The sequence below is a fragment of the Lepidochelys kempii genome, chromosome 14, assembly GCF_965140285.1.
Source record: "Lepidochelys kempii isolate rLepKem1 chromosome 14, rLepKem1.hap1, whole genome shotgun sequence".
Lineage (NCBI taxonomy): Eukaryota > Metazoa > Chordata > Testudines > Cheloniidae > Lepidochelys > Lepidochelys kempii.
In genome coordinates this window covers 41,234,062-41,377,044 of record NC_136393.1, presented here as the reverse complement: position 1 = coordinate 41,377,044, position 142,983 = coordinate 41,234,062, and the positions used below count along the sequence as shown (strand labels likewise).

The window sequence follows — 142,983 nt, the reverse complement described above, 5'->3', positions numbered from 1 at the left end:
CAAACAAATATTTTTGCAAAGAATTTTCATCCTACTTATTATGATTTCAAGAAACAAAGTGGTTTTGTCTGAATGGATTTTCTGACAGAAAACGGTTTCCATGCAAATGTTCACACCTTATTTCCTGGGCTTTATCCCTGCCTCTGGGGGGTTGTTGTCTGTTAGTCAGAACAGGAGTCAGGACTGTTGTCTTCTCTTTCTGGCTCCGTCACCGCTTTGCTGTGTGACACCTTGGGTAGGTCCAATGGGAATAGGGTCAATTCTCTAAGTCCAGGCAGCAGGGAGCCTGGGTGAGATAACGGATGTTAAGGCCGTTTGCGAAGGAGAAAGGGATGTTTCCAGGTGCTGAATGTCAAGAATTCTAAACTTTGCAGAAATGGCTAGTCTCGAGAAACAAGAACTGGTTGGGGCCAAACTTGAACAATTGTTTTTTTTAAAGCCTATTCAGGGATGGGAGTCCCAGAGAGCCATAGAGAGGGGGAGCAACTTGCCCAAAGTCCCACAGATCAATAGGCAGCAATGGAAGCAGGAGTGACCCTCTCTCTCAAAGGCAGGGGGACCAGACATTAGGGTCTGGTTGCAATTGCCAGCTGTGGGAGGGAGTGTGCGGCCGTGGTTAGTGAAGGGGTCCATCCATGGCTCTGACACTCGATGTGACCCTGAGCCGGTAGCTGAGGCCCGTTTGCCGTCAGTAGGGTTGGGGTCCCGTCGCTACAGCCCAGTGGGCTTGGGAGGCTCCAGGAAGGTGAGTAAAGTGTTGGGATGTCAGGATCCCGGAGGCGCTGTCACCTCCGCCCTAGGGCCGTGTTCTGCACCCCCCTGCTGCTGGCTGAGTTTCTCCGTCCCTTGGCAATCAGACAGACTCTTGTTTTCACAGCCAGTCGATCGCCCTCGTGTCATCACCCTGCCTGCTGGCTGGGCAGGGTAACTCCTGAGGTCACCACCCTCTCCAGCCTGCCTTGGGCTTGGAGAGTGAGGAGGAGGGCGTGGGACGTCTGCTGACCCTGAACATCCGCCATCCATTATCCCATCACTGAGAGCAAGTGAGTGGCATTCGGGTTCCTCGGTGGCTTCCCCTGTCTGTCTGGGGGAGAGACTATCTCCAAAGGGGGATTTCCTTTGCAAATAGCCCCCAAGAGCCCCTCCCTCTTAGGCCAGGCAGGGGCTTCTCCAGAGCTGTCTCCAGTGTGTTTGGAAAGGTTCCAGCAATGGGGCTCCCAGCCCTTCCCTTGTGGGACACTGTTCCCCAGGCTGAGAGTCTCTGAACTGAGCCAGACCCTGTGAGCTGCTGAGTCTGGAAATCAATGGGGAATGAGGAGGGCCCTGTGCTTCCTGTGCCGAGGGTCTTTTCCCAGGAGAAGTCCGGACGCCTGAGTTCTGTTCCTTCTCTAGCCTGGGCGGGAGAGTGGCCTGGGACGACAGGAGGGGACTGCTTGTCCAGAGTAACCGATGGTCTTTGGGACTGACCTCATTGCTGGAAAAGGATGAGACTTCCTGGATATTGCAGCAGCAGGGATTATGAGGGGGAACGTTGGGAGCAGATCATGCAATGAACTCCTGCCCGTGTGTGTAGATGGCACTCCCTGAACTCCTGTGGGGGCAGAAGGGGCTGCTGTGGTTGGAGCAGGGAGGAGGAGGGACGGAAAAGGCCCATGAGTGAAAGGCTGCCTTGAGCCCAGACTCACCCCTGCTCCCCGCTCGGTTCCAGGATGGCCAGGCTCCTGCGGATGTTCAGGAGGAAGGCTCTGCAGGTGGCCCCAGAGCCTGAGGGAAGCAGCTGCCATCTTCCCAAGGGGCCGAGCAAGCCCTGCGTCCCTGCTGGCGGGGAAGCAGGTCCCGTCCAGGCCAGACGGCGGAAGTGCCCGGCCTTCTGGAAAAGGACCCCGGCTCCCGGCGCAGGCGCCGAGCTGGGAGCGGCCCCGACCAGGCCCCAGTGGAGCTGGACCAGGCTGCGGTTTTGCAGACAGGACCCAGCCCAGGAGGGGCGCCGGGCAGGGTGGCTCTGGGGCTGGTTGTGTGGGCAGCAGCGGCCCCAGGAGCCCAGCCCCCGTTCCCATCAGGAGGCCTCGCCCTGCCCGGTCTCTGAGGACCTTCCAGCCCCCGCCGGCCAGGAGGGGGAAGGTCCCTGTCCCAGCACCGGCAGCTCAGCCTGGGACAGCAGCAGCACCTGGGCCTCTGGCAGCAGCCAGGCCGATGGAGGCCACTGCTTTGTTCCAGGTGAGGAGCCAGGCTGGGCTCCGGGAGGGCTGAGGACGGGATGTGAACACCCTGGGCCCAGACACTCTCCCAGTGATATGGGGGGCGGTCCCCAGCCCAGGTGTCTGGCCTGAGCCCCGCAAACCCCACTGACAGCAGCAGCCGTCACACAGCTGCCCCTTCCACACGGGGACCTGGGGGTGGTGGTGTGAAGAGCTGCTGCCACTTTGGTCTTTGCTGCTCCGGGGCCGGGGGAATCGGCACCTCCCCTGGAGTCCTGGGCAGGGGAGGGAGGGCTCTGCTCTGGGCTTCTGCAGCTGTTGGGGGCTGAAGGCATCCCTGAGAGGGAGGTTTGGGGCCCCATCTGCCCTGGGTGCCTGAGGTGGGAAGGGGGGTCTTGAATCCTGCTCTGACCACCACGCCCCTGTCCTTCCCTCCCTGGTGCAGGGACCCCCCTGGATTCGGAGCAGGAGGAAGGGGTGGACATGGCCAAAGATGAAGCTGCTCTCAAGGTCATCCGAGAGCAGCTCCAGTGCAGAGATAAGGTACAAATGTTCCCCACCTGGGCTGGAACCAAGATTGCCCTGTCCCTTCCCAGCATCCCCACCCCCTGCCGAGGGCCTTGTCCCTCATGATACACCACCCCTGATGGGGCACTTTTACATCCATGATGTGGGACCCCCAAGATGGGGGTGTTTGTCCCACAACAGCCCAGGTCGTCTCCCCCCACAGGCACTGTCCCAGTTCCTGATCCTGCTTGTGTAGGAGTGGGGGGGGATTTGGACAATAGGCGGGTCCCCACAATCCCCCATTGAGGCCTGAGCCCTGGAGCTGGTTTGGGTGGGGCAGGAAGGTCCCGAGCTAACAGGTTCTCTCTCACTATACCCCACTCCCGGTGGGTCCAGGATGAGGGGCAGCAGCTCCTGTTCCTTCAGGCCATCTACCCCGCATGTCTGGCTGCACAGGAGAGAGGGGAGGACACGCTGGAGCCGCGCTGCTTCAAGGCGGCTGTGGTGAAGAGGATCGTGGTGAGTGAGACACACAATACAGCAGCTGGAGGGAGGAGGGAGACATGGGATTGGCAGGGGTATGGGTGGGCTAATGGGTGGGGGCTGGGTGGTGTTGGAGGGGGCAGCAGAGGACAAGGATTGCTGGGGCTGAAGACTTGGGAGAAGAGAAGGGAGAAATTGTGAGATTGGTCAGTAGTGGGCAGGGGTGGAATTGTGTGGCTGGAGGGCAGCTGACAGTGGGGGCCAAGGAATCACATGGTCCCAGCTCGGTCATCGGGATGGGGCTGAATGGGGGCATTTTTGACAGGGAGGAGGAGAGAAGGGGATTGGGAGTGAGCTGGGCAGGAATCCGGGAAGGGGGACAAGTTGGATGGGCAGGAAGGAATCGGGGGAGCGGGAGGTGGTGGGGGATCCTGCTGGCCATGTGGGGCACTGGCTGTGTCATCTCCTCACTGGGAGGTGTCAGTCGGGCCTGAATCTTACATGCTCCTTTGTCTCTTTCGCGTCTCACAGGAGCTCATCGAGGAGCTTCCCGATGACTCGACACCCAGCGCCGTCCTCGCCCACTCCTTGGCTGCAGTGGGCTATCTCTGGTACCGAGACAGCCCCACCCCCCCACCCCGCCGACTCCCCTAACCCCACTGCTGATCAGGCCCAAGGCTGGGAGTCACCGTCACTGCCCCTCCCAAGTCACCTCCCAAGAGTGGCGTCTCTGGCAGAGATGGTGGGGTGGGAAGATTCACTTTCTCCTGGCGGGGCTCTTCTTTTCACTCCCATCACATGACAGGGGCCTTGGGGAGGGGCTCACTCCCGGGCTCAGATACAGGAGGGGCAGCAGGCTCCAGGGAACAGGAGCTATTCCTGTCCTGCCACTGTCTGTCTGGGACACCTTGGCCTTGTCATTCCCTAGCTAAGTGCCTCAGTTTCCGTTCTCGCCAGCCTGTGCCTCTATCCCTGTGGCTTGGTGTCCGTGTTGGCGACAGTCCCACCCCCATACTGCACAGTCTAATACCAGCTCCTCTCTCTTGCCAGCACCATGAAACCTGCCCTGGAGCCAGCCCTAGAGACCCACCTCTTGCGAGCTGCCCTTCACTCCGTCTTCACCCTGGGCACGGAGAAGGACACCACCGGCATCCAGGTACCTCCTCCTCCTCCATCCTCCTCCTCTTCCAGAGTAGTCCTTGGTCCCTACTCCCTTGATTCGCTGGAGCTCCAGATTTAGGGGTGGGGTAGCGGAGATGGAACAAGCTGCAGGGTTGGATCCTTCCCTCCAGCAGGGAAGAGATTACCCCTCCCTGGGGGATTGCTTTCTTTCTTTCTTTCTTTCTTTCTTTCTTTCTTTCTTTCTTTCTTTCTTTCTTTCTTTCTTTCTTTCTTCCATAAGCTGTGTTTTGCCCAGAAGCCCAGGTTCCATCCATAGCAACTTGGCTGTTTCATACTCTTCTGCCTACAAGGCCCTCTGCAGAGACCTGCTAAGCTCATGGATTAAAGGTCCAGGGGTCATCAATTCTTGCAAATTGCCTGCAGTGCGATGTGAAGGAGAGAGGCTGGGAGCTGTGTTTGGGAGTCTCCCCAGTGCTTCCCAGAGACCCCTCTTCCCATCCTGTGGCACGTGTAGGCCCAGGTTCCCTAACTCTGACCCATGCTTTGCAGGCTCTGCACAAAGTCATCCCAGAGGTCCTGGATGCCATGCTGGGGAACCTGCTGGCAGAGTCCCCAGACACAGACAGGCTCTACTTCATCTTGGAGGTGAGCCCCATTTTACTGTAACTCTTTGGGGGACTGGTAAGGAGAGACTGGAAGATGCATTTTCTACTCTGTCCTCCTAGCTGGGTCCCCAGTGGGCCGTCCTTGGTTGGGGAGGTCAGTGCAATGTAGTGTCAGGTCCTTCCTTCTTGAGGGACAGAGGAAGGAGCTGGGGCTCCAAGCCAGAGCTCTGCCTGGTTCTGCTGAGCACTTAGCACACGGCTCCTGCTTGTCTTGGGGAGTGAGAGTCTGAAAACCCACCCTTCCCCCACCCCTTCAACACACAGAGCCCATCAGATTCGGGAGATGGTTCTCAGAGAAGAGGCACATGCTCCTTCCTAGAGAAAGAGGGGGAGCCCAGGGAATCAGCCCTTCCCTCTGATGTGCTCTGAAATTCCTGGGGGGATTGTGCTCTCAGTCACTCCCTACATCCCCCCAAGGATTTGCGTAGCAGGGAAGGGCCGAGGGTTCAGTCTTCTTTCTGGTGAACTGTTCAGGAATCAGGAGTTCTGGGAGGATGGGACCAGCCCCGACCCAGAACATTGTCCCTATCTAGAGAGACGCTGAGAAGTTGTGACCTGAAGGGTACAAGCTGCGTCCTGGGGGAAAGAATCCCCTTCTAAAGCTCTGCCATCAAGGACTCAGCTATTCCCCCCTGCGCAGAATGTCTCAGGCCCCTGGGGCTGGGGGCATGGGGCTCATTTGCAAAGCAGGAGCAGCTGGCCACTGAGTCTGACCTGCCTCCTTTCCCCACAGCATGTCAACCTCTGGGTCGTGTCCAGGGTGTCGCAGGAGCGAGCCAGGGCTATCAGGAGCAGCACAGCCCTGCTGAGATACACAGTCACCCTCCCTGAGTTTGATGTAAGTGGGCTCCGAGCCCAGCTTGCTGGCTCCAGGCGGAGGCGGGCTGGCTCCAGCGGGCTGCAGGATCTGCTGCTGCTGCCGGGGCTGTGGGTTAGGAGGGTTCTTCATGGGGAGGCAGAGTCAGAGCAGGACTGAGCTAGGCTTATGTCAAGTTCTTCTTGTCCTGGTTCAGTGTTGTCCCTGGGCCTTTAAGGGGCCCATGCTCCAGCCCCTGCTTGGCATCCCAAAGCAGCTGCGGGCTCCCTTGGCAGCAGAGCAAATGAAGGGTCGATCTCAAGCTCCTCTCCCCCAGCATCTCCTGCAGAGGGGCTAAGAGGAAGGAGCCCTCTGGCCCAGGGGGGACAAGGAGATGACAGAAAAATGCTGATGGAGTCCCCTCTGCTCTCCCTTCCATTAGATCTCAGCTGAGTTCCCTCAGATGGGTCGCCATGTGGCCCAGCTGGCTCTATTGGTCAGCGATCCAGACAAGGACATCAGCCGGCAGGCCAGGGAGGGGACTTACCGGCTCTACCAGCTGCTGCTCCAACAGAGGGGTAAGGAACCCAGCTGGGACACGGAACCCAATAGGGGACTGAGAGTGACCACAGGTGGATAATGGGACCCCAGACCATTTCTCTCAGACTGACCCCAGCTGGAGGACAAGTCTCTCTCTGCCTCTGTTCTTCTCCACTCCACTGTGCAGCCACCAATGGGACTGGAAGGACACAGAAACTGCAACCAGAATGAGGAGAAAAGTCTCTCTCTCTCTCTCTCTCTTCCAGGCCTGACCATACATGAGGCGGAAGATCTCTGGTGCTATGACTGGCACCAGGACAGCAGGCTCTTGGGCTACAAGAACACAGCCAGAGTGGGGGAGGTAAGGGCACTGTGCCAGGGCATGACACAGCTCAGGGAGTGGGGCTGGCTGGGTTCCCTTCAGTGGATGCCTCCTGGAGACAGGAAAAGAGCCCGCTCCTTATTTCCAGCTCAGAGTTCCTCATCCAGCAACCAGTGGGACACGCTGGTGCTAAAGGTCCCACACTGGGACTGGGCCAGGAGTCACTTAGCTGGGGGAAGAGACCTTTGGTCTGTCAGCTCCAACCCCCTCCTCCCGTAACAACACACGCACACTCCTCTAGCCGCTGAGGTGGAGGAGATCTCTGTGCTGGAAGCAAGACAGGGTCCCCTGTCATCTCTGTGCCCTGCACAGCAGAGTGGGCCTGCTCACACACATTAGAGATCCATTTCCAGCCCATCCTGGCCCCTGCCATAAATTGCCTTCCCGAAAGAGCCACTGGAGGCTTTGGTCCCTCAGCATCTGCCACCTTTTAATAAAGGGGCTTCCCTGAGCCCTGGGACCCTGAAAGCCTCCTAGGGAATGAAGTGCCTTGGCCACAGCAGCTCTCTTCCCCACCCTTTGGGGCACGAGATGCCATTGTACCGCCAGGACTTGGAGGCTGGCTCTGGGCAATCTGCTCGAGCCTCATGTCCTCTTGGTTTTAGGTCTTTGGAAAATTCTTCTCCGTCGGGCAGAGAAGATCCTTCGTACAGACAGCATTGCTGGCCATCCACGACCCCCTGCTGCGTGTCAGCCAGGCTGGGCTGGTGCTGGTCTACTCCCTCCTGGGGGAAGCCCAGCAACTGATGGGGGACACAGTAAGCAGCTGCATTCGACTCAGAAGCTTGGGGTGGGGCCCAGGGCCTTCTTCCCATCCTCTCGCCATTCGCTGGCCTGGTAGCAAGGAGCCTAGTGGGGACTTCTGGCCTTCATGGACTTCTGTTCTTCGGATGTGGTGCTCTGCTATCACTCCTGGGAAGGACAGTTGAGTCCCCTAAGTGCCCTCTGGGAACCTTTCCTGCCCCACAGAGCTGCACCCATTTCCCCACGGCCTAGTGTCCATGTCACCCGAGCCACCATCGAGAGTTGCTCCCATCCCTGGCATCCTGGGAGGCCAAGGACTGATTGGTGATGGTGACTGACTGAGGCACATGGGCGTGGGAAGCTGGTCTTGCTGCTGGTCGGGCTGGACCCGCTCTTGAGAGATTGGGAGGATTCAGTCGTCAGGGGCTGCTGACCTGTCCCGTTCCCCAGGGCTGCCATCCTGTGGTTTCAGGTTTTGGCACTGGGGTGTCTTGGGGAAAGGTCTCAAGCTCTCCCCATCCCACTTCACTGCTGCCAGAATCCCTCCCTCCCCCCGCCACCCTTGTAGAGCCCCCTCCCTGCCCTACCTGGGTGGGGATGGAGGTGGGGGTGGAGGAGAGGGTTCTCCGAACTTGAGCGGTGTCCCCAGGTGGGTTGGAGGTGGAACAGCTGTCAGGGGCACTGATGGGGAAGTGGCAGGAGCTCACCCGACAAGGAGGGGGGTTGGCACTGGAGGTCACTAGAGAGGACAGCAAGCCTCCAGCCTGGGGGTCAGGAGGGTGAATCCACCACTCAGACATGAGCAGCTGCTGGGTGGAAATGATGGCGCTGGTTCCAGGTGCCCTTCATCCTCCCTGATTCCTGGGGAGTGTCTCAGTCTCTGACATGTTCTCGTTCCCCTGCAGCATGAGGATGTCACAGCCAAGGTCATGGGCCAGCTTCACATCATCCGGCACTTGCACCGGATGCCCGAGGCGCTGCAAGGGCTGTGGCTCGTCTGATGCTCTTCAAGGTTCCCCTCCCTGTTCAGCAAGTCCCGCTCCCTGCTGCAGGTACTGCTCTGTCTCACTGTAAATGGGGAGCTAGTGGAAGCAGAAATGGAGGCCCCGGCACTCACAGAAACTCTCTCCCCTCCCAGCTCTACTCCTTCCCTCGGCCCCCCAAATTCCTTCATCTGAGGCAGGAGCTCTTTCCTTCACACCCATATCCCTCCCCTCTTTCCTTGATCTCACCCCCATCCCATTCCCCGTGCTCCCAGGCAGAGACCTTCCTGCCACATATGGCGCAGAAGGACCTTTGTGTCAGGGCTACAGACTGTCTGCCCAACTGAAGCTCAGGAAGCTCCACCTTTGAGGAGGTGAGGATGGGACAGAGGCTCAGGACTAGCTTCATCTCCTGCCCTTTATTCTTACTTTGGCCCTTCTCTGGGCTCTCAGAGTCTGTTATGAATAGGAGCCTCCTCCCACCCTGTCTTCTAGGCCCTGGGGTGTGTGACAGCCTCCCAGATGGATGCAGTCAGAAGCTGAACCACCTCAGGGAGCAGTGGGGACAGGTCCCTTGTCCTAGGAAACAAAGCTGTGGTGGTTCTCAAAGAGGCTGAGAGGGAAGAGCCCGCTCCCTCATGGAGGTAAGAGCCATTGAGTTCTTTGGGCATCTGGGTTTCTTGGGGGAGAAATGGGATCCCTGCCGCATAGCCTGGCTGGGAGCTTCCCCCATCCCTGGGACAGAGACATCTCCGTCAATGTGCCACCCTTGTTTTTTTCCTAGCAAGAGGCTCCCCAGAGAACTCCTCAAACCTGTTCTCCTGGGAGCGTTTCTGGGAGGAGGCTCCCATCCCTCAGTCTCCAAGTCTACCACGCAGTCTCTTTCACATAACATCTCCGCTCTCCAGCTCCACTTCCCGCAGCAGGGCAAGCGGACCTTCAGCTCCTAGAGAACAGACTCTGACCTCCTTCTGATCAGCAATGGGGTTTCACCATCCTCTCAGCAAACATGTCAGCCGGGCTGGACCAGATTTGAAGGAGGAGGCTATCTAACAGGGTGGCTTGGCCTGTGGCTGCCAAGCCTGGGGCTAGGCCAAGTTGATGACCAAGTGAGCCCCACCTGAGAGGAAAGAAGGGAGAACAGCAGCAAAAGTACAGAAGCAGACCGAGCTGTTCAGTAGACGGCCTCGGGCCAAAACCTGGAGTCCAGGGAGGACTGGGTTCTCTCACCGTCCCTAAGGAAGAGGACATAGAAGAAACCCAAGAAGGGCAGGCCAAGCCGAAATCAGGCCGAGGAAGAGCTGCCCACAAGGGTGGAAGGCCTTGTTTTTGTTCAAGACATTGCTGGACTTTGTTTGGAAGGAGCGCGACCCAGGAAGGAGTGGACTAAAGGACAGTCACCTGGTTGTGGGAGCTGAGTTCCCGGCCAACAAATTGCAAGAGTGAGTATCAGCAGGGTTGCTAGCGCAGCGAGAAAGCGGTGACACTCACGCTTCACTCGAACACACAACACTGAGGTGCTTTGGGAAGCACAGTAACAAAGAAGAGATTTAAGTGACACTGAGCAAGAGAAAGAGACAAATTTCAAACAGACAAACAAAACACAACACACTTTACAGTGATTAAAACTGAATCTTACCAAGTCACAATCTTTGCCTTAGCAGGTTCCAGACTAACATCTCAGCTTTCCTAACAGACCTTCTTTGATGTCCCTGTAGGGTAGAAAACTTCTCTGTCGAATGCGTGGATTTGATTGCTCCGTCTTCTGGTTTCAAACCCTCTGTTCTTCTTCTGGGCTGCCTGGACCCTGACTGTAACATCTCTCTGGCCCAGCCTCTTACACAGATGTGTGCTGCAGCCAGCCCAGCGCAGGGAGCAGTGGGGACAGATGATTTCATCCTGTCAGACCAAGCAACAGGGGTCCCAGTGAGGCTTAGATGGAAGATCCCAGGCATGTCCTGGAGGTAGAACCGTCCACTCTTCTGGGCACTTGGGGCTGTTGCAACAAAGAGGGGGCTCCTGTTCCACAGCCTATTTGTCCTCATGACTGTGTTTTCGTATTCTCAGAGGATGCGTCCGGGACCCTGGAGACTGTTTCGTGCAGGAGGTTTGAGCGGGGAGAGATCACTCACTGTCATGACCCCTGGGTCATTAACCCGGGTGTGCAGGGTTCCTGGGAGCAGCCACCCTCCAGCACGCCACCTGGAAGCCTACGAAAAACTGCTTACCTAGGACTGACAAAGTCCAGACCCAGTTTGAGGCTCCATCCCTGAGGCCCATTGGCAGAGTCCCAGAGCAGCTAATCGTCCCCCGGGACCTCCTTAAACCAGCAGCAGGAACAAGGAGCTGTCTGAACACCCGAGCTCCTCCCCGGCTCTGGACCGTCTGTTCCTGCTCCCACTCCCCAGGCTTGATATCCTGGCCTCCGGACTCGGGGGGTGACTCATCTGACTTGAGGTGCTGATTTGGTCTTTTGCTTCTGCTCTTCCAGTGTCCTGACCCAGCTGACTCTCGACTCCTGTCTTGTGAGTGTGGACTCTGCCCCTGACCACTAGGTCTGGCTGCCCATGACCTGGCCATGACACTGACTTTTTGACAATTCCTCCAGTGCCCTTTTCTGCTCTCCAGCTCTGCTCTCCCAGCAAGACACACTGATCCCTTGGCTCCCAGTGTCCTGCTTGCCTACTATTCAAGGGCTCAGGGGGAGAGCTTGTCTTGCCCCCTCCCCCACCACAGCTGCTTTTCCTCGGGTCTCTCCCTAGCGCAGAGGAGAATCAGTCCTGACAGCAATTCAGGAAGTCACAGAAGGGACGGTCTGCTCAGCTCGCCACTGCCCGAGACCATGACGAGTGGGTGCCCAGTGACTGCGCCGGCAGCTCCTTGAGAGACTCCTGGGGCAGGGTAGTCGTGTTTCCCGGTGACCGCGGGAAGCCATGCAAAGAGTGCGGCATTGAGGAGACTCTCCTGCTGTCCCAAAGGGTTTCTGTTCTCCTGCACGGTCAGACTGTGGGGCCGGGTGGCAGAATGGGGAAGAGCTGGTTGGTGATGAGTCGGAGGATTCACCATAGAGGTGGCAGCAGCTGCAGATCCTGGAGTCCCTGTGGTGGGGTTACCATGCGTCCAGATTTTCACGGACATGTCCGGCTTTTGGGGTTTTCAATCGCCCTCCGGGAGGAATCTGTAAAACTCTCAAAAGGTCCGGGATTTCCCTCCCAATGCAGCACTCTGGGGGCGGGAGGGGGGGGGGAGCTGCGCGCTCTGTGGGGGAGCACGGCACTGTGTCTGGCTCCGCACCCCAGACACACTGCTCTGAGCAGCAGGGAGCGGTTGGATAGGTGTGGGAGACCGGGGGGGTCTGTCAGGTGGCAGGGGTGCGGATAGGGGGTGGGGCAGTCAGGGGACAGGAGGGGGTGGAGTTCTAGGGGGGCAGTTAGGGTGGGGGGTCTCAGGAGGGGGCAGTTGGAGACAGGGAGAAGGAAGGCTTAGATAGAGGGCAGGGTCCTGGGAGAGGGCAATCAGGGGACAAGGAGCAGGGGGGGTTGGATGGGTTCGCGGTTCTGTGGGGGACAGTCAGGGGGCAGGAAGTGGGAGGGAGTAGATAGGGGGCAGGGCTACAACTCCCCCCCACCCCCACCCCGGAGTGTCCTCTTTTTTGAAAGTTCAAATATGGTAACCCTACCATTTCGGCCCAGCCTCCACTCCTGAGAGTTCAGGCGAACCTCCCCCTGTTCTCAGGGAGTCTTTGGCTTTCGCGGCTGGGCCTGCCTGCCGAGACAGAGGACTCAGTGTTTCCATCAGGCTGCTCAGTTGCAAATGCAGCCACCCAAAGTCGTGAAGAATGGCAGCGAAAGAGCAAAGCTGGACCCTCCGCTGAGCTCCTGCAATCGAGTGAGCCCAGCCTGGGACAGACGAGAAAAAGCGCCAAGGTGGCTGGTGGCTGCAGGGAGCCAGGGGAGGAGAAATAAATAGTTCATGATGAATCCTAAGGGCTTTTTCTTGTGTGGTGAAGGGTTTAGAATGGGTCTAGTTACTATCACATTCAACTTTACATTCGCTGTGTCTGATTGAAGGGCAGGTCTAGAAAAGTCAGAGGTCACTCGAGGAGCTTCAAGTCTCTGATTCTGTCCCTATTGCCTGCTTTGACCAGCTGATCTTACCCCAACACCTCCCTCAGGTGGTCGCAGTGGTGAGCTCTTTCCCTCTTTTTCTGGATTAGCCACCAGCATGGGGATAGGATCCATGTGGCCAAGGAAATGGAGAGGCATGGGGATCACTTGCAGAGGCATGCAGATAACTTGCAGAGTTGCCGGTTAATGCAGCTCCTATGGGGGAGCACGGTAGGGTACCGTGCACTCAGGGGCACCATTTCAAATTTTGATGGTGGAGGGGAGGATAAGTTCACCATGATTCCAGGGGCTACTTAGGCACCTGAAAACTCTAGGGTTTTGGCAGATAACTTAGCAAAGAGCTGACAGGAACGCTTGCCAGACTGCTTTCCGGGGAAGACAGCTATAAGAATGGATCCAGGGAATGGTTCTGTATCTCTGAGCTGTTTGGACACTTTCAGGGAGCATTCCCGATGCACGACAGAGATCCCCAAAGTTATCCTGGATAACCCTGAGAGACTTATGGAAAACTAGCAGATACCTCATCTCTGCTGTCACTTTGCACTGACAAACTTGGAGTGTCCGAACCTGTTCATGTATTTTACCTGCTTTAAGCTCTCAATAACTTTCACACATAAAAGAAAGAAAATTAAACAAATGAGTGACGTAGTTACACTGATATAGGGCCGTAGCGTAATCCCGACCTCAGAGTTGTCCCATTGAAATGGAATTATTCACAGCAGTAATTAAAGTTAAACATGCACGTAAGTGTTTCCGGGGCCGAGATTAAGGCCACTGTTTATGAGAGGTGCAGACGCAAGAAGAGAAGAGCTGTGCAAAAACTGAAATACCACGTGGAACCTGGCCCAAACAATGCACCACGAAAAATAAACTCATCCTGTTATACAGTAACAGAGCTGGTTCAGAATGGTTTTACACTCACAATGCAACCTTTTAACTAAAAATGCCACTTTGCATTACATTGATCATTTGAAAGAAGTTCCTTTTTTAAAAAAAAAACATTTTGGATTTCTCTGCCCACTTGAGAGAGAACGTGGAGTTTTTCCCACCAAAACTAAACAATAATTAAATAATTAAAAGCATTTGCAAATAAGTTTGAAGCATATGGTGGGTGGCGGGGGAGTTGCTTTTTGAAAATTTTGCTTTTTTGAGGTGGGGAGGGGAGTTATATTTGAAAGGAGTTCTTCATCCTCTCCCACTCTCATCCAGGGGAGCCGGAACAGGGGAGACCAGGGCCCACCACTTTTTACTGGCCATAAGTGTGAGCGACTGGATGAGTGAGGAGAGAAGGGAGTGTGTGTGGGGGGGGGGTTTGGGGGCAAGGGGTGGCGTGAAGTGGGAGCTTAGAGAGAAAGGCAGTGTGAGGGGGGGCCCCAGGGAAAGGGGAGGTTTGAGGGTGCAGGACCTCGAGGAGAAGGGGTGGCACAGGGGCTAGGCCACATTTTTGCTGTCAGCAGCCCTCCCACTTTTAGGAAGATTTTGCCCATTCTGCCCTCATCCCAAATTAATTTGTTACAGTAAGAAAACTTTGAGCAACAAGGAGACTCAGAGACCCACAATATAACCGCTAAAATCCTCACCCACCCCTAGAGCTGGGCAAACAGAATTTTTTGGTCACTGGCAATTCCAAAAAAAGAGACGGAAAAAAACTGGTTTCAGGTTGAACAAATCTAAAATTTTTACAAATTTTTGATGAACCAAAATTTTTTTTAAAACAACAACAACAAAAAGACCCAGGGACATTTCAAGGGTTGTAACTTTTTGAATTTTTAAAATAAAACTGAAGGACTTTTTTAAACAAAAAATTGTTTCAAGCTGAAAAATCAAAATGGTTTGTTTGGAAAGTATCTAAACGAAATGCTTCGACTTGTTAAGAACTGGGGGGAGGGTCTGGATGTGAACAATTCAGCAGACCGAATACGAATTCGCAAACTGCTGAATCTGCATTTTTCACCTCAAATTGGTTTAGATGAAAAGTTTCGCCCAGCCTAGTCCTCACCATTGAGGGGCACTGTAAGAGGGATCAGCTCTTCTAGCTGGTTCCCCAGCCCAAGTCTGTCTCCATTTAATGGGTCCCTCCCCGCCACTGTGGTTTAGGGTTGCCAATTTTAACTGGACGTATTCCTGAAGATTTTATCACATGCCATAATCTTTCATTAAAAATTAATCTTTAATTCCTGCAGACTCCCAGTCACCCGGGAGGATTAGCAATGCTCCTCCAGTTTCCTGGGCCACACCCGTGTCCCCACCTAATGGATCCCTTTCTCTGGGTTCCTGGGTGAAGCGTCTGTCCTCCATTAGCAGGTCTCCTTCCCCATTCTCCAGGGCTGGGTCTCGATTCCTGGTTCTGGTCCCCTGGGCCTGGTCCCCGTCCCTGTCACACACTGCGGGGAGCTCCGGTTCCTGGGAATGCTGCCGACTTCCAGGCTGCGGGGAGCGATGATGTCAGGGCATGTGGGGGAGTCCGGGCCCTGCACCCCTCTTCCTGGGGCTCCCCGAGACTCTCAGCCAGCCAGTAACACGCAAGGTTTATTGGACGACAGGAACACTGCCCCAAACGGACCTTGTGGGGACAACCAGAACTCCTCAGTCAAGTGCTTCTGGGGAGCAGGGAGCTTAGACCCCAGCCCTGGGGTTCCCTGTGTTCCTCCACCCAGCCCCAAACTGAAACTAAACCCCCCTAAGCAGGCACCATCCTGCAGCCTCTGTCCCCCGCTTCCCCCTCTCCGGGCTGAGGGGGTGGCCTCTGTCCTCTCTCCATCTCCCTCCCCTTCTCTGGGCTGGGGGGGGCCTCTGTCCCCCCCTTCCCTCTCTCCGGGCTGTGGGGGGTGGGCCCTGTCCCACCCCATTCCCCCTCTCCAGGCTGGGGGGGGGCTCTGTCCCCCACCATTCCCTCTCTCCAGGCTGTAGGGGGGGCTCCTGTACCCCCTTCCCCCTCTCCGGGCTGTGAGAGGGGGGCTCTGTCACCCTCTTCCCCCTCTCCCTGCTGTCCCCCACTTTCCCCTTCCCCAGGTTGTGAGGGGGGCCCCTGTCCCCGCTTTCCCCTCTCTGGGCTGTAGGGGGGCTCCTGTCCCCCCGTTCCCCCTCTCTGGGCTGTGGGGGGGCTCTGTCCCCCCTTTTCCCCTCTCTCTGCTGCGGGGGCTCTCTATCACCCCTTCCCCATCTCCGGGGTGTGGGGGGGGCCCTGTCCCCCCCTTTCCCTCTCTCCTGGCTGTGGGGGGGCCCTGTCCCCCCCTTCCCTCTCTCCGGGCTGTGGAGGGGGCTCCTGTCCCCTCTTCCCCCTCTCCCTGCTGGGGGGGCCTCTTCCCCCCCTTTCCTCTCTCCAGGTTGGGGGGCCCTGTCCCCCACTTTCCCCTCTCTGGGCTGTGGGGGGGGCTCTGTCTAACCTTTACCGCAGTCCGGGCTGTGGGGGGAGCCCCGTCCCCCTCTTCCCCCTCTCCCTGCTGGAGGAGGGCCTCTGTCTCCCCCTTCCCCCTATCCAGGCTTTAGAGGGCAGCCCCTGTCCCCCCACTTTCCCCTCTCCGGGGTGTGTGTGGGGGCCCTGTCCCCCCCTTCCTTCTCTCTGAGCTGTGGGGGGGGGCCCTGTCCCCCCCTTTGCCACTCTGCACGCTATGTTGGGGGGTCCTGTCCCTCCCTTCCCCCTCTCCCTGCTGCGGGGGCTTCTGTCTCCCCCGTCCCCTCTCTGGGCTTTGGGGAGGCTCCTGTCCCCCCCTTCCCCCTCTCCCTTCTGTGGGGGGGCCTCTGTCCCCTCCCTGCTCCTTCTCCAGGCTGTGGGGGATGGCTCCTTCCCCCTCCTCCCCTTCCACAGGCTGTGGGGGGGGGTCCTGTCCCCCCTTCCCCCTCTCAGGGCTGTGGGGGGGGGCCTGTAACCCCTCTTCCCCCTCTCTGGGCTGTTGTGGGGCTCTGTCCCCCCATCCCCCCCTCCTTGCTGGGGGGGCCTCTGTCCCCCCTGCCCCCTCTCCGGGCTGTGCGGGGGCTCCTGTCCCCCTCTTCCCCCTCTCCCTGCTCCGGGGGCCTCTGTCCCTCCCCACCCCCTCTCTGGGCTTTGGGGAGGCTCCTGTCCCCCCTTCCCCCTCTCCCTTCTGTGGGGGGGCCTCTGTCCCCTCCCTGCTCCTTCTCCAGGCTGTGGGGCATGGCTCCTTTCCCCCCCTCCCCTTCCGCAGACTGTAGGGGGGGCCCTGTCCCCCCTTCCCCCTCTCTGGGCTGTGGGGAGGCTCCTGTCCCCCCCGTCCCCCTCTCCGGGTTGTGGGCAGGGGCTCTGTCCCCCCATCCCCCTCTCCTTGCTGGGGGGGGCTCTGTCCCCCCCTTCCCCCTCTCCGAGCTGTGGTGGGGGGCTCTGTCACCCCCTTCCCCCTCTCCCTACTGGGGAGGGCCTCTGTCCCCCCCCTTTCCCCCTCTCTGGGCTGTGGGGGTGGCAAATGTCCCCCTTCCCCCTCTCCATGCTGTGGGGGGCCCCTGTCCCCCCCTTCCCCCTCTCCGGGCTGTGGGGGGTGCTCTGTATCATCACTTTCTCCTCTCCGGGCTGTGGGGGGGGGCTGTGTCCCCCTCTCCCTGCTGCGGGGGGCCTCTGTCCCCCCCTTTCCCCCTCTCCGGGCTGTGGGGGCCCCTGTTCCCCCCTCCCCATCTCCGTGCTGTGGCAGGGTTCCTGTCCCCCCCCTTCCCTCTCTCCGGTCTGTGGGGGGGCTCTGTCCCCCCCTTTCCCCCTCTCCGGACTGTGGGGGGAGCTCTGTATTAATGTCACGGAGTGTGGGGGAGTCCAGGCCCTGCACCCCTCTTCCTGGGATTCACTGAGACTCTCTGCCAGCCAGTAACATGCAAGGTTTATTGGACAACAGGAACACAGTCCAAAACAGGGGTTGTGGGGACAACCAGGACCCCTCAGTCAAGTCCTTCTGGGTCAACAGGGAGCTTAGACCCCAGCCCTGGGGTTCCCTGCGTTCCTCCACCCAGCCCCAAACTGAAACTAAACCCCCCCAGCAAGCTCCCTTCTGCAGCTTCTGTTCACATTCTCGGGCAGAGGTGTCACCTCCCACTCCCCCTCCTGGCTCAGGTCACAGGCTCTCAGGTCTCCCATCCCCAGTGCACATTCCCAGGTCAACACCTCCCTCTCTCTTCTGCGTCACATCGTCACACATGTGTTGCCCTTGGTCGGTGGAGATGGGGCGTTGACCCCCGGCAGGCACAGTCAGGGTCAAGAGGTTGTGTCAGTTTTATTACGGTAGCACCTAGAAACTCTATTCACCCAAAATGACTTGCCCAAATTGTGGGAGTTGTGAGAAGAACTCAGCGCTCTACAGTGCAAGGTACCATCAGCAAGGATACTGGACGGTAGCACACTTTTTTTCTCCCCAGCATTCTTCTCAAGGCCGCCTGCACCTCTTTGCTCCTCAGGCTGTAGATAACGGAGTTCAGCACAGGCATGAGGACAATGTACACCAGGCCGAATGGCCTGTCTCTGCCCCCTCCATAACTTGACTTGGGTCAGAAATTGATAACACTCACCGATCCATAGAATACAGTCACCACCACGAGGTGTGAGGAGCAGGTGGAGAAGGCTTTGCGCCTTCCCTCAGCAGAAGACATCTTGAGGATGATGTGGGCATAAGACACAAGGATCAGCAGGCCAGGGGCCATGACCACCAACATGACCACCACAAATATCTCCACCTTGTTCAGGTAGATGTCGGCGCAGGCCAGCTTCAGAAGAGGGGGGATGTAGCACAAGAAGTGGTGAATCTCAAATCACTAACATCTGGGTCAGAGGAGCAATGGGTCAGAGGAGACTTAAGTGTATAAAATAATTAATGGTCTAGAGGCGGTAGATTAGGCCCTTCTGCTCTCCCTGTCTCATAACACAAGAACAAGGGGACTGTGACCCAGGAACCCCTTTGGTGCCAAGTGGCAGAGAGCAAAGGATCAGGGGGATAGGGTTTTTACAGGGATCCATTGGGTTGGATATCTGCATAATACCAAAGGGTGACATGTGAGATTACGAAGAGCCAGCTGCCCACTGGTCATCATAATCACTGCAAAATGTATGTACGGATAATATTTAAGGCGTTATATATCTATACTAGGCAAAGAAAAACACTAAATCCTTCAGTTGGGAGGCAACTGACAGTGTATTTGCTTCAGGAAACCTGGGTCATGGCCAAGGCTAGCTGTAATGCTCTGCAAGCATTTTGGGGTGAGCAATATTCTGCAAGACGTGAGAGTCTCTTGTTAATCAAGTCTGGGCTCCAGAACGCAGGGTATGATTTTGTTTTATATGTAACCATTTGTTCCCAATACTTTTACTTGCTGCTACTTGACTCTCTGTGGTTTGGTAAATAACGTCAGACTTCTTTTGACTGTAACCATTTCTTAGTGCTGTGTGTCAAGCAGAGCCATGATCTGAGGTGGACCTGGCTCAGGTGTTGGAGTGAGCCTGTCGCTAACCTGTACAGTAACAGCGGGGCCTGCAGAGGCCTAGAAGGGAGTGCTTGTGTCACCCATGACCAGTGGATTTGGGGAGCTGACCCCCGGCAGGCACAGACTTGGCTTCCCCATGCTAAGGGCAGGTGGCAGTGGGTGCCGCACAACCCCAGGCACCCACGAGAAACGTCACAGGGACATACAATAAAATTAAAAGATGGCAAATTCTGAACCAATAAATACCTTTTCCCACGACGTGTGATTAGACTGTAGTCATGAAAGCGGGATTGAAAATTTGTATGGCTAACAAGAATAGCCAGAGTTATCATATGTAATGATGATAATTCCTATTACTCTAAGCAGCAGGTTGTTTTTCTCTAGGGATCAGACAGAGACTCTCAGCTATTCTGCTGCAAAAACAAGACAACCCTGAGTAGAGACTGAGGACATTAGGGTTGAAACTGCCCCACACACAATGTGTATCCCCATGTCGGGTAAAGACTGCGTATCATTACCCCTTTTTGACCAGAGTGACTAGGCAAAGTTTGGAGCCATGGGGATGTCCCCGTTGGAAGTAGAAATTGATGGAGTCTGGTATTTTCTTTGATCTCATTTATTGACAAGGAATGTACAAAGTCCAACTTCTCTGAATGCATGAGGAACCAAGAACAAAAAGAGCAGCTTCTTTGCTTACTGCCCCAAGTCTCGTTAGCCACCTCATTAGATCCAAACACTCACTTTTTCTAAGCTCGCACTGGGCTACTGCTTGGCTTTTTTCCCCTCTGTCTCTCTCTCTCTCTCAGCAAAGCCCTTCTGCCGACTCAGTCCAAATTCATGGGCAGGTTCACACACCTCTTTATCTTAGGCGGGGGGAAGGGGCTTCTGATTAACTCATCCTGACAGTTATGTGACTAGAAGGGTGTGTTCACACATCAGTTAGAATACATTTTTTTAACTCAACCATAACAAGGTTTTGTCCAGCTCCTGCTGCTGTAGCAAAGAGGTTGTGTCAACAAAAATCATTCACATCATTTATTTTATTTTGATAGCCATTAATCTGTTTAGGGTCTGATGCACAGGGTCTTAGGGAATGTCTACACTGCAAAGTAAGCCCAAACTCAGACTCAGGCTCGAGGATTTCACTCTGACAAACGCACATTCAACCGCCATTCTACACCTACTGAGAATGTAATTAAACCTTCTTTTGCCAGGGCCTCTGTGATCAGGATACTGTTTCATAAGCCCAGGCAAAAGAGGGTACATGGGATCCTCTAGAATAACCATGGGAATAGTAACTCCATTTATGACATTGTCATCTGGAATAGTGTTTCGGCCTGTCCATGAAGGTAGACGCCTGGCTGGCGGAAAACCCTGGCATCATGAACTTTTCCTGTGCAGCCCACGTTGGCGTCCATAAATTGGCTTCTGTGGTCCCCAGGGGCCTGCATACCCATGGAGTAGTACCCTTTGCAGTGTATGTACTCCTGCTCCTTGAGGAGGGCAAGCAATGGGCTCATGAGTCCCATCAGTGGCCCCAGTGCAGTGGGGAAACCCCATTCTCTCCAAGCCAGCAGCTACTTTGGGGATATTGTTTATGCCCCCACCTTTGGATAAACCACACACCTGATTGCCTCAGAAACCTCGGCCACCACTTTACCTTCCAGTCAACTTTCCAATCCCAAACTGGTTAGCAACGGACCTGTAGGACTCTGGGGCATAGAAACTCACTTTTGAACAGGAATAGCTTCCTTCACGTATATGTCATGGTGCTGAAGGGTCTGGGCTAGCTGCTCACAAGGCTCCAGAAATCTAGCTTTCTTTGTGAGCAAGTTCTAGTCATCCCAGATCCGCATGACTATGGGGTCCCACTGGTCTGTGCTTGTGGCCCTGCTCCAGAAGCGCCGGTCTACACAGGGGGCATTAGCAGCTCTCCCGAGAGCCGTGAGCACCATCAGCCAGTTTGAGTCTGACAGGTCTGTTTCACCCCCCCTCCTCCTCCGACAGGTGCCTTCTTCAGCAGGTCAGAAAATGCCCCCGAAACGTCCACCAGCACTTCATGGACTCTCTGCCCGTTTCCTGAAACAGGAGTGAAAGCACAAGCAAGACAAGTGCTTCAAACGCTGACTCCTCCCTGTTGCTGGCTCCAGCCGTCGGGCACGTGTAGACTCAAAAGACAACTCGGCCGGATGCCTTGGCAGGATGCAACAGCTTCCGGTAAAGTGCCACGGGATGGACAGCCAAGTTTTCCCACAGGGCATCACAAAGGGCTAGAACGGCTACTGCTGGGGAGGGTGCTAGGAAACCTGGCACAGGCTGGTTTGACTTAGGTTTGCGTAGTGCAACACAGATGCCTGAGCACTGGCATGAGGCCCGGGTCCAGAAATTCTAAACCTAAGCTTAATATGCAGTGTGGACGCTCAAGCCCAGGTTTACACCCACTGAGCCAACGGGTTCAAGTCCCGCAGACCCTAGGCTTACATTGCAGTATAGGCACATCCTTATGCCCCTTCTACCCATTGCAAGATGGCATATAGTACAAGAGTGGGAAGTCCAGTACAATCTTCCCAGATATAAACTTATGGAGCTTTTGGGAATCTAGGAGATCAAGGAGAGAGAAAATATTTGAACCAGCTAATTCCACCCACAGGGATCTGAGGCCAGTGCCAAGTAAAACATGGCATTTTCCCAACTCAGAGAGAGCAGAGAAATAGATGAAACACGTATCGGAAATCTCAAATGTCGCCATGTGGAGTATAGAGTGCAAGACAGTTAAGGTTTCCAATTAAGGCAGTAGCAAGTTTCAGCTTTAGCCATGAATGGGAATGTCATTATCACAAAATGTAGTATGTCCTCACATTCCCCAAAGCAGTTCACATTGGCATGAGCTAGGGCCCTACTCGATGTAAACTTTTCTTACTCATTGAGCCACATAGATTCCTTCACAGATCAGTGACTCCATCTGAATTCATTTGAGCAACATATATTAACTGGTTTCAGAGTAACAGCCATGTTAGTCTGTATTCGCGAAAAGAAAAGGAGTACTTGTGGCAACTTAGAGACTAACCAATTTATTTGAGCATGAGCTTTAGTGAGCTACAGCTCACTTCATCGGATATTAACTTCATCATATCACTTCATCATATTAACTGATGACTTTTCTCAGGGCCTCCTTCACCTCTTTGTTTCGCAGGCTGTAGATGAGGGGGTTGACCAGGGGAGTCAGGACTGTGTAGAAGACAGAGAACACTTTGTTCAGGGCTACCGGTGTATTGGTTTTTGGTAGCAGATACACAGTCATTAGGCTCCCATAGAAAACTGTAACCACAATGAGGTGAGAGGAGCAGGTGGAAAAGGCCTTTTGCCTCCCGGTGGTGGAAGGGATTCTCAGGATAGTAGCAATGATACAAACATAGGATGTCACAGTTAATAGAAATGGGCAAGGCGAGTCGAGGGAGGTGAGTATGAAACTAACCAGTGTGATCGTGTTCGTGTCACTGCAGGAGAATTTTAGCATTGGAGAAAAATCACAAAAGAAATGGTCAATTTCACTGGGGCCACAGAATGTTAATTGTGACATAAAACACATCATTATTACACAAGTTAGGAATCCGCTTATCCAAGACCCCCCTACTAGCTGGAGGCACAACCTGCTGTTCATCAGGGCTGCATAATGCAGGGGTTTGCATATCGCTAAATATCGATCATAAGACATTGCTGCTAGGAGATAGCATTCTGTAGCTGCCAAAAAACCAAAGCAATACAACTGTGCAAAACAGCCACTGACAGAAATGGTTCTGTCTCCAGTCAGGAGGCTGGCCAGCATCCTAGGCAGGATGGCGGAGGTGTAGCAGGTCTCCAGGCAGGACAAGTTCCCCAGGAAGAAGTACATGGGGGTGTGAAGGTGCTGATCAGCCACAACTAGCGCAATGATGAGGATGTTCCCAGACATGGTCACAATGTAGATCACTAGAAAAACTAGGAAGAGAAGGATCTGCAGTTCAGGGAGATCCCCAAACCCCAGGAGGATGAATTCTGTGATGACCGTTCGATTGTCCTCTTCTGCTTTCTCTATGAGGTGCATCTAGGTACAAATAAAAATACTAAAACTCAGAGGTGGGACTTTCAAAGGCACAAACATCCCATCAACTTAAGCAAGGGCAGAAGGACAGATATCCAGAGGCATTTAGGCACCCAAAGTTGCAGATAGACGCCTAGTGGGATTTTCAACAGTATTTAGGCAACCTAGATTTTTAAAGCTATTTAGTTGCTGCGGCACTCAGCATCACAATGCCCAAGCCTAACTCACTTTTTCCCAGATTTAGGCACCAAGGAGTTTTCATTCTATTGACAGCCAATGGGATTTAGACTCCTCCATGCCTATATCCCTTTTTAAAATGGAATTTAGGCTCCTCAATCAGTTAGGCATTGTTGCAACACTGAGCTCAGCAACCCCAAATAGCTTAAAAAATCTGGGCCTGAGGGCTTTGCTGAATCAGGACATTAATTCAAGCTAAGCAGAGCCTCGAAGGATCTGCTGTTCCTCAAAGGATGGTAGCCACTGGGAAGTTTTAGACCACACTAAAAAGGTCAGCAGAGCTAAGAGTGAGTAAAGGAATTGCTTTAACAATAACGATCTTGCAGCCTTTCCTCACATGAATAAATCCACGAGGTCTAATTCTGATCTCACAAACTGTTTTTTTGCAATATTAATTTCTGCTAGAGATCCTCCCATTTTACAGCTTCCCAGGTGAGATCAGAATCAGGAGCTGTAAATTCCGTGTACATGTACATCCTACATGCTATGTATTTTATTTTTAAATAACGGACTGGCTGCACTGAATATATATTAATTATTATTATTATTTTAATGGGAATTGGGGGTCCAAATTCCTTAAGTGGGATAGACAGAGGAGTAGGTGTGGTTGATCTACTTTGTAATCTGGAAGAACACTGCAAAGAGATGATGCAGTGCTCAATGCCTCCCGACAGCTCTTGAGAGCTCTCAGCTGACACTCCGGTCAGTGGAGGAAAGGCTCTGCTGAAGACAACCAGCAGCTACAGGGTCAGGAACATGCACAGAACTTCCACTTTATGGGAAATCCAGAAGGACATTTTGAAAACAACTGAGGAAAGGAGTGAGAATCCATGTGAAAGAGGTGAGTTGTCAGGGAGACAGAAAGGCATGCAAGCCCTGTCTTAAGGGGTGGGGGATGGGAGATAAAAGCTATGAGAATTGCCCTGGGTACTGTTATGCTCACAGCATACAAACAGGGAAGTTAGATTAATACATCAAATACTCTCTCTGGAAGGTTGCAATGGAACATGACTTTATTGCATAAAATCCAGAACCCTAATGCACAAGAACCAAAACCTGAGAGAGAAAAAGCAGGCTGCTCCCTATGGCAGAGAGACCCAACTCACCCAACATTGCTCTAGGCTGGCTCTTTCCAGACTGACTGCTGAAAGACACTGATCTCATGCTTCCCTACAGAGCCCCCTGGTTTGAAAGCAGGACCAGGAGAACCCTTGAGAGTTTAAAGTGAGAGCATATAATTTTAACACAGTTTTCAATACACCACAGATGCCATAGAAACAGAGGGAAAGATACAGGCAAAGAGAGAGAGAGACCGACAGACACAGAGAGACACATGCAGACAGACAGAGAGACATCAGACAAATAGAGGGAGATGTGTGAAACACCCCTATTTAACATTAGAGATGACGGATTATTTTTCCTTCACAGAAATGTTTGACTTTTTGTGAAAAAAATTGACAATCAAAATGTTGTGGCTGAAAACTGAAAATTTTCCACCAGAAGCTGAAAGCTTTTGATTTTTGACCAAATATTTTTCAGTTTTTGGCTGAAAAGTTTTTGGGGTTTGGCCAATTTTTTTTTTAAATGAAAACATGCCATTTTCCAGGGAAAGCAGACACTTTTCATGAAAAATTCTCATTTAATTTGAAAACCCAATTTTCCATAACAAACAAACAAAACAGTTTTGAGAAGAAATTTTCCAGAAGCTCTATTTATCATAAGAAATGTAACACATCTGAAGAGGCAATATAAAAAAACCCCTCTGCATTCCAATGTTAGAGAAATAAAGAGACAAATTAGTAATACACTAGATCAGTAATGTACCACTGTAACCAATTTCACTCAAATGATCACTGAAACACCAAGTCAGCTGAAATGTGTCCAAGTTATCAGTTAACCAAGGCCTTGTCTACACTATGAAATTAGGTGGAATTTCTCAAAGTCGGTTTTGTAGAAGGCGTTTTTATACAGGCGACTGTGTGTGTCCCCACACAAATGCTCTAAGTGCATGTAGTCGGCGGAGTGTGTCCACAGTCCCGAGGCAATTAGAGAAGGTGTATCAAGCCACAGTCTGGCCATGAGCCACCTGAGCACAAGAATTGATTTTCCTTATGGAATTACAGAGCAGCTGATTTCGCACAGACACACCCCTGGAACTGCGACCTGAGATATTCTATCTACTACCCAAGATCCATAAACCTGGAAATCCTGGGTGTCCCATCATCTCAGGCGTTGGCACCCTGACAGCAGGATTGTCTGGCTATGTAGACTCCCTCCTCAGGCCCTATGCTACCAGCACTCCCAGCTACCTTTGAGACACCACTGACTTCCTGAGGAAACTACAATCCATCGGTGATCTTCCTGAAAACACCATCCTGGCCACTATGGATGTAGAAGCCCTCTACACCAACATTCCACACAAAGATGGACTACAAGCCATCAAGAACACTATCTCCAATAATGTCACGGCTAACCTGGCGGCTGAACTTTGTGACTTTGTCCTTACCCATAACTATTTTACATTTGGGGACAATATATACCTTCAAATCAGCAGCACTGCTATGGGTACCCGCATGGCCCCACAGTATGCCAACATTTTTATGGCTGAGTTAGAACAACGCTTCCTCAGCTCTCTTCCCCAATGCCCCTACTTTACTTGCGCTATATTGATGACATCTTCATCATCTGGACCCATGGAAAAGAAGCCCTTGAGGAATTCCACCATGATTTCAACAATTTCCATCCCACCATCAACCTCAGCCTGGTCCAGTCCACACAAGAGATCCACTTCCTGGACACTACAGTGCTAATAAACGATGGCCACATAAACACCACCCTATACCGGAAACCTACTGACCGCTATTCCTACCTACATGCCTCCAGCTTTCACCCTGACCACACCACATGATCCACTGTCTACAGCCAAGCTCTGCGATACAACAGCATTTGCTCCAACCCCTCAGACAGAGACAAACACCTCCAAGATCGCTATCAAGCATTCTTACAATTACAGTAGCCACCTGCTGAAGTGAAGAAACAGACTGATAGAGCCAGAAGAGTTCCCAGAAGTCACCTACTACAGGACAGGCCTAACAAAGAAAATAACAGAACGCCACTAGCCATCACCTTCAGCCCCCATCTAAAACCTCTCCAACGCATTATCAAGGATTTACAACCTATCCTGAAGGACGACCCATCACTCTCACAGATCTTGGGAGACAAGCCAGTCCTTGCCTACAGACAGCCCCCCAACCTGAAGCGAATATTCACCAGCAACCACATGCCACACACCAGAACCACTAACCCAGGAACCTATCCTTGCAACAAAGCCCGTTGCCAACTGTGCCCACATATCTATTCAGGGGACGCCATCACAGGGCCTGATAACATCAGCCACACTATCAGAGGCTCATTCACCTGCACATCCGCCAATGTGATATATGCCATCATGTGCCAGGAATGCCCCTCTGCCATATACATTGGTCAAACTGGACACTCTTTACGTAAAAGAATAAATGGACACAAATCAGATGTCAAGAATTATAACATTCATAAACCAGTCGGAAAACACTTCAATCTCCCTGGTCACGCGATTACAGACATGAAAGTTGCGATATTACAACAGAAAAACTTCAGAAACAGACTTCAACGAGAGACTGCTGAATTGGAATTAATTTGCAAATTGGATACAATTAACTTAGGCTTGAATAGAGACTGGGAATGGTTGATTCATTATAAAAAGTAACCTATTTCCCCTTGTTTATTCCCTCCCCTCCCCCCCAACTGTTCCTCAGACGTTCTTGTTAAACCCTGGATTTGTGCTGGAAATGGCCCACCTTGATTATCATACACATTGTAAGGAGAGTGATCACTTTAGATAAGCTATTACCAGCAGGAGAGTGGGGTGAGGGGAGAGAAAACCTTTTGTAGTGATAAACACCCATTTTTTCATGGTCTATGTGTATAAAAACATCCTCACTGTATTTTCCACAGTATGCATCCGATGAAGTGAGCTGTAGCTCACGAAAGCTTATGCTCAAATAAATTGGTTAGTCTCTTAAGGTGCCACAAGTACTCCTTTTCTTTTTGCGAATACAGACTAACACGGTTGTTACTCTGAAATACTCACCCAGCCACTATATCTCATCCACAGTATAAAAAGGGGCTTGGAAAACAACAGTGGGCTGAAAAGCAAGGGCAAAATTTCATAGAGAGGACTCAAATGCAGGCAATCAAAGAAACACTGAAACACCTTGTCTGGGACAGGATAGAATGGGAAATGCTCAGAAACCAAAAGAAAGAGAGATAGACAGACAAAGAGATAGATCCTTTGTATTTCAAGCGTTTTCCTAGTAGTACACTGCATGGTCTACAGTCCTTAATCAGCCTTCACTCAGTGAAAATTCCCATGCACCGAGAACAATGGAAGTGTGTTGGTTACAAACTGAGCAAAACCGTCGTATCTGAGCACCTCACAGTCCTTAATGTATTTATCCTCACAACGCCACAGTGAGATTGGAAAAGGGTTTTGTGCCCATTGTACAGAGAACGCAGAACTGAGGCCCAGAGGGCCAGGTTTGATAAGGTGCTTAGTGCCTAAAAATGCAAATCAGTGCCCAGTGAGATTTTACAAAGTCCTTGATCAGGCTCAGTGCCTAACTCCCATTGAAGCCAAAGGGAGTTAGGTGCCTAACCTGCTTAGATGCTTTTCAGCATTCCACCTGGTGCCCATCTACATCGTTTGGTGCCTCAACACCTTTAAAAATCTGGCCCTAATCAATTCCCCCAAAGTCCTCCCCAGGGAGCCTGCAGGAGAGCAGAGAATTGACCCCAGGTGTCTAACATCCCAGGTTAGCCCCCTATCCAAATCTATCCATAGCTATAGCTCACCACGTTATTCAGTTTCCTGAATTACAAAATGATCTCTTATGATAGTGAGTTCCAGGAGACAAATACACATTATGTAAAAAGAAAATATTTCGTGTCTGAGTGTTAAAGGTGTTGCCTGTTAAGTTGATTAGGAGGTGCACCTGATGGAGTTTCTCTGTCCCATTCATTAGTCCTTAACGTCTCGCATGTCCCACCCTGTTCATCTCCTCTTCAAATTAAACTCTCCGAGCCTTTTCTGAGTCTGGGATATTCAAAGGGACCTAAAGAAATTAGGCACATGTAAGCAGTGTCAGGATGAGCTCCACCCTGACATCTGGTGGTGAGGTGTGGCAAGTTGTGGAAAAGAACTTCAGGGGCCGATCTCATTTGCATAGGCACACCCACTCCACCTAGAATGAGGCCATAGCTGCCCAAATGGTCACTTTGGCTGCTGTGGGATCCCCAGTGTCTCTGTTATTGGGGCAGGAAGAATAAATTGTTATTACCCTGATTATGGGAACTGTGTTTGGAACTGTACTTGGCCTTTTGTTATGATGGAGGGATTCACCATCAACTAATGGTTTCAGAGTAACAGCCGTGTTAGTCTGTATTCGCAAAAAGAAAAGGAGTACTTATGGCACCTTAGACTAACCAATTTATTTGAGCATAAGCTTTCGTGAGCTACAGCTCACTTCATTGGATGCATCCGATGAAGTGAGCTGTAGCTCACAAAAGCTTATGCTCAAACAAATTGGTTAGTCTCTAAGGTGCCACAAGTACTCCTTTTCTTTTTACCATCAACTAAATGGCACTCACTAGGCAAGGGTCATGGGTTCCAAAACTGTGTGAATTGAGAGAGGCTGGGGACAAGTATTAATACTTGGTGGCATGGGCCCCTTGGTGAGGGCCTTTCATGCTAATTGCACTTCCTCCTCTCTCCACTGTGGAATATCAGAGCTAATTTTGGTTTCATTAGAAGTCTAGTTACAGGCTGCTGAGCTCACTTTGGGCTAACAGTGCACCAGCACTGAGGCTCCCCTACTACAAGCTGAATTCACCAAAGAGCTGAACTGACTAAGAGCTGAAATCACTGAGTGTTGTGTTAAGTAGTGGGGGAGGCTGAAGATACATTGTGGAGCAGTTTGTGGGACGGCTGGAGTGCCTTGTGGACAGGCTGGTGGAGCAGTTCGTAGGACAGTGGGAGCTGCTTGTGGGCCGCGGAGCGGAGCCGAGCGGAGCGGAGCGAAGGAGTTTTGTGGGGCGGCTGGCGGAGCGGAGCGCCGCTATGGAGCTGTGGGGTGGTCAGCTTCAGATCATGTAAGGTGCCTCTTACCCCCATCCCATCTCCACCCAGGTTGGGACGTAAAGCTCCGAAGATAAACTTTCGAACTCTGGGGCTGCCCTGACTAGGGACAGAGACTTTTGGGTCATTGGACTTTTGGGACTTTGGGTGATTTCGGGTTGCTGGACTCAAGAACCAAAGGGAAAGGGCATGCCCCAATTTGCTTGGGATGGGTTCTTTTGCTCATGGGTTGTGTTATGAATCCTGTTGGTGGTGTTTCCCCAACATAATGCCACATTATTTCTCTCTGTTATTAAAAGACTTTTGCTACACTCAGACTCTGTGCTTGCGAGAGGGGAAGGATTGCCTCTTGGAGGCGCCCAGCGGGGGTGGTATATATTTGTCCCAGGTCACTGGGTGGGGGCTCGAGCCGGTTTGCATTGTGTTATTGGAATGAATCCCCTAGATATTGAACCCGGCCCTTGTTGCTGCCAACTGTGACGGGCAGAAGGGTTACACACAGTTGAAAATCAAGGGGATTTGGTCACCTGACTCCCTTGAAATTCCCAGTCCCATTAAACTCTGCCCATCCATGCATCTGCTTCTCTTCTCACCCTCTGCTCCATTCCCAGCCCCATGCAGCAAATGGGAAAAGAAGAGACGCTCTCCTCCCCCAGCTCTGAGACGGCAGGTGCAGCTCAGGAGCCTGCATGCCACAGCCAGCAGAGCGGGGCGTGAGCGCGCGCTCCTCATGCGAGTGCCTGAGACACTGAGAGCGTGACACTGACCAGCAGCGCAGCTGGGAAACTGCCTCTGCCCAGCGCCCTGCCCCGTGCACAAAGGGAACACCCCGAACAGCCACACACAGACCCCTCTCCCTTTCCTTCCCTCCCCAGCACCCTGAGACTCACACTACCCCCGCTGCACTCTGCAGCCCAGCTGAAGCGTGAGAGTGTCTGGGCCTGGATTTCGTGCAGCACCCCTGGTGCAACAGAACAGCTGGAACTCAATGCTCCCAGCCACGCTCTGCAGTGTCGCAGCTCGGCCCTGTTAGGGGCAGGGCTGAGGCATATCAGGGGCAGAGTAGGAAGTGAGAGGGAGCAGGATATGCACAGCTGCGGTGTGCGCCTGAGAGAGGCTCATTCCCACTATGGCACCGTTTCCTCCCTACGTGAGATCCCCAGGATCTGACTAAGGGCTTGTCTAAATGGAGAGTCAGATTGTGGCAAGCTGGGGGGTGAGTCTACAGCGCACTAGCCTGCCACGTACTAACACGCTGTGTGGACCCTGCTCCAGTGCACGAAACGTTCCCTAGTGCGCATTGACCTACACCCATTTCAAACAGCGCTAGGGCAAAGGCCACTAGGGGACTTTTAGTGCTTGATAGCGGGGTCCACGCAGCCCCTTACTGCACAGCAACCTACAGCACAGTAGATTTCCACCCCAGCTTGCCACACACTAACTCCCTGTGTGGACAAACCCCAGGAAGTTCAGATTTACCTTTAATCCTCAGCAAGAAGTGGCGACCTCTCTGTTGACGCCGAGTGGGTGTGGGGATCAGGATCTGGTTTCCACTTCCATGCTGCTCCCCTCCGTGTCTCCTGCTCTCAGAGCTTGTCTACAGGGTGGGGAAGTGCACTCAAGAGCAATGGGATTTCTAAAGGGCACCAACGTGTGGCTCGTGAACGGGCTCGTGTAGACTCTTGCTGGCGCCCACTGAACGGTCCTTTGTGCACGACACATTGGGACACTTTAGAATTAACACCCCGCTGTTGTGCACAAGCGCCCCATATGGACAAGCCCTCATTTGCTCTGCAAAGACATCTACCTTCTACTGCTGCACTGGGCTGGCTCTTGATTTCTTTCTTGATGCACACACCCGTGTATATTACAAGAGACCTGCATGCCTCCTGCTCTGGAGCCTTCCAGGGTTTATAGGGGAAAGCAGCCTCACGCTGGCTCAGACAGCTGTTGGGATCTCCTCTGAGGCTGCTGCTAATGATCCCTCTGAAAGTGCCCTCAGGAGGGAATTCAATGCTATGGTGCTTGTTAAGACAGTGTAAACACAAAGGCCATTGACGACTGAGGCCTGGTCTACACTACAGAGCTCGGTCGATGCAAGGCATTTTATGTTGACCTAATTATTGAGGCGTTTACACTTAAATTTCATTCCCGCCAATGTAACTGCCCCGCTACGCCGACTTAATAACCCCACCTCCATAAGCGGCGTAGAGTCAAGGTCGATGTGGTTAGTGTCAATGTAAACACTGCATTGCTTATGTCGACTGTTACTGGCTTTCAGGAGCCTTCCCGCAATGCCCCACACTGACAGTGCAATCCGTGCACATGCTGCTGGTGAGATCATGCACCGCCGACACAAGGAGCAAAGTGCAAACACGCACAAGTGATGTAATTACTGCGGCGGCTGCATGCCGATGTCAGTTAGGTCGACTTAATTTTGTAGTGTAGACATGTCCTGAGTTAGAGAAAAATGAGTTCCTTAGGATTTGGCCCGTAGAAGTTATTCTTTGCTGACCATCTGGGCTAGATTGCCTATTCTGGGATGAATTAACAGGAGTGTTGTATGTAAGACCTGGGAGGTAATTTTTCTGCTCTACTCGGCACTGGTGAGGCCTCAGCTGGAGTAGTGTGTCCAGTTCTGGGTGCTGCACTTTAAGAGGGTTGTGGAAAAATTAGACACAGTCCAGAAGAGAGCAACAAAAATGATAAAGAGCTTTAGAAAACCTGACCTGTGAGGAAAGGTAGAAAAAATCGGGCCTGTTTAGTCTAGAGAAGCGAAGGGTAGGGGGGCTGTGATAACAGGCTTCAGAGCTGTACCAGGTTGTTAGAAAGAGGGTGATGATCCATTGTTCTCCATGTGCACCAAGGGTAGGACAAGAAGGAAACTATAACAAAACATGCCGAGGAGTGGGGAGGAGCACTGTGGAATCACAGAGCAACTGTGTGGCCCAGTGGAGAAACCACTGGATTGAGACTATTCCCAGATCTGCGACTGGCCTGTTGGATGGCCGTGGGCAACTCACCTCGCCTCTCTGTGCCTCAGTTTCCCATCTGTAAAATGGGGATAATGGTGTCAAGCTCTTGGCGATCTGCTGATGAAAAGCACAATATAAAAACTAGGTCTTTTATTACCGAGCCACAGTAGCACATCAACTGCAAACCTAGGTGAGGACGACAGCTGTCTAAACAGACAGTAACTCCCGCCAACAAACATTGCTCCTTCTGTTTAAAAAACTAGGAAATAAAATGTCACAAAAAACCTTTGTTAATGCAGAGTTAAGGTGCCCTGTGATAGCTAGGACCCTTCCCAAAGGCTGAGTTCAGCAAAAGTCTGACTTCTGAGAACCAGGAAATACAGAGAGAAGATAAATGCCCACACAACCTTAACACTTCCCTATTTGTGCGAAACCCCAAAATACCCACACCACACGCTCCCACTCCACCGTGTCACTGCAGTGGGCAGGTGCTCCCTGCCCTGGCCCTATGTTCAAACACTGATCCCACTCCCCCAACAGAATACCACACTTGTAAAGTGTAACGGCAACTTCACACCCTTTTCCAGCCCCTGAGTTGCTGAAGTCAGGGGAGAGTATTGTCATACTTTTCAAGACCACCTGGCTCACTCATGCCATCCCTGATGACGGGGAAAGAAGAGCTGTCAGGCTGTCTGGAGTGGCTGAAGAGCACGGGTACCAACCTCAGGGCAGACTGTTCAGAAGCAGGGCACAACCCCCACATTGGCTGTGAGTTCTAGACTTACATTTCACCAACCAAGTATCAAGTGGGAACTCCTTAAGAACTACAACAACCTTAACATGGAATCACAGACAGTCCCCTTGGGCACTCCAGTCTGTCTTGCCACCCAGGTGAACTTGCCTTTGCAATAGATGGCCCCTTACACCAAAAATCACAATATTCAGGTTATTCCCAGTCCCAAAGGACCAGTCACTTACCCCAGGTCAATTGCACTTTAGATATTACACCAAAGATGATTCTTGTAGCCAATCCTATAGTAAACTACCTAAGGATTTATTAGCTAAGAAAAACAAACATATCTATTCAGGGGACGCCATCATAGGGCCTAATCATGTCGGCCACACTATCAGAGGCTCGTTCACCTGCACATCTACCAATGTGATATATGCCATCATGTGCCAGCAATGCCCCTCTGCCATGTACATTGGCCAAACTGGACAGTCTCTACATAAAAGAATAAATGGACACAAATCAGATGTCAAGAATTATAACATTCAAAAACCAGTCGGAGAACACTTCAATCTCTTTGGTCACTCGATTGCAGACCTAAAAGTGGCAATGCTTCAACAAAAAAACTTCAGAAACAGACTCCAACGAGAGAGTGCTGAATTGGAATTAATTTGCAAACTGGATACAATTAACTTAGGCTTGAATAAAGACTGGGAGTGGATGGGTCATTACACAAAGTAAAACTATTTCCCCATGTTTACTCCCCCCCCCCAGCACTGTTCCTCACACATTCTTGTCAACTGCTGGAAATGGCCCACCTTGATTATCACTACAAAATGTCGTTCCCCCCCCCACCCCCGCTCTCCTGTTGGTAATAGCTCACCTTACCTGATCACTCTTGTTACAGTGTGTATGGTAACACCCATTGTTTCATGTTCTCTATGTATATAAAATCTCCCCACTGTATTTTCCACTGCATCTATCCAGGGAAGTGAGCTGTAGCTCACAAAAGCTTATGCTCAAATAAATTTGTTAGTCTCTAAGGTGCACAAGTACTCCTTTTCTTTCTACAAGGGAAGAGGCAATTCTTGATTTAATCCCAAGTAGAGCACAAGATCTGGTCCAGGTGGGTAAATATAGATGAACTACTCAGTTACAGTGACCGTAATGTAATTAAATATAAACATCCTTGTAGGGGAAAACCCCCACAGTAGCATTTAACCTCAAAAAAGGAGAACTACACAAAAATGAGGATGCTAGTTAAATGAAATTAAAAGGAACAGTCACAAGGGTGAAATGCCTGCAAACTGCATGGAGAGTATTTAAAAACACCATAATAGAGGCTCAAACTAAATTTACCCCCCCTCAAAGTAAAGAAAACCAGAAAAATGGCTAACAGCAAAGTAAAAAAGGCAGTTAGAGACAAAAAGATATCTTTTTACAAATTGGAAGTCAAATACTACTGAGGAAAATAGAAAAGAGCATAAACTCTGGCAAGTCAAGCATAGAAGTATAAGTAAGTGAGGCTAAGAAAGAATCTGAAGAACAACTAGCTAAGGACACAAAAACTAAAAGCAATTCTTTTAAGTGCATCAGAAGCAGGAAGCCTGACAAACAGTCAGTGGGGCCACTGGACAATCAAGGTGAGAAAGGATCACTCAAGGAAAACAAGGCCATTGCGGAGAAGCTAAACAAATTCTTTGCATCAGTCTTTACTGCAGAAGGTGTGTGGGAGCTTCCCACACCTATGCTATTCTTTTTAGGTGACAAATCTGAGGAACTCTCCCAGATTGAGATGTTAATAGAGGAGGTTTTGGACCAAATTGATAAATTAAACAGTAATAAGTCATCAGCATCAGATGGTATTCACCCAGGAATTCTGAAGAAACTTATATGAAATTGCAGAACTACTAACTGTGGTATGTAACTTAGCACTTAAATCAATCTCTGTACCAGATGAATGGAGGGTAACTAATGTAACACCGATTTTTAAAAAAGGCTTCAGAGGCAATCCTGGCAATTACAAGCTGGGAAGCCTAACTTCAGTACCAGGCAAATTGGTTGAAACTATAGTCAAGAACAGAATGATCAGACACACAGATGAACACAAAGTGTTGGGGGAAGAACCAACACAGCTTTTGTAAAGGGAAATCATGCCCCCCCCCCAATCTATTAGAATTCTTTGCGGGTGTCAACAAACATGTGGAAAAGGGTGATCCAGTGGATATAGTGTACTTGGACTGTCAGAAAGGCTTTGACAAGGTCCCTCACCAAAGGCTCTCAAACAAAGCAAGCAGAGAGGGGATAAGAGGGAAGGTCCTCCCATGGATCAGGAACTGGTTAAAAAAATAGGAAACAACGGGTAGGAATAAAAGTCAATTTTCACAATGGGGAGCTGTAAATTATGGCTCCTCCCAAAGATCTGTACTGGGACCAGTGTTGCTCAACATATTCATAAATGATCTGGGAAAAGGGGTAAATAGTGAAGTGGCAACATTTGCAGATGAGAGAAAATTACTCAAGAAAGTTAAGTCCAAAGCTAGGAAGGTGCATAGGAATCTGCCCCCAGAAAAGTCTGGAGAAGCAGCTGATAAGTAGTTGAGAAACTGAAGGGCAAGGTCCCTGAAAAAACAATGAGTTCTCAGAGAGAGAGAGAAAGAGAGAGAAAGACAGGAAGCGAGAAGGTGAGGGACAGACAGAGGATGAGTAACAAAGGAGATCTCACAAAACTGGGTGACTGGACGACAAAATGGCAGATGAAATTAATATTGATAAGTGCAAAGCAATGCACACTGGAAGACATAATCCCAATGATGCATACAAAGTGATGGGGTCTAAATTAGCTGGTACCACTGAAGAAAGATCTTGGAATCATTGTGGGTAGTTCCCTGAAAACATCTGCTCCACGTGCAGCGGCAGTCAGAAAAGCGAACGACGTTAGGAACCTTTAGGAAAATGGTAGATAAAAAGCCAGTAAATATCTTACTGCCTCTCTATAAATCCATGGTACGCCCACACCTTGAATACTGCGTGCAGATGTGGTCGCCCCCTCTCAAAAAAGATATATTAGAATTGGAAAAGGTGCAGAGAAGGGCAACAAAAATGATGAGGGGCATGGAACAGCTTCCGTATGAGGAGAGATTAAAAAGACTGGGACTGATCAGCTTGGAAAAGAGACGACTAAGGGGGGATAGGAGAGAGGTCTATAAAACTATGACTGGTGCGGAGGAAGTGAGTAAGGAAGTGTTATTTATCCCTTCACATAAAACAAGAACCAGGGGTCACCCAATGAAATTGATTCATTCTATTCAGCACAGCTTAATTTCTCAGCCATTTAAAGAAATCATAATCTAACGCATATCTAGATAGATTACTTACTGAATTCTAAGACTCCATTCCTGTTCTGTCTCTGGCAAAAGCATCACACAGACAGACTCTTTGTCTCTCCCTCCCTCCAGCTTTTTAAAGTATTTTGTCTCCTCATTGGTCATTTTGGTCAGGTGCCAGCGAGGTTACCTTTAGCTTCTTAACCCTTTACAGGTGAGAGGATTTTTCCTCTGGCCAGGAGGGATTTTAAAGGGGTTTACCCTTCCCTTTATATTTATGACAAGCTGTCAGGCTGTCTGGAGTGGCTGAAGAGCACCGGTACCAACCTCAGGGCAGACAGTTCAGAAGCAGGGCACAACCACCACATTGGCTGTGAGTTCTAGACTTAGATTTCACCAACCAAGTATCAAGTGGGAACTCCTTAAGAACTACAACAATCTTAACATGGAGTCACAGACAGTCCCCTTGGGCACTCCAGTCTGTCTTGCCACCCAGGTGAGCCTGCCTTTGCAATAGATGGCCCCTTACACCAAAAATCACAATATTAAGGTTATTCCTAGTCCCAAAGGACCAGTCACTTACCCCAGGTCAACTGCACTTTAGATATTACACCAAAGATGATTCTTGTAGCCAATCCTATAGTAAACTACCTAAGGATTTATTAGCTAAGAAAAACAAACATATCTATTCAGGGGACACCATCATAAGGTCTAATCACATCAGCCACACTATCAGAGGCTCGTTCACCTGCACATCTACCAACGTGATCTATGCCATCATGTGCCAGCAATGCCCCTCTGCCATGTACATTGGCCAAACTGGACAGTCTCTACATAAAAGAATAAATGGACATGAATCAGATGTCAAGAATTATAACATTCAAAAACCAGTGGGAGAACACTTCAATCTCTTTGGTCACTCGATTACAGACCTAAAAGTGGCAATTCTTCAACAAAAAAACTTCAAAAACAGACTCCAACAAGACAGTGCTGAATTGGAATTAATTTGCAAACTGGATACAATTAACTTAGGCTTGAATAGAGCCTGGGAGTGGGTGGGTCATTACACAAAGTAAAACTATTTCCCCATGTTTATTCCCCCCCCCCCCAGCACTGTTCCTCACACTTTCTTGTCAACTGCTGGAAATGGCCCACCTTGATTATCACTACAAAAGGTTCCCCCTCCCTCCCCGCTCTCCTGCTGGTAATAGCTCACCTTACCTGATCACTCTTGTTACAGTGTGTATGGTAACACCCATTGTTTCATGTTCTCTGTGTATATAAAATCTCCCCACTGTATTTTCCACTGCATGTATCCAGGGAAGTGAGCTGTAGCTCACAAAAGCTTATGCTCAAATAAATTTGTTAGTCTCTAAGGTGCCACAAGTACTCCTTTTCTTTCTACAAGGGAAGAGGCAATTCTTGATTTAGTCCCAAGTGGAGCACAAGATCTGGTCCAGGTGGGTAAATATAGATGAACTGCTCAGTAACAGTGACCATAATGTAATTAAATATAAACATCCTTGTAGGGGAAAACCCCCACAGTAGCATTTAACCGCAAAAACTACACAAAAATTAGGAGGCTAGTTAAATGAAATTAAAAGGAACAGTCACAAGGGTGAAATGCCTGCAAACTGCATAGAGATTATTTAAAAACACCATAATAGAGGCTCAAACTAAATTTACCCCCCCTCAAAAAAAAAAAGTAAAGAAAACCAGAAAAATGGCTAACAGCAAAGTAAAAAAGGCAGTTAGAGACAAAAATTGGAAGTCAAATACTACTGAGGAAAATAGAAAAGAGCATAAACTCTGGCAAGTCAAGCATAGAAGTATAAGTAAGTGAGGCTAAGAAAGAATCTGAAGAACAACTAGCTAAGGACACAAAAACTAAAAGCAATTTTTTTAAGTACATCAGAAGCAGGAAGCCTGACAAACAGTCAGTGGGGCCACTGGACAATCAAGGTGAGAAAGGATCACTCAAGGAAAACAAGGCCATTGCGGAGAAGCTAAACAAATTCTTTGCATCAGTCTTTACTGCAGAAGGTGTGTGGGAGCTTCCCACACCTATGCTATTCTTTTTAGGTGACAAATCTGAGGAACTCTCCCAGATTGAGATGTTAATAGAGGAGGTTTGGGACCAAATTGATAAATTAAACAGTAATAAGTCATCAGCACCAGATGGTATTCACCCAGGAATTCTGAAGGAACTTATATGAAATTGCAGAACTACTAACTGTGGTATGTAACCTAGCACTTAAATCAATCTCTGTACCAGATGAATGGAGGGTAACTAATGTAACACCAATTTTTAAAAAAAGGCTTCAGAGGCAATCCTGGCAGTTACAGGCTGGGAAGCCTAACTTCAGTACCAGGCAAATTGGTTGAAACTATAGTCAAGAACAGAATGATCAGACACATAGATGAACACAACGTGTTGGGGGAAGAACCAACACAGCTTTTGTAAAGGGAAATCATGCCCCCCCAATCTATTAGAATTCTTTGCGGGTGTCAACAAACATGTGGAAAAGGGTGATCCAGTGGATATAGTGTACTTGGACTGTCAGAAAGGTTTTGACAAGATCCCTCACCAAAGGCTCTCAAACAAAGCAAGCAGAGAGGGGATAAGAGGGAAGGTCCTCCCATGGATCAGTAACTGGTTAAAAAGATAGGAAACAACGGGTAGGAATAAAAGTCAATTTTCACAATGGGGAGCTGTAAATTATGGCTCCTCCCAAAGATCTGTACTGGGACCAGTGTTGCTCAACATATTCATAAATGATCTGGGAAAAGGGGTAAATAGTGAAACGGCAACATTTGCAGATGAGAGAAAGTTACTCAAGAATGTTAAGTCCAAAGCTAGGAAGGTGCATAGGAATCTGCCCCCAGAGAAGTCTGGAGAAGCAGCTGATAAGTAGTTGAGAAACTGAAGGGCAAGGTCCCTGAAAAAACAATGAGTTCTCAGAGAGAGAGAAAGAGAGAGAAAGACAGGAAGTGAGAAGGTGAGGGACAGACAGAGAGAGCATGAGTAACAAAGGAGATCTCATAAAACGGGGTGACTGGACAACAAAATGGCAGATGAAATTAATATTGATAAGTGCAAAGCAATGCACACTGGAAGACATAATCCCAATGATGCATACAAAGTGATGGGGTCTAAATTAGCTGGTACCACTGAAGAAAGATTTTGGAATCATTGTGGGTAGTTCCCTGAAAACATCTGCTCCACGTGCAGCGGCAGTCAAAAAAGCAAACGACGTTAGGAACCTTTAGGAAAATGGTAGATAATAAGCAAGTAAATATCTTACTGCCTCTCTATAAATCCACGGTACGCCCACACCTTGAATACCGCGTGCAGATGTGGTCGCCCCCTCTCAAAAAAGAAATATTGGAATTGGAAAAGGTGCAGAGAAGGGCAACAAAAATGATGAGGGGCGTGGAACAGCTTCTGTATGAAGAGAGATTATAAAGACTGGGACTGTTCAGCTTGGAAAAGAGACGACTAAGGGGGGATAGGAGAGAGGTCTATAAAACTATGACTGGTGTGGAGGAAGTGAGTACGGAAGTGTTATTTATCCCTTCACATAAAACAAGAACCCAGGGCCACCCAATGAAATTAATAGGCAGCATGTTTAACACACACATACGGAAGTTCTTCTTCACACAACGCACAGTCAAGCTGCAGAACTCATTGCCAGGGGATGCTGTGAAGGCCAAAAGTATAACTGGGTTCAAAAAAGAATTAGATCAGTTTATGGAGGACAGGTCTATCCATAGCTGTTAGCCAAGATTGTCAGGGACACAACCCCATGCTCTTGGTGTTCTTAAACCTCTGACTGTCAGAAGCAGGGACTGGATGACAGGGGATGGATCAGTCAATAATTTCCCTGTTCTGTTCATTCCCTCTGAAGCATCTGACACCGGCCACTGCCAGAGACAGGATACTGGGCTAGATGGACCATTAGTTTGACCCAGAGTGGCCATTCTTGTGAGATTACGCTGTTTTAAAAAGTAACACAGCATCAATTCTCCTATGGAGGGAACCCAGAGGATCACCGGCAGCAGTCCCAAGGGAGATCCCAACAGCAGCGGCAAGGACCAGGGGCTGGCTGCTTTCCCTGATAAATACTGCAAGAATCCAGAGCAGGAGACATTAAGAATTTGTGTGAGGCCAACAATCAACCCAGGCAGCGAGAGATGCCGATCCCAGCAGCCACAGGCAGGTGTCTGCCCACACACTGGGACAAGAAGGCTGACTAACACCAGACCCAGTCACTGGAGATGGGGAGCTAACTGCTTCATGCGAAGGTTTGAAGGTAAGTGTCACTAGCCTCGGGGCAAATCCTCAGGTCCTTGTTCATATGCAGCCCTTGCTCTGAGACACCCCCCTTGGACAGTGTCCTCACACGCTGGGAGCTCTGCCAGAGTAAGGACTTCAGAGTTGCTTTCTTTGTGGTTCACAACTAGAAAAAATGATGAATCAGAACAGAGACCCAGCTATCATCTCTGCCCTTACTCATCCCTCTGTCTGTCCTCCCCTCATCCTCTTGCTCGCTGGCTGGCTGTCCCCATCTCTCTCTCCCTGACAAATCATTGTTTTCTCAGGGACCTTGGCCTTCAGATTTTCAGCTACTTATCAGCTGCCACTCCAGACTTTTCTGGCAGGCAGATACCTGTGCACCATCGCAGCCCAATCCTCAGATGCTTTATGTCTCATGCTGAGTATTTCCTCCCTGCATTTCTGTGGGACTTGAGGGCCCTCAGCATTTCTTGGGCAGTATTGAACACCCCACCGAAAAAGGGTGTACATTAGAAATGAACTGAATGGAGACTGGATTCCTTACAGATTAGGAAACTTTGCCCAAGCATTTACTGCTCTACCGTAATTTTTTTCCAGAGGATGGGTACTACAGCGGTTAGGGCACCAGCCTGTGATTTAGAAGACATGGGGGCTCTTCTCTGATCAGGCGCAGCCTCTTTGTATGACCTTGGATAGTCACTCAGTCAATAATTAATATTTAACAATAATCAATAATAGCTGGCAATTCATTATAAGCAGTTTCAGTGTTTCTGGACTAGTCATTAATGGGATATGAATGAGAGGAATCTGAGTATGCATCTACTCCAAGGGGTGGTTTCATCTGTGCCTTGGGCACGGCCATTGGCAGAGTCACTTTCCCATCAGTGCTGTTGGTCATTGTCACTCCCTCATCGCAGGCACTGACCTGGTGCAATCTCATTCCTGCCCTTCTCTGGGGAAGCTCATGTGTCTGACCCTCGCCCCCATCACATTGTTAAGCTGGAGCTCAGACTACAGTGGACAAGTAACTCATCTTCAGCTCCCAGCATGATGCTGCGGGGCAAGGGCTGATGCGATCCACCATTTACACTAGTTTAATCTGGCAAGTGACCTGTGCCCCGTGCTGCAGAGGAAAGCGAAACCCCCTCAGGGTCTCTGCCAATCTGACCTGAGGAAAAATTCCTTCCCGATCCCAAATATAGCAATCAGTTAGATCCTGAGCATGTGGGCTAAACCCACCAAGCAGATACCTGTGAAAGAATTCTCTGTAGTAACTCAGAGCCCTCTCCATCTCGTGCCCCATCACCAGCCACTGGAGATATTTGCTGCTATCAGTTGCAGATTGGCTACATGCTATTATAGTCAATCTCATCATACCATTCCCTCCACAAACTTGTCAAGCTCAGTCTTGAAGCCAGTTAGGTTTTTTGCCACCACTGCTCCCCTTGGAAGGCTGTTCCAGAACTTCACTCTTGTGATAGTTAGAAACCTTAATCTAATTTCAAGCATAATCTTGTTGATGGCCAGTTTGTATCCATTTGTTCTTGTGTCCACATTGGCACTTAATTTAAATAACTCCTCTCCCTCCCTGGTGTTTATCCCTTTAATGTATTTGTAGAGAGCAATCATATCACCCCTCAGCGTTCTTTTGGTTAGGCTAAACAAGCTAAGCTCTTTGAGTCTCCTCTCATAAGATAGGTTCTCTATTCCTTGGATCATCCTAGTAGCCCATCTCTGCACCTGTTCCAGTTTGAATTCATCTTTCTTAAACATGGGAGACCAGAACTGCACACAGTATTCCTGATGAGGTCTCACCAGTGCCTTGTATGATGGTACTACCACTTCCCTCTCTCTACTGGAAATACCTCACCTGATGCATCCTAGGACTGCATTAGTCTTTTTCACGGCTGCATCACATTAGCAGCTCATGGTCATCCTGTGATCAACCAATACACCCAGGTCTTTCTCCTCCTCTGTCGCTTCCAACTGATACGTCCCCAGTTTACAGCAAAAATTCTTGTTGTTAGTTCCTAAATGCATGACCTTGCACTGTGCACTATTAAATTTCATCCCATTTCGAGTACTCCAGTTTTCAAGGTCATCCAGATCTTCTTATTTGATATTCTGGTCTTCCTCTGCATTGGCAATACCTCCCAACTTTGTGTCATCCGCAAATTTTATTAGCACACTCCCACTTTTTGTGCCAAGGTCAGGAATAAAAATGTTAAATAAGATTGGTCCCAAGACTGATCCTGGATGAACTCCACTAGTAACCTCCCTCCAGCCTGACAGTTCACCTTTCAGTATGACCCATTGTAGTCTCCCCTTTAACCAGTTCCTTCTTCACCTTTCAATTCTCATATTAATCCTGATCTTCTCCAGTTTAACTAATAATTTCCCATGTGGAACTGTATCAAATGCTTTACTGAAATCCAGGTAGGTTAAATCTATTGCAATTCCTTTGTCTAGAAAATCAGTTATCTTCTCAAAGAAAGTGATCAGGTTGGTCTGGCACAATTTACCTTTTGTAAAACCACATTTATTTTATCCCAATTACTGTTTACCTCTATGTCCTTAAGTACTTTCTCTTTCAAAATTTGTTCTAAGATCTTGCATACAATTCAGGCCAAATTAACAAATCTGTAGTTTCCTGGCTCACTTTCCCCCCCTTTTTTAAATATAGGCAGTATATTTGCAATTCTCCAATCCTAGGATATGATCCCCAATTTTACAGGTTCATTAAATCCTTGCTATTGGGCTTGCAATTTCATGTGCCAATTCCCTTAATATTCTTGGATGGAGATTACCCAGGGACCCCGATTTAGTCCCATTAAACTGTTTGAGTTTAGCTTCCACCTTGGACGTGGTAATTTCGACTTCCATATCCTCGTTCCCATAAGCCACCCTGCCACTACCCCAAAGCTCTTCATTAGCCTCATTAAAAACTGAGGCAAAGTATTTGTTTAGGTGTTAGGCCATGCCTAGATTATCTTTTATGTCTACCCTCAGTGTTTAGTGGTCCCATTTATTCTTTCCTTGTTTTCTTCTTATTTATATGGCTATAGAACCTTTTACTATTGGTCTTAATTTCCTTTGCAAAGTCCAACTCCGCTTGCGTTTTGGCATATTCAGTTTATTCCAACACATTCTGACCTCCATGAGGTAGCTTTCTTTGCTGAACCATCCCATTTTCCATTCCTTGCAGGCTTTCTGCTTTCCCTTAATCACCTGTTTGAGAAGCTTGCTTGTCTGGGCTGGTCTGCAACCCTTCCTTATGAATTTTTTCCCCTTGCTTCAGATGCTGGCTTCAGATAGCTTCTGCTACTTCTACCAAGTAATTCCAAGTCTCCTCCACATTAAGATCCTGAAGTTCTTCGCGCCAGTCCACTTCCCAAATAATTCCCTTAATTTTTTTAAGTTAGCCCTTTTGAAATCAAACACCCTAGTTGCAGATCGAGTTTTGTTTATCCTTCCATTTAGTTGAAACTCAGTTAGCTCATGATCACTCGAACCAAGGTTGTCCCCTACAACCAGTTCTTCTATGAGGTCCTCATTGCTCACCCATACCAAATCTCAAATGGCATTACCTCTTGTTGGTTCAGCAACTATTTGGAGAAGAAATCTGTCAGCAATCACATCCAGGAAAACCTGGGCACTACTATTATTAGTTTCAGAGTGGTAGCCGTGTTACTCTGTAACAGCAAAAACAATGAGGAGTCCCTGTGGCACCTTAGAGACTAACACATTTATTTGGGCATAAGCTTTCATGGGCTAAAACCCACTTCATCAGATGCATGGAGTGAAAAATACAGTAAGCAGAATATATATTCTAGCACATGAAAAGATAGGAGTTGCCTTACCAAGTCGGGGGTCAGTGCTAACAAGCCAATGCAATTAAGGTGGAAGTGGCCTATTCTCAATAGTTGACAAGAAGGGGTGAATATCAAGGGAAGGAAAATTACTGTTGTCGTGCCAACAAAGCCAATGCAATCAAGGTGGCCCATTTCCAACAGTTGACAAGAAGGTGTGAGTATCAGCAGAGGAAAAATTACTTTTTGTAGCACTTGTCCCCCAGTCTATATGTGGGAAATCAAAGTCTCCCTTAATCACACAATTCACAGTAGTATTTGTTTCATTACAAACATTAACAAGAGGTCTCTATTCATATTGGATCCTGGTGGTCTCTAGCAGACTCCAAGATTATCCTGGGAGAACCTCCAGAAGCTTTCTTCCCCAAAGTGATTTTAGCCGAAACAGACTCTGTCTTATCGATTCCATCACTTCTAATTTCTTTACAGTCTACCTCATCATTAATATACAGTGCTGCTCCACCACCTTTGCCTTTATTTCTGTCTTTCCTGAACAGCATCCACCCATCAATACCTGTACTCCAGTCATGATTATTACTCTACCATGTTTCTGTTATCCCTATAATATCTCGTTTCACTTCCAGCACCAGTAGTTCTAGTTAACCCATTTTGTCACCCAGGCTCCTTGCGTTGGTGTACAAACATCTTATCTGGTGCTGCTTGGCTTCGCCCACGTTCCTTGCCTGATCGGGTACAGTTATTCTTCTTCCAGTGTCACCTATCTGACTGGTATCAGCACTATCCTTCCTCTGAATGTCCATTCTCCGACCCACTGTGGCTCCTTTCTCCATTGCTTTATCCTTTCTGACTTGATTTTCCGCCCTCTCAATCTTAGAATCAGGCATGGAGATTACCTGAGCATCTCCCCCAAGTTTCTAGTTTAAAACTCTTTTAATCAGTTGTGTCAACCTCCATCCCCAAATGGTCCCTTTTAGTCTTAAATCTAAGAATCAATTAATGAAAAAAGTTGGGGTATGGGGCAGAAGAGGGGCAAGTTAACAGGGTGACAGCTCTTTGGGGTGTGGGGGAATCTCTCTGAAGTGAAGAAGTTTCTCTGTTGTGAGAGAATATAAACCCAGCTCTCAGTTTGCAGTGGGAACTCTTAGGGGATCAAAACATGGAAATCTATCTAATTTCATAGTCCAGCCAAATCTTTTGATGTTCATTACTTTTCACGATCACAGGATGCAGCTCATGGAGAAAGGAGATGCGGAAAATGAAACAGATGTGACAGAATTCATCCTCCTGGGGTTTGGGGATCTCCCTGAACTGCAGATCTTTCTCTTTCTGGTTTTCCTAGTGATCTATATTGGGACCATGGCAGGGAACTTCCTTATCATTGCGCTAGTTGTGGCTGATCAGCACCTTCACACCCCCATGTACTTCTTCCTGGGGAACTTGTCCTGCCTGCAGATCTGCTACACTTCTGCCCTCCTGCCCAGGATGCTGGCCAGTCTCCTGACTGGGGACAGAACCATTTCTGTGGGGGGCTGCATGACACAGTTTTTTTTCTTTTGTTTTCTAACAACTACAGAGTGTTCTCTCCTGGCAGTGATGTCTTATGATCGGTATTTAGCCATATGCAAACCACTGCACTATGGAACCTGTATGAATGGCAAGTTGTGCCTCCAGCTAGCGGCTGGGTGTTGGATAAGTGGATCTCTACCTTGTACAATAATGATGCGTTTTATGTCACAATTAATTTTCTGTGGCCCCAGTGTAATGGACAGTTTTTTTTGTGATCTCACCCCAATGCTAAAGCTCTCCTGCAGTGACACCAGCCAGATTATGCTGGTTCTTTACATATTTTCCTTCCCAGATGCAGTTTCCCCATTTCTATTAACCTTGACATCCTATATTTGTATCGTTAGCACCATCCTGAGAATCCCTTCCACCACCAGGAGGCAAAAGGCCTTTTCCACTTGCTTCTCTCACCTCATCGTGGTAACATTTTTCTATGGGACCATAATGATTGTCTACTTGCTACCGAAATCCAGCAACCTGAGAGCCCTGAACAAAGGGTTCTCTGTCTGCTACACAGTCCTGACTCCCCTGGCCAATCCCCTCATCTACAGCCTGAGAAACAGAGAGGTCAAGGAGGCCCTGAGAAAAGCTGTCAGGAAATGTCTGGCCCTCACAAAGAAGTCAGACTAGTTGAATGAAATGAGGATCAATCAATCTGCTTTCTACTGTGAAAGAAGGAGGGTCTAAGTGGGCCCTGATACAGAAATGCAGTATACAAGAGATGTGTGTGCTTGTGCACACACACACCCACACCCACATATATATATATATATATAAATTTAAGAGTGATACAGATAGTTGGAATGTTGCAGGGGGAGGAGGGGAGAGAAGATTTTGACTTTTCATCAAAATAACTGAAACCTGAAAAATGAAAAAAAAATGCTTTTTGGCAACTGACATCTGAAAATCTTCAGATGGAAACTGTAAAAAAAAAATAAAAAAAAGTCATGCACTGTTGTGGCTGTGTTGGTCCCAGAATATTACAAAGACAAGCTGTGACCCTCTGTACCTCAAAATAGTACCCTGGACCCCCCTATTCACCACTGGGATAGGAGGATGCTGTGTTTGGTACAAAGTGTGCCTTGGGAGGGATCATTTGAGAAGTCTGGATCTGCTGAACATTACTATCCTGTTGAATTGTGGGTACTATCATTGTATGTGATGTTATGAAGAATTGCTAAATGTGTTACTGAAATATAGTGGGATTGTGAGATGGGCACAGCTGGCCTTTCAGTAACAACAAAGGGGCACCCATCGCTGGCCAGACAGGCGTTGATGGCCCATCAAGAAGAATCCACTCTCCCAGAGAATCCTCAGAGGGCAGGTACACAGTGGGTACTGCCCGACCCCACCTCACAGCAAGGATCTTTCTAGCACCTGGAGAGAAAGTATAAGGAGGGTCAATGACATCACCACTTGGCCTCTCTCCTCCACCATCTTAACACCTGGAAGATCGTCTGGAAGACAAAGACTTTGAACTGGGGAAAATTGGTCCCCTGCTGGGAAAGGATTCCAGCCTGTGTATAGAGAACTGTGAGCTGCCTGTAACATTTATTAGGGTGAGAAACTGTTTGATTCAAATGTTGCTTCATTTGTAGAATTTAGACTGCAAATTTATTTGTATTTCTTATGTAACCAACTCTGATCTCTATGCCTGCTTCTTATAATCACTTAAAATCTATCTATCTATCTGCAGCAGACTTTATATACACACAGAGATCATAAAACAATACCTCCTCCCACCCCACTGTCCTGCTGATAATAGCTTATCTAAAGTGATCATTAAGTTGGGCCATTTCCAGCACAAATCCAGGTTTTCTCACCCTCCACCCCCCCACACACAAACTCACTCTCCTGCTGGTAATAGCCCATCCAAAGTGACAACTCTCTACACATTGTAAGAAAACCTGGATTTGTGCTGGAAATGGCCCAACTTGATGATCACTTTAGATAAGCTATTACCAGCAGGACAGTGAGGTGGGAGGAGGTATTGTTTTATGATCTCTGTGTGTATATAAAGTCTGCTGCAGTTTCCACGGTATGCATCCGATGAAGTGAGCTGTAGCTCACGAAAGCTCATGCTCAAATAAATTGGTTAGTCTCTAAGGTGCCACAAGTACTCCTTTTCTTTTTGCGAATACAGACTAACACGGCTGTTACTCTGAAATTTGAGAGCATAGTGATTGTCTGGTTTCACCCACATAGCTGTTGTCTGGGCATTTGATTCACTGGATGAGGTACAGCACATGTCATGATAGGCACAGATAGGACCCATGGATCTTGAAAGGTGTGTTGGGGGAAGTATTGCTCATTGTAGCAGAGGAGATATGTCTGCTGCTTTTGCATCTGTTGTTCTGGCAGGGTCTGATGCGGCTTTGAGTTGGTGTGTCCTGATCTGTGGGGAACTTGCTTCTGATGGTGAGGTTGGAAAGGATGGAGGGTTGTCTGAAAGCCAGAAGTGGGGGTTCAGGAAAGATTTCTTTCAGAATGTGATCCCCATCGAGTGTGGATTGTAATTGTTTAATGATACTTTTCACAAAGCAATCACTCTACATCTGACCTCTCAGTCCTCATTCTCAAAAGAAATCTGCACAACCCTGTCAAAAGATGAGCCTGGAAAATTAAATTCATAACTTTGCAAGACACTAAAAATCATGAACCGAATAGAGACACTAGATTTATGGCTTATTACAACAAACTGTAACCAACTAACCCCCGCTCCCCCCCACACACACAGCTGCATTTCCCACCCTCCCTCCCATGACTGGGGGTGTGTGTGTCATAACCATAAGGGTAGCCTAAAATTACAGGTAAGGAGGAACCTGGTTGGCACCTGACCAAAGGAACCAATGGGGACAAAAGATAGTTTCAAATCTGGGGCTGGGGGGGAGGCTTTGTTTTCAGTTCTTTGTTTCTGTGTTCCTTTGCTCTTAGGACTAAGAGGGACCAGACTTCAATCCATGTCCTCCAAACCATTCTGAGCCAGTCTCTCAACTTGTGAATTTTCCCTTTGCTGGAGGGAGGTTTATCCCTGCTTTGTTGTAACTTTGAAAGTAAGGCTAGAGTGGGTTCCTCTGTGTTTTGTTCATCTTTTGTTGCCCTGTAAAGTTATCTTCCAACCTGATTTTACAGAGGGGACTTTTATCTTTTTTTTTTTTTTTTAAAAATCTTCTTTTAAGAACTGATTGATTTTTTTTTCAGTGTCCAAAGATCCAGGGATTTGGGTCTGTGTTCACTTTGTACCAATTGGTTAGGATATTGTTCTCAAGCCTCCTCAGGAAAGGGGGTGTAAGGGCTTGGGGGGGATATTTTGGGGGAACAGGAACTCCAAGTAGTCCTTTCCCTGATTCTTTGTCTAAATCACTTGGTGGTGGCAGCATACTGTTCAAGGACAAGGTGGAATTTGTGCCTTGGGAAAGTTTTAATCTAAGCTAGTAAAAATAAGCTTAGGGGGTCTTGCACATAGGTCCCCACATCTGTACCCCAGAGTTCAGAGTGGGGAAGGAACCCTGACAGGTGTTAATCATAGAATCATAGAATATCAGGGTTGGAAGGGACCTCAGGAGGTCATCTAGTCCAACCCCCTGCTCCAAGCAGGACCAATCCCCGACTAAATGGGACATTTCAACTTGAATGGTCCCCTGAAATGTGTTTGAACTATTTATGATAAACTATCTGTTCCACCTTGTACTTAGCTGTGACACCGAGTACATTTCCTAGGCTGAAGAGCTCTGTGTAAGCATGAAAGCTTGTCTCTCTCACCAACAGAAGTTGGACCAATCAAAGGTAACACCTCACCCACCCTTTTTTCCCTCTCTCTCTCTCTCTCTCTCTCTCTCTCTCTTTCTGAAAAAAAATGTTCCTTTGTTTTCAGTTTTCTGTCAAAATCTTTGGAGGTGGTTTGTACTGTGCTCCTTTCTACTCAGCTGAGGAAAGAGAGAGGGGCCCAGACTCACAATCCCCGCCCCGCCCATGTGCACACACCTACCCTCCACCCTGCAAGACTCACAGTTCCCCATTAACCCGCTGTCCCTGGGGGAGAGGAGCTCCTAGATACATAGATTTTAAGGTTAAAAAAATCCATTCTGATCATTTTCGTCACATCTCCCGCATAGCAGAGGCTGGAGCTTTCCAGCCAGCGATTCCCCCCTCAGGCCCATCGCCCTAGGGGGCTGGTGAAGATACCCTTTGGGGGAGCTCAGGGAAATGGTCAGGCCCCACTCTCCGGCGTCGGGGTGGCTGTCTCTATCCCAGCCTGGTGCGGAGATGAGGCCCCAGCAAGGAGGGGAGGGAGGTTGGAGAGCCAGCCTGCCCCACGCTCACCCCACAGCAGCGTCCTGTGGGACTGGGCCCGGCGCCCTGCTCTGGCCTGTTGGCTCTCCCCACTCTTAGATTTGCTGGGTGGCTCATTCCAATGAGTGGGGCTCAGACCTCTGACCACCCCAAGGAGACAAGGAAGGGGAGGGCTAAGGAGGGGGAAAAAGGTCCCCAGCCCCACATACGGTGAAGGTAGGATGCTGGATGCCAGGGTAAAGGGGTGAGGGGCCCTGTGGGGGGTTCCGGGGTGAGCCCCAGGGGACCGGAGCGACTGAAGAAGGGAGAGGGGGGTTGGTGTAGCCAGGAGCTGGGGGCATTCGGGCTGATGGGTAGGGTAGATGGACCGGGGTGTTGGGGGCCACAAAAGGGCCCTGGGGGGAGTCGGGGTGCTGGAGCGGTGGCAGGAGGGGCTGGGGTAAAGACAGAGGGAGGTGTGGGGAGGGAAGTGGTTTGAGGATGGTGGGGGATGGGGGCGTAGGGACGGTTTTCAGAGGTGGGTTTCTTAGGCAATGGGGCTGGGGGGATGACGAGCAGCGGCGGGGGGAGGTCTGGGTGGGGTGAGGGGGTGCTGTCAGGGTGATGTTTTCTGGGGGTGTGTAGTTGGAGGGGTGTGCCATGAGGTGGATATATGTGGGGAGAAGGGGGTTGGTGTAGTGTGGTGGGTGGGGGATGTGGCAGAAGGAGGTTTTGTGGGGTTTGGGTTTCTCCGGGGGTGGGTGGATGTGTTTATTTGGGGATGGGGTAAAAGGGGTTGGATGGGTTTAAACAGGAGCTGTGGGGAGGGTTGGGGGTTATATGGGGGTCTGTGGTGGGGGCGTTGGCTGGGAACTGCAGGAGGGTATTGGGGGGGTCTGTGGCAGAGGGTTGGTTGGGGGGCTATGGGAGAGGGTTGAGGGGCACTGTGGGAAGGGATTAATTGGGGGGTCTATGATGGGGGTTTGGAGGGGAAAGGGAAGGGCGGTGGGGGGCTGGGAGCACAGGCAGCCGTGTGGCAGTGCCGATGGCAGCAGCTGGCTGTGTCTGTCTCCCTCCCTCCCCTGCAGCCCTTTCCCCCTCCCCTCCCCTCCCTCCCTCCATCTTACTCCCCACACCGGGGACAGGCCTGGCACGCTGGGCACGCTCAGGATGGACTCTGCCTGCAGCACCACACCGGGCCACGGGGACTCTCCCTGCACGTCCCCCTGCTGGGCAGCCAACGGGCTCTCACCAAGCGGGAGGCTCGCTCAGATCTGGCAGGGGGTGAACCCCCTCTAGCCCGAGCCCACCCCTGGCAACACCCCTGGCTTGTCCCGGAGCTAGAGAGGATCTTTTAGAAGGAGGCATCCAGCCCTGATTTAAAGACTGCAAATGACCCAGAATCCACCACAGCCCTGGACAAACTGTTCCAATGGCCAATTGCCCTCACTGTTAAAAATGTGCCCCTTCTTTCTCACCCAAATTTGTCTCCCTTCTGCTGCCAGCCATTGGCTCTCATTTCGCCTTTGTCTAGGAGACTAAAGAGTCCCTGGCAACCATCAACGGAAGCTTTGCTCACCGTCTCCCTGTTCAGTAACATAGTTTGAGGTTCTTGAGTCTTTCACTGTAAGGTTGGTTTTCCAGATCCCCAAATCGTTCTTGGAGCACAGGTCAGCACCACCATGTTGTGCAATGGACACTTGACAAAATTACTGGACTTAGTGACAGACATTGCAGGAAGGATTATGTCTTTCAGTCATTCAACCCAGATTCCAATTGCCATGGACATTACAATTTTTACTACAGATACTTGTCTCCGTGTACGGACACGTTGCCTACCTCTGTCTTGGAGCAACTCTGAACCATTTACCAAGGGATGTGGTGGAGTTGCCATCATCTGGAGACTTTACAGGAAGGCTGGAGCCTCCTTCTAAAAGCTACACTCCAAGTAGGGTCATAATTGATTGACTTTCAATAATGAACATGCCTTTAGAGCAGGGGGACTGGATCCAGGGTCTCCCATGTCCTTGGGGAGTGCTGTAACCCCTGAGGCTCAGAGTTATGGGGCAGCTGTGTCTGATTCAAAAAGAGGGGCTGAGAGCCCCAGTCAGAAGTATGCACCTCCCTCCAGCCAGGATTTAGGCGCTGAACTTTTTGAGGGGGCAGGTTTGGGACACACTCCTCTTAGCATCTCCCAGGAACTACCTTAGGCGCCTGCCTGCAGAGCACGCTGGCTTTTGTGACTCCCAGTCTTAGTCCTGTCGCTCCCCATTCATTGTCCAGGGAGCCTGAGTACCTATCTCATCCATTGTGAACCCCAAGGATGTCCTTGCCGCTGACAAGCTAGGAGTTGCTCCACTCTAAGTTCCTGTGTGAATCATAGAAATGCAGGGTGGGAAGGAACCTTGAGAGGTCCTCACTGCCCGGGGCAAGATGACCTCAGTGCCCTGCTATTGACACAACCTAAATCAGTGGTTTCAAACCTGGGATCCGCACACTATGTCTAAGGTTTCCAAACGGGTTTGCACCTCCATTCAAAATATTTTAGAGGTCCGCAAATGAAAAAAAGCTTGAAAACCACTGACCTAAACGATTCTGTATTGGAACGGGTATTGACAGCAGTGAGATAGGATGTGAGAGTGGTCTGCGGCTTTAATGATGGGTAGGGAAAGTATAGGGTTAGTTGGTATCATGCATGTAACAGCGAAGGGATTGTTGTGACACAGGGGCCCCTTGGTGCCAACTGGCAAAGAGTTTGCTGTTTACAAGCAACTCCTGTCTCAGAACTGACAAACTCACTACAACTAATACATCTTTTTCAACGTGTTTATCCATAAAGGGTAGCATCCAAGGTGTCTACTGAAAGCTTGTAATGTACCGATACTCAATTATTGCGAGGTGTACATATAGGGAATAATGTAGCTATACTAAAAGTTTTGCCCTTATGGTCTTGGAGTAAGAGTTAGTCAGCAGGGAATCGTGTCTCGGTGATGGCCCATTTAACTGGAAGGGAGTTGTCATCCCTCCCTGGCTCATCTATTATGTAACGTTTCGCTCAATTGTCTACCAACCCAGAAAAATCAACGGAAAGCCAAAGACACTATAAACATCAAAACCCCGTGGAAGCAAAAAAGACAAAATGACAGCAAGGGGACGGCCCTGTCTGGGAATAAAGACAAAAGACTGATTCTGTACATGACAGGAGAAAGAGACTGCACTCGTTCACTGAGGAGGTACCTGGCCGAGCAGGGGTACTTTATGAAAGACCAGGTCCTAGCTCTGTGGGGCCTGCAATCCCTGTGACAGACTGAACTTTGGGGTGAGAATCTACTTTATTAGATAGGAAAGGTGACCATGAGTAAGCTTAGGCCCTAGTTTGTGCTTTATGATTTTGTTTTGTATGTAGCCATTTGCTTCTGTCACTCACACTTGTTTCTGTGTGAATCTCTGTTCTTTCTCAAATAAATTCCCTTTTGTTTTACTGTGACTGAACTCAAGTGCTGTGTGACAGAGGACCGGGGGCGGTAAGGTGAAACTAAGGAACCCAGCGATCGGGGTGGATGCCAGAAGGGGACACTTTGAAGGAACTCAGGAGGTGGGGTGCATCGATTGTGAGGCTGCAGGGCTGGTGGAGACCAAAGGAGAGCATCTGAGCCGCCAGTTGTGTCCGGAGCTCTCACTCAGCCAGCACAGGCAGGACTCCCTCGTGCTGGAGGCAGGGGGTAACAAGGTGATTCCCAGCCCTGGGCACCCCGAGAAGCATCATAGTTGTAAAAGTCTGGTTACATTTTACAGGGCCTGGCTCAGTACTGAGGGCCAGGCAGCTGTAGATATACCCGTCCATTGCCGTGACAAGGCAGAGAGGCAGCGTGTGTATTATGGTCATGGGGGAGGAGCAGCACGCACTGAGGGCAGAGTTAAGGTGACTTGGGCTTCTACCTTACCTGAAGTTTGAGTTTTGCTGAACGCAATGGTATGGAAGGGCACGAGCTTTCCCCTTAGCTGCACGGTTGTTCTGTGATTCCGCAGTGTTCCTCCCCATACTTTGGTTATAGTGAAGTGGCTTTCAACCTTTATTCATTGCAGACTCCTAAAAAATTTCCAAGGAAGGTATGCACCCCTGTGGAAATCTTACGCAGACTACGGACCCCAAAGGGGTCTGTGGACCACAGGCTGAAAACCACTGGTTTAGTGCAATAGCAGTGCCTCACAATGTTTGCAGTTGCTACCAGGACTGCCATGGCAAGTTTTAACAGAATCTGCATAAGCATGTGAATTTTAGAGCACTTGGAGTCATCCACTTAACAAGAAGGGCTTCCCAACCTTGGCTAGGGCGGAGCTACCCTGGCACTCCATTACTGTATGAAGCAGGGGGAGAATGACGGGGAGAGGATCCACCCATCTATCTGCAGCAGATTGGGCTCAGAGAGGTGGGAAGTGGCCCACTCATCTCCCTGAGAGGTTCTCAGCTGAAAGAGAACACCCAGGAGGGCTCAATACAGCCTGAAAGCACAGCTCTGAGGCACGTGAACTGCCCCTGTTCACTTTAGTGCGGGTTCCCCTCCCCCCACCCCAGGGCTGGAGAGTTTCTGGTGTGTCAAGCACCCCCCTTCTCAGCAGTGTGTCCTTGGTGCATGCCCCAAACCTGCCTGTTCTCAGCTCCCCCATCCAGAGGTGCAAAGGCTCCCCTGACCCTGGCCCACAGAAAGGCTAGCTCCACCTGAACCTGATTCAGGTAGGAGGAGACTAGAAGAAGGGGTCAGACCCCCATAGGCAGGGCCAAAAAAATACTGCAGAGCTGTGTGGGGACCATAAATTGGAGTGACCAGGACATCTCTGTAAATGCGCATGAGCTAGCCCTGACCTTAGTACAGACACACACGGACTTTCACTGCCATTCAGCTGGTTGTGGACATCCAAATCCCCTCAGCACTTTTGAAATCTCAGCCTGATCTCCCTGGGAAGGGAGTGACTCAACGCAGGCACACCTCCTCCTAGCTGGTCTGGGAATCAGTTCTCTCCCTATCTGGTGCCCTCTTCCATGAGTTGCTCACTTTGTTACCCCTCCCTATAACTCAGGGTGCTCCCTTCTTGTGACTCAGCCCTCCGGCCAGGTCACTATGTGGCACCTCAGGGTAACGCAGTCCCAGCCGACAAGCTGTCCATCTGCCTTCTCAGGCAGCTTCTGTCCCAGCACCAGGCCCTGGGCCACTTTGCCGGTGGGGGGACCCAGGCACCCTCTGACTTGCAAGCTAGGCCTGCTCAGTCTCAGACCTGGTTGCTGCAGCCCAGCGCTCTATCTCCTTGCCTTCCCCTGGGTTCACCCCTGGAGCTTCCTCCATGCCCCTTTGCTACTTCACTCCTCTAGATCTCTTGTCAGACTCCCTGGCTCAGGGCACAACTCCAGGGCTTCTTTATCCCCCTGGATCTCCTCCTTGTCCCAGGCCAACTCCCTTTCTCTCCAAGGAACAACTGCAGACATCCTGCCTCCCAGCAGCTCATTCCTGCATGGGCTTCCTAGCTTGATAATGCTCGCCCAGCTCCTCCCACAGCTGGGCTTCACCTGCCATTAGGCCCTATCAAGCCCTGGTTTCCCTCCAGGTGCAGAATCAAAGGTTAATTGGCCCCTCCCAGCCCACATTAACCCACTCAGGGCTTGTGTGGGGTGGACACCCCATCACACCCACATACCCAGTGCAATTTTCTTGAGCTCAAAGTCCTTACAAGAAAGAGAAGCATGGCTAACCCCCTTTTGCAGATGGGGAAACTGAGGCACGGAGTCATGTGATTTGCTCAGGGTCACCCAGCTGGTCAGTGGTAGGCATGGAAATAGACAGCAGGCTCCCAGCTCCCCAGCTACTGCCTCCCAGGATATAAACACCAAGTTAGTGAAGAAAATGATAGAGCCCAGGATTGTCAAAGGGCCTCACGGGGGCCAGCTGAAATTCTGGGGGAGCTGGGCCTTTATATCCCTCTCAAAGACCTTTGAAAATCCAACCCTAATAGAGGGGATATTATGTCAATGTTTGGGTGTGGTTTTTTTTTTTTTGCATGTGTTTATTCTCCTTGACATGAGACAGGAGAGATTCTCTTGCCGTGAGCACCCTGACAGTGCTATGAACTAAGGTGAATGGACGTTAACTAACAGAGATACATGTGTGATTAATTCAAAAGTTGACGTGGGAACATGCAGGTTTTTGGCAGGGGTTTCCCCAAGGTCAGACGGGCAGAGAGCCTGGGGTTTTTTTGCCTTCCTCTGCAGTGCGGGGCGGGGTCACTTGCTGGCTTGAACTAGTGTAAATGGTGGATTGTCTGTCACTTGAGGTCTTTAAATCAAGATTTGAGGACTTCAGTAACTCAGCCAGAGGTTGGGGGTCTATTCCAGGAGTGGGTGGGTGAGGTTCTGTGGCCTGCGATGTGCAGGAGGGCAGACCAGATGATCATGATGGTCCCTACTAGCCTTAAAGTCAACGTGATCTCCGGGGGGGAAGACAGAAGCAGCACCCAGCAAAGCCCCCCTCAGCTGCAAGGGGTGCTGCAGGAGGCGATGGTGACCTGCTGTATAGCCTGGATCCATTTCATTTGAAACACATTAATTTCACTGATGCTCTGCTTAGGACAAAAATATTTAAAAAAACAAACAGAAAAACAAACCAACCCAAAAGGCTGCTTCGTTCTGTGCTCATTAAAACCATTCCTGTTAGCAAAGCTCCTTCTAAAAAGAACTCTCTCCAATGAGCCTTGCAGTGTCTGTGAGTGTACCGAGACTGACAGGAGGACGCGCTGATCATTAGAACTTCGCTTGTCTTAATGAGCACTCGGAGAAGGGCTCAGCCCAGCACAGGGCTGGGCCCCGCCTGGAGAGCTGACAACCCTCTCAAGCAATTACGGGCCAGCAGCAGAAACAAAGTTACTCGTTGCTTTAATGGGTCCCGCCGCGGGCCATTAGAATGGCAACACTGCTGGGAAATGCCAGTCTCGGTGGCAGTCTCGTGGGGACTGATTAGAACAGAAACTCAGAGGCATTGATTAAAGTTAGACAAAGGAAGGGACAGGCCTGTTCCTATGCAGATAGCCCTGATGGGTAAAGCCAAAGAAGTCAAGCCGTTCATTCCCAGTGCCTGTGACAGGTGATCCCCCCCCTTCGTAAATTCCATCAGACCCTCAGGTAGTAAGGGAATGTGAGGGGCTTGCTGGGGGGTGGGGGTTGCAGTGAAACAGACATGTAAACAAACCTCAGTTTCCCACGAGGTTAGCAAAGGCATCACCGCCCAGGGGCACTAAGCAAAAGGCAATTCTGGGTTTCTAGGCCTCAGTGACTGACGGGCATTGCTGTCCTGCCCGCAACCCCTACTTTTGCCGATGTCCTCGGTCCTAACCCACAGCCCCCTTCTCCCCCACCCCGTTCCATCTCTGGGCTCACACACACAGCTGTGCTGCTGCCCCTCCATCCCGACCCGCAGCCCCCTGCGGTCCCAGCCCTGACTCCCTGACAGCTCTGCTGAGGGATCTCAGCCCTGACTGACAATACCCCTGTTGTGCCCGTCCTAACGCTGCCCATACATCACAGCAAGGAGCTGTCATTGCTGCCCTGCCCCAAACACACAGCGCTGACAGTTCCCGTCCGTCCTGACCCTCTGCGATCCAAGTCCACCCCCCACCAGAGCTCTGTCAATGCACCACAGTTGTGACCGGCAGCTCTCCTCCTGCACTGCTCCTGCCCTGTCTGCAGCACGCAGGCGAAGGAGCCTGGCCCAGGCCCTGCGTCCTCACAGCTCTGGTATTTCTGTGGAGTTCTGAGCTCCGGCAGCCCCTGCCAGGCCAGGCCCAGGCCAGAACTGAGCTGTCTCCATGCCTCACAAAGCAGCTTGCACTTCTCCCCCCTCACCCACCCACTCTCACAGAACAAGTGTCCTTCCTTCCAAGAGGGCGCAAAAGGGAAATACGCATCCCGCCCCACACCCGAGTGAGGGAAGAGGACAGCAGGGATGCATGGACCTGCACCCACACACTGAGCAGGTCTCATTCCCTCCAGCAGGGGACAACAACAAAACACACACACACGAATACACAGAAAGAAAAGGAGGACTTGTGGCACCTTAGAGACTAACCAATTTATTTGAGCATAAGCTTTCGTGAGCTACAGCTCACTTCACAGTATGCATCCGATGAAGTGAGCTGTAGCTCACGGAAGCTTATGCTCAAATAAATTGGTTAGTCTCTAAGGTGCCACAAGTACTCCTTTTTTTTGCGAATACAGACTAACACGGCTGTTACTCTGAAACAAATACACAGGAGATCCCACAGCCTCCGGCAGGGGGAACACCCTCACACACATACTGTCCCAGATCCACAGGATCCATGCTGCACCCCCAGCTTTGGAACAGTCCCTTGGCGGATCCCCTTCGATGGGCCAGACCCCCAAAGGGTCTCACTCTCCCTTCAGGGGAGGCCACGTGGCCTCACCACCTCCTGGACTGACCCTCTGGGGCTCCAGCCCCCCTGCTTCATCCCATGAGCTCTGTCCAGCGGAGCCAGACTCCTGAGAGAGACGTGTCCACTGTGCAGGGACCCGGGCGCCTCCCCCAGGATTTGCGGTAACATTCGGGCAGCGTGTGCAAAACAGCTGGGTTTATTAGTCACGTAGACACAGCCTAGGAAGCTCTTAGGTTAGCAGAGAGAAATGAAGGTGAAAACGTCATCCGTTCTGGTCAGCCCGGGGCCCCACCCAGCCGCAGTGAACCCCATGTCCAGGCTATGTCTGTTGAACCTCTGCAGTCAGTTCCCAGGAGAGAGAGCGTCCGGAAGCCGCCTCTGACCCCCCAGCTCACCCCTTCCCAGTCCTCCGTTCTCCAGCTGGCAGGTGGGTGTCTTGGCTCAGCTTCCCTGCGAGAAGGGGGGAAATCCAGGCAGCGCTGGCATTGTCTCTCTGGCCCCCTTGTTCATCTGGGTCAGTTTCAACCAGTTCCTTAACGACTCTTCCTGCCACCCAGACAGGGAGCTGACAGGCACACTCCTCTGTCTTTTAGCCTTTCCTGAAAACACAGGGAGTCCTTTTCCCCGCACTGGGTAACCACGTGCCATAGAGGGGAAACCGAGGCACATAGTGAGGTCATAAAAATATTTCCAAAAATTCCACCTTCCTCACATATATACATACACACAGAGCAATATATCACCAAAAATGTTAAACTTCTGTTACAGTTCTGGGTCTTCATAGTGTGAATCAGAATTCACCTTCCGTGACTTAAGTGGGGTTAATGCATTGGGGCACCTGAGACCCTGATTTGTCTCCAGAGGTCAGTTTCTAACCTTGGTCTCACTGGTGTAAGTTTGGAGAAGAAGAAGAATTCATAAGAATAGTCTGGAGCACGTGATGGGGATCCAAAGACCTTAGCTTTAATATCGGAGGTGGCCCTGACTGTCTTTGCGACCTCAGCCAAATCAATCACTCAACAGGTGCTTGCGAGGGGTACTGACCCAGGCGATCCCGGACGAGCCCCCAAAAATGTAACCCTTCTGCCCGTCAGAGTTGGCAGCAACAAGGGCCGGGTTCAATATCTAGGGGTTCCATTCCAATAACACAATGCAAACCGGCTCGAGCCCCCACCCAGTGACCTGGGACCAATATATACCACCCCCACTGGGCGCCTCCAAGAGGCAATACTTCCCTTCTTGCAAGCACAGAGTCTGAGTGTAGCAAAAAGCCTTTTAATAACAGAGAGAAACAATGTGGCATTATGTTGGGGAAACACCACGAACAGGATTCATAACACAACCCATGAGCAAAAAACCCACCCCAGGCAAATTGGGGGCATGCCCTTTTCCCTTTGGTTCTTGAGTCCAGCAACCCCAAATCACCCAAAGTCCCAAAAGTCCAATGCCCCAAAAGTCTCTGTCCCTGGTCAGGGCAGCCCCAGAGTTCGAAAGTTTATCTGCGGAGCTTTACCTCCCAACCTGGGTGGAAATGGGACAGGGGTAAGAGGCACCTTACGTGATCTGAAGCTGACCGCCCCATAGCGGCGCTCCACTCCGCCAGCCGCCCCACAAACTCCTTCGCTTAGCTGCGCTCCGCTCCGCCAGCCGCCCCACGAACTCCTTCGCTTAGCTGCGCTCTGCTCCGCCAGCCGCCCCACGAACTCCTTCGCTCAGCTGCGCCCCGCTCCGCTCCGTCAGCCGCCCCACGAACTCCTTCGCTCAGCTCCACGGCCCACAAGCAGCTCCTGCCATCCACACACTGCGCCGCATCGAACTGCTTCACCAGCCGTCCCGCAAACTACTCCACAATATATCTTCAGGCTCCCCCACTACTTAACACAACACTCAGTGATTTCAGCTCTTAGGTGAATTCAGCTTATAATAGGGGAGCCCCAGTGCTGGTGCACTGTCAGCCCAAAGTGAGCTCAGCAGCCTATAACTAGACTTCTAATGAAATCAAAATTAGCTCTGATATTCCACAGTGGAGAGAGGAGGAAGTGCAATTAGCACTTAAGGCCCTCACCAGGGGGCCCATGCCACCAAGTATTAATACTTGTCCCCAGCCTCTCTCCATTCACACAGTTTTGGAACCCATGACCCTTGCCTAGCGAGTGCTACTTAGTTGATGGTGAATCCCTCCATCATAACAAAAGGCCACGTACAGTTCCAAGCACAGTTCCCATAATCAGGGTAATAACAATTTATTCTTCCTGCCCCAATAACAGAGACACTGGGGATCCCACAGCAGCCAAAGTGACCATTTGGGCAGCTATGGTCTCATTCTAGGCATGGTGGGTGTGCCTATGCAAATGAGATCGGCCCCTGAAGTTCTTTTCCACAACTTGCCACACCTCACCACCAGATGTCAGGGTGGAGCTCATCCTGACACTGCTTACACACTTATGCAAAAGTTTTCAAACTCAGGTGCCTAAAGTTAGCCAGCAAAAATCCTTACTAATCAAAGTGGCCAGACTTGTAGGTATGCTGGGCACCTGCATTTCTCAGTGACCTGTCTGGGAGCCAGGGCTGCCCAGCAATCCTGAAAAACACACCCAGACCATAACAGAGACATTAAGGCTAAGATTTTCAAACTGCCGAAGGGATTTGGATGCCCAATTTCTCTTCATTTCTAGGGGAGTTAGGCATCTAACTCCTTTAAGCACTTGTGAAAATTCCACAAAGCACCTAAATACCTTTAAAAACCTGTCCCTCTGGATACTAGGATTAGATGCTTTTGAAAGTATGTCCCATCTCCTCTCTGTGCCTCAGTTTCGCCAAATGGGGCTGAGGTCTACGGTTGGGCCAGATAAGAGCTAAGTTTGGCACTTTGAAAGCAGCTTTATAGAAGCTAGATGTCCAAATCCCATTGAAATTCAGTCGGATTTAGGTGCCTAATTCCAGCCTAATTATTATTAATTTTAGGTCCCCCAATTTGAAAATGTTGGCCACAAATCAATCTTCCTAAAACTGTTCATTTGGGAAAAGCAGAGGTTGCAATTTTCATTGAGGAGCAGGATGCTTAATGCTAAACGATTCTTTTGAACAGCCACGGATCAGTTTCACTAGGAGACGTATAGGTTCCCAGCTGTTCCAAGGCCGGAAGGGACCCCCGTGATATAGTCTGTTCTGGGCATAGCACAGGCCAGAGACCCTCACCCACGGACCCCAGCGTGGTGGTGACGGCTGAGCGTGTGTTGGAGGCATTGGACTGGCCCCCGGAACTCCCAGCTCAGTTCCTGGCTTTGCCCCAGACTCCCTGTGTGGCACTGAGCGCGTCACATAGGTTGATGTTTTCAAACTAAATATGATGGGAATTGTGTGCCCAAATCACCTTGTCAGGATTGGAAAATATCAACCTTAAACTCTGGCTCCAGCTGAGGATCTGGCCCACAATCAGCCGTCGCTCCATTGGAGTCGCTGGGCAGATCCCCAGGTGGTGTGACCCGGCCGTAGCTCCACTGGACTCATCTCATCCCTGCGTGTCCTCAGACACGACAGTGCTCAGAGGCATTTACCTACCTAGACAGACAGTGAGGGCAAAACCTGTCCCCACTGAGATCAAAGACCAACCTCCCATTGGCCCTGTGTCACCAGGATTGGGGCCTACATGCGTTCCCTGCTGGTGACTTAATACAAAGGCAAATCTCAGTGGGTGCCTGGGGCGCTGCGATCCCATCCACAGTCCAAGCGCCCCAACCAGCCCTTGCTGATTAGGAGTTTGGACTGACAAATGGGAAGCATTTGGAAGCGAACTGGTAAAGAGAAAAGATGGAGAATACAGCAGATCTCCATGAAATTCTGGCTGCTTCATGCGGTCGCCAGAGGGCAGCAAAGGATAAGGAATGAGAGGGAAGCAGCATTATAGGGACTGGATGGAAGGGGATGACTCCCTGGTCTCTTCTGGCCTTGGAAACTATGGGACCATCTCATCTTCCCTCATGTGTAACACAGGCCCTAGCACTGGTAGCATTCTGGGCTGTATTAACAGGAGGGTCGTGTGTAAGACGCGGGAGGTAACTGTCCTGCTCTACTCGGCCCTGGCGAGGCTGCAGTGGGGTACTGTGTCTGGTTCTTGGCACCACACTTAAGGAAAGATGTGGACACATTGGAGAGAGTCCAGAGGAGAGCAACAAAAGTGACCAGAGTTAGAAAACCTGACCTGTGAGGAAAGGTTAAAATACTGGGCATATTTTGCCTTGAGACCAGAAGACTGAGGGGGACCTGCTAACAGGCTTCCGATAAGCGAAGGGCTGTTCTGAAGAGGACGGTGATCCATTTTTCTCCATTGCCACTGAAGGGAGGAGAAGCAGCAATGGGCTTAATCTGCAGCAAGGGAGATTCAGGTTGGATATTAGGAAAAACTCGCTCTCCCTCTCTCTCAGGGTAATCGAGCTCTGGAACAGGCTTCCAAGGGAGGTTGTGGAATCCCCGTCACTGAAGGTTTTTAAAACCAGGTTGGACAAACACCTGTCAGGGATGGTCTAGGTTTACTCTTGCTGACTCAAAGATTAAAGGATTTATTCCAAGAGGAGGTGTGAACTATACATTTGATAAGTGAAGTTTCTTGCTCAGAACTATTTCTGCTACAGTAACTGACCAAGATGGTACCCATCATGTATCTACCCTAGGTATTATACCGCACCCAGCACTGTCGTATCCGACTCCCAAGTATTTTTCGAGTTATCCTCATAGCACAACTGGAAGTGGGAATATCATCAGCATCCTCATCACTATTTTTCAAAGGGGAAACTGAGGCACAAAGCAATGAAGAGACTTACCCAAGATGACGCTATGATTCAGTGACAGAGCTGAGAATCGAACTCAGCACCCATGTTCCCCAATCCAGGGCATCACTGGGATGCTCTCTGCAAGCCAGTCTTAGATATCGCACCCCATCAATATTTTGAGGACCACACTGTATTAAGTTTATGTATCATTGTGTGCCAGGAACTGTACATAACTCCATGGGAAAGGGCTATACCAGCTCCTCCAGGAACCAAAAATACCAGGGGAGGGGTGAGTAAAGCAAAGCAACTAACCATCTATGTCTACACTGCACCCTACGCCCGGGTTCTGACTCATGTCTGAGCCCAAGGCCCCCTTCTGCGTGCACACAGGTCAGTCTGACTCAGCGCAGGAAGCACTCAGGGCCAGGGTCCTAGGATGCTGCTCGGGGGATGGGTCAGAGCCCGACTCCCACTGAGACTCGGGTCCAAGCCCTGTCACCGTTCAGTGTGGATGCGGGTCAAGCCGCAGACCCGAGTCAGAAGGTCTGCACAGTGCAGTATGGACATGTTAGCACAGCTAACCCAGACCCAGCATTGTAAACCCAGGCTTCCAATGCAGCGTGGACACTCAAGCACGGGCTTGGAAACACTGAGTCCACAAGCCTGGGTTTACAATGCAGTGTAGACACCCCACCGCAAACTGATCCGCTCCCCAGAAGTTCCACGCCCTCACGGGGGTTCGCACACATTGGGTTAAGCTGGCTTTTCCAGAAACGAGGAAACAAAGAAAGGACTTTTGCTCTGAAAGGATGAGCTTGAACTGACTCGGACCCATCGACGGACAGGACCTTCTGGGCTGGCGGAAGCGTTGGAAAGACTCTGACCTGCTGGGACCCCATAAGACTGACGCGTGACTCCTGCTATGCTCAGCGTGTTTACATCGGTTTCTTGTCTTGGTTTCTCTGTGATGCTTTTACCACAGTAGAAGCCAGAAGTCCTGAGTCCCAGTCCCCACTACTCAACCCACTAGGCCACATTTGCCTCCAGGAACCAAAACAGAACCCGGGAACGCCATGGGCCAGTCCCCTGCTCTAGTCGCTAGCATGCCAAGCCCAAACAGAGCCAAGGAGAGGACCTAGGAGACAGGACCAGACGGGAAGGGATGGGGCATTACAGGCTGGAGGGTTCATACATTAATGGGTGTGCTACAGTACGTGAGGCTGTCTTTGGTCACATATGTGTGAGTACAGACGGTCGTATGATTTTATTTTGTTATTCTGTGTGTGGATTTTCTATCTATCTATCTATCTATCTATCTAAAGGCTCAGGTATACAGACTGGCTCTGCTTCAAAGTCCACTAGAGTCAGCTGGAAGCTGGGATATCCAAAGGCACCGAAGGGAGCTAGGCAATTAGCTTCTACCAATGGAGTTTATCTAAAGACCACTGGAAAGACTTACGCCGGCTGGAGTTTTCAATGGGAGCTGGTTCCCCAGCTCTCTCTGAAAGAGCCTTTCCTCTGACTTCAGGTGGTTTGGACCAGGATAGGAGGTTGGCATTTTCAAAGAGGACAAATCCCCTGGAACTGGGTGCCTCAACCACTTCTTCCAAAATCCCAGCCACAGGGTTTAATTTGCAAAAGCCTAGTAATATGGGCTAAAATACTGTGCCCATTGAAGTCAAAGACAAAACACCCTTTGATTTCAATGGGGCCAGGATGTCACCGCTGGTATTGAAGTTCCCCTATTCATAGCGGGAAGTGAGAATTAAGATCTCTGAATTCCGTCTGGCCTTTGGGGAAATCTCCGTCCCAGGGCAGCATTCCTTCAGGCCTTAAGGCAATTAATCCATTACCTGGTATCTTAATCCTTCCCTGGAGTCGCTGCGCAATGTGGCTGTAAATTGAATTTGTTGAGTTGCCTTCTCAGACACGGAAAGGCTGAAATAGGGACACCTCCCAGCACAGAGTCATATGGTGCAAGCTGTTCAAAGGAGGTCAGTGCTGGCTAACATGAAGTGGGAAAACTGTTTGCTTCTTCCTTATGTTCCTGCAGTTTCTTGATAAAAATAGCACTTTCTTTCCAGGGAATTAACCAGCTGAGGTCTTTCATCGTTTGCTTGAGTCCCAGGATGTCCTGAGAAGGGCCCGGTGCTGTCCAGGATGGACACAGCGTGAGCATTAACCGTCGAGATGGACGGTCAGGTTTTGAAGCATTTCTTCCTGTGGTAGAGAATTCAGCAGCTGGTGAATGGGGACGGATTCACAACACACAGCACGGGGCAAGCTTCCTCCATCTGCTGCCTGATTCCACCTTTCAGCCTTCACCGCGGAATTGCATTTGCCAACACAGCATTGTTCAGCTGGAAAATGTCTGACCAGCTCTAGTCTGGACCTAGGCAGAGAGGAAATGAAGAATTAAGCCAATCACTGTGCTCGTGTTTGCGTTCAGGATTGTCCAGCAAAGAGAAAACTGCCATTACGACAAAAGGAGGTCGTGTTTGGACAAGCAAAGATCCGGTTGGTCTGCCTGGCTGTCCAACAGTGGAACTCCGTGCAGATGGGACGAGGTTGACACTGGATGGCTCATGCAGGGCGAGGTCAGTGCAGCCACCTCTGGGGTGGGGGCCGGGGGCTGTTTACAGAGGGACCCCTCAGTCATTTGTAAAAAGCAAAGAAATGTGCAACATTGATGCAGGCGATCACGAGGACTCCCCCACAATGCGGAGAGGAGGCAGCGGCTGTGAGCAGCGTGGGGGTTATGCAACAGTGGGTCAGAGTGGGGTGGAGCTGGGGGGCAGCCATCGCTCCTCTTCAGCCAGCGGGAGGCAGATGCATCTGAATTGGTGGCAGTGGTGGGATCCCAGCTGGGGGTTTGCTCCGGGCTGGGCACAGGCTGGCCAGGTGGGTCTGCACCCAGTGGCCCCTGCTGGCCCTCGGGCTTCCAGTTGGACGCCCAGGGTAGTTTGGGGAGCGAGTGCGGGGATCCTGGAGGGGGCTCAGAGCCCGAAGATGGCAGGGCCATCGCTGCAGCCCAGCAGGGCGTTGGCAGCTTCCAGGCACTCGCTCAGCTGGGCCCCTGAAATGAGAGGGGGGTACTGGAGAGACACCAGCCTGGGGAACGAGGGAAGGGCCTGGGGGCAAAGGGAACAGAGCTCACAGCATGTGCGGGACTGGCGTGGGGGTTGGGAAGCTGGGAAGTAAAGGTGCTGGGGGGCGGGGCACGGAAATCCCAGAAGGGTGCTGGGATTGGGATGGGGAGAGGCTGGGGATGGGGGCTCTTGAGGGCTGGGCTGTGGGGCCCTGGGGCACAGGAATCGCAGGAATAGGGGCCCTGGGACCCATAGGGCACAAGCTCTCAGGGCCCTGAAGGAGGCTGGGCTATGGGACATGGTGGGCAGGCTCATGGCTCTGGGCCGTGGGAACAGGGGCATGAGGATGGAGGTTCCAGGGGCCCAGGCTCAGGGGCCCCATGGGGCAGGGGCTTTAGGGTCAAGTCCCTGGACCCTGTCCCTGCCCCCCACCCCACAGGCCCCCTCTCACCTGCTCAGTCCCGCACCCAGCCCACAGCCTTGGCCTCCAGCAGCTCGACTCGTCGGGCTGCCCCACGGCCTGGCCGTGCAGCCAGACCATGGCCAGCACTGTGGCCCAGATGCTGGGGGTCACGTCCTGTGGGGGGCAGGATAGAGACAGCCTGAGTCAGCGCCCAGCCTGGCCCCCTCCCCTGACTTCCATCCCTCACCGAGCCCTCCTCCTTTTCTACGGACCCCCCACTCCATCCCCCCACCCCGACTCGGAGGGTTCCTATAGCCCCCGCTCCAGCACCGTGGACCCTCTACCCAGATGCCCAGTGCCATGTCCAGGGAGTGGAGAGATGGCCTGAGACAGAGCCCAACCTGGGCGCCTCCACCTGGCCCTGGGCCCCCTCAATCCAATGCTCCGACCCCGTTAGGGGGTTCCCAGCCCCCCGATCTGGGCCCGTCTCGCCCACTGGGCTCCAGATTCAGGGGTCCTTTAATCCAGTCACCCACAGACTACCCCCCACCAATCTCATCTGGGAGCAGAGAACAGGCCCAACCCATGGCACCTGCCCCCGATCTCTCCCCTCTCCTCTGCACCCCCGCTCACCTCACTGGGTATCCTCCCCCTGGCGTTGGTCCCGCTCACCCCCAGCACAGCAGCCAGCCGGGGGTCCAGGTTCCACCAGACGTCGGCATTTTGCAGAGACACCAGCCTCAGCAAGGGAGACTCCTCCGGTGCCCGCTCTGGGGAGAGACACAGGGAGATGGGGCTGGCACAGGTTGTGGGTACAGAACAGCGACATGGCCTGTCCAGGCTGGGGGACAGCCAACAACCTTAACTGTCACCCTCTGTGTGTCCTTAACTCTGTCCCTCCAGGGGTGTCATTAACCTGCTCCTCTGCACCCTTTACCTGCTCTTCTGCACCCTTTACCCCACCACAGACATCCTTAACTCTGACCCTTCTTGCACCCATGGGATGACAATTAACTTTCAATCCGAGATGGGCACCCAACTCCCTGTGACTGTTCCTGCCCAGGCATTAATTCCACGACCCCACAGTGTTTCTCAAACACAGTCTGACCCCGGAACCATCCCCCACTACAACCTGCGATAAGGACCTATGTCTGGAGAGAGACACAAGAGTCTAAAGGGGTAGCGGGGGATGGGATGTTACAGAGTCTATATGATAGTATAGCCATGCATGGGCCAGGGTTACAGGGCAGAGTTAACGTTATCTGGGCTACAGTCACTTTGTATTTCCAGACTCTCCAAATGCAGGTTTTAAGGTAACCTTCACTTTAAAATTTCTGCCTTTCGTGGGTTTCTTCGTTTATAAACCAGAAGGTGCCAATAAAGACTTTTGCCCCTGAACTCGCCTGTACAAGCCTCCAAGCTCAGACCCAGCTTCACAAGGTTTTTTTGCCTGGGAATTTCCCTCTGGGTTTATTTCACAGAAAACTGCTCAGAGACATTCCTGTTAGGAAAAACTACTGATCCCACCCCCCTGCCGCCCCACACACACATACCCCCTTAGCTCACTGACACAAACCTTACACCCCAAATTCCACCTTCACAGAGTTTTTTGCCTGGGGGTTTCCTTATTTTTTTATTCATTTTCTTTCAACATAATTTGCTTCATGACACAAAAAAAAAAAAAAAAAAAAAAACCAGCCAAGAATTCCCCCTCCCTCAGCGACACAAAGGTTTTTCACCCAGGAATTTCCTTCGTTTTCTATGTCGTTTTTAAAGACTTGCACAGCTCCATGACCTTCCGGGCACATGGGTCTCTAACCCGATGAAGCATCACCCTGGCGTTGGCCCACCCCCGGAGTCCTGACTCCCAGCCCCCTTCACCGTTCTGGGGTGCTGTCTCCGGTGGGGCCCCCTGATTGCAGGACTGTCTGCCCTTGTGTTGGGCCCCCCCGGCTGAGCTTTGGGAGGCCACGGAGCCAGGACAGGCGCTTGCGAGGGAGGAGATGGCCGGCGCTGGACTTTGGGAGCTTCAGGCACGCGGGGCAGAGGTACTCACGTGCTGCAGCCAAGTCACGGGACAAGCGCCCGAAGACGCTGCGCTGGTTCGGTTCGTCCAGGCGCACTCCGCTCGCCGGCCGCTCGCAGATGGGGTCTATCGAGACGCAGTCTATCATCTCCGTATAGTCCATGATGAAATCGAAATTTAGGGAGCAGATGGACATGCAAACAGACCCAGAGAAGCAAAGGGAGGGAAGAGAATTCCGCCCCCCCCAGCACTTAGAGCCAATGCACCACTGGGACCCCTCCTCCATACCCCCCAGCCCCTTTCCCCGAGCTGGGACCCCCCCACACCCAGCCCCATCCTCCTCTCCCCACAGCTCCATCACAGCCAGGATCTCCCAGCTCCTGCCCCTTCCCCGCTGGCTGTGAGCCCCAGATCCAGTCCCCACAGCCCCATTCTTCTCCCCTCAGCCAGGACCCCTCCTCCAGCCCCAAGGGATGCAGGGGTGGGTGCTGCGCTCCATGGATGAGGGCAGGATGCTGGGGGGCGAGAGGCCCCTACTAGCCAGGTCTGCTCATGACAGCAATGTGCCCGCCCCTCCTGTCCCTGCATCTGTCTGGGTCGGTCTGTCTGTCTGACTGGGTCTGTTTCTCTCTCTGCATCTCTCCGTCCTGTCCCCGTCTGGGTCTGTCGGCTGATTCTCGGTCTCTGTCCCTGTCTGACTCTGGGTCTCCGCATGCCTGTCTGTCTCTGTCCGTCTGTCTGGCACAGGTCCCACTCTTCCTGTGTGTGTGTGGGGGGGGACAACACACCCCCGTGGGCTACTCCCCGTCTCGCCCTGCTCTCCCCATGCCCCGGAGGTATGGGGATTGGGGTCGCCATTGCCCTGGAGCAGGAAGGGGACAGCACAGCCCCCGGGAGTCAGGGGGGCAGGGAGAGGGGCAAAGGGACATTACCCCATAAACATGATGCCCCCTGCATGCCCCTTCTGGGTCCCCCCCTCTTACACTGGGATCCCCCCGTGCTGGGATCCTTCCCTGAATTGCCCCCCTCCCTGGCGCCAGGTTCCCCCCACCTCCCCCAGTGCCAGGTTCCCCCTCTCACCCGAATTCCCCCCACATGCTGGGTCCCCCCCCGGCGCCAGGAGCCCCAGTCCCTTCGGGGGTTACCTGCCAGCGGGACATCCCTCTCACCAGCAGCCCCTGCACCAGCTGCCCTCGCTCCATGTAGGCCATGAGGGAGCAGACGACCCCCGAGCTCAGGCTGGCCTCCAGTGCCCGGCGCCGGTCCCCCTCCGATCCTGTGCTCACGGCCCCCTCCAGCTCCAGCAGCAGCGACTTGGCGGCCAGCCGGTGAACGGGCAGCCTGTGCCAGGGAGAGAGATTCACGGGGTCAGCCCTGGACGCCTGGGTTCCAGCCGCTGCGGGGAGGGGTGCAGGGTCTAGCAGGATGGGGGGTGAGGGTGCCAGGACTCCTGGGTTCTATCCTGGCCCCGGGAAGGGAGTGCGGTCTAGTGGCCACAGAAGGGGGGCTGGTCCCATCCTGTCTCTGCTCTGCTGGGGTGAGGACGTGGGAGGGCAGGACCCAGCTGCCTGGGGTGGGGGATGGGAGCCAGGGGAGCATTGCTGTCACCTGTCTCCATCCTGTGGCTGCAGGGAGAACTGCGGCGTCTCCTTCTAGGTCTGGTTCTGGATGCGGTACTGCAGGGTGATGCCCCCCATGGGAATGTCTGGGGGCTGTGGGGAAAGAAAGGTGGTCAGAGGTGGAATGCAAGGGGGGAGAAGATGCCCTGGGACCCCTCAGACCCAGCTTACAGAACAAAGGGGATAAAGACACCCAATTAACACCAGTTGGGGGGCTGGCTTAGTAAGCCCAATGGCCGTCATTAGGATCCAGAGATAACAATCCCCATTGAGCTCAATGGGGCTGGGGTAGCACAGAGACTTCCAGCCCAGTGGCCATCATCAGAGGTCAGAGTTATCAATCCCCACTGAGGTCTCGTCTACAGGACATACTTTGGTAGAACTACATCGCTCTGGGGCATGAAAAATCCACACCCATGAGCGGCGTAGTTACACCGACCGTAGCCCCCCATGCAGACAGTGCTACGTCGGCAGGAGATGAACATTTGTAGTGTAGACCGGCCCTGAGACCAATGCAGCCAGGCTAGTACAGAGACCTGCAGCCCAATGGCCATCGTTAGGGGTCAGATTTATCAATTCCCATTCAGATCAATGGGGCTGGGGTAACACAGAGATCCCTGGCCCAATGGCCATCGTTAGGGGTCAGAGTTAACAATCCAAACTGAAATCAATGGGGCTTGGGTAGCACAGAGACCCCTGACCCAATGGCCATCGTTAGGGGTCAGAGTTATCACCCAGGAGGGGACTGTGGGGCTCCTGGCTCAGTCGCTGACCCCGAGCCCTGGGGGCATCCCAGGGCGGGGACCTCGCTCTCTCACCTGGGGTTGCCCGCGGAGCTGGGCATAGACGAGGCACCACTGCCCAGCAAAGATCACCTCGGGGTCCCAGTGCATCAGCTCAGCCTGCATCCCAGCTCAGTGAGATCTCGGTCACCGCCGGCTGCAGGGCCCGCTTCAGAGACTGCAGCACCTGGTGGGGGACCGGTACACACAGGGTGGGCCAGGATGCCTGGGTCCTGTCCCCAGCTCTGGGGGGGAGTGGGGTCTAGTAGGCTCGAGTGGAGGAGCTGGGAGCCAGGACTGCTGGGTTCTCACCTTGGGCTGGGTGCGATCCTGGCCGGTGATGAACTCGGCACTTCCCCCCACTGCCCGGGCGATGCCTTTGATCAGACGCCCCCGTCCCCGATGCCGAAAGAGAAGCACCTGCTGGGGGGCAGAGACCGGAGGGGGAGGGGCAGAGCAAGTGGGGTCCATCCAGTGCTGGGGGGGCAGGGCAGTTGGAGAGGGGCCAGTAGGGCTGGCTGGACTGGGGGGGCTCCCAATATTGGCAGGGCTGGGAGGCAGGGTGAGGGAAATGGTTGGGCAGATGCTGGGCACTATGGTGGTGAGGGTCCACATGATGGCAATGCGAATGGGGGCAGGGCTGGGGGGGGTTAGGCACCTCCAGTTACCTGTGGGTCCCCCGGTGACGCTGCACCTCTGCGATGATGTCCTGGGTGTTCTCTACCTCCCCGTCCATAAACACGAACAGCTGAGGGGGAAAGAGACGCTGTCAGAGCCGGGGACCCCAACCCCCCCAGAGACACCCCCTCCCTGTTGGGAACGGGAGCAGCCCCCTGGAGAGTCTGCCCCACTGACCCTCCCAGAGACCCCCAGCCCCATCCCTCCCCTCCCAGAGATCTCTCCTGAGGGGCTGACAGACAGGGACTGCTGACCTCCCCGATCTCTGTGATCCCCAACCCCTAGGCATGACCCCCACCCATCACCTGTTCACCGGCCCCTGGAGACAAGAACCCACCGACTGCTGTGGGCACTTTTCCAGGATCTCCCTCCTGACCCCCCCCTCCAGTGACCTCCCTGCCCCTCCGGGCTGCAGGGCACCCCCCAGAGCTGGGCACAGCACAAAGCGCTGCCCCTCCCTGCTCTATACAGAGGTACCCCCACGCCCCGGTTGCTACCTGCCACGCCCTGCTCACACCCCCAGGGGCACCAGCCCCTCTCCCAGGGTCTCCCCCTTGAACAGCCTCCGAGGGGAGCGGGGCGGGGGGGAGGGAGGGCAAGGAGGGGCCTGTAATGTCGTATGGCCCACAGCGACAGCTGGGAGCAAACACCCCATGGGCGGCAGCGGGGCCCTGGCAGTTGGGGGGTGCTCAGAGTTACTGCAGAGAATCCTTCCCAGGGGGCTGGCTGTGGGGGGTCTCGCCCCCATCCTCTGGGCAAGCTGACCCCCACGTGTGGGGTGGGGAAGGGATTTTCCCCTGGCTCAGACTGGCAGAGACCCGAGGGGGTTGGTCTCCCTCAGCAGCCTGGGGCACTCACTGGTTTGAACCGGAGCAACTGGGGGGAGTCGCTGTGACCTGACGCCTGTAACTCAGGGTTTGGGGGTGCCGGTGACTCAGCCTGAGGGGCGGGGCTGTCCCCGGGGGAGCGAGGGGCTGAGCAGTGTCACGGGGGGGAGGTGGGGCGGGCGAGGAGCTGGGGCCTGATGAGATGATCACGATGGTCCCTTCTGTCCTGAAAGTCTGTGAGTCTGTCCCCACAGGCCTGCATCCCTCTCTGAGACCCCCCACATCACCCCTCGCCCCCACAATCACTCTCCAAGCCCTCCCCTTTGGCTGGCCCCAGCGCCCCGGTACCTGGCGTGGGTGCCCGTCCCAGCAGGGGCTGCGGTAAATGGCTCGTAGCGGCTCCAAGATCTCGGTGCCCCCCAGGTGAGCCTGGAGCAGCTGGAGGCGCTGCAGGGACTCGGCCTTGGTCTGCTGGGTATTCTCCACGCTCTGCCTGCGGGGGGCGCCGACAGGTCTGGGGCTGGGACAGCCAGAGCCAGGGACACCCTGCCCCCAGCCAGCCCTGCCCCCTCACCCACCGACACTCCTGTCCCCTAACCAGCCCTGCCCCCTAACCAGCCCTGTCTCCAACCCACTGACACCCCTGCTCCCAACAAACAGACATGCCCTGACCCCCAACCCACCAATACCCCCTGCCCCCTAACCACCCTGCCCCCTAACCCACAGGCACCCTTGCCCCCTAACCAAGAGACACCCTCTGTTCGCTAACCAGCCTTGCCCCCTAACCCAGCCAGCCCGCTCCCTGCCCTTCGGACTCACGGGTAGAAGGACTCAAACTCAGACCCAAAGCCATAGATGTTGAAATAACAGCCCAGGGGCAAACTCTTCAACAGCAGGACCAGGGTCTCCCGGGGACAGACAGACGGATGGAGAGTCAGCCCCACGGGCCCAGCCAGCCTGGGCTGCTCCCCTGGCACGGCCCCATGGGCCCATCGAGCGCAGCCTCCCACCTGGCCGTCCCTTGGTGCTGTTGATGTGCTGGCGGGACAGGTCTCTGCGTCCATGGGGCAGGCCGTGCTGCCGGAGCGGCCCAGCAGGAGGACGAACTCCCCGGCTGGCTCTGGGCCGGCACCGCCTCAGGCATACTGGGCAGCAGGGTCATCATCACGGCCGGGTCGCCCATCAGGGAGCCTGCGGGGAGATGGGGGCCAGCCCCCAAATGGGGTGGGCATGGGGTCGAGTCCCTGTGAGCCGCCCCGTCAGAGCCCCATGACTCAGAGCCGCCCCCCAGAGACCCACCCCCACTGCTCTGTCCCTCCCCCACTCCCTCTCCCCTTAGATCCCCCCACCCCTAATACCCAGCCCCCCAGGGCCTGCTCTCCCATCCCCAGTTCTCCCCCATGCCTCCCAAACCTGCAGTGCTCCCCAGTGCCCGCCTGCTCCCAGACACCCCGCCCTGCCAACGCCGCTCCTCCAAGACCCCCCCCGCTCCTGTCCCCTGACCCTCGCCTGCCCCCAGATTCCCCCAGCACCCACCTACATCAGTCCTAGGACCCCCCTTTCCCCCATCATCCCCCTCATTGCCCTGTGCCCCCCCCGATCCCATGTCACCGCTCAGCACCTACCTCACCCTCCCCAGATTCCCACCCTATGGATCCCCCTCTGCGCCCCCGCCCAGGGGTAGTAGGGTTCAGGATCCCCTCCCGCACCTGGCTCGGCTCTGGGCAGCCCGGCCTCCAGCACCGCGCTGGGTTTGGGTGGCTCCGTGTAATACACCAGCAGCTCCAACTCCCTGTCCCACGGGGGGGCCTGGGCCAGCGACACCTGGGGGGCGACAGACACACAGTCACCTCCACACGGTTCCGGGGGGGGCAGGGTCCCGCTGGCTCTCGCGCCCGGCTTAGCACCCCCCCATGGAGACGGGGTGAGGGGCAGACCCTGGGAACGCTGACTGGGCCCCCCGGGTTAGGTGGAGAGAAGAGAAGGAAAAACAACCCCAAAGGCCAACGCGGGAACTTGGATTTTCCTGGTGAAAAATTGCAAACATTTGACATTTTGGGGGGGCTAAATCTTTCCAATTTGGGGGTGACATTTTCCTGGTCCCCCCACCTCCATTTACTTCCACTGAGAAACAAGGCGAGGGAAAATCCCAGACACTAAAGACTTACAGAGCCCAGCGACTGCCAGGGATTGCATCCCCAAACTGGCAGATTTCAGCCTGTCCAGATTTTCCCCAGAGAAATTGGGAAATTCCCCAGATCCATTGGTGTCGCTCGATCCGCCACCCCCACAATCACCCAAAGAGTCTGGCCCATGTTCCCCCTTTCGGGACCCACCCCCTGCCCTACACCACATCTCTCACCCCCTGGGACCTTCTCCCCCAGCCCACAGCCCCGTTCCCTGGAATCCACCCCTTACCCCAGAACCCTCCCCGCTACCCCACCCCCAGCACCCTCCTCCCAGTGGGGATAGCCAGGACCCAGGTGTCCAGGTGAGCCCTTACCTGGGCAGCGGTAAGGTTCCCGGCTGTATAGTTCAGGGGGGTGAGGGGGCAGTTGGAGAGCAGTCGATGCCTTGGGGCGACTGCAGCATGGCGCTTAGGCTCAGGGTGTAGGGCAGCTCCCCGTGGAGGACATGCGGGACCTCCTGAGTGATGTTCTCCCCATCCCACCCTGCAGAGAGAGACACAGGGGTGAGGGCCAGGGGGCTGGGAGAGTGTGGGGAGGATAGGGGGTATGAGATATTGGGGGGTATTAGGCTGGGATATCAGGGGATTTCAGGATGGCTGGGGTGGATCACATATCCTGGGGCGGGGACTCCAGACCCTGGGGGGGCCACTTACCACAGGGAACACAGTAGTGGCCTATGGGGCATTATGGGGGCTATGTGGGTCTTTCACTGTGGGATACGTAGAAGGGGCTATGGAGGTTTCGGGGGTTATAGGCTGCGGGGTCACTCACCGTGGGGTGTGTAGCTGGGGTTCTGGGGGCTATGTGGTACAGGGAGTTATGAGGGATCTAGGGCACCTAAAGGTCTGGTCTCAACATGAGGCTTGTAAAAGGGGTGTAGCATGGCTGGAAGCACACAGCTGGGCTACAGGGTGCAAGGGAGTATGGGGAGATCTGTGGGTCTCACCATGGGGCGCGTGGGGGGGGAGGGCTGTGGGTCTCACAGTGATGGAGGTAGGGGATCTGTGGTTCTCACTGGAGGGCGCGAAGTGGGGACCTGTGCGTCTCACAGTGTGGCGTGTAGAGGAGGCGCAGGGGGATCTGTGGGTCTCACCGTGGGGCGTGTAGCGAGGGTGCAGCACAGTCAGCAGCACGTAGCGGGCGGCCCTGTCATGCTCCAGCGGCAGCTTGCAGGTGTAGCTCAGGGTCAGCATCGCCTCCTCCCCGGGGGGCAAATTCCCCAGGGAGCAGCTGAACACATTGCCCCCAGCCCCCTCCTGCTGAAGCAGGAACGAGCTCTGTCCCCCGGCCAGCGTGTCCCCGTACAGCTCCTGTGCCTGCCGGGAGAGACGGGGTCACCCCGAGATCCCCTGTCCCCCCGACCAGCACATCCCTATACAGCTCATGCACCTGCCGGGAGAGATGGGGTCACCCCGAGATCCCCCCAGCCCGGCCCCCTCCCCCCAGCACCTGTCTCTTGTCCCGCAGCTGGGCCTGGATCCAGGCCCCCCGCAGCTGGGCCTGGATCCAGGCCCCCCGCAGCTGGGCCTGGATCCAGGCCCCCCGCAGCTGGGCCTGGATCCAGGCCCCCCGCAGCTGGGCCTGGAAGGTGTCGACAACCGCCTCGGCGTCCATGGGGAATTTGAACATGGCCTCCACGGGCCCCAGCTCCTCGCTCCTGCAGAGCAGCCGGCAGCCCACGTCCGCCACAAAGCCTCGGATCAACACCGACACCAAGCTGCGGTGCAGGGACACTGGGGGGAGGGGGACGTCAGCCACAAGCCCCCCACGGGCACCAGGGGGAGGAGCTACGTCAGCCATGGGGCCACCCTCCCCCTCACGGCACCGTCCCCTGCAGCCCTGACTCACCCGGCTCCTTGGAGCTGGTCAGGAGGCCACAGCTCATCATCTCGGCTCCGGGTTCGGGGATCTGTGTGAGAGGAAGGTGGGGGGGTGAGATACAGGGTTCCCATGGAAACTGACGGGCATAGGGTGCCCTGACCCCCCCCCCCCCACACACACACACACTCGGAGATGGCTCTGAGACCCCAGCCCCACCCCTCTGCTCAGCCAGGTCCTGTGGCAGGGAGTCCCACAGGCCCAAGCTCCTGAGATCAGAGTCACGGCTCTGCCCCAACTGCACCAGCCCCTGGCAGGGAGGGGCAGGCAGGGACTGGGGTACAGCTGGGAGTTGGGGGATGGAGAGAGAAACATAGGGGGGTGCCATATGGGGATGGATGGACAGATGGAAGGAAGGAGAGGTGCAGGGGTCAGACGGAATGAAGGGGGATGGGGGACTCGTGCGTTAGAACGAGAGGGCTGGGAGCCAGGACTGCTGGGTTTTATCCCCAGCCCCTGGGGGGGCGCCCTGGAACAGCGACAGGGGTTGCAGGGGACCCGGCTCGGTCACTGGGGGGTTGTTAACCCAGCTAGGCCCTTCTTCCCGCTGTCGCCCTGCAGAGAAGCAGAGGTTTGTGGAGCAGGCTCCAGTTCCTGGCCGTTCTTGGCAGGGATATGGCCCTGCTATTTACTCAGCTTTCACCCCAGGCTGGAGCAGTCGCCATAGACCCCCCCACCCCAACGGGGGTGAAATCCAGCCCTTGGCTGCGCCCAGGGGCTCCCGGCGTTCTTGCTCCACGCCCCCGAGCTGTTCGGCCTGGGCCTTGGATTTGCTGCCTTACGACGGGGTAAGAGGACGGCAGCCGGTTGATTTCTCCCGCAGCAGAAATCTGGCTCTGAGGCGCGCAGGGAGTCTCTGCGGAGGAGCAGGGAGCTGAGAGTGGGATGGGGGCGAGGAACGCCAGAGCTGCCGTGAGTGAGAGGGGCTCCCAACCCCACTCTACGAGCCTCGTTTCTGCTGGCCACCACTCCAGCCCCCTGGAGAATTCCCAGCTGGAAGGTGGGACGGGGAGACTGGGATCACCTGGGGGGCGGGGGGAAACGTAGGCAGATTTCTAGACAAACCTCCCGCCCGGCTTCACACGTGGCCCAGGATGGAGAATCCACCCGAGCCCCCGGGGAGTTGGGCCAGCAGCTAATTCCCCCCCCTCCCCGCCAGACAGGTGAGCCTCCCTCCTCGCCTGAATTCATCTGCCTGCAACTCCCAGCCACAGGACAGGCCACGTCCCCCGCGCAGGTATTTACCGCCTCTCTGGGCTGCGCTCCCTAGGCTGGGAAAGGGCTGAGGCCAGGGCAGGGCTCCAGCGGGGCGCGGGGCGGGTCGGTTGGTCCCGGCACTGAACTCTGATGCCTAATTCCCCGCCCGGAGAAAGGGAGTCGGCGTGAAACTTCGGCCGATTCACAGGCGGCGGCTCCTGCTGCAGCCGCTGCTTCTTGGGGGGCGAGGGAGCCGCAGGGCGGGGTGGGCGGGGGTGGGGAGCTCCGACCCCTCATGGGACCCAGCGGACCCCAGGAGCCTGTGGGGAGCAGGTCAGGGCCGGTGCCCCCCCCGGTGCAAAAGGGGAGGGCTGAGATTTGTGTCGTCACACCGGCCGGGCGCCACGGGGATGGCCCCTGGGAAACCCACGCAGGGAGAAGCGCGGGAAGGGGGGGGGTGGATGGGGGGGCGGAGCAGAAACGTTTCGGGGTCACCTCCCTCCAAACACCCCCAAACCCGCCCGGCACGCAGGGCCCCGCAGCCAGGGCGGGGAGACTCTGCAGGGGCGAAGCCCTGAGTCGGGGGATGGGCCCAGACCAGGGGGTGGGGGCCCTGGACATGGAGGGGGAGGGGGGGCTGGGGCCAGGCCCCCCAGGGGCGGGGGCTCGACTGGGGCCCGATCCGCACCCCCGGTACCTTCTCGCTCGGTCTCTGAGCCAGGCTGGGAGGGAAAGTGTCCCCGCGAGCCCCGCCCCCCGCTAGGGAGCGTCTGCAAACGCCTCACCCCCCACCCAACCCAGCCAGGGAGCGTCTGCAAACGCCTCACCCCCCCCACCCCACCCCACCCAGCCAGGGAGCGTCTGCAAACGCCTCACCCCCCACCCAACCCAGCCAGGGAGCGTCTGCAAACGCCTCACCCCCCCCCCCCCCCACCCAACCCAGCCAGGGAGCGTCTGCCAGCTCCCCGTCCCCAGCTTCTATAACCCAGGGACCGTCTGCACAGTTCGCCGCCCGCCCACCCGGGAGCCAGGGACTGTCTGCAAACTCTTCGCTCCACACATCCTGCCATGTCCCCCCATTGAACTGGGGCTGGGGAGGGGGGGTCTCCAAACTGCCCCTTGCTCCTTCCTGCCCCTTTATGGCGCAAAAAGCAGGGAGGATTGTGGATGCAAATGTTTCAACTCCAAGATACCCCTTTCCCATCAGGGTATTCACCCCACACTCTCCATCCAGGGGCAGTGGTGGAAGAGGGGGGAGAACTGCCAGTCGACCGTCACACCTGCCTCTCAGTAGCGAGAAGGCATCCGAGAGACATGAGGAAGCTCGGCTGCACGTGGGGAAGGCAGGGGGGAGTTTTTCCACCCACCGCGTTTCCTCTGGGGTCTCTGCAGATCCTGCTTTTAATGTCCCGCTGGATGGTGCTGGATCGGCCCCCCTGCCCTGAGTCCTCTGTGGGTGGGAGCCCAGAGCTGGGGCAGAGAGAGGCCCCACACACACACACACACAGCCGCACACCCACAGGCCTCTGGCCTGGGGGGACTAATTGTAATGGGGAGGTGGGAGGTCAGTCTCCATGGCCCCTCCAGACCTCGCTCTCTCTGCTAAGGCTGCCAATGAGGTAGCGCCCAGGGGCATGAGGGCATCTTCTCCCCTACGGCCTGAGCTGGGACCCACCAAATGGACCCCACAAGCAGGCGTCAACTGGGTTCGCTCTTCCACCCCCACGGAAGTGGCTCTGGAGCGTAGCTGCTGCTGGGGCAGGTTCATAGGAGGCGCCTGTGAACGGGGCAGCCTGACCCACCCAGAGGATGACACGGGGGGCACCCAGGGATCCCCCCTTCCTTGCAATTCCAAACATCACAGTGTGAGAGGAGGGGTGTCCCCACCCCCACTCCCTGAGACCTCCTCACCCTCTCTGCGAGCATCTCAGCAAGGAAAGGAGAGGTTGTTACCTGCGGGGGACACCGGGCTGGGGAGAATCTGGAGAGAAAAGAGAAGAGAAGAGGTGAGAGCTCCAGGGAGGGGATGGGGGTGCAGAGGGCAGGAGGGATGCTGGGAGGGGGGGATCTCCAGACAGATAGACAGACAGAGGGAAGCGGGCCGAGGGAGGTCACTTACCCAGCACAAGTAGAAGGAGAGTTCGTGCCATCCTGAGCTGTTTGCTCTGGGGTGGGAGCTGGGTTCTCAGCTCAGCCACCGGCCCCGTCTGGGTGCAGGGAGGGGCACGGGCCCTTCCCCTCTGATGGAGGCAGAGGAAGTCACAGCCTTAGGCACAGTCACCGCTCAGCTCAGAGGGCCATTGCACTGTAACTGCAGTCCTCTTACTTTAAAGTGTAATGTGTATCCCTCTTTTGTATTTATATAGGGCTCATGTTGAAGGAGATTTTTGTCCACCCATTCTGTTCCTGTGAGACACTAGGGCAAATTCTCCGAAGTCAAGTGAGTTACACCAGATGTGAATTTGGTCCAATGTCCCTTTGTAACATCAGTACCCAAGCTTGTATCACAACTTGATAATCACTCCATAGGAAGGGTAAATAAGTCTTTAATTTAAATCCTCAGATCCTCAAACCATCAGCCTGGGATTTATATTGCATATTAGACAAAAAGTGAACAATAAAAATCATATCGTATGAGGTGATCAGGTCCCTCATTCACATTAATTGCTGTGTTTCTATGTAGAATCATAGAATCATAGAATATCAGGGTTGGAAGGGACCTCAGGAGGTCATCTAGTCCAACCCCCTGCTCGAAGAAGGACCATTCCCCAATTAAATCATCCCAGCCAGGGCTTTGTCAAGCCTGACCTTAAAAACTTCTAAGGAAGGAGATTCTACCACCTCCCTAGGTAACGCATTCCAGTGTTTCATCACCCTCCTAGTGAAAAAGTTTTTCCTAATATCCAACCTAAACCTCCCCCACTGCAACTTGAGACCATTACTCCTTGTTCTGTCATCTGCTACCACTGAGAACAGTCTAGGTCCATCCTCCTTGGAACCCCACTTCAGGTTGTTGAAAGCAGCTATCAAATCCCCCCTCATTCTTCTCTTCTGCAGACTAAACAATCCCAGTTCCCTCAGCCTCTCCTCATAAGTCATGTGCCCCAGCCCCCTAATCATTTTCGTTGCCCTCCGCTGGACTCTTTCCAATTTATCCACATCCTTCTTGTAATGTGGGGCCCAAAACTGGACACAGTACTCCAGATGAGGCCTCACCAATGTCGAATAGAGGGGGACGATCACATCCCTCGATCTGCTTGCTGTGCCCCTACTTATACATCCCAAAATGCCATTGGCCTTCTTGGCAACAAGGGCACACTGCTGACTCATATCCAGCTTCTCGTCCACTGTCACCCCTAGGTCCTTTTCCGCACAACTGCTGCCTAGCCATTCGGTCCCTAGTCTGTAGCTGTGCATTGGGTTCTTCCGTCCTAAGTGCAGGACCCTGCACTTATCCTTATTGAACCTCATCAGATTTCTTTTGGCCCAATCCTCCAATTTGTCTAGGTCCCTCTGTATCCTATCCCTGCCCTCCATCGTATCTACCACTCCTCCTAGTTTAGTATCATCCGCAAATTTGCTGAGAGTGCAATCCACACCATCCTCCAGATCATTTATGAAGATATTGAACAAAACCGGCCCGAGGACCAACTCCTGGGGCACTCCACTTGACACCGGCTGCCAACTAGACATGGAGCCATTGATCAAAATGGGCCAAAAGAAATCTGATGAGGTTCAGTAAGGATAAGTGCAGGGTCCTGCACTTAGGACAGAAGAATCCAATGCACCGCTACAGACTAGGGGCCGAATGGCTAGGCAGCAGTTCTGCGGAAAAGGACCTAGGGGTGACAGTGGACGAGAAGCTGGATATGAGTCAGCAGTGTGCCCTTGTTGCCAAGAAGGCCAATGGCATTTTGGGATGTATAAGTAGGGGCATAGCGAGCAGATCGAGGGACGTGATCGTTCCCCTCTATTCAACATTGGTGAGGCCTCATCTGGAGTACTGTGTCCAGTTTTGGGCCCCACACTACAAGAAGGATGTGGATAAATTGGAGAGAGTCCAGCGAAGGGCAACAAAAATGATTAGGGGTCTAGAACACATGACTTATGAGGAGAGGCTGAGGGAACTGGGATTGTTTAGTCTGCAGAAGAGAAGAATGAGGGGGGATTTGATAGCTGCTTTCAACTACCTGAAAGGGGGTTCCAAAGAGGATGGCTCTAGACTGTTCTCAATGGTAGCAGATGACAGAACGAGGAGAAATGGTCTCAAGTTGCAGTGGGGGAGGTTTAGATTGGATATTAGGAAAAACTTTTTCACTATGAGGGTGGCGAAACACTGGAATGCGTTACCTAGGGAGGTGGTAGAATCTCCTTCCTTAGAGGTTTTTAAGGTCAGGCTTGACAAAGCCCTGGCTGGGATGATTTAACTGGGAACTGGTCCTGCTTCGAGCAGGGGGTTGGACTAGATGACCTTCTGGGGTCCCTTCCAACCCTGATATTCTATGATTCTATGATCACTACCCGTTGAGCCCAACAATCTAGCCAACTTTCTACCCACCTTATAGTCCATTCATCCAGCCCATACTTCTTTAACTTGCTGACAAGAATACTGTGGGAGACCGTGTCAAAAGCTTTGCTAAAGTCAAGAAACAATACATCCACTGCTTTCCCTTCATCCACAGAACCAGTAATCTCATCATAGAAGGCCATTAGATTTGTCAGGCATGACCTTCCCTTGGTGAATCCATGCTGACTGTTCCTGATCACTTTCCTCTCATGTAAGTGCTTCAGGACTGATTCCTTGAGGACCTGCTCCAAGATTTTTCTGGGGACTGAGGTAAGGCTGACTGGCCTGTAGTTCCGAGGATCCTCCTTCTTCCCTTTTTTAAAGATTGGCACTACATTAGCCTTTTTCCAGTCATCTGGGACTTCCCCTGTTCGCCACGAGTTTTCAAAGATAATGGCCAATGGCTCTGCAATCACAGCCGCCAATTCCTTTAGCACTCTCGGATGCAACTCGTCCGGCCCCATGGACTTGTGCACGTCCAGCTTTTCTAAATAGTCCCTAACCACCTCTTTCTCCACAGATGGCTGGCCATCTACTCCCCATGCTGTGATGCGCAGTGCAGCAGTCTGGAAGCTGACCTTATGTCTTGCTATCACTGTACACTGAGTTGAGTACGTTGTGAAATCAGTAACTTGAAATATTCTTTTATCTTGTGAACCATCAAATGATATTTCCTGAATTGTTTCAGGTGGTCCGATGGTCCAGTGAAGCACAGTCTAGAAATTCCATTTGAAATTCATGTTTGCCAAGAGAAACCAAAGCTACCAGTAAAATTCTATTCAAGTATCAGGGGAAAGGAAGGTGAATTAACTGTATGGAGATCACAGTTAACAAAAATTATCTCTCTCTGTGTCCCCAGACACATCTATCTATCTAATCTAATTTCTTGTACTATCTAGGTATTCCAACAATAAATAAATCCAGACTGATCAAGTGCATAGTGTCTCACAAAAGTAGAAAGAAAAGGAGTACTTGTGGCACCTTAGAGACTAACCAATTTATTAGAGCATAAGCTTTCGTGAGCTACAGCTCACTTCATCAGATGCATATCGTGGAAACTGCAGCAGACTTTATATATACACAGAGAATATGAACCAATACCTCCTCCCTATTCTCTGTGTATATATAAAGTCTGCTGCAGTTTCCACGATATGCATCTGATGAAGTGAGCTGTAGCTCACGAAAACTTATGCTCTAATAAATTGGTTAGTCTCTAAGGTGCCACAAGTACTCCTTTTCTTTTTGCGAATACAGACTAACACGGCTGTTACTCTGAAACCTGTCACAAAAGTAGAATTCACAGAATAAACTAAATTGGTTGAGAACGATTTGGGGACATAATCTTCCTTGTACATATTACTTTCATAACCTTTACCATTTTGAAAACAGCCTCCACCAGGCCCAAAGTGATAGCTATCCACAAAAGCACCACATTTCGGAGGCACTTCCCTATTCTAACACCTGTGAGTGCATGGAAACGTTAGAATTTACACTCACAAAACTCAATGGGCTCAAGATTCAATGGAAACATGGACACTGCTTATGTGAATCAGTGAGTGACCACTTACAATGATCTTTATGTGAATATTAGGTAAATCAGATTGCACAAAATCTTAACCAGTTCCATGTTATTTTATGAAGCGATATTAATTGTACGTAGCACATCTGTATGTTTTAAGTACATTTGATTGACCGGATGCTAATCTACTGTAAATTGGCAGTTGAAGGTCTAGCCCTAGACAGCAGGCACGCCTCAAAGGATTTGAATGTTGGGTTAAGATAAAATTCTGGACAATGTAGGATGAAATCCCGGCCCCACTGAAATTAAGTTCTGTCGTTGACATCAGTGGGGCTAGGATCTTCTTATGATTTTTAATGTCTGTCTCACAATATTTGTTGTTTTTCTTCAAATCTCAACTGCTTGAAACAACATATCAGCTTTCATATTTTCTTTTACATAATCATTATCCCTCTCTCTTAGGTAGTTCTTTTCATCCATAGATCACAAAGCACTATATAAAGGAGGTGAGAATCATTATCCCCATTTTACAGATGTGGAAACTGAGGCACAGAGAGAAGCCATTTGTTAGGGGGCTTATTCCTTCACCCACTTACTTCCCTGGTCCTTCTCGTATGAACAGAGAGCAACAATACCCCAAGTCCAAAGGTGCACACAATTCTATGTTTATTGGGGTGAACTTCCAGCAAGCATGATTCCACTTTCCTTCCTTAGTGTCCCTCTTCCCAGCTCTGATACCATAGAGCCTTACCTATGTCCCTGTTCCCATTCCTGCCCTTAGCTAAACATGATTCCAATTTCCCCATCCCCATTCCCTGTTCCCATTTCCCCCTGCCCACACCCCCACCCACCCACTTCCTGATTGACTTGCGGACTATACAGCCCCCTAACACCATTACTTGCCCAAAGTCACCCACCAAGCCAATGGCAGAGCCAGGAATAGAACTAAGAACAGGAGTACTTGTGGCACCTTTGAGAGTAACAAATGTATTTGAGCATAAGTTTTCATGAGCTACAGCTCACTTCATTCTCCTAGTTGCAGTCCAGTCCTCTTGCCACCAGGGCATACTCATGGTTACAGAGAAAACCCTAAAAACATGAAGTGCACCCTAAAGACTCAAAAACCAGACAGCAAATCAAAAGAACCCAACATTTATTATTTAAAGCCAATCTCATGATTTCTAAAGACGTCTCCTCTCCTTGCTGAGATGCTCGCAGCGAGGGTGAGGGGGTATCAGGGAGTGGGGGGTGGGGATCCCCATCCTCTCACACTGTGATTTTAAAGGTGAGTCAGGACTAAGAATCTGGATTCAGTTTTGACATCATCAAAATTTTGTAAGCTATTCTCACATATTTTCAGTCCAAACCGGCAGAATCCGTGTGAAATCAATCTTTCCAAAGTTTTGGAATGCCCGTGTACTAAAAACAAAGAAAAAAAGAAGCCTACAAAAATACCCATCTGGGTTTTTACCCAGTCTGGAACTGGAACCAGAACTTTATTCTGAATCCCCTTCAAAATCCACTGGGGTCTTGATTTGAGGTTCCTGTGAGTTTATCTTACCTTGGTTTGGAAGGGTTAAATTTTTATCAGTAAATGTCAGGAAATGCCAGTTTCACCACGCAGAACATCAACCGACCAAAAAAAAAAAAAGGTCCGAAAAACCAGTTGTCATTAAATAATTATTCTCTGACCCACCTTGTTGTCTGACACGCCACAGTAATTTCCCACAAGTGTGAAAATAAAAATAGACAATATTTTTTTAAAAAATGCTTACAAATAAACCTTGATATTTTCTGTCAAAATTATAAAAAATAAAAATTGAATTCTGCCAAGCCTGTCGATATCTCTATCCTCTCCACAGGCCATGCTTTAATATAAATAAATAATTGGCACATGTGCAATTTGTTTCATTTTAAATTAAATACAAAGTAAGAGGATAATAATGCATAAGGGCTGGATTTTGAAAAGTATTTAGCTGCTTAGTGGGGTTTTAAAAAGCATCTAGGCCCTTAAAACTCATAGAAAATCCAATTAAGCACCTAAATACATTTAACAACCTGGCTGTAAATGTTCAAGGATGTGAGACACTAAGGACCAGATTGTTAAAGGTATTTAGTCACCTAACTCACATTGATTTCCATTGGAGTTAGGCATCTAATTACCTTTAGACTTCTGGCCCTCAGGGATTGTTGTTGTTTTTTCAGTACCCTATCAACTTTGGTATATCTTCCATGTTCAGACTCATTTTTCTTTCACCACATTTTCTGTGACAGCCAATGACCTCCAGCACATTTTGAAAAACATCGCTTCCCTGAATACATGCCTCAGGGCTTCTTTTACCTCTGGGTTCCTCAGTGTGTAGATGAAAGGGTTCAACTGGGGTGTGACAATAGTATTCAAGACGGTGACTATTTTGGTCAATTCCAGTGAGTTCTGCATGGAAGGGTTGACATGTAGGAAAATGGTCGAACCGTACCAGATAATCACAACTGTGAGATGAGAAGAGCAAGTTAAAAAGGCCCTTCTCCATTCCTTATCTGATGGGATTGTCAGTACAGTGGAGATGATATAAATGTAGGAGAGCAGGGTTATGACACAGGAGCCCAGGATGACGATGAAGGAGATGATAAAGGCCACCGGATCAATAAGGTAGGTATCTGTGCAGAAAAGAACTATCCACGGTGCTACGTCCCCAAAAAAGTGATGGATGACACTAGGGCACAGAAGGACAACCTGGTGATCAGAAATGCTGGGACAGAAATAGCCAGGAAACCACACAACCAAGAGCCAACAGCCAGCTGAGCACTCAAGGTGCTGTTCAGGATGGAGCTGTAGAGCAAAGGATAGCATATAGCCAAATAGCAGTCGTAGGCCATGACAGCCAAGAGAAAATCTCTGTGCATCCTAGGGAGAAAACAAAATACATCCGTAGGACACAGCTGACGAAGAAGATGGATTTGCTTTGGGACACAAGGTTGGCAAGCGTCTTTGGGATACAAGCTGTGGTCTGCCATACCTCCGAGAAGGAGAAATTGCAGAGAAGGAAGTACATTGGGGTGCGAAGGTGACGGCTGGTTGCCACTAGGACTATGATCGCCACATTTCCTGCAACAAGGAAAGCACAAAGAGCAATATCTGCAAATATTGGGTCCCAGGGAATCCCAGGAGAATAAATTCCTTCACACTGGTGTGATAGCCCTTTTCCAGTGCGGTCAGCTGTTTTACCTGCCAAAACAAATGAAGACATGAAATTAAACTGATTAAACACAACTGTGGCTTTGTGGGATGCAGATGATTTTGATGCACAGAAAGAGCAGATAATTAAAAGAGGCAGGAAATAATGGTTTAAGGCTGAAAATATCCTATTGCCAGTACATTTCTGGAGCCTTCCTGCTCACAGGGTGAATTTAAGCTTGTCCTAAATTTTCCTGTGGAAACTTTTTTTCCAGTGGAAAGTGGCTTTTGGACCAAAAAGAAACTTTCAGGATAGAAATTCCATTTTCAGGTGTTCCTTGAAAAAACAATTTTTAGTTTTTGTCAATGAAACATGTTTTTTCCACAGTCAGCATCCAAAGCCCAAGATTGATTTTATTTTAATTTATATTTTTGTTGTTTTAAATTGAAAATTTTCAAATAAAAAGATTGTTTTCTGGGTGTGTGGGGGGGGTGGGGGTGGGGGTTGTCCTTTTGATAAAACCCTGAAAAATTTCAACAGAAAAAACAACATTTTTCCTGTAAATTATTCAGGATTCAGGAGCCAAATCATTTTCAAATGAGACCTATGGGTGTTAGGCATTCAGCACAATCTGAGATTCCTTTAGAAGTGAATAAAACCCCATCGTCTCTTTTGAAAATCCCTGCTAAATAGGGTGAGCTTTTCAAAAGTTCTCAGTATAGGCCTATTTCTGCTCCCGAGGAAGTCAATAGGATTTTTGTCATTGAGTCAGTGGGAGCAGACTTAGGTCAATACTGAACACATGAGATTTGTACCTGTCAATTTCCTTCCTACAATGCAAGAGGACATTTAATTCTTTTTGTGCAGAAAGTCTCAGGTTCTAAGCCTGCTGAAGTCCCAAGTTGGAGCAGGGATGTTATACAAAGTTGCAGTTCAGAGGACAGCTACTCAATTTTGGAGCATAAATAACCATTTACATCTATAAACCAGCATTCATTTTGGGTGGTTGAAAATGAGTCAGTTGCAACCTCCTTTGACCAATTGAGACTGAGGTGTGCAAGGTCATGCAATGTGCCAATTACAGCAAAGCTCAGGGCCAGAGAGGATCAAAGAACAAAGGAAGCAATTTTCCTAAAAAAAAATCACAAAAAATGCATCCCTTTTTTATCAGAATTTTAAATTCTGATGAAGAATTTCATCAAAACTGTGAATTTCAAACATTTTTGACCAGCTGTGCCAGGAGTCTGCAATTCTTCTCCCCGTTTAGTCATTCGAACATACTTCTCAACCAGAACCGTTAATAGAACCCAGGAGCCCTGATTCTCAGCCCCCGCTCTGCTCAAACCACGATCCTAACTCCCCTCAAAGAATGGGAATAGAACCCAAGTGTACTGATTCCTGTTCCTTTGATACAACAGCTATTCTATGCATCCCTAAAAGAGCTCGGCACAGAATCCAGGTACCCTCACTCCTAGACACCTGTGCTAAGCAACAGACCGCAAGCCCCACAAATACAGCAAAACTGTAATATGCCGAGTTTCGAAAACACCTTCAGAAAAAATATCAGGTTCCCAGTGCTGGCCAAAAGTTTCCTTCACAGATGGATTAATGCTGAGGTCTCAAATTTGAGGCATTCAGCATTAGAAGCCACTTTTGAAAACGTTGTCCCTAACTTGAAATCTATCAATGACTTTTACAGTGAATGTTCTGAATTTTTGTTTGATTGCTTGTTTTGGGTGTTCTGATTTTTCATTTTTCATCACCTAAATTTAGTCCCCCTCCCTATTTGGATTTGAATTTGCAAAGGATCTGAAGGGAGTTATGAAATGTAATGGAGTTGGGTGCCTAACTCCCTCAGACAACTTTGAAAATCCCAGCCTTAAATATTTTATATCAAAGTCTAATCAACACGGGCAATCAACAATTATATTTTCTCCCTCTTCAGTATAAACCATTTATTTTGTTATGAATAATATCCTATGAATAACATCTAATGCCTTGATTCTGCAAACAGTTAATACATAAATAAACTTGCATATATAGACATATATAAAATAAAAATGCCTAAATTTACTCACATGAATGATTCCTTTGAAGTCAAGGGTTCCACTCACATGAGTAAAGTGAGGAAAATAAGTAAAATTTTTAAACATTTTTAAACAATGGAACTTACTGCAACTCATCATTCAGCAAATCTTCTCACTGGGCAAACCTTCAGCTGGTGTGAATTATCAATAGACAGGGCTGATGAGAGAGGGAAGGTGGAACAATTGTACTGAGGTCCTGAGCTCAGTGCCCCCGCAAAACTATCTATTTAGGGTGAAATGGGAGGGGGAAAACATAATTTACCGGGCCTCCAAATTTCTCTCAGCAGACCTATCAATGGAGCTACGATTATTTAGACCAACTGAGGATCTGGCTCTTTTTATTCAGTCTCTACTGATGGAAAGAGCTGAACCTAGCAAAATTTCCAGAACAGTTAAAACACCTGATTGACAAAATCTACTTGCCTGCCCTTTATCATGATGAAAATGATGAAAACAGCCGTGACATTCTATTTTCTCCATAAAAAGAAGGACTCATCTCAGCTGAATGGTAGAGTTAATCTTTTCAAGACTTTCCTCCTACTTTCAAGACTTTCAAGACTTTCCTTGTACCAACGAGACCGTATTGGCTTGCAGGGAACTGTATGCCTTTCACAGTAAATTATGTTAAAAATATTGAATTCCTTTAAAAAAAATACCTCGTTTGTAAGGTAGTGAACTGTAAGCACTCAGAACCAAGTTGGACACTAAGAAGACAATTGATTAGATAGATAGAATAGGATTAAAGTTCAAAATGATCTGGACAAACTGGAGAAATGGTCTGAAGTAAATAGAATGAAATTCTATGAAGACAAATGCAAAGTACTCCACTTAGGAAGGAACAATCAGTTGCACATATACACAATGGGAAATGACTGCCCAGGGAGGAGTACTGTGGAAAGGGATCTTGGGGCCATAGTGGATCACAAGCTAAATATGAGTCAATAGTGTAACGCTGTTTCAAAACAAAAAGCAAACATCATTCTGGGATGTATTAACAGGAGTGTTATAAGCAAGACACGAGAAGTAATTCTTCTGCTCTATTCCGCGCTGATTAGGCCTCAACTGGCATATTGTGTCCAGTTCTGGGCACCACATTTCAGGAAAGATGTGGACAAATTGGAGAAAGTCCAGAGAAGAACAACAAAAATGATTGAAGGTCTAGAAAACATAATCTATGAGGGAAGATTGGGGGGGAGGGGGGAGGGAAAGTGCTTGTTTAGTCTGGAGACTAGAAGACTGAGGGGGGACATGATAACAGTTTTCAAGTACATGAAAGGTTGTTACAAGGAGGAGGGAGGTAAATTGTTCTTATTAACCTGTGAAGATAGAACAAGAAGCAACGGGCTTAAATTGCAACAAGGGCAGTTTAGGTTGGACATTAGGAAAAACTTCTGAATTGTCAGGGTAGTTAAGCACTGAAATAAATTGTCTAGGGAAGTTGTGGAATCCCTATCTTTGGAGATTTTTAAGAGCAGGTTAGACAAACACTGTCAGTGATGGTCTAGATAATACCCTTTTAACAAAGTTAAAATAATTTTCTAACCTCAGATCAAGTTTGGTGGTTGCTTCAGATATTGATGGAAAATACAAGGTCTTTGGGAGAGGAAGAGTTATTTTGTAGATTTGCAAACTCCCTTATGATTAGTTCTCCACAGAATGTTTACATCCTTTCTGAGGTCATGTGAAAAAGTCACACATGAGCTACTTTCTGAGGAACAGTTTATGATCCCATGGGTGGCTGAACTTTCTGTTCAGCTCACAGTTGCTATCATGCATTACATTTGTTCTTGTTCACATTTGCTTGTACTAACAGAAGAAACTTCCAGTATGGGCAGGCTGTTCCCATAACTGCTTCTGCATGTGGCCTCTTACAGCTCTTTCTGAAGGACGAGCATTTGGTGAGGATTACCATACACTCGAGACTGAGACAGTCAGGTTTATTCATTCAAACCTTTCTTTGAACCAAAAGCAAGGGCCTGCACGTTACAATTACCATAAAAGCAATGAATGACAGATATACAGAAAAAAATATTGCCCAATTACCTTTTCTTGGGGGCGTAGTCACTGTTGATTTTTCCTACGAGGGTCTGACTATTCCCTTACACTCTAGCATATTTATACCTTTACATGTTATCTGACCGTCCAATCAACATTAAGCATTGTGTCTTACTTAACCCATAGTATATACATGTGCAGGCTTCAGTTTACAAAACTTTTTCTGTCCAGGCTACTTTCATGTCATCGTGTCCCTTTTCCAATTGGTTTATTTACTTGGATTGTACCACTCAAATATAGGGACTTTTCTGTTTTTCACAATACAGGGACTTTTTGGCAATACCTTTTATGTATTATACTGATTAACTTCCTTTTATCTATGTCCTTCAACACAGTACAAAATGCCTTTGTCTTACCCAGCTGCTGTAAGCATTCTTTAAACAAGTCTCTCCACACGGACGAATTTCGCAAGCAACACTCATGTCAAGCAAAGACTTGGCTGAAGCCAGTGAGCTTAGCATAAGTATTACCCTGGCCTGTCCACATTTATTCACCAGATTAGACCCATGTGTAGCACTCTTCCAACACCAGGCACTGGTCATTGTTACAGATGCTTTCCTTAGACTCCAACAACAGGGTGAAAACTGGTGACAAATGCAATGTTGATATTTCTCCACCACAATGTGAGCAAAGACTTACTAATTCATATCATACAGGTCATCAACTCACAATATCAACTGTAGATTTCTATCAACCTATGTCTTTGGTCCTGTGTCCCATGCTGAGATGAGGAGTCGAATTCACCCAGTGCACTACTGAAGACCTCCTTAAGTGATACTGTGAGGGTTAGGTGTATGGTAAGTACTTCTCTGTACAGGACGATTTTCACCCTAAGGCGTACGGAATCTGCCCACTGGCTCTGAACTGGAACAAGTCACAATTTCTGTATTCTAGCCACAAACACACATGCTCTCATCTTTGCAGCTCATTTACATTTAGGAGCTCTGACCTATCATTTAGAATGGGGTGTCCATGTTGCCAAGCCTAGCGATGTTATCATGAATCTCTTACGGAGTTGAGGGCCATAAAGTCACAGATCCTGATTCTCTTCTCACATGTATTACACTATTATGGGGAGTAGCTTCTGCTTTAGGGGCCAGTCCTACCTCAATTAAGTCCATGCCAAAGTGGACTGGTATTTTCAAATGTGCCTAAAGAAATTTAGGTGCCCAAATCTCATTAATTTAAATTGGAGTTGGAAACCTAACTCCCTTAAAAGAAAAGGAGTACTTGTGGCACCTTAGAGACTAACCAATTTATTTGAGCATGAGCTTTCGTGAGCTACAGCTCACTTCATCGGATGGCATGCATCCGATGAAGTGAGCTGTAGCTCACGAAAGCTCATGCTCAAATAAATTGGTTAGTCTCTAAGGTGCCACAAGTACTCCTTTTCTTTTTGCGAATACAGACTAACACGGCTGTTACTCTGAAACCTAACTCCCTTAGTCGCCTTCGAAAATCCCAGCCTAAATCTCTGGAAGGGGAAGGGAGATCAGGTGCATAATTTCAGCAATTATTTTACCCCTGACTTAAATTTTATTCAGTCCTTAGCCCAGCAAATTCCCATTGTATTTACCGGGATGATGCCTGATATTGCTCAGTAATTTTCACACCCATGTGGATGGCAAATGCTCTGAGCAATTCAGGATTTCATGATGTTAGCCGACGGCCAAGGATGTTTGGTGAGGTGCCAGCTATGCCCGTTTATACCATCCGTGACTTTAACCGCTAGAGCTCAGAGCTCCTTCGCAGCGGGCAGTCAATACTGACTGACAGGTGCCCCCAATGGCAGCACTAAGAGCCTCTCCACACCCGTGACTTTAACTGCTAGAGCTCAGAGCTCCTTCGCAGCGGGCAGCCAGGATTGACTGACAGGTGCCCCAAGAGTTTGCCCCGTGGAGGCAGCACAACTCAACGCTAGGCTCTTAGTACTCTCACCTAATGGCCAGGCTTTAGAGCCAAAACTGCTGAGGTTCTTTAATTGTGTTGGCTGCTTTACAGTAAACCAGAGAAAACAAGTCAGGCTTATGCATAAATGGTTACCAAAATTTATTAAGCTAGATTCTAATCATGTGGTTACAAAATTGCTAGTGCCTACTTATTTAAATGTAGAGATGTTACACATACAAACAAGTTACAAAACTGAAGCCACAATCCCAAAGAAAGAAAACAAAGTATAGAGCTCTATTTCAAAATATGTGTACACTAAAGATAGGAGATCAGGTGTGGGTGCTTCTTACCCTCCTTGCATCTCTCGATTCCAGCGGTGCCAAGCCAGGATCGGTCACTCAATTCCGCGGAAAGACGAATAAGGGACAAGGCGTAGGGACCCTCTTAGCTGCAGAAGCCTTGGGAGGCTGTCACTTATCTGACCAGCAGATAGATAGTGAAAAGCACTCAAAAATCATGGTGCTGTAGGTCCCCTACTTATACCTCTGTACTCCTTTATTCTCTTTCTCCTTTCTTATGCCAAATTGAGGCTGGTCTGTCGGGGTGACGCCAGCTTTCGCAAGAGTAGTTTACACTTGCAAAGGAGAGAAACAATAAGTTTCGACTACTGGACATTTCTTTTATCAGGGTAAATATTTTCCCACCTAGGATGTTGGTGTGTGTGCATCACACTATTTAGTTGGGGCTAAGAGCCATGTCTGTCACAGGGCCTCTGCCTGCTGTGAGCTTAATCGTCGTATCTGTTCCCAGAAGCACATTGTAGCAGCACACCTGTGCTTTCACAGCTTCAAAGGCTGTGCTTGAATATATGTTAAGTGCCCTGTTCCTGCTTCCTCCTGTGTTTCCAGCAATGCTGGTCTGAGGGGGGGGGGGCTGGCTGTCTGGCTACACATGAGCACGACAACCCAGTGGAACTGGGTAGCTAAGCACTAGGGCTGAGATCCTCAAAGGTATAAAGGTGCTAAAGAGACAAACAGGTGCCTAGCAGGATCTTCAAAAGCACCTTGGTGTCTAACTTCCATTGAAGTCCCTAGAATTCAAACTATACGACATTCAAGCACACTAGGGAGCCTTAGGCTAAAATTTCCTAAAGCACCTAGGTGACTTAGGAGCTTAAGTCTCATTGGCTCTTTAGTCAATTAGCTGCACTTGAAAATTTAACTGTCAATCCTATTTTCAAAAGTGATTTAGGGCCAGATTAGTTGAGGTATTTAGGCACCTGGTGGGATTTTGAAAAGCACCTTGGTACCTAAAACATTGATTTCAATGGATGTTAGGCCACTAAAAGGTTTGAAAATTCCACTAGGTGCCTAAATACTTTTAAAAATCTGGCCCTAGGGCTTGTCTATACAGAGAAGACACAGCAACTTAACTTCAATATGTTTATTTAGTCCACTGCAACTTTTGTGCCTTTGTGGACTCTTAGGTTGAAACTGGTTATATCAGTTCAGTTTGCACCTGAAAATTGATATACATGAGGTTTAAACCAATATAATATCCACACACAAAGTTGCACTGTTTTAGCTAAATTGGTATAAAATCACACCTTTCATTATGTCAGTACAACTTTTTGTGTAGACTGGAGGCAAATATTTCAAAAGCACCAAAGTGTCTTAGAACCAGATTTTCAAAGGTTATTAGGTGTCTAGTGGGATTTTCAAAGGCCTAGGCACCTAAACCCCATTGAATTCAATTGGAGTTATGTGCTTAACGTACATAGGTACTTCTGAAATTCCCACTAGGTGCTTATCTGCCTATCTTCAGACGTCTGAATGTCTTTAACCTCTGGTGCTTTATACTTCTGTATCTTAGACCACCTATTAGGTTGCCTAAATGTGGACGTAGTTGCCTAACTTTGGGCAGCCACTTAGGGCCAGATTTTAAAAAGTATTTAGTCACCTAGTGAGATTATTAAAAGGACATAGGCACCTAACATCCACAGAAATCAATGAGTTGTAGGTTCCTAGGTGCTTCTGGAAATTTCAATAGGCATCTAAATACCTTGAGAAATCTGGCCTTTTGTCTTTTACAAACGGAGAAACTGAGAACTTAAACAATTTCACAGTGGTCCATCAGCAAGTCAGTGGAGACACAGAACCAAGGTCTCCTAACTTCCAGTGCTCTTCTTTAAACAAGGACACCGTCCTTACTAAGCCAGGGGTTTGGCACATTCTTGAGAAGACAATGAAATTCTGTTGAGACCAAATCCCAAGAGCACTTCTGAGGAATATAAATTAGTCTTATTTCTTGGACCTGTTGAGTTGCCATACATAAACGAAGCAGGTAAGGGAAAAAGACAGCAGGGTGATGACAAAATGGTAATGCAATGAGATTCTAATCAATATAGAAATTTATGCAATAAGTAGGAAGATTTTGTGTATGAAACCTTTAAATGTTTGATTTATAGCTGGAGGAAAAAATATGGCTCGCAATGCATTTTTTTCCTCAGAATCCAAGAACTCCTCATTCTAAGGAGAGAATATAATGTGTGAAGGGGGTCTGTTCTGGCTAGTTCTGTCAGCAAAAGCTAATAAGTTAGGTCCACTAGAGAGAGAGAGAGAGAAAGAGAGAGAGGATCCCAGAAATATACTTTAAACCACTTGTATTAAGACATATTTTTTGTATACTTGGTAATGTGACCTACTGGGCCATATCTGTTTGGAAGGAATAGGTTTCCCAGTGAGTAATTGGTTCATCTGTAACATACTTCCTTCTCTCTCACTTACTTTCTCACTTTCTAAATTTCATTCATCTTTTTCAACTCTTGAATGCATAAGAGAAAATAACTATATGATAGATCTGTGGAACTCGCTGCTGCTGTAATTTATTGAGTTGCTTAGATAAGAATGTAAAAATGGATTGGATATTTCTCTTAGAGGTAGACTTAGGTTTTCATAGCCACAAATGCCACATGGATGCCCACTCCTCATTCATTTTCACGGGCATTTGTTTGTTTAAGAACCAGATTTTTAAAGGTTTTTAGGCACCTAATGAGATTTTTAGACACATCTAGGCACCTAAAAATCCTTGATTGCAATGGGTATTAGACACCTAGCTGTTTTGAAAAATCCCAGTACACACCTAAAAGCCTTTAAGAATTTGCCCCATAATCCCTTAGGCAGCTTTTGAAATCTCAGCTGTAGCCTGGTCTGGTAGATGGGAAATAAGGAGTTGGAGTTTGTCCCAGCTCTGTCACTCATTTACTGTGTGAAAGTCAGATTAACTGTCTGTGCCTCAGTTTCCCCATCTGTAAATAAATGAAATAATACCATTCACCCACCTTGGTAAAATGGTTTGAAATCTACAGGTGAAAAAGCACCATGAATTTCTTCACAAGTCTACTAGAGTGAATGAATAGAATAACTTTGACTTCCTCTGTCATTGGATCAGGCCCTCTGTAACTATGAAGTTTAGGGTATTAGAAGGCAGGAGATCCTAGTCTCTGTTCCGGGCTTTTCCCCTGACTTCCGATGCATCCATAAGCAAGATCCTTTACCCCTCTGCCCTAATTTCTCCTCATATGGCAGAGGATTGATAATGATTAATTATTTACTAAAGAGGAGCATTGGGCCCATTCCAAACAACACTGAAGTTATGGCTACAAAGGGAGTTCTTTTCAACCTGTTGTAGAATAAAATAGCTTATGACTGGACAGTGATTTGAAGATGTAAAGCGGTTTATAAATACAAGGTATTATTATTTTTGCCAGACTAGCTCAGATTAGCATAAGGAGGATAATCATTATGGGTGCGATTTTTAAAAGAGTCTGTGGGAATCAGGCATTTACATTCCACTGAATCACAATGAGATTTGAATTTTTAATTGCTTTGAACTCCTTTGAAAATCCCATTGCACAGTGACAATCAATCGTTTATCCTTGAGGGCAAAGTCTTATTTCTGTCTCAGCTGAGCATGGAATGTGCCTCTAAGGACTGGCACCGCAAAATCAGGTACATTTATTTTGGTTTATAATTTCTTCTTTTGTAAAATGGGGACAATGACCCTGACTCCAGTTGTAAAATGCGTTGAGATCTACTGATGAAAAGAATTGCACAAAAGCTAGGGATTATACTTAATGAGCATTGTCAATTAAGCACTGTCTGGTACATAATTCTTTATGAAATTCTTGTTCTGTTCTCACTTTTATGTTAATATGTCATGGATAGGCTTGGCAGCATTTTATTTTTATTATTTATAATTTTGATGGGTACTGTCAATGTTTATTTTTAAGCATTTTCTCCACTTTTTATTTATTTCAGTGTTCATAGTTGTACAAAATTATGGGGGTGGGGCATGGGAGACTGTCAGACAAATGATAGTTAACACTGAGTATCAAAAAGTGAAAGCTCTATAAACCATTGAAACACAAATTGTCAACATCACGTGTTAAACTATAGAAAGTAAATATCCTTAATTCAACAGATCATACCTGTTTTTACTGTTCATTTACTAATCCATTTGTAAGCCGAATTCAAAAGTCTAAATCACTGGATTTTGACTCTAATAAGTTCTCCTGCAGTATTTTTCTTACTTTGCCTATCTGTAAATTTTGAGTTTTATCGATGGAAATACATTTTCATCTGTGTGTGTGTGTGTGGTGAAATCGACATTTACCAACATTCACCAATACAAATCTAATCCTTCCAAGCCTAGTCATGACGTCTGTTGCTTGGTTGTTAGAATTTGATCCTGGGCAAAATGTAAAATCAGTTTTAATGTTCGATACAAAGGGGGAGATTGTCAAAGGATTTTCAATGGGAGTTGGGCCACAGAATTGCCCTCTTTGCCTCTGAAAATCTTCACCAAAGACAAAAATCATGGTCCTGGACTCAGAAGAAGACACATAAATAACCCCAGTGTTCCAAAGGTGTGTATTGGGAACGGTAGCTGAGTTCTGAAATGAGCTGGAGAATGGAAAATGAGGGAGGATCTAGGAGAAAAGATTAGGAGTTCAAGTTTGGCAATGTTGTGCTGGAACTAGAGATCATGATTCTCTGCCTTGGAATATACCAATGTAAAATGTTCATCGTAGAGCTTTTGAGGAACAAAGACAAATCCTGCCTGCCGCAGAGCACAGCAGAGATTCATGAAGGAGAAAATAGCAGAGGACAAGACTGACCCATTTACCTTAATATTAGAAGAAAGGAAATTTTCAGGGAAACTGGGATATTTTTCTTCCTATTCTTCTTCATGCTAAAATCCGTAGAGCTGTTAAAATGGGATTTGCATATCAGTGATTCTCCAGAGTGCAAGTCAAGATCATCCCTTAAATATGGACATCCAGAATCAAGGGAAATTCTACATGCCGTGTGTCCATAACCTAACGCAGTTCAATGGGTATTGGGTACCAAACTCTCTTAGGCCCCTTTGAAAATCCCAGCTAACAGCATGGAGGGACTTTTGACAAGGAATAGCACTGGCTGAAGATTGAATGAACAATTAGTAGATCAAAAGTGTCATCAACATTTCAAATGTCAATGGGAAAAATGATGAAATGATCATGATCCCCTTCCCTTCCCTTGCTCTGTTTCTTGACAAACTCTAGTTGTAAGTCATAGCTGATTGAGGCTTAGGGAGATAGGGGAGGTGGTAATAATTATTCAGGCACTAGGATTCTGACTTGAACATTCAAGGAACATCCAATAATGCATTTTAACTGTTTAACTCCATGAGCATCTCTTGTGACCTACAGAATTCAAGACTGGGATAGAGATGGAAAACTGATTTGGTGTGTTGGTTTTTACCCTCTGAGTCCTGGATTTCCCTATTGCTGCTATTTGCATACAGAAGGAAGCGTCCACTCCCATGGATGATGAGATTGTTTCTCATCAGGGGGACTGAGAAGAACAGAATTCAATACAAAGTATCATTTGTTTCTCCAGATGTTAGAAACTCTGTGGACCAAATGAATTTGGTCACTGTGTGGGGTGGGGTAAAATTTTCAACAGCAGCTAAGGGCCAGATTTTTAAAGGTATTTAGGCACCTAGTGGGATTTTCAAAAGCATCTAGGTGGCTAAAACCCACTCAAATCCACTAGTACCTCAGGAGGATGTTAAACAGAAGCTACTAAAGTTAGACATTTTTAAATCAGCAGATCCAGATAACCCACATCCAGGAGTTTTAAAAATGCTAGCTGAGGAGCTCACTGGGCCTTTAGTGTTGAAACACTGGAAGAAAGCTAATGCTGTGCAATATTGAAAAAGGGTAAATGGGAGGACCAAGGTAATTATAGGCCTGTCAGCCTGATAGGCCTATCAGGCAAGATAATGGAGTGGCTGATTGTGAGGTTATTGACATAAGCTGGGACCATATAGATCATTGTTGCTACCAAAGTCCTGTAGTGGCACCAATTCTTGTATAAAGGGAGTCAAATAAGGTGTCAAAGACAAGGTTATGGTTTGCTGGTTCTGATTATGCTGTCTATTTGTGTGTATTATTTTTGTAGTTAAAGTTATGAATATTGGCTCTATACTGACTGTATTTCAAACTTATTCTACGCTTCTCCGTGACACCCCAGACAAGTTGGTATCAGCTCTGCCTAGCCTGCTTGATGGCCCATTAAGGACCATCCGCTATACAATTGACCCACTGAGAGAATGCAGACATGCCTTGGGACTCAGCAAGGTATGCAGGGACCTGCCTATGGACAGAACTCTGAGGTGTTTCCAGGCTAGGTGTTGGACAGCTTGTCTTTGGCACAAAGAAAGAAAGACCACATGGCAAGAGACTATAAAAAGCTGCTGCAGCTCCCCCATCTTGTCTTCAGTCCTGCTTCTTACCTCTGGAGGGACTTTGCTACACTGAAGCTCTGAACCAAGGTCTGAAAGACCCATCCCTGCTGTGGATGTCCTCCAGAGACTTGATTTGAACCTGCAGTTTATTCTCTCACTGCTGCAAGCCTGAACCAAGAACTTTTCCATCACTGTGTGTAATTGACTCCATTGAACAAATTCTAGCTCTCATCTCTATCTTTTCTTTTTATGAATAAACCTTTAGATTTTAGATTCTAAAGGAATGGCAACAGCGTGATTTGTGGGTCAGATCTGATTTGTATATTGACCTGGGTCTGGGACTTGGTCCTTTGGGATCGAGAGAACCTTTTTTCTTTTACTGGGCTATTGGTTTTCATCACCATTTGTCCTCATAATGTGTGGCACTGGTGGTGATACTGGGAAACTGGGGTGTCTAAGGGAATTGCTTGTGTGACTTGTGGTTAGCCAGTGGGGTAAAAGCAAAGTCTTCTCTGTCTGGCTGGTTTGGTTTGCCTTGGTGTGCACAGAAACCCCAGCCTTGGGCTGTAACTGCCCTGCTTGAAGCAATTTGTCCTGAATGGGCACTCTCTGTTGGGTCCTGCCAGAACCAGCATCATTACACTGATAGGTTTCAGAGTAACAGCCGTGTTAGTCTGTATTCGCAAAAAGAAAAGGAGTACTTGTGGCACCTTAGAGACTAACCAATTTATTTCAACCTCAGCCTGGTCCAGTCCACACAAGAGATCCACTTCCTGGACACTACAGTGCTCATAAACAATGGTCACATAAACACCACCCTATACCGGAAACCTACTGACCGCTATTCCTACCTGCATGCCTCCAGCTTTCACCCTGACCACACCACACGATCCATCGTCTACAGCCGAGCTCTGCGATACAACCGCATTTGCTCCAACCCCTCAGACAGAGACAAACACCTACAAGATCTCTGTCAAGCTTTCTTACAACTACAATACCCACCTGCAGAAGTAAAGAAACAGATTGATAGAGCCAGAAGAGTTCCCAGAAGTTACCTACTACAGGACAGGCCTAACAAAGAAAATAACAGAACGCCACTAGCCGTCACCTTCAGCCCCCAACTAAAACCCCTCCAATGCATTATTAAGGATCTACAACCTATCCCAAAGGATGACCCAACACTCTCACAAATCTTGGGAGACAGGCCAGTCCTTGCCTACAGACAGCCCCACAACCTGAAGCAAATACTCACCAACAACCACATACCACAAAACAGAACCACTAACCCAGGAACTTATCCTTGCAACAAAGCCCGTTGCCAACTGTGCCCACATATCTATTCAGGGGACACCATCACAGGGCCTAATAACATCAGCCACACTATCAGAGGATCGTTCACCTGCACATCCACCAATGTGACATATGCCATCATGTGCCAGCAATGCCCCTCTGCCATGTACATTGGTCAAACTGGACAGTCTCTACGTAAAAGAATAAATGGACACAAATCAGATGTCAAGAATTATAACATTCATAAACCAGTCGGAGAACACTTCAATCTCTCTGGTCACGCAATCACAGACATGAAGGTCGCTATCTTAAAACAAAAAATCTTCAAATCCAGACTCCAGCGAGAAACTGCTGAATTGGAATTCATTTGCAAATTGGATACTATTAATTTAGGCTTAAATAGAGACTGGGAGTGGCTAAGTCATTATGCAAGGTAGCCTATTTCCCCTTGTTTTTTCCTACCCCCCCCCCCCTAGATGTTCTGGTTTAACTTGGATTTAAACTTGGAGAGTGGTCAGTTTGGATGAGCTATTACCAGCAGGAGAGTGAGTTTGTGTGTGTATGGGGGTGGGGGGGTGAGAAAACCTGGATTTGTGCTGGAAATGGCCCACCTTGATTATCATGCACATTGTAGGGAGAGTGGTCACTTTGGATGAGCTATTACCAGCAGGATAGTGAGTTTGTGTGTGTGGTTTTTGGGAGGGGGGTGAGAGAACCTGGATTTGTGCAGGAAATGGCCCAACTTGATTATCATGCACATTGTGTAGAGAGTTGTCACTTTGGATGGGCTATCACCAGCAGGAGAGTGAATTTGTGTGGGGGGGTGGAGGGTGAGAAAACCTGGATTTGTGCTGGAAATGGCCCAACTTGATGATCACTTTAGATAAGCTATTACCAGCAGGACAGTGGGGTGGGAGGAGGTATTGTTTCATATTCTCTGTGTGTATATAAAGTCTGCTGCAGTTTCCACGGTATACATCCGATGAAGTGAGCTGTAGCTCACGAAAGCTCATGCTCAAATAAATTGGTTAGTCTCTAAGGTGCCACAAGTACTCCTTTTCTTATTACACTGATAAGGGACTCAATTAATAAAGAAATAAAGTAATATAATTAATGTAATTTAACATGGGTTTATGGTAAATAGATCCTGTCAAACTAACTTGGTATCATTTTTGATGACATTACAATTGTGATTGATAAAGGCAATAGTGTTGATATAATAGACTTCTCTATGGCATTTGACTTGGTACTGCCTGACGTTTTGACTAAACAACTAGAAGGATACAAAAATAACTTGGCACACAATACATGGACCAAAAAGCTGGCTATCTTTTTGGTCTCAAAATGTAATTGTAAAAGGGAATTGTCGTAGAACAAGTATGTTTCCAGTGGGGTCCAAGAGGGTTCTGTTCATATCCTAACGCTATTAAACATTTTTTCATGACATGGAAGATGACATAAACTCATCACTGATAAAGTTTGCAAGTGACACAAAAATGAGGAAGTAGTTAATAATGAAGAGGACAGGGTTACAGAGGGATCTGGATCGCTTGGTAAGCTGGGCGCAAGCAAACAATATGATTTTACTATGGCTAAATGTGAATGTCTACATCTAGGAACAAAGCATGTAGGACATACTTGCAGGACGTGGAACTCTATTGTGGGAAACAGTGATTCTGAAAAAGATTTGGCGGTCATGGTGGATAATCAGCTGAACATGAGCTCCCAGTGTGATGCTGTGCCAAAAGGACTAATGCAATTCTTGGATGCATAAAGAGGAAAAAGACTATGTCCAGTTCTCATGTCAACAATTCAAAAAGAATGTTGATCAATTGGAGAGGGTTCAGAGAAGAGCCATGAGAATGATTAAAAGTTTAGGAAGCACGCCTTATAGTGACAGACTCAAGGAGCTCAATCTATTTAGCTTAACAAAAAGAAGGTTAATGGGTGAATTAACCACAGTCTATAAATTCCTTCATGGTCTCTTCAGTCTAGCATAGAAAGGGATAACACCATACAATGGCTGGAAGTTTAAGTTAGGCAAAATCAGACTGGAAATAAGGCGTACAGTGAGAGTAATTAACTTTTGGAGCAATTTACTAACGGTCATGGTGGATTCTCCATCACTGAGAATTTTTCAATCAAGATTGGATGTTTTTCTAAAAGATCTGCTCTACAAATTATTTGGGAGAAGGTGTATGTCCTGTGTTATACAGAAGGTCAGACTAGATGATCACAATGGTCCCTTCTGGCTTTGGAATCTATGAATCAATGAAATCAATGAGTTTAGGTGCCTTGGTGTTTTTGAAAATCCCCGTACATGCCTAAATACCATTTAAAATCTGGCCCTGGGTGACTTGAGAGCCTACATCCAATTTTCAAAAGAGCTTTAATCTTTCAGAACCAGATTTTCAAAAGTAAGAAGATGTCTAAAGCTTCAGATAGATGCTTAGTGGGATTTTCAAAAACACCTAACCAGATTAGGTGCCTAACCTGCTTAAGCATTTTTGTCAGTCAGCACCGTTGACATCTAAACACTTTTGAAACTCTAGCTCTTAGGCTCCTAAGCAACTTACCTGATTTTGTAATAGGATTTAGGCTTCTATATCATTTAGGCAGTCTCATAAATATAACGGGAAGTATACAGTGCTATAAAATCCCTCTTGGACAGAGGCAAAAGCCTTTCACCTGTAAAGGGCTAAGAAGTTAAGATAACCTCCCTGGCACCTGACCAAAATGACCAATGAGGAGACAAGACACTTTCAAAGCTGGAGGGGGAGGAACAAAGTGTCTGTCTGTCTGTCTGTGTGATGCTTTTGCTGGGAACAGATCAGGAATGCAGCTCAGAACTCCTGTAAAAAGTTAGTAAGTAATCTAGCTAGAAATGCGTTAGATTTCCTTTTGTTTAATGGCTGGTAAAATAGGCTGTGCTGAATGGAATGTATATTCCTGTTTTTGTGTCTTTTTGTAACTTAAGGTTTTGCCTAGAGGGATGCTCTATGTTTTGAATCTGATTACCCTGTAAGGTATTTACAGAGGTGATTCTTTTACCTTTTCTTTCATTAAAATTCTTCTTTTAAGAACCTGATTGCTTTTTCCTTGTTCTTAAGATCCAAGGATTTGGGTCTGTGTTCACCTGTACAAATTGGTGAGGATTTTTATCAAGCCTTTCCCAGGAAAGGGGGTGTAGGGCTTGGGGGGGGGGGATACTCTGGGGGAAGACGTCTCCAAGTGGGCTCTTTCCCTGTTCTTTGTGTAACACTCTTGGTGGTGGCAGCATAGGGTTCAAGGACAAGGCAAAGTTTGTACCTTGGGGAATTTTTTAACCTAAGCTGGTAAGAATAAGCTTAGGGGCTCTTTCATGCACGTCCCCACATCTGTACCCTGGAGTTCAGAGTGGGGAAGGAACCTTGACAGGCACCCTTGAAAATTGTACCTGTGATGTCTAACAATCCATGTAACAAAGCTTCTCCTGAATTATGATCTCTTGTATCTTGACAGACGGAGCCTGTGACTGGAATAGAGAAGGAAAACCACTCCAGGATACAGGAATTATCCTTCTGGGCTTCCCCTGTAGTCAATATTTGCAGATCTCTCTGTCTGTGGTGTTTACCATGATGTATGTCCTGACAGTTGCAGGAAATGTTGCCATCCTAGTCCTAGTGAGGGCCAGCCATCAACTCCGTACCACCATGTACTTCTTCCTTTGCAACCTCTCCTTGCTGGAGATATGATACACCACAGCCTGTGGCCCCAAGACCATTGCGATTTTCCTGGGGAAAAGCAGGACCATCCCCTTTAGTAGCTGCATCCTGCAGATGTACTTCATTTTCTCCCTGGGTTGCACAGAATATTTCCTCTTGTCTGCCATGGCCTATGACTGCTATCTGGCTATTTGCTACCCATTGCACTATAGCACCATCATGAACAGCATCTTGTCTGCTCAGCTGGCCCTTGGCTCCTGGCTGTGTAGTTTCCTGGCTATTTCTATCCCAGAATCTCTGAGAGTTAGGTTGTCCTTCTGTGGCACTAATGTCATTACTCGTTTCTTCTGCAGCATGGATTCCTTAATCATTCTCTCCTGCCCAGACACCTATGTGATAGAGATGGCAGCTTTTATCATCTCGATCATCATCATCCTGGGACTATGTTCAATAACTCTGTTCTCCTACATTTACACCCTCTCCACCATACTGAGAATCCCGTCAGCCCAAGGCCGGCAAAAGGCCTTTTCCACTTGCTCTGCCCATCTCACTCTTGTGATTATATGATACAGCTCCACCATCTTCCTGTATGTCAGGCCTTCCAAACAGAATGCCTTGGACATGAACAAGCCTGTCAACACTTTGAATACTATTGTAACTCCGCTGTTAAACCTCTTCATTGACAGTCTGAGAAACAAAGAGGTGAAGGAGGCTTTATGGAAGGTATTCAGTGGGATATGAAGTTGTTTTTGAATGGCTTAGATGTTACTGGGTATGATTCTCAGCCTGTGCTCATGTTCCCTTTGGTAGTAACCGTCCTTGTTGTTGTGCTTTTAATCCTGGTTCCAGTTTTACATTTACAACTTTTGTATTTGGGTAAAATGTTCAGAAGTGCCTAAGGGCCAGATTTGCAAAGGAATTTGGGCACCTAAAGATTCAGATAGGCCCCTAAACACCATGAAAGATGTGGTTTCTAGGGGCCTAATTTTTATTGAAAATCTACTGGACGTGAGCTCCTAAGGGCCATATTTTCGAAGATATTTAGGTGTCTAAAGATGCAGATAATTGTTTAGTGGGCTTTTCCAAAGCACTTCAGCAGATGAGGCACCAAAATCCCATTGATTTCAGTGGTAGCTACAAATACTTTCGAAAATCTGTCCCTTAAAATCTCTCGAGAGGTCTCATCAACAGCCCATTAGCATCAATGAACATCTTTGAACTGAATTAAATGGCCTTTCGATCAGGCCCTATGTGGACATTACTTTTAGCAATTCACATTTAGGCCCCCATCCTGAGATCCTTACTCAAGTGCTAAATTATATTATTTTGAGTCGTCCAGTTGACTCTAATGGGACTACTCACACTAGGAAAGAAAGCCTGTGCATAAAGCGTATGCAGGATCAAGACCTTAGTGACTCAGAAGTTTGTCCTAAGTTTAAATTTGTAGCAACTCCAGAGTTTTCATTATCTGTGATGTATGACTGGTTGGCCAATTCACACGACATTGTGTCTGTTCCCTGGTTCAATAGCTGAAAAATTATTAAACAGCAGACAAAAGAACAACATGCAGGAAATAAAGAATGATGAACAACAATGGTGGATTTTTTTTTTAATTAGTGAAGAATTTTAAAAAATTAAACTTATTTCCCTTTTTAAGGGTTCTAAGTTTGGAGGTCCTACATGTTGGTAAATGGAAACAATTCAATAATGTTTTTTATAAAGTTTTCCATTTAAATGTTGTCAAAAATTGAAATGAAAATTTTAATTAAAAAAAGAAAAAAAATTCACTAAATCAACAGTTCTTTACAAAAATTTTCATTTTTGAAAATGGGTCATTTTTCAACAAAAAGGAATTACAAGGGAGAAGTTCAATTAATGGTGATCAATATGTTTTCACAGAATGTTTTTTATCAAATGAACTTGATCTAACTGTGACATTTCTGATTGCTAAAGGCCATGGTGTTGACATAATAGACTTGTATTTTTCTAAAGGTTTGATTCAGGCTAACATCACAGTATTTAAAAATAACACTACACAAAAACAATAGTAAATTGATTAAAAACTGGCTAACTGATAGCTCTCAAAACATAACTCTTGATGGGAACTGTTCATTTTAATGGGTGATAGATGCCTAGATGCTTTTGAGAATCCCACTAGGTTCCTAAATACCTTTACATATCTTGCCCTTGATGCCTGACTTATTTGTATTTTTGTATATTTGTATCTAGACCACTCTTATCATCAGAGTGTAAATAAACTTTAACTTTTACCTTTGTATCCCCCTACCTTTTGGAAAGTGTTTTACTTATTAAGGCTGGGGATTTCAAAGGAGGTAAAGATGTAGGCTGGGTTTACCAAAGGAACCTGAGAGAGTTTTAATAGAATTTTTGAACCTATGTCCCTTTGACATCTTTGGAAGTCCCAGCCATAATTAGAGCTGGTTGGAATTTTCATTGTAGAGGAAATTTCAATAGTTTGAATTTGGTTTTTATCCCAAATCTGGATGAAAATTTAAAACGTGCTGATACAGACTAATACGGCTACCGCTCTGAAACTTGTATTTAGCTGTGACATTCTGAACACCTTCCCCAGACCCGAAGAAGAGCTCTGTGTAAGCTTGGAAATTTGTCTCTCCCAACAACAGAAATTGGGCCAATACAAGATGTTACTTCACCCATTGCTCGGAAAACCCCAGCAAGGAGATGACATACGGGCACGCCCAATAAATGAGAAAACACTGACAATACTGTCTACCCAAACACTCAGCATCTCCCCAGGCAGAGGAACCAGAATGGAGATGGGGGGGGCCAGGGGGCCATGGCCCCATCACTTTTAAAAGTGGGAGGGCTATGTTCTCCCACTTTTTACTGGCCTTAAGGGTGAGCGATGGCGGGGAGGGGGCAGAGAGGAGCAAGTGTGGGGAAGGGCCTTGGGGGGAAGAGGCAGCATGAGGGTGGGGCCTCAGGGGAAGAGGCCGTGTGGGGGTGGGGCCTTGGTTCAGGTGTCGGTGCCCCCCCCCCCCGACTTCTAGGGAGCTTCTAGCGCTCCTGTCCCTAGGCACTCCCACCTCATAAAGAAACAAAACAATCCACCAGTAAAAAGAAAACAAAAAAAACCCCTAAAATAAAATTTAAAAAATCTGAGAAAGAAGCAAGAACCAAACAACTGCACTGATACCACAATCATATTTTTACCCTGAGGGGAAGAACAAAAAAAGGAATGGAGTCTCTGGCTCCTCAGGGTCTACTAGGGGCTTTGCTATGGCTCCTGATTTTACGTGGAAGGTGCTCAGATAGCATGGTGATGGGTGACAGTGTGGAATCCTACGATAGATAGATAGATTAGATTAAATAGAACAAACTCCTGCAAGTCCTTCTTACATGGGATTATGGCTGGCACCTGACACAGGGTAGGACTCTGCACTTAAATAGGTACCTTGTCTCTTTGTCATGTGCTAAAATTAAGACTTCCAGACCCACCAGCCATGCTCCCCCTCTCCCCCCCATCACTTCCAGACTCCCTATACAGCAAAAGACTTGTTCCATGCAGCAGGGCCTGTAGGTGAAAGGCAACAAAAGTCAAAGGCCCCAGACTTCAGTCTTGATTTGTCTGAGTGATAGTCCTTCAGCAAAGTAACAGGCACCTTTCTCAGGTAGGAGGAGAGCTGCCATGAACAAAGAGCGATAGACTGCTATTGAGCAAGCCCAGACTTCTGCAGTCACCATGTCAATATTTACCCAGATAGCAAAACACAGAGTTCATGATCTGATGCTGCCATATCCCACTCTGTCACACCAGCAAACAGAAACCCAAAAGCCATCATACCCCAAGCAAAGTTTTGACCCCCAAAAAGGAGAAGAACCAGAGACACCATGAAGTCCACTGGGTACTTTCTAATGGCTACTGATTTAATGTGGAAGGTACTCAGATAACATGGTGAGGGGTGGCAGTATAAAAGCATGAGATAGATAGATTTTCATCTTACTTATACCGGTATAAACCTGGAAGAACTCCACTGACTTAGTGGAGTTAGTGTGGATTTACCACTATACATACAGCATTTTGCATAAAAAAATCACACGCCATATTCTTATGGGGACAGTAATGTCATCAGTTGATTGTATTTGCTAAAAAAACACAGATAAAACCATGTTCATCAGAGAAACGCAGACATTTTATTCTTGTTGAATAACCTCCACCCAGTCAGTTTCCTCAGGGAAGCTTTGATTTCCTTGTTCCTTATGCTGTAGATGATCGGATTCATCACTGGCGGCAGCACGGAATAGAGAACAGCCACCACGAGATCCAGAGCTGACGGAGAGCTGGAGATGGGTTTCATGTGGGCAAAGACAACAGTGGAAAGAAACATGGAAATTACAATGAGGTGAGGAAGGCATGTGGAGAAGGTTTTATGTCGGCCCTGCTCAGAGGGGATTCTCAATACCGTGGCGAAGATCTGAACATATGTCACAATTATAAAAACAAAGCAACTTAGGGTTAAACACACACCAAATTCAATAACCCCAACTTCACTGAGGTACGAGTTAGAGCAGGCGAGCTTGAGTAGTTGGGGGATTTCACAGAAGAACTGATCCACCATGTTGCCTCCACAGAAGGTTATCAAAAATGTGTTCCCGGTATGCAATGAAGAATAGAGAATTACACTGATCCCGGCACTGGCTGCCATTTGGACACAAGCTGTCCTGTTCACTATAGTCTTATAGTTCAGTGGTTTGCAGATGGCAACGTATCGATCATATGCCATGATGGTGAGTAAGGCGAAGTTGGCTCCAGCAAAGAAGATGAGGAAAAAGACTTGGGTGACACATCCAGCATAGGAAATGGACCTGGTGTTCATAAGGGAATTGGCCATAGATTTGGGGATGGTGACAGAGATGGAGCCGAGGTCTAGGATGGACAAACTCATCAGGAAGAAGTACATGGGGGTGTGAAGGTGGTGGTCAAGAGCTATGGCTATGATGATGAGAAGATTCCCTGTCAGGGCTGCCAGGTAAAGCACTAGAAACACCATGAAGTGCAAAATCTGCAGCTCTCGAACATCAGAGAATCCCAGGAGAAGGAACTCGGTCACGGTGGTTTGGTTGGACATTTTCTTTCTTAGTTCATGGTGTGATGGCTGTGGAGGAAAGGACAAGAGCAATGGTCAGGGGTATAGTGAGAGAGGGAGTGACTGATTCCCCTCTCCATGATTTCTCATGGTGTGAATGTCAAAGGGACACAGCACTTGTCACTTCCATTGACTGGAGTAGTGAGGGCTCCTCACCGCTCACAACCAGAGCACTACTCTGGTGCGTTATCACAGGAGTGTAAATTGGCATCGCTCCCTTAAAGTCACTGGAGCTGGGTCAGTTTTACACCATCTGAGGATCTGGCCCAAGATGTGGCTTGATCAAATGCAGGATGAAAGATGGAACAAAGTACAACCCAAATCCAACAATCTGAGCCAAAATTATGCCCCTATTGCTACAGACAGCAGGCTCACAACTTGGCCAACTCAACTACTAAAATGCCAGCACAGTCTGATTCCCACTTAACTGAGAAATACAGCACAGAATCACCCAGCTTCCCACATGGCAGCTTTTCTGTGATGATTCCACCCCAACATCCCACATACCGCCTGATGCCTACTTACACGTTGATTTATGGCACCAGATCCCAGCTGCACTCCCATTGCTGGGTGATGCTGGGCTGGTCGCATTGCTAGGTTGTGTGGTTCCCCCCTGTGACTTTATTTCTGTGCTGTGTGAGTCAGGAGACTTCGGTTCTAGTCTTCCCTCTGTCACTTTGTGACCATGGAGCAGTCACCGCTGCCTCTCTTTCCTCCCCTTCCCTTTGTCTGTCTCGTGTACTTTGAATGTGAACTCTTTTGGGGATGGATTGTGTCTTCCTGTGTGCATGTTCTGTGCACATGTTGACAGTATTTTTGTTTAGCAGGCAGCAGTGTGGGACAGAGGCTATGATGGTAGAAGTGGAGATCTGGGTTCTAGTTCCATCAACCTCCTGCCTGTCCTTGGGTAGGATAAAGAGAGACAGCCTTTGTCTGGGAGCTTCGACTCTCAGGGCTTTAGTTTAGAGAGGTTAGTATGTTTAAAACACATTCTCTGGGCTACCAACTTTGCTACTTACTCAGTTTTACCATCCTGCAGCTACCCCTTTGAAACAGACAAACACGGTTGCAATAGAGGGAATGGGGTTGGAAATTATGGTGTTATTGGACAATATTCATGTTCCCCACCCTGCCAAAAAGCTAAGTTTCCAGGTAGGAGTAGTCAGACAATTTCTACTTTACTTCAAAGGAAAATTCAATTTTCAGTTGAATATATTTTCATGGAAAGTCTCTGATATCCATAAAAATGAAAACTTTTTTTGATTATGCCTAAAAATTTTCAGGTTCCAACAGTTTTAGGCTGAAGCTGTTTGGTTCTCACAACCTCAATGAAAAATCAATTTTTTCTGGTGGAAAAAAAAATCTGATCATCTCTAGATATCTGCATAATTTGATAGTAAAAGTCTTAAAGAGTTCTAATTGCAATTCATATTTCTGATATTATATTTGCCCCATATATTAATACTCTAACATATTTAATTGAAATAGAAAACTTACTTTGTTGGTCTTTATTCCAATTTGCGTTGCATTTGATCCGACTGTGTTAGGAATCATTGGTCATTATCTATCTATCTATTCACCCACTGCCAGGATTGTTTGGTTCTCTCTCTCTCTCTCATGCCCCCATCACTGTAGTATCCACCAGCTGTTGTCGCATCCCTTCGCTGGATGTCCTGAGTTGCAGGGGGTCTCTCTGCAGTTCCTAGCACAGATGGGCGCTCCCTGCTTCCCTCCTAGGGCAGGCTTGGGTGAAAGTGATGGACTAAATGGGATCAGGGACTGAAAGTCAGTCCCAGCTCTCGAGCTGATCCTGGTTTGTGCCAGCTTCAAACAAGGGCACAGCCCAAGATATCCCTGCTCTGGGGCTAAATAGCTGAATCTGATCTCCAGGGCTGTGAGCCCAGCTCTGCTCTCACCTCAGGAGCAAACCATCCTGACAACCTGCCCTAGCTGACCCTAACCCCCCAGAGGGGGAACAGCACCTGCCCTGCATCTCACATGATGAGAGCATCTCTTGAAGGACCTTTAGCTAAAAACAAGGCAGGGCTGGATCACAAAGGGGGTCCCCACAGGATGGCAAAATAAAACATATATTTGTAGCACAGACATGGGATCTACAATAGCTAAGAACCGCTTGGCATCAGAGTCTCAGATGGCCTGGAATAGCCTGTTCCTTCATTAACTCCACGTAGTCACCTCTAGGGGAGCAGAGGTGTTTTTCTCCTGCATTGCACCAGCAGCTCTTGGGATGCAGCCACCAGAGGAACAGACAGCTCAGGCTGCCCTGGCTGCTTGAAGTTCCTCACTAAGAGACAAACACTAAAAACTAAGGACCAGGTCCTGAGCTGGTGTAAATTGATACACTTCCATTGACTTCAGAGTAGCGTGGGCATCTGATCTTCAACTTTTATTGGGATGAATAGCCCAGGTCTTTTCCTTTCTTTCTTTCTTTCTTTCTTTCTTTCTTTCTTTCTTTCTTTCTTTCTTTCTTTCTTTCTTTCTTTCTTTCTTTCTTTCTTTCTCAGTAGTAACATTTTTTTCCTTCCGGCAGACAACATTAAAATAAAAGGCTCCTTTGGCTGCAGATGCACTGTTTAAAAATGTGTAATTTACACGAGACATTCATGTCAGAGAAACTGATGAAATACAAAGAGCCAGAGAGTAGAAATCAGCCCGAGACCTATTGGAATCAATGGTTCTGATCCTCAGCAAGTTCAAATCAGGGTAGCTCCACTGGAGTGAATGGGTCAATGCCCCAGTTTCTGTAAATCACCTCTAGCTGCGTTGGACTCAGAGGGTCCAGATCCCCAAACAGCTGTTGTGTAAATCAGCCCCAGCCCCACTGAAGTCAATTAGACCAGTTCCTCAGCGAATGTAAATTGACAGAGTGCTATGGAACTCGGCCAGGTTACATGAGCTAAATATCTGTGCCATGATGTCGAGTTTTTTGTTTGTTCCTGTCTCTGAGATTCTCATTGCTGAACTTCACAATCCCATCTCAATGCTCCTGGAATATTCCAATAGCAGGGTTCATAGAAACCTGCAAGATGGGTACCCAACCAGTAAATGAACTGATGAATATTATTACCATCACAGCAATGCCCTTCTAGTTAAGGTTGCATCATGACTTCTGTTTAAAGGTCCTCCTTTCTTAAAAAAAAAAGAAAAAGGAAAAAACAGAAGATAAGCTTAGTCATATTCTTTTGAAATTTAATGTGCCTTAGGAGGGTGCAGGGTTGGATTAGTGACTTAAATGTGGGGTCATTTGAGTGAAGGGTTGTGGAGATATGAGCCCAGTTACAAGTTTCTAGGTTTGTTTATTTTGCTCAAAGCTAGAGATCAAACTATTGATGTGATGCAGGTCAAACTGGTCTCAATCTGTCTCATTTTACCCAAGGTAGTGCATGGCCCCCACTAAATCTTGGGGGACCCAAAATGAGAATGGAATTTAAGAAAGTCTGCGTGTTTGATTGTGCTCTTGTGCCAATACAGAAGGAGGGCTAGCGGATTTCCATTCCCGACATTTTGTATGGTTTAAAGCTCAGTTTCTGGAAGTGCACTAGAAGCTGAATGGTTACTTGGATAGCTTTGAAATTTGGGTGCCTCAGGCAGGCACGGGGTAGCATTCGAGTTCCAAATTTGTTGTCATTTGACCAAGGGCTTCTGGAGTTATAAGCCCCTCCATAACTTCCAGTTTCCTTCTGCTGCCTTGTACTGTTAAACTGCGAGGTACTAATGGCTGGATCAAATCACAGACCTCATTGAGATTGACGGCTGTGAATTCATCCTTCAATTAACATAACTAACAATAAGTTAACCAAAAGCCCCCACCTTAAACTTTGCCTACACTACCAGTTTTGTCGGTCGGGATGTGAAAAAACCACCCCGACCGACAAAAGTTTGACCGACCCAAGCGATAAGGGAAGAAAGATCCGAAGGGTAGACACGGCAGTAAAGGTAAAAGCTGTAAGGTCCATAGTGTTGACATGGCCTAACTCTGTTGAGTTACTCACTGGGTGAGTAAGAGGAGAAACAACTCCATTTACTCGACTAGAGTTACTCTTTATTTACACCAGGCTGAAGGCGAGCAGAATGAGTCTCCCTGAGTCCAGTGGAATCACTCCTGGTTTGCATGGGGGGAGCGTATCCGCACCAATGACCAGTGTGGGAACACACAGGGATGCCATTAAAGTCTCTCTGTTTGAACTAGGGTAAGTCAGCTTGGAAGCCCCAGCCCATGTTTGTAGCTCTCTCCGTTCCTAACTGTGCAACCCTGGACTAGGTCACTTCATTTCCTTCCCCACCTACATTTCCATCCATACAAATGTCCTTTGCTTGATGTGGCCACCTCTCCATGGAATGGGAGAAAATGAAACAAAAACCTGTGAAGTGAAGAAATTTCATTGAAGAAATTTGCTCTAATGAACACACGGCGTGCACCTCTATGATCAACCCCTGGAACTGCTGAAGTCAGTGGGAGCATTGCTAGTGACGGCAGTGGGATCAGGACCAGGCCTTCCCTGCTATGTCAGAGCTGAGGGTTGTGTGACTGACAGAAAAAGACTATTTCTATCAGGAAATTGCAAATTAATTTGAGATGGGCCCAGCTCAGACACTGGGCTCTTTCTTGGGATCCTCACTTCCCCAACACTCAGGCGAAGGGGCTTAGGATCTGAGGTTCTGGTTCCACACTAAAGCCCATCCCTACAGAATCCACCTTTACTTTGACTGGCAACAATTGGCTCCTTTGATGGCTATCGCAATCTCCATGGCGAGACCATGTAGTGAAGGGGACTGGGAGCCCGATCTACCCTCTCCCATTTTGAGATGATCTCTTCAAGTCCGCGCTGGTCCATGGTCTCTGCTGAGGCTGCTCACAGGGGATTAACACATTCTAGTTTGGATGGATGAGATGTTTGGTGAGTGCTTTCATGACGTGTCCAAGGAAATGAGGCACAAAACCAATTTTTCACAGAGCTCAGAAGGAGAGGACATTGGGGCACTGCTCACTGGGGCTGGGTTGAATAGGTGACCTAGACATGAAAGCAGCTGCTTCATCTGTTATTTCCCAAGCCAGCATGTCCCATCCTGTGCCGAGATGGCTATAGCATTCATGTGGACATGCGGTGTGAACTGAGACCTCCTCTCCTTTCATATGTCCAGTGCTGGAAGCGAAGACCAGGGACTGTCCTGCTCTCTAAAGATGGCTTTTCCGGGAACAGAGAGACAAGATGAGTGAGGTAATATCTAGTGAGTAGAAAACAGCTCAATAGAGTGGGCACCATGTATCCCGGGTACTAATTGTTGATTTCCATGGAGAGGCCCCAGGAATGGGCTTGGCCCTCTGGGGGGACCTGTAACCGACTCTGCAGCATCCTGTGTAATTAGAGCAGAAGCAAGGGGGTGTGGGTGCTGTAGAATCTGGAACAATACAGTGGACACTTGCTCGAGGATGCGAGCTATGACAGGGATTTTCAGAGTGGTTTCAGGGAAACAGGTGCCCAGTGCCCATTGTCTGCACAATGGAAGTTAGATGCTTAACTTTCTTAGGGTATGCCTACACTACGAAATAAGGTCGATTTTATAGAAGTCAATTTTTAGAAACTGATTTTATTCAATCGATCGCGTATATCCCCACTAAGCGCATTAAGTCGGCAGAGTGCGTCCTCAATACTGTGGCTTGCGTCGACTTACAGAGCGGTGCACTGTGAGTAGCTATCCCACAGTTCCCGCAGTTTCCGCTGCCCATTGGAATTCTGGGTTAAGCTCCCAATGCCTGATGGGGCAAAAACATTGTCGCACGTGATTCTGGGTACATGTCGTCAGGACCCCCCTTCCCTCCATCCCTCCTTCTGTGAAAGCAACGGCAGAGAATCATTTCGCGCCTTTTTCTCTGGGTTACCCGTGCAGATGCCATACCACGGCAAGCCTGGAGCCTGCTCAGCTCACCGTACATCTCCTGGGTGCTGCTGGCAGACGCGGTACTGAATTGCTACACAGCAGCAGCCCCTTGCCTTCATGGCAGACGGTGCAGTAGGGCTGATAGCCGGCGTACGTCTCCTGGGTGCTCCTGGCAGACCTCGGTGAGATCGATCGGGGCGCCTGGACAGACATGGCGCTCATCCTCTTAGAGCACTGAATGTGAGCCAGAGACTCCAGGTCATTCTCTTCTTTAAGTTTCATCTCATGGAGATTCAGTCCTGCCTGGAATATCATGCGAGCTGGAGGCTTCTGCCTCAGGCTGCTCTCCCAGCCGGCAGCACCGCGCGGTCGCACCTACCCAGCTATGATTTAGACCAACTGAGAACCTGCCCCTTCACTTTTAAGAAACCTGTGTAACCCTTCTGCCAGTTGGAGTCGGCAGCAACAAGGGCCGGGTTCAATATCTAGGGGGTCCTTTTCAACAATGCAACACAACACCGACTTGAGCCCCCAACTAGTGACCTGGGACAATTACACATCCCCCGTTGGGCACCTCTAGAGGTAACACTTCCCCTCTCACAAGCACAGAGCCCGAAAGTAGAAAAGAAACTTTTAATAAACAGGGGGAAAGTAAGCTGCCATTCATTTGGGAAAACACTGCAAGCAGGATTCATAACATAAACCATGAGCAAAACACCCACCCCAGAGTACATTGGGCAGGGTCCTTTTGCCTCAGGTTCTTAAGTCCAGCAACCAAAAGTTCCTGTAACGTGCCCTTCCCTTCACCGCACCCCACTCACAGCTGTTGTCCTTGGTTAGCAAAGACCCAGAGTTCAGAGGTGCATCTGTGGAGTTCACCGCCCACCCTGGTGGACGGAAAGAAAGGCACCTTGCTCTCTCCGCTGTCCAGGCATTTGCTCTGGCCTCTTCCGCTCCGCCCCACCCAGCCAGCCAGCCACCCACAACTCCACTGGCCTTTGGCACCCATGTCCCCTGCTTAGCAAGTGCAGTTAACTTGAGGGTGAGTTCCTCAGTCAGGGCATGTCAAGCACAGTTCTGCTGCCTTTGATTCACACAAGAAGGATACACAACCCTTTATTACCCCTGCCCCAATAACAAAGTGTCTTGTGATCCAACACCAGCCAAAAGTCATCATTCGGGCAAAGCATTCCCATCATGCTGTGTGCCTAGGCAGAGAGGGAGTGTGTGATGGTGTTCCCCGGGCTGCAACCTGGGGCTGTGGGATGGCTGTGGCTCCTGAATTCACTAGCCTGGTGTGTCTCTCACTGTGCTCTGCTAGCGACTAACAGCAAACCCGTCCAGGTGCTATCACTCAGTCCAGAAGCATGTGAAGCCCCACACCCAGCTAGATTGCATGAATGCTCCCAGAGCCACTTGTGAATCACACAAAGAAAGGCACCAGCCAGATCCCCCCAGCTCCCAGCCTTGTACCTCAGGAATATACCGTCTTGCACTGCTCAAGGCATTTAGGCACCTACCGATGGAGACAGGCACCTACGGAAATTAATCAAAGCTCCTAAGTAAGCCCAGGTGGCTAAATCCCATGGACGTTCAATGGGAGTGAGGCACCTAACCTGCTTAGGTGCTCTTGTAAATCCCACTGGGCACCTATTAGAATAGGTAGGTGCCTAAATCCCTTTATAATCCTAGCCCTGTGTCTATCTTCTCAAGTTTTAAGGCCTGGGCTTCACCTGAACTTCAGAAACATTACCCCTATCATTTGCAAAAGAGTCTATTGGAGCAAACCTTGGGTTTCTACAACTGATACACCACCATCTGCATCCCTCTGCAATAGCGACCACAGTGGACCTTTTCCAGGGAAATGTAGGTGCTTACAGGGTTAGGCAGCCGCTGCGCAGAGCTTTTGAGGATGTAAATTTTGGACTTGGGCACCGAAATGCTTTTGCGTATTTAGCCCTCGGCTCCTGTTCATTGGGGCTGGGTTTGGACAGGTGACTTAGAGGTGAAAGCAGCAACTTCATCTCTTATCTCCCAAGCCAGCCTGCCCCATCCTGCTCGACAATGTTTGTAGCATCCACGTGGAAATGGGGTGTGAACTGAGACCTCAGCTCCTCTCAAATGTTCAGGGGCCGAAGGCGAGGGACAGTCCTGCTCTCTCAAGTTGCCTTATTGGGGCACAATCTATTCCCAGACCCTGCCACAGCGTGGTGCACACAGCACGGTGTGCCAGGGACATAACATCAGCCCAGGGATTCAGTTACTGAGAGCAACCAAAGCATTCAGACCAAGTGGGGCATCCCCTAGGAAACCCCTGTGAGGAGCACAGAGCTGTGATTATCCCCAGGGGGCATTAGCAGGGGAGAGAGTAGAAAACAGCTCAGCAGAAGGGACCCATTGTTTCATGATCTCTGTGTGTATATAATGTCTGCTGCAGTTTCCACGGTATGCATCCAATGAAGTGAGCTGTAGCTCACGAAAGCTCATGCTCAAATAAATTGGTTAGTCTCTAAGGTGCCACAAGTACTCCTTTTCTTTTTGCAAATACAGACTAACACGGCTGTTACTCTGAAACCTATCATTGTATCCTGGGTGCAAAATCACTGATTTCCCTGGAGAGACCCCAGGAATGGGCTTGGCCCTCTGGAGGAACCAGTGACCGACTCTCCAGCATCCTGTGCAATTAGAGCAGACACAAGGGGCTGTGGGTGCTGCAGAATCTGGAACCGTACAGTGAACTTTCACTGCGGGCCATGAGCGGTGACAGAGATTTTCAGAGTGGCTTCAGGGAATTACATGCCCAACTCCCATTGACTGCACAAAGGCAACTAATGTCCTTAAACCCTTTTGAATATCCCAGACTTAATATACAGAGATTTCTGTCTTGTCCCCTTGTATCCTAATTTTCTTTGCACCACCCTAACCCTAAGCGGCCAGATGATTAGCCCAAGGTTCTGAAGTCTGACATTTTTTAGTAGTACATATAGAAGCCCAGGTGGCAGCTGTGTGATTTTCCCTCACTCCCCACTTCCCGCTCGTGTGCTTCTCCCCTGCCCTGGAGGGACCCTTGCTATATAGGACAGAAGATTCCTTTCTGCATACTTCTGAACCTCTCTATAGTAATGGAGCACAAGAGTGCAAATCTATTTCCAGTGATGCCTACGTTTGTGTGTTGGAGGCATGTCTTCTAGAAACCGCACAAAGACCCCCAGTCCATTTCTTAAGGCCACCATGAAGCCATCACAAGGCACAAACTTCGATGCTTATGCCAACATAGTCACTCGCGGCCTAGCGGAGGAATGGTCCCTGTGCACCCCTAGGCAGTGATGAAGGCAAGGCTGGATGTTGAACACTGCACAGCTCAGGGATGGATGTTTCTGTTTGGCCAATGATGAAGAGAGGGAGCCATTTGTAAAATCTGACAATAGATCATTTTCCACTTGACAAAGCCCTCAGCTGGCATTTTCAAAGAGGCCTCATTTTCAAAGCTACCCAGCTACCACTGACTGTCAGCTATCCAATGAATATCAGCCTTTCTCGTGTACCCTGCTGGGACCAGATTGTTCTGCATGATCTAGAGGTGAGGTAGTCCCTATCTCAGCTGAGATGGGAGCAGCCTTATATTTTAAAACCTCAAACTCATGAGTCTTTGGTCCTGGGGTCTGTGTCTGGCTCATTTTAAAGGGACAGGGCCATTTGTAGAACCCGTGTCTGGATACGGCTGCAGTTTACAAAGCCCTTCAGTGTTAGGAAGGGCTCAAAAATACGGTTTTTGGATCTGTCTTCAGTCTTCTGGGATGATATTGTTAAAGCCTCTTCGGGACTATCAGACACTCAGGGCTAGATTCACAGAAGGAATTAGGGCCTGATTTTTTTAAGGTATTTAAGCATCTAGTAGGACTTTCAAAACACCCTTTGATTTCAATTGGATTTAGGTACCTAAATGCTTTTGAAAATCCCACCAGGCACCTAAATACCTTTAAAAATCTTGCTTTTAGGTATTCTAACGATGAGCATTGCAGCACCTAACATTTAGGCACTTAGAAAATCCCCATGATTCCTAAAGCCTGTATTTGGAGCCCAGGCTCCCTGTTCAATGAATGGGGAGAGGTAAACACCTAAATGGGATCCACAGTTGCCAGCATGCGGTGGGGAGGTGCCTAACCTGACCACTGGGAGATGATGACTAGACTCGGGTGTGCCACGCTCCGCCCCCTCACAGAGATAGTTGCCTATGTCGAACTGTTGGGTGGCGCCTATCCCTGCTTGTGATGCATACCTGGGAACCCTCTCCTTGGGTCAGGCCCCTCCGGTGTTTTGTGTGAGAAGGAGAAGGCCCTCCTGTTTAACTTTTAGCCCAGTGGTTAGGGTACTTACCTGGCCATGGGGAAACCCCCAGTTCAAGTCCCCCTCTGCCTGAGGAGGAGAAGGGATTTGAAAGGGGATCTGCCACCTTTTGGGTGAGTGTCCTAATCACTGGGCTGTGGGATATTCCGACGTGGGGCTCCCTCAACCTCTCCTGTTCAAGCTGTTCCACTTTGGATTAAATCATTAAAGAATCATTGGTCAGAGAGGGAGAGAGAGCATATGAGAATTACCCTGTAGCCTGGTGGTCAAAGCACTCACCTGGGAGACCCCGTGTCCAGACCCCCTGCTCCAATAACTCTTTAATTATTTTTCCAGACTGGAACAGCTTCAACTGGAGTGACTGTGGGAGCCTCACATCAGAATACCCCTAACACTGACGACATGGACAGTGGCACAGCATCCTTTCTCTGTGCAAGTCCTTGTCAATGTTGCTCTCTCTCTCTCTACTCCATTCATCGGTGTGGTGCCGAAAGTCACTGACACGTCAGGTCCCACAATCCTAATTTTTGAAAGAAGCCAGACGGGGAGAGTAATTCCAATGCACCAATTGCAGGGCTTTATTTGACTGGAAAGGAGAGAAATGGAAAGAGTGTCAGGGTCTGACACCAGTTTGGGGTTATCCTTAAGCCCTATCCATATCCCTAACCCATATTCAACAGGGACTTAAACATGAGTTTACCTTTAAACCTTCAATGGGGCCACTCATATGGTTGAAGATAAGAACGTGCTGAAGTGGCTGCGGAATCAGGACCATTGTACAGAATATTCAAAGGAAATGAGTTTTAAATTCATAATCATGAGTGTTTGGAGCAGATCCTCAGCTGGTGTAAATTCTCAGAGATCTATTGACTTCAATAGAGCTATGCAATTTAAATCAGCTGAGCACTGGCCTGAGGCCCGGCTTGACTCAGCCTTGTCTGGGATGATTTAGTTGGTGTTGGTCCTGCTTTGAGCAGGGGATTGGACTAGATGGCCTCCTGAGGTCTCTTCCAACCTGTCTGTGATACTTCCAAGCAAACCAGAGTATGTTAAAAATGTATCCGGTCAAAACAGCTCAAAGTTCAAACACTAAGTGCATTAGGATGAGCTGTTTGTAAATGAGCGATGGAGTAAGATATAGTCATACAAAATATTTGCGAAATAATGTGTAATAAGGAGTACTTATAAGAAAATCATGATCTGGACATTCATTAACAGGAAAAGAAGCACAATAATTTGCACAATAATTTCCATAGATTATTCATTATCTAGTGTGACAGGGTCAGGCCAGATGGTTACAGGAGAGTAGTAGAAGGCAGATATATTAGCCCCAGGTTAAGTAGGTCCCTTTCCTCTGGGTAAGGTAACAGGGAAGGTTTTTTTTAAAACAAAAAGAAAGTTTATTGGTAACGCTTACAGAATTACCAAAGGAAACAAAACAACTATGCAACAAAACAACGCAATCAGAAGGTATAACACAGCAGCTTTCAGGAGGGAGAAGTGTTCAGGCTAGCCTGGGCCCAGAGCGGGGGGGCTTCCTCGACACTCGTGGTCTTCCACCCTCCTGAGTTACCTGGTGGCCTAGAGCGGGGGGGCTTCCTCGACACTCGTGGTCTTCCACCCCCTCGAGTTACCCAGTGCCGCGCCCAGTGTCACCGATCCTCCCTCTCCTGAGAGTGCCCGGTAAGATGGGCACGGCTGCGGGGTGGGCGGTTTAGGGAGGGGGGGGTAGACACCCATGTATTATAGGACCCCTCCTAGATGACAGGAATGATGGTATCCACAGCGGCAATGGCTGGGGCTGGCGTCTCTCGCTCTTCCCCTCAATCAAAGGGTCAGACGGAGGGAACCGGACGGGGTCACCGAGCAGAGAACCCCAGACAGCGCCCACCGCTCCTCGAAGGCTTCAAGGGAGTCGGTGGACGCCGCCCAGAGGAACTCCGCTCGGATACGTGAGTGTACTGAGGATCGGAAAACGGCCCCACAATCGCAGGACGTTTCATGGGCCAACCTCCTCTCTCTGGTTTTGTAAATGGCTGTTTTAGCCAAAGCTAGGAGGAGGTTGACCAGAAGATCCCGCGACTTTGTGGGGCCACGAATGGGAAGTGTATAGATAAAAAGGTGGGGGGAAAAATGAAGCCAGAAGCGTAATAAAATATTTGTGAGGAGCCGGAAAAGGGGCTGCAATCTGGCGCACTCTAAATACACGTGCACCAGGGTTTCCCTCACATTACAAAAAGGACAAGTGTCCGGAATGGGGGTAAACCGTGTCAAAAACACGCCCGTGCTCACAGCTCCGTGAAGGAGCCGCCAACTGATGTCCCCGACGGGCCTTGGGACCAGGGTGGAATACAGGCTGGCCCACCGAGGTTGCTCACCCTCCAAAGGTGGCAGGAGATCCCGCCACTTTGTATCGGGGCGGGACACCAGGGTGTGGGCGTGAAGGGTGTGAAGCGTAAGTGTATATAAATATTTCCGTGAAGCAATTTGAAAGCTAACGGGCTGCAGTTCGTGCAGCCGGCTTGCAGTGAAAGGGTGAGGGGTGTGTTGGGATCTCTGGGGTGGGGGCCCGATGGAAAGGTCCGGCGGGCCTGGGGTAAGGGATGGGCGGGGTGTGCCCTCGCACAAGGCTCGGCTAACATAAGCCCGAGCAGCGGGGGTCAAGGCGGCCTTCACCTCCTGAAGTACGCGCCGGGGGGTACGGAGGCTGGAGAGCCCCATGCGCCGAGCGAGCATCAGGGGATCCAGCCAGTCTCTCCGGTCGTAGTCCAGGAGGTCTCCGACCCTCGTAACTTCCGCCAGGACCAACCTCTGGCGCACCGAGCGGGACTCCGCCACCTGCACACGGAGCTGGGGGTTGTGTAGCAGGGGCTCCGTGAGGAGATCTGCCCCCACGGTGGCCGCCACGGACCTGGTTGTTAGAAACAATTTCCAGGTCCGGAGGAGGTCCTGGTAGAAGACCGGCAGCCCGGAGAGGTTTCGCGGAAAACCCCTCGGAGAAAGATAAAAGAGCTGCCGGTCATATCGAAACCCTTGGAAACGGCGCAGGAAGGCGTGCGCCAGTATGCTCCACGCCGAACTACTTGCACTATAAAAGAGCCTCTGCAGGGCCTGGAGGCGGAAGACGCGGACCTGAGTGTACAGACACTTCAGGCCCTGCCCTCCTTCCTTCAGGGGTAGATGAAGAACTCCAACAGGGGCCCAGTGCATTCCTGACCAAAAAAACTCTAGAATCAATCTCCGGAGATGGGTCAGGAAACCCGGGGCCGGGGCTAGGGTGTTGAGCCGGTACCAGAGCGTGGACAGGACTAGTTGGTTAAGCACCAGTGCTCTCCCTCGGAGGGAGAGACATCGAAGAAGCCTCGTCCATCTCCGGATCCGCTCTATCACCCCGCCCTCTAAATTTTGCCAGTTCTCCGGCGGGGAAGGATGCGTGGCGGAAAGGTAAACGCCGAGATAGAGCAGTGGACCCGCACTCCACCGGATGGTCTGAAGTGCGGGTGGGAGGGAGCTCACCTGCCGCCAGTCCCCCACCGCCAAGCCAGAGCTCTTGACCCAGTTGACTCGGGCGGAGGAGGCTGCCGAATAGATGGCTTGGCATGCCTCTACTCGCGCCAAGTCGCCCGGGTCCTGGACCACGAGAAGTACGTCATCGGCGTACGCCGACAGGACCAGCCGCAGCTCCGGCTCCCGCAGCACCAACCCTGTCATCCTCCTACGGAGGAGACAGAGGGAAGGCTCGATCGCCAGAGCATACAACTGGCCCGAGAGGGGGCACCCTTGCCGCACTCCTCGCCCGAAGCTGACCGGTTCAGTCAGGGTCCAGTTGAGCCTAACCAAACACTCCGCGGAGGCATACAGCACCCGGAGAAAACGCACAAACTGAGGTCCAAATCCAAACGCCTGCAGAGTGCTCAGGAGGTACCCATGGTCTACTCTATCAAACGCCTTCTCCTGATCAAGAGACAGGAGGGCGAACGATAGACCATCTCTCCGCCCGAGTTCCAAAAGGTCTCGGACGAGAAAGAGGTTGTCGAAAATGCTGCGACCCGGGACAGTATAGGTCTGGTCTGGGTGGACCACGTCCGCCATCACGGACCCCAGCCGCAGCGAGATTGCTTTCGCTACGATTTTGTAATCCGTGCTAAGGAGTGAGACGGGACGCCAGTTTCGTAGATCGCGGAGGTCCCCCCTCTTCGGCAGCAAAGCGAGCACCGCTCGCCTGCATGACAGAGGGAGGACCCCGCTCTGCAAGGACTCAGCCCAGACGGTGACTAGGTCTGGGCCGAGAATGTCCCAGAACGCGCGGTAAAACTCCACGGTCAGCCCGTCCATGCCCGGAGATTTATTGGTGGGCATGCGACGGAGGGCTTCCGAGAACTCGGCCAGGGTGAGAGGCAGCTCTAGTCGGTCTCGGTCGCCCACGCTGACCGTGGGGAGTTCCTCCCAGAGCACCTCGCAAGCGTCAGGATCGGTCGGGTCCGGGGAGAAAAGGCTTGTGTAGAAGTCACGGGCCCTCCCACACATCTCCTCCGGACCCGTGAGGGGGGTGCCGTCTTCCGCAAGAAGGCAGGTGACGTGTTTCTTGGCCCCCCTCGTTTTCTCCAGGGCATAGAAGAAGCGGGAGCCGCGGTCCATCTCCCGAAGGAGGCGGATGCGGGATCGAACGAAGGCACCTCGGGCCCGGTGGTCCTCAAGGGCCCGGAGCTCCTCCCGCTTCTCCCGGCACGCTCCGCAGAGGGACGGGTCCTCGGGATCGGCGGCCAGGCGCCTCTCCATCTCTAAGACCTCCCGTTCCAGCTGCTCTATTGCCGCATTTCGCCGTCGGCTGGTGCCCCGAGTGTAGTCACGGCAGAAGAGCTTGGCGCGCACCTTCCCGAGATCCCACCATCGCCGCACCGAGGGAAAGGCACGCCACTGCTCTCGCCAGGCCAACCAAAACTCCCGGAAGGACATCACAAAGCTCTCGTCCTCCAACAGGCTGTTATTAAAGTGCCAATAGGCCGGCCCCGGTCTCTCTGCACGGAGGGAAACCATTACAGCGACTAAATGATGATCGGAGAATGGGGCCGGCCGAATGGCGGAGGAGTGGGCCTGTGAAAGATGGAAACGGGATAAGTAAATACGGTCCAACCGAGAGTGGTGTGACCGATGGGCCTCCACCCGGACAAAGGTAAACGTGGAGGTGTCATCTGGGTGATGGTCACGCCAGACGTCCACTAGGGAATGATGGTCAACTATCCCTTGGAGAATATTCGCAGCGGCCGGACTCGGTTCGGCCCCTGAGCGGTCCCGTTCCTCGAGGGTGGTGTTAAAGTCCCCTCCCAGGACCAGGCACTCGTGCGAATCCAGGGTGCCGAGAAAGTCGGACACCTGCTGATAAAATTGTGGCCGCCTGGAGCTCATCTGCGGGGCATAGATGTTAACAAAATTAACCACGAGCCCCTCCATACGGACTCGAAGGTGCAGCACGTGGCCCGGCACGGCCTCATTGACCCCTAGCACCTCAGGCCGTAGGTTGGGGGAGAATAGGGTTGCCACTCCAGCCTGCCAGGTCGCAAAGTGGCTAAAGTATACCCCTTCCCCCCACTCCAGCCGCCACCTGTCCTCGGCGGCCGGGTCTGTATGGGTCTCCTGCAGGAAAACTACAGAGTACCTCCCCTCCCGAAGGTAAGAGAGCACCTGGGACCTGCGGAGAGCCATCCTACAGCCCCTGGTATTCAGGGTCGCAATAATAAGAGGCATCATACGGAGGGCTGGGGGGGTGGGGGTCTTGTATTGGCGGGGGGGTTCAGGGCCCCCGGCGGGTTGCGCAGCAACCCATGACCCATCCCGTGGGTGAGTAGATCGCTTCGGAAGCTGCGGGCTCGCTCGTAGGCCGCAGCACCGCGCTTTCCTTGCCCCCTGCCCTCCTTCATAAGGGCCTTTGTGGCCTGGAGGAGTTGATCAAAGTCCCCCCATAGCCGAAGAGCCAGCTGTGCCCTATTGCGGGCGCCACGGGAGTGCTCTAGGAACTTCCGTAGCGCATGCCGCAGCTCATGGGGGGGTGGGGTTACAATTCCCGAGGTATTCCCTAATGGGCCTCTTAATACAGCCTCGTGGTCCGCTAAGGCAGGTAAACAGGGTGCGGACCACCGACGGGGCGTCTGACAGGCTGGGGTTATTAAATTCATTTCACGCCTTGGGGTGGAGGGGGATGGCAGGGGAAAAATTGCCACTCCTAACGGGTCGCGACTAGAAAGTGCAAAGACTGCTCCCTGGGGGGAGTCTGCAAAAGGCGGAAAGGAAATAACCCCAGGGGCGGCATTAACATTGCAGGAGGAGGGACCTTGGGCAGGGGCAGGGGTGGGAGCAGGGGCAGGGGTAAGGCTCTGGGGTGCAGGAGGCGAACAGCTAAAGGAAAGTGCCTCCTGAGCAGAATCAAGGGTTAAGGGGGAAGGGGAGGGGCTCCCAATAATGCTAGGTGCTGGCTCCATGGTGATTTTAGCGGTCACGGCATCAGGTGGTGGACCGCCTTCTGCAGGGTGCTCACCCGGGAAGGCAAAAAGGGGGAGGGAGCATGGGGAAAGGGAGGCTGGGGTAAGGCTGCCCAGCTCGAGGCCGGCCGGCAGCAAATCATCCCCTCCCTGGGTGACCGGGGTCAAATCTAGGGCCTCAATCTCCGCATACACGGAGGAGAGGCCAACTCCTGCCACCCCGGGGGCCTCTCCTCTAGGGCCAGCCTCAACGGCCGCCTCGGGGTCCGCGGGGGGTTCGGGTAGCATCCAGGCAGAAGGGGTGTCCTCAGGAGTCTCGGAGGGGAGGGTTTCCCGTGGAGGGGGGATTCTGCCCTCCAATGCCAGTCCGTCTTCCCCTCCCGACACCGGCGGATGGATCTCGCTCGCGGCCGTGGCGGGAGGCTCGATAGCAGTGCCTCCTTTCCTGGTCTTCCGGGGGGCTTCCGCGTCGGGTGGATGCAGCGGAGCTCGAGCCTTCCGCTTGCCTCGCTTCCCCTGGACTAGGGTCCATCCCTCCATGGCATCATCTGGGGGCTGGTTAGCAGGGGTCGTGTCGGGGGGCGGAGGCGATGGTTTAGGGGTTCGGGGAGGTAGCGGTGGGGCAACATGAGGGGCGGGGGCTTCTCCTTGGGGAGGGCCCTCTCTTATACCCGATAATATCCTTGCCACACCCTCCTCCATGGGCTCTATTGGGGTGGTACTAGCAAGGGTGGAAACCCCTTGCTCGCCCGGGCATTGTAGGGAAGCTATCTCTTGGGCCCGGACGGGAGCAGCGATGGGTCGAGTAGGAGGAGGGTTGGTTCCTAGTACTGGGCAGCCAGGGGCGTCGGCAGCGACGGGGCCAATGTCCTGCCGGGTCTCAGGGGTTTCGGGTGCCCCTCCCCCCCGAGCCAAAGGGCAGTCTCTGCGGACGTGCCCCGCTGAGCGGCAGAGGTAGCACCGGGCCTCTCCGGTAGAATAAAAGACCCGATAGCGGGCTCCCTCGTAGGGGACTACAAAGGACCCCTCAAGCGCCTCTCCGTCACGCGCCCCTGCCGGTGGTAGAAGCTGCACTTGCCGGCGGAACGAAAAAATGTGACGGAGGGTGTGGTCCTTGCAGCCCAACGGGAGAGGGCTGATAACAGAAACAAGTTTCCCCAGGGTGGAAAGAGCGGGTAACAGGGCAGCATTGGGTAAGAAGGGAGGAACGGAGGTAAGGACGAGGCGAACGCCCAGGTCTTCTAACGGTTCTAGGGGGACAAACACCCCCCCTACCGTCAGGCCCCTCTCCACCGCCTCCTGGGTGGCATCCTCCGAGGCTAAGAAGAAAACGACCTTCCCATACATCTTGGAGGCCGCCACAATAGCCGTGGGTCCTACCACCTTCGCCAACGCCTGCACGTATGTCTCCACGTGGGGCGAGGCGGGCACCAGGAGGCAACGGACGCCGTGCTTCCTGGTCAAGGCGGGGAAAGGGCCTCGGCCGCTGGTGATGGTGGCGGAGGCAGCGGGGGGGGCGAGATGACGAGGCGGCAGGCAGCGGGGAGCCCGCTGCCGCCCGGGCATACGTCCTGGGGGCCGGGGGAGGGACAATCGCAGAGCTGGTGGAGGGAAACGCTGGGAGGGGCGCCACGGTTGATGACGAGGCCGCAGCGGTGGGGGCAGCTCCCGTCATGGAGGGCTCAGTGGTTTTAGCGGGGCCCTTTCCCTTCCACCCGCCCTGGCCCTTCTTGCGAACCGGGGGGGGTTTCCTAGAATCTGGGGGGGTGGTGGGTGCAGCAGCAGCAGCAGCAATCACCCCGGTGCCTCCTGCCACCGGTGCCTCAGCAGGGGGGGTGGCAAATACCTTAACAATAGTAGTAGGGGGGGGACCTTGGGGGTTGGGCAGGGGTGGTGGGGGGGAAGGGACAACTAATTCTAATAAAGCAGTCTCGCCCCTCTCGTTCCCCGCCATTGTGAGCAGGGAGAGACAGGGAGACACCGGAAGGAGAAGGGGGGAGGGGAGAAGGCAGAATAGCCCCTCCCTCCGCTGGCTGCGGACGGGAAGGAAAAAAAAATGCCGAGGGAGGGGGGCTGGGAGGAAGGGGGGAACAAAATCGGGGTCCAGTAAAAGGGGCAAGTTGTAGGATAAGCAGTCCGGGGGGGGGGGTGCAGACCCACACACGTTTGTCCAAAGAGTCTCGGTTGGTCGGTTGTTAGGTCCGGTCCGGAAGGCAAAGTTCAAAGCAAACAGCTGGATCCGAAGGGAGATGGCAGATTGCCAGCAGGGACAGACTGCGGGGGGGCCGTGACAGTTGTAATAACGATGGGGGGGTAGGGGCACCGATGGATCGGGGGTGGGGGTCTCCACGCCACACCCCCTGTGCTGCCACAAACGCAAGTAATCACAGTCAAACTCCCCCCTACGAGAGTATAATTCAGAAAGTTACTCAGTCTTACGGCCTCCGTCACGATAATTTATATTATTTCTTCTGTCCGATGGAATCTCCGTCTCCGGCTGTGTTGGCTGTGTTCCAAGTCCTCCGGTATGTTAAGAATGCTATAAGGTCCGAGCTACTGGCGAAACGGCTGGGTCTGGGGGTGTCCACTCCCCCCTCCGGACAGCAAAATCGGCAATCTTCCCCCCCCTCCTCCGGGGGCTCAGCTGAGGCAAATAGCTGCGCCCGAAAGCAGGCGTGGGGGGGGGGGGTGGCTGGCAAAGGACGTAGACGGAAAAAAACACAAAAAATGAAAAGAAAAAACAAAAAAGCGTCTGGCCCGGTCGGGGGGGGACTAAGGCAGGTGCAAAAAGTAAGAAAAATCCGGGCCAGGGGGCTTTAGGAAAGAATAGAAAGCAGATAGCTGAGGAGCAAGCAAAAGACGTTCCGTTTCCTAACAGGGAAGGTTCCAGAACAATCAGGAACCTTCTGGAGACAATTAAGACAGACAGGCTGATTGGCTGCAGGTGTTCTAATCAAGAAGCTGCTAGAATCAATTAAGGCAGGCTAATCAGGGTACCTGGGTTTAAAAAGGAGCTCACTTCAGTTTGTGGTGCACGTGTAAGGAGCTGGGAGCAAGAGGCGCTAGGAGTGAGAATGTGGACTGTGGGAGGACTGAGGAATACAAGCATTATCAGACACCAGGAGGAAGGTCCTATGGTGAGGATAAAGAAGGTGTTGGGAGGAGGCCATGGGGAAGTAGCCCAGGGAGTTGTAGCTGTCGCACAGCTGTTCCAGGAGGCACTCTAGACAGCTGCATTCCACAGGGCCCTGGGCTGGAATCCGGAGTCGAGGGCGAGCCCGAGTTCCCCCCAAACCTCCCAACTCCTGGTCAGACACAGGAGGAGTTGACCTGGACTGTGGGTTCACGAAAATGGCCAAACTGCCAACTCCTGGTCAGACACAGGAGGAGTTGACCTGGACTGTGGGTTCACGAAAATGGCCAAACTGAGGGCTGCCGTGAAGCTCCAAGGCGAACAAATCCGCCAATAAGCGCAAGACCCACCAAGGTAGAGGAGAAACTTTGTCACACTAGCTAGCTAGCTCACGTAATTCACAATCAAATAGAAATCTATCATTATCACTAAATGAGGTTGTGAGTTAAGACAAGGAATGGTCCTGTCTGTCTGTCTCTCTAGCTAATCACATACTCTGCTTTTGTCTGTCATATACGAAGTGTACTCAACCATGCACAAAGATGATATTCTAATACTACTAACAGGCCAACTTCTGAGATCCTTTCTCAGCTTAGGTGTGAGTACATCTACACGGGAAGGCGTATGGAACACCAGATCAGTGCACATGATGGCACTTGTCCACTTACACCAGGGCTAGAACAAAATGACCCCAGACAAAAAGACAAGAAGACCCCAGACACCAGTGTTCATGTCACTTACTTTAAAACAGTCTTTCCACCATAGCAAGAATGACACTGTTTTTACATCCCCACAACAGAACGGATGTGGACAAATTGGAGAGAGTCCAGTGGAGAGCAACGAAAATAATTAGTGGGCTGGGGCACATGACTTATGAGGAGAGACTGAGGGAACTGGGGTTATTTAGTCTGCAGAAGAGAAGAGAGAGGGGGGATTTGATAGCAGTGGTGGCAGATGACAGAACAAAGAGCAGTGGTCTCAAGTTACAGTGGGGGAGGTCTAGGTGGGATATTAGGAAACACTATTTCACTAGGAGGGTTACCTAGGGAGGTGGTGGAATCTCCATCCTTAGAGGTTTTTAAGGCCTGGCTTGACAAAACCTTGACTGGGGTGATTTAGTCGGCGTTGGTCCTGCTTTGAGCAGAGGATTGGACTAGATGACCTCCCGAGGTCTCTTCCAACCCTAATATTCTATGATGCTATACTCATTTAGGTTAAAATCATAAAAAGATGCCTAACGTATTGTCAAGGTTCCTTCCCCACTCTGAACTCTAGGGTACAGATGTGGGGACCTGCATGAAAAACCCCCTAAGCTTATTCTTACCAGCTTAGGTTAAAAACTTCCTCATGGTACAAACTTTGCCTTGTCCTTGCACCCTATGCTGCCACCACCAAGTGTGTTACACAAAGAACAGCGAATGAGCCCACTTGGAGACGTCTTCCCCCAAAATATCCCCCCAAGCCCTACACCCCCTTTCCTGGGAAAGGCTTGATCAAAATCCTCACCAATTTGTACAGGTGAACACAAACCCTTGGATCTTAAGAACAAAGAAAAAGCAATCAGGTTCTTAAAAGAAGAATTTTAATGAAAGAAAAGGTAAAAGAATGACCTCTGTAAAAATCAGGATGGTAAATACCTTACAGGGTAATCAGATTCAAAACATAGCGCATCCCTCTAGGCAAAACCTTAAGTTACAAAAAGATACAAAACCAGGAATATACATTCCATTCAGCACAGCTATTTTACCAGCCATTAAACAAAAGAAATCTAATGCATTTCTAGCTAGATTACTTACTAACTTTTTACAGGAGTTCTGAGCTGCATTCCTGATCTCTTCCTGGCAAAAGCCTCACACAGACAGACATACCCTTTGTTCCCCCTCCTCCTCCAGCTTTGAAAGTATCTTGTCTCCTCATTGGTCATTTTGGTCAGGTGCCAGCGAGGTTATCTTAGCTTCTTAACCCTTTACAGGTGAAAGGGTTTTGCTTCTGGCCAGGAGGGATTTTACAGCACTGTGGAGAAAAAGGTGGTTACCCTTCCCTTTATATTTATGACACATATAATTAATAATACAATAATATCCCAACAATCTACACATAATCATGTCAGTAGGAACTAAGCCATGTATAATCCTCTTTTGCACTCTTTTGTCATTGTGGGGAGCAAACCTTCAGTTCGCTCAGAAAACTCCATCAAAGAGATGACATATGGATACTCCCAAGAAGGGACAAACATTGAAAATCCCATCTCACCAAACACTCACCATCTTCTCAGGCCTTTCCACCGCCAAAACCTCCTAAAACAAACAAACAAACCAAACCACCAATCAACCAGTTAAGCAAAAATAAGCTAAAAATCTGACAAACAAACAAACAAAAAACACAACGAACAAATGCATCGATACCTCCATCTGAGTTTTTATCCCAAAATATAAGAAGAGCCAAAGACCTCACCAGGGACTCTGCTATGGCTACTGATTTTATAGGCAAGGGTCTCAGGTAGTATGGTGATCGGTAGCAGTATATGATATATTCCAATCTTATTTACATTGGTGTAAACCTATAGAAACTCCTTTTTTTCCAGAGTCATGTTTGTCTCTATCTTTACTAGTGCAAATACCCAATTCCGCATAAACAGAGTGCACAGTATTTTCTCATGGAGGCAATAATGTCATCAGATTTTATTTATAAAGAAATACAGAATGAAATTGCTACCGAAGGAGACATATGGACATTTTGTTCTTAGTGAATAACCTCCAACCTATCTGTTTACTCAGTGCACATTTGATCTCTTTGTTTCTCATGCTGTAGATGATCGGATTCATCATCGGTGGCAGCACAGAATAGAGAACAGCCACTATGAGATTCAGACGTGAGGTTGAGCTGGAGGTGGGTTTCAGGTAGGCAAAGGTTGCAGTACTAAAGAACAAGGACACCACGGTGAGGTGAGGGAGGCAGGTGGAGAAGGCTTTATGCTCACCCTGCTTAGAGGGGATTCTCAGCACTGCTTTGAAGATCTGAACATATGACACAATTATGAAAAGAAAGCAGCTTAAGCCTAAGAATGAACTAAAGATGAGAAACCCAACTTCAATGAGGTACAAGTCAGAGCAGGCGAGATTGAGGAGCTGGGGGATTTCACAGAAGAACTGATCCACCACGTTGCCTCCACAGAAGGAGATTTTAAACGTGATCCCAGTGTGCAGTGCAGAGTAGAGAATTCCAATGATCCAGGCACTGGCTGCCATTTGGACACATGCTGTCCTGTTCATCACTGTCTCATAGTGCAGTGGTTGGCAGATGGCGACGTATCGGTCGTACGCCATGCTGGTCAGTAAGGCAAAATCTGCTGAAGCGAAGAAGATGACGAGAAAGACTTGGGCAACACATCCAGAATAAGAAATCAATCTGGTGTTCGTGAGGGAACTGGCCATGGATTTGGGGATGATGACAGAGATGGAGCCGAGGTCTAGGATGGACAGATTCATCAGGAAGAAGTACATGGGAGTGTGAAGGTGGCGGTCAAGGGCTATGGCTGTGATGATGAGAAGGTTCCCCAGCAGGGATATCAGGTAAAGCAGTAGAAACACCACAAAGTGTAAAATCTGCAGCTCCCGAATGTCAGAGAATCCCAGGAGAAGGAACTCGGTCACAGCAGTTTGGTTGGACATTTTCTTCCGCACTACACTGTGCGATGTCTGTGGAGGGAATGAGAAAGAAAATGGTCAGGATTAGAGCGACAGAGGAAATGGCCCTGATTCCCCTTTCCCTAATATCTCATTCTATGAATCATAGAATCATAGAATCATAGAATATCAGGGTTGGAAGGGACCCCAGAAGGTCATCTAGTCCAACCCCCTGCTCGAAGCAGGACCAATTCCCAGTTAAATCCCAGTTAAATGAATGTCAAAGGTGCACAGAACTCATCACTTACAATGAGTAGGTGTTGTTAGTGCTCCTCGCCTCTCACAATCAATGAGTCATGTTACCACACTAGTGTAAATTAGGTCAGCTCCTTTAAAGTCAATGGAGCTTCGTCACTTTATCTTATCTGAGGATTTGGCCCAAGGTGTGGCTTGATAAAATGCAATATGAAGGATGGAACAAAGCACACTCCAAACCCAACAATTCTCACAACTTGGGTATGAAACTGATAAACTAAAATTCTAACACAGCCTGATTCTCACTTTGCAGGGCAATATGATGTTGACTCACCCAGCATCGTAAATAGCAGCTCATCTGTCATTTTTCCACCCCAAACTCTGTGCATAGAGGCTCGTTGGAAATTTTCAGCTGTGTTCTTTTTAATGGAGATTGGTTTTTAAGCTAAATAACAACACATCTCAGAATCTGTCTGCTTTTCTCAAACATTTTGGGATTGTTTTATAAAAAAAAAATTAAAACTTAAAAAAACAAACTATATTGGTTTTGGAATAAAAAAAATCAGTTTTCAGCAGAAAGTTTTCAGTTGCCAAAAACTGGGGGGGAGGGGGGGGGGAGAAATGGATTTAGGGTGTTCAGTGAAAAGTAAAAATTTTCCTGATGGGAGAAAAATTCCAGTCAGCAGTAGGTATTTGATTAAACTGATGGGAAAGGTCTTAACCAGTTCGTATTGTAATTCATATTTATCATCTTAATTCTTCCCTGTATGTTGATTCCCTAACACATTTAATTGACATAGCAAACTTCCTGTGCTAGTCTTTGTGGATTTTTTCCCAATGGAAGACACATTCAGTCATCCAGCACTAGGATTTTTTGGTCACTATCTATCTATATAGCAGAATCTAGAAGCTAATGGCACAGGTATCTGAGAATCCTTTCAGCCTCATTCTGCGATTGAACTAGACTCAAACCGATTGCTCTCTGCAGACGAGCTGTGAGTAGCTGGCATTGAGCTGCACTGACATTAAAGGACTGATGCTGTGGGAAGGTGATTTATCCATATCTATTTCCTGAGGGCTAGCAGGACTCACGCCCTGGAGTCCTGCACAGCTCAGAAGCAGAGATTCAGAGGCAAGGGCACAGAAACAAAGGTGAGAACACCAAAAGGGCCATTCAGACCCTCTAGTCTGACCCCAGCATAACACAGGGCGTACAGTCGCCACCGGGGTTCCCTGATTCCAGCCAAGCTTCTGTGTTATCTGTGGGTCAGGATTAAAAGATAGCACCTAACCTGCTCAGATGCTATTGTAAATCCCCAAAGGCGCCTTTCTCCTTCTTTAGGTGCTTAAACCCTTTGTAATCCTGGTCCTGTGTCGATCTTGTTAACTTCCAAGGAAATCCTGAAAATATGGGTTCTAGTCCCATTTACCTCCTGTATGTCCTTTGGCAACATTGAAATAGACTGGCTTTAACTGGTGGTTCAACTCTGAGTCTAAAGGTGCTGGTGTGCATAACATATCAACTGTGGCTATCAGCTCTGCTGCTTATTCAATTTTGACCTTCCAGTAATTATCCCTTTGACACAGAAACAAACCCAGTTTCAAGAGAAAAAATGGTTTTGAAATTATGGTATTATTGAACAGTATTAGTGTTCCCCTCCCTTGTTTAAAGTTCCATTCCAAATTAGAGATGTTTGGAAATTTAGATTTTTTTTGTAGTAGTAGGAAAATGAGTTTTTTGTAGGAAAATGAGTTTTTGAACTAAACAAAAATGTTCAGGGAAAGTATCCCCTATACTCAGATATTTGGTTTTGTTTTTTTGAAATCTGCAAATCCCAATATTCTTTGGTTTGCAATGTGCAATTTCCAGTTTGTAGTAGTTCTTAGCTGAAAAGAAATTAGTTGTTGGTTGCTAAACCCTGCAAACGTTTCTGATTTCTGATGCAAAGTCATTGTCCACCTTCTTTTTCTCTGACTGGATCTAGATGTCTGACTAGACTGAAAGTTAACTCCTTAAAGAGTTCAAATTGTAACTTATATTTCGGTTCTTACATTCTGCTGAAAAGAAATCTGACAGGTTCTAGCTGTTTGATAATAAAAGTCTTTAAAAGTTCCAATTGCAATTCATATCTCTATTATTAAATTTGTCTGTATATTAATACCTTCACATGTAGAATTGAAAGCAAAAATGTAGTCTGTTGGTCTTTGTGGATTTTTTTCCCAAAGTGCGATGCTTTTGATCCTCCAGTGCCAGGATTCTTTGGTCATCTCTCTCTCATGCCCCATCACTGTATTATCCAGCAGCAGTTTTCATGTCCCTTCGCTGGATTTCCTGAGTCTCTCTGCAGTTCCTAGTAGACAGGGATCCACTCCACAGAGGGGCGCTCCCTGCTCCCCTCCTTGGACAGGCTTGGCTGGGAGACGAAGGACTAAATGGGATCAGAGACTGAAAACTCCTCCCAGCTCTAGAGCTGATCCTGTCTTGTGCAGGGTTCAGATATTGTCACAGCCCAGGATGTCCCTACTCTGGGGCTAAATAGTTGAATCCGGTCTCCAAGGCTTTACGCCCAGCTCTGATCTCACCTCTGGAGCAAACCACCCTGACAACCTGCCCAACTCTAACCCCACAGAGGGAGAACAGTACCCGCCCTTTATCTCACTTGATGGCAACATCCCTGGAAGGACCCTTGGCTAAAAACAAGGCAGGGCAGAGGCCCAAAGCATGTCCCAAGGTGTTTGTAGAATGAATCATAGAATGAATGAATCATAGAATCTCAGGGTTGGAAGGGATAAAACAGCGATTTCTAACAGAGACACATGATCCACAATAGCGAAGAGCCTTGTCGCACCAGAATCTCAGCTGGCCTGGAATAGCCTGTTCCTTCATTAACATCACGTAATCACTTCTGGGGGAGCAGAGACTTTTTTTTCCTCCTGCATTGTATCAGCAGCTCTTGGGATGCCTCTGCTAAAGGAACCCACAGCTCAGGCTGCCTTGTCTGACTGAAGTCAGTCACCAAGAGGTACCCAGAGGTGAAGACTAAAAACTAAGGTCCAGGTCATGGGCTTGTGTAAATTGTTACACTTCCATTGAGTTCATGGTAGTTTGACCTATTTACGCCAACTGGGAATCTGGGCCTTGGATTTCCGTCGAGCGATGTCAATTTACATCAGCTGGGGATCTAGCCCATTACACAGTTATAAATCCATATTTTTTGCCTGCCAATGTGATCCGAAGCAGATTCAAAAGTTCTGAACCCGTCTGCACTTTCTTAGCTCTTTGTCCCATGGGTTTAATTACAAGTGTAACTTTTATTGGTGGCGAAGAATGGTTCAGTCCCTCTAGGGATAGAACTTTGGAGGAATTCAGTGTTGCACAGTTTTCAAGTATATCATCTTCAACTTCTGTTGGGATGAATGGCCCAGAATCAATCTTTCTTTCTTTCTTTCTTTCTTTCTTTCTTTCTTTCTTTCTTTCTTTCTTTCTTTCTCAGCCATTACATTAATTTTTCTCTTACTACAGACAGCACTAAACTAAAAAGCTCAATGGGCTGCCGATGCAACGCTGCATGACTTTTAAAAAATATTTATTTCACATTGGTCGCCCAGCAGGTGTAAATTGGCTGTAGCTCCTTTGGAGTCAATGGGCCCTGCTGCCTATTCTGCAGAGTGTTAATCGCCCACTTCATGTTAAGTGGTCTCCTACGATATGTGTGATCCCCTTATGCATAACAATCTGTCCCACCTTGTACTGATCTTGGACACTATGGTTCTCTTCTCCAGACCAGAGGAAGAGCTCTGTGAAGCACGAAAGCTTGTCCCATCCACCAACAGAAGTTGGTCCAATAAAAAATGATACCTCACTATCTTTGTCTCTCTCAAAATCTTGAAAAGTCTTGCAGGATGGGAAACCCATTTCCCACCCAGCTGCATTCTTCAGGTATTCTTCCCTGCTCTGTGCCTGGTTACCCTGTAGATCGAGATAACAATACAACTTAGCTGTAGATCTCAAAGTGATTTATCACGCCGGGTCAGTATCATCATCCTCATTTTTCAGAGTGTACAGAGAGGGGAAGTGACTGGCCAGAGGTCACACAGCAGCTCTGAGGAAAATAACCCAGGTGTCATGAGTCCCAGGGCCTTCAGGTATGTCTACACGGGGATAAAAGCCCTGTGGCATGGCTTCGGCAAGCCTGGGTCATCTGACTCGGGGTTGCAGAGCTTGGACTGTGGGGCTTAGAATTGCTGTGTAGGATCCTAGAGCTCGGGCTCCAGCCTGGGTCCGAATGTCTACACAGCAATTTTTCAGCCCCGGAGCCCAAGCCCCATGAGCTCGAGTCGGCGGATCCAGGCCAGCCATGGGTTTATTAATCCCTGTGGTGACATACCTGAGTAATGTCACTCCCTCTGGTCACGTAGCAATTGTGACACTGACAGGCCAGCTCAGGTCAGAGCAATAGGCCAATTCATTTGTGTGTTGTTAGGGCTTCCCCTACCCTCCCTTGGTTCTTGTTATGCAGACAGAAAGCAGGTAGCCAGTGTCCAAACTGCCGGCAATGCATAACCACAGCTCTTTACACCAACAGAGCTTCCTCTCCTTCCTCCTTTGTAGTGGGCTTAATTATACCTGTAGTGTACGCCCCGGTACCCTGAACCCTGGTACCACCCTTGCAATTTATGGTCGTATTCCGTTTTGGAGGGTCTTGAGTGTGGGGGCTTCGGTACCACCCTTTTTGTACCCTATGGGAGGGGTAGGGAGTGAAGTTATGCACCGGTCAAGGTTACCTTTTTCATTGGTTTTTAGTGTTCCTTATAGCTTCCCCCCATCTCCCTGGCCCCTTCCAACTGGTTACTTGACCTTGTCTTGGGAGAGGAGTCAGGCAGCCGTCAATTATACACTCGTATATCAAACTCCCGCCATATCCAGCAACACTGGAACCCTATTTCTTATCTTTCCTCTTTGTATTGAAAAACCCCCATCTGTAGGCAGAAGCAACACACAAAGGTGTCCCATCCCCCCCCCCTTGTTCACATATGTTGATAAGGGTATAAGACACAAACAATTCTATTTTAAAAACCTCAAAATTCAAGTGGGCAAACAAAACCCAAAATTCTATCTCAGGCAAATAAACAGGACTACATACTATATTACCATCACTAACGTGTGACTATCAAAGAAATGTTAAGTGTACTAATTCACTCAAGTGTTAATTTATTTCAAAGGAAATGGGAATGATATTGCCTTCACTTATCTGTAACCCGTTGTATGCTATCCCTTTAAATTATGTATATCCCTCTACTTAATTAACCCTAGATCAAAAGTGTGAATTTATTTGATGTGTGAACTTCATGAAAACTAAGGAAGGATTGTTGTATGCTGTTACATTGCAATTTACATTGCCTGTATCCCGGTAATTACGTTTGCCCATCAAATGCAATTGGAGCCTTGGAAATGTAAATGAAGAACATGCTACCTTCAAAGCAAGGGTCATTGTGTTGGACAAAGAGAAATCCACAGACCCAGTCTGCGTTTAGTCATCAGAGGAAAAACCCATGCTGTGATGGAAACACTTGCCAGATTGCTTTCTGGGGAAGACAGATGTGAGAATGGATCCAGGGAATGGTTCTGTCTTTCTGAGCTGTTTGGACACTTTCAGGGAACATTCCAGATGCAAGCAATGTGCCAGCAATGCCCCTCTGCCATGTACATTGGTCAAACTGGACAGTCTCTACGTAAAAGAATAAATGGACACAAATCAGGTGTCAAGAATTATAACATTCATAAACCAGTTGGAGAACACTTCAATCTCTCTGGTCATGCGATTACAGACATGAAAGTCACTATATTACAACAAAAAAACTTCAAAAACAGACTCCAACGAGAGACTGCCGAATTGGAATTAATTTGCAAACTGGATACAATTAACTTAGGCTTGAATAGAGACTTAGAATGGATGGGTCATTACACAAAGTAAAACTATTTCCCCATGTTTGTTTATTTCTTCCCTCCCCCCCCCACCGCCACGCTGTTCCTCAGTTGTTCCTGTTAACTGCTTGAGATGGCCCACCTTGATTATCACTACAAAAAGTTTTCCCCCTCCCTCCCCCCACCCCACTCTCCTGCTGGTAATAGCTCATCTTAATTGATCACTTTCCTTACAGGTTTGGTTTTTTGGTTTGGTTTTTTTCTCATGTTCTCTGTGTGTATATATATATGTCCTCACTGTATTTTCCACTAAATGCATCCGATGAAGTGAGCTGTAGCTCACGAAAGTTTATGCTCAAATAAATTGGTTAGTCTCTAAGGTGCCACCAGTACTCCTCTTCTTTTTGCGAATACAGACTAACACGGCTGCTACTCTGAAACCTGAAAAGATGCAAGACAGAGATCCCCAAAGTTATCTTGGGTAACCCTGAGAGACTTATGGAAAACTAGCAGATACCACATCTCTGCTGTCACTTTGGACTGACAAACTTGGACTGTTCAAACCTGTTCATGTATTTTACCTGCTTTAAACTCTCAATAACTTTCATTTCTTTTCTTAGCTAACAAAACTTTAGTTAGTTTACTAGAGAAATTTGCTGCCAGCATTGCCTTTGCTGTGAGATCAAGAGTATCCATTGACCTGGGATAAGTGACTGACCCTTTGGGGTTGGGAGTAACCCAATAGAATGTGATTCTTTGTTTTAATAACCTTTTATCACAAAGTCCAGTTTATCTGATTGATAAGATTGGCTGGAGATCCTAGGGGACTGTCTGTGACTCCATGGTAATATTAATATAGTCATCCAGGAGTTCACATTTATTACTGGCTTGGTGAAATCTAATTATCGAATATACCACCAGTTTGGGGTGTCTGCCCTGTGTTCTGACCGTCTGACCTGAGATTGGCACTCATGGTTGTGAGCCGTTCCAGACAGCGTGACAGCAGGAATTGAGGTCCAGGTGGTTTGGATGCTAACCTGGAACCTGAGAGACCCAGCTCAGCTACCTGCTTTGCCATGAGTTTCCTGTGTGATCTTGGGCACGTCATTCTGTCCGGACAACAGTTCTCATCTATAGCATTGATATAATAGTACTGCCCTGCCTTGTAGGGTTGGGGTGAGGATAAATATATTAAAAAGTTAATGATTAAAACAGAGGTGGTTGGAAGCTTTGTTTCCTCATGAAACTTTTATGGTTTTTTTGTTAAATAAAATCCCCAACATTTCTCAAATCTGAACTTTTTTGTCTGAAAACTGTCAAAAAACATTAAATTAAACTAAACTAAATTAAATTAAATTAAAAATACAATTTTAAGGCAAAGCTATTTGTTTTTCCAGTTTTCATTTCTTTAAATGAAAAACAGAAAATGTTCAAGGAAAGTGAAGACTTTCTGTGAAAATTTTGTTTGGTGAAACCTGCAATTTATACATTGGAAAACATCATGATGGAATGCAGTCATGGCAGCCATACAGACACTTTCGATAGACAGAGCAGTGAATAATGGAACTTTTTTTCCTGATCATTGTCAAACTCAGATTCAAGACTCAGAAGGTTTGTCAGACCACTCTGTTTATTAGCAAAGCGCTTTGCCAATGCACCCAGATATGTGTGCCTCTTGCAAAAGCTCAAGCTAACTTATTTAAACAGATAAGCCAAAGCCAATTTAACATAAGAGACAAAAGGAAGCAGAAACTGACAAATATACGTACATATCTTATTTGCATATTAACGTTTATCAATCTCCTACCTCAGTAGGAGCTCTAAGTTAATTAGTTTGAGGACCCATTGTCTCACACTCTTTAATGTTTCTCTTCCTGACAACTATATTTCAACAAACCCTTCAAGCAGCATTTCTTCAATGAATTATAATTTCAATATATTTCATTCTACTTTCACATCATCTATAGAGTTGAATTATAACAGTTCCGTCCATTTGAAGCTATCATGAGGCTGATGTCGTTCTCAGATTAAATTCATCCATGGGCACCATTTAATTTGATGCCTGAATGGGAACTGAGTTCTTCTGAGCTTGCCTCTGGGCATAAAAAATAAGTTACATTTCATGTTCAGCACTGGATGAGTTGATTTTTCACCTGCTGTGAAGCACCAAGTATTGGCTATTGCCCAGAGCCACCAACTATGTCAGTGGCAAAACCAAAAACCAAGTGTTATGAGAGCTGGGTGCATAATACCTTGGAGGACCTGGGCCTGGAACAAGTTCCGAACTCCTATCTACTGCACTAACTTCTTTAGATTCCCTTGAAAATAAAAGCCCAAATATGGAATTTTTTGCACCATTCTGGAGTCCTTTCAGGATGCAGAATAAAAGTGACATTTGAAAATGTGGCTCAAAATAATTCTTGCAAATTTTGTTTTAAAATTAACAAGACAGCAAATACAAAAGTTGAAGGACTCCTGAAATGAGCTGCACTTGGAATGGGAGGAAATTATGCATTTTGAGGCATCACCTTTGAACAGACTCAAATCTCACTATCTTAGGAGCTGCAGGAAGACAGCAGCTTTTGATCTTTATACCAGGCTCAGCGGTAAGTCCTTATTAATGTTCACTTCCAAACACACACGCACAAAATCATATTTTCCCATAAATATGCAATCATGTACCCGTAGAAACACACGCACAATAATCCACAGTCATAACTCTCATGTAGTCACACAATATTTTTCACTAATAAACACACAATATTGTGTATTCACA

At 49.5% G+C, this 142,983-nt stretch overlaps 4 protein-coding genes and 3 pseudogenes across 6 annotated transcripts; 2 read left to right on the top strand and 5 right to left on the bottom strand.

The window, feature by feature from the left end:
• Positions 1-22,103: 22,103 nt before the first annotated feature.
• Positions 22,104-23,042, bottom strand: LOC140904642 (olfactory receptor 2AP1). The gene has a single exon (XM_073327072.1). The coding sequence runs from the start codon at positions 23,040-23,042 to the stop codon at positions 22,104-22,106; it is 939 nt and encodes a 312-aa protein (XP_073183173.1).
• Positions 23,043-45,830: 22,788 nt separating this feature from the next.
• On the top strand, positions 45,831-46,799 carry LOC140904649 (olfactory receptor 2AP1-like). The gene has a single exon (XM_073327082.2). It carries the CDS (start codon positions 45,831-45,833, stop codon positions 46,797-46,799), a length of 969 nt encoding a protein of 322 aa, XP_073183183.2.
• A 12,258-nt stretch (positions 46,800-59,057) lies between these two features.
• LOC140904631 (von Willebrand factor A domain-containing protein 5A-like) lies at positions 59,058-77,147 on the bottom strand (annotated as a pseudogene). Its single transcript, XR_013634535.1, has 16 exons — positions 77,108-77,147; positions 76,709-76,992; positions 76,353-76,575; positions 75,574-75,742; positions 74,780-74,894; positions 73,890-74,261; positions 73,419-73,563; positions 72,234-72,313; positions 71,878-71,985; positions 71,602-71,752; positions 70,773-70,876; positions 70,310-70,505; positions 69,195-69,312; positions 67,772-67,908; positions 67,187-67,312; positions 59,058-66,722 (listed from the first exon to the last, which is right to left on the bottom strand). The product of XR_013634535.1 is annotated as a von Willebrand factor A domain-containing protein 5A-like (transcript).
• On the top strand, positions 76,827-107,086 carry LOC140904641 (olfactory receptor 6F1-like; annotated as a pseudogene). The gene is made up of 5 exons (XR_013634568.1): positions 76,827-78,374; positions 80,066-80,340; positions 80,701-80,774; positions 83,017-83,507; positions 105,212-107,086. The product of XR_013634568.1 is annotated as an olfactory receptor 6F1-like (transcript).
• Positions 86,663-92,859, bottom strand: LOC140904650 (olfactory receptor 6F1-like; annotated as a pseudogene).
• A 2,485-nt stretch (positions 107,087-109,571) lies between the features above and the next one.
• LOC140904647 (olfactory receptor 14A16) lies at positions 109,572-110,525 on the bottom strand. Its single transcript, XM_073327079.1, has one exon. It carries the CDS (start codon positions 110,523-110,525, stop codon positions 109,572-109,574), a length of 954 nt encoding a protein of 317 aa, XP_073183180.1.
• A 22,586-nt stretch (positions 110,526-133,111) lies between these two features.
• Positions 133,112-134,071, bottom strand: LOC140904646 (olfactory receptor 14A16). The gene has a single exon (XM_073327078.1). The coding sequence runs from the start codon at positions 134,069-134,071 to the stop codon at positions 133,112-133,114; it is 960 nt and encodes a 319-aa protein (XP_073183179.1).
• Between the last annotated feature and the right edge of the window lie 8,912 nt (positions 134,072-142,983).

Bases quoted from the DNA above. Each gene is read 5' to 3' on its own strand.
- LOC140904642 (XM_073327072.1), bottom strand. From the start codon at position 23,042: ATGCACCTCATAGAGAAAGCAGAAGAGGACAATCGAACGGTCATCACA.
- LOC140904649 (XM_073327082.2), top strand. From the start codon at position 45,831: ATGCAGCTCATGGAGAAAGGAGATGCGGAAAATGAAACAGATGTGACA.
- LOC140904647 (XM_073327079.1), bottom strand. From the start codon at position 110,525: ATGTCCAACCAAACCACCGTGACCGAGTTCCTTCTCCTGGGATTCTCT.
- LOC140904646 (XM_073327078.1), bottom strand. From the start codon at position 134,071: ATGTCCAACCAAACTGCTGTGACCGAGTTCCTTCTCCTGGGATTCTCT.